The sequence below is a fragment of the Catharus ustulatus genome, chromosome 8 (genome assembly GCF_009819885.2).
Source record: "Catharus ustulatus isolate bCatUst1 chromosome 8, bCatUst1.pri.v2, whole genome shotgun sequence".
NCBI classification, from domain to species: domain Eukaryota; kingdom Metazoa; phylum Chordata; class Aves; order Passeriformes; family Turdidae; genus Catharus; species Catharus ustulatus.
Window position 1 is genome coordinate 2,151,708 of NC_046228.1, and position 143,529 is coordinate 2,295,236.

At 44.6% G+C, this 143,529-nt stretch overlaps 4 protein-coding genes across 5 annotated transcripts; 1 reads left to right on the forward strand and 3 right to left on the reverse strand.

Annotated features, from left to right (window-relative positions):
- Nucleotides 1-2,333: 2,333 nt before the first annotated feature.
- On the reverse strand, nucleotides 2,334-14,805 carry LOC116999158 (proliferation marker protein Ki-67). Its single transcript, XM_033065485.2, has 10 exons — nucleotides 13,489-14,805; nucleotides 12,966-13,201; nucleotides 12,018-12,399; nucleotides 10,202-10,317; nucleotides 9,647-9,818; nucleotides 9,425-9,559; nucleotides 7,725-9,052; nucleotides 6,868-6,940; nucleotides 3,694-6,573; nucleotides 2,334-2,850 (listed from the first exon to the last, which is right to left on the reverse strand). The coding sequence occupies exons 1-10, from the start codon at nucleotides 14,228-14,230 to the stop codon at nucleotides 2,717-2,719; spliced, it is 6,198 nt and encodes a 2,065-aa protein (XP_032921376.2). The 5' UTR covers nucleotides 14,231-14,805; the 3' UTR covers nucleotides 2,334-2,716.
- A 652-nt stretch (nucleotides 14,806-15,457) lies between these two features.
- On the reverse strand, nucleotides 15,458-17,737 carry MKI67 (marker of proliferation Ki-67). Its single transcript, XM_042779519.1, has 5 exons — nucleotides 17,646-17,737; nucleotides 16,775-16,856; nucleotides 16,578-16,693; nucleotides 16,142-16,211; nucleotides 15,458-15,598 (listed from the first exon to the last, which is right to left on the reverse strand). Exons 1-5 carry the CDS (start codon nucleotides 17,735-17,737, stop codon nucleotides 15,458-15,460), a joined length of 501 nt encoding a protein of 166 aa, XP_042635453.1.
- A 6,139-nt stretch (nucleotides 17,738-23,876) lies between these two features.
- Nucleotides 23,877-102,663, reverse strand: PTPRE (protein tyrosine phosphatase receptor type E). Of its 2 annotated transcripts, none has more exons than XM_033066352.1 (20): nucleotides 102,494-102,663; nucleotides 55,497-55,606; nucleotides 48,158-48,260; nucleotides 47,867-47,940; nucleotides 46,371-46,507; nucleotides 42,863-42,953; nucleotides 42,570-42,646; nucleotides 42,419-42,455; nucleotides 41,429-41,526; nucleotides 39,169-39,288; nucleotides 38,196-38,356; nucleotides 34,148-34,283; nucleotides 33,245-33,394; nucleotides 32,161-32,254; nucleotides 31,703-31,779; nucleotides 30,512-30,646; nucleotides 29,610-29,735; nucleotides 28,764-28,924; nucleotides 28,544-28,679; nucleotides 23,877-27,358 (listed from the first exon to the last, which is right to left on the reverse strand). In XM_033066352.1, the coding sequence occupies exons 1-20, from the start codon at nucleotides 102,625-102,627 to the stop codon at nucleotides 27,284-27,286; spliced, it is 2,232 nt and encodes a 743-aa protein (XP_032922243.1). In that variant the 5' UTR covers nucleotides 102,628-102,663; the 3' UTR covers nucleotides 23,877-27,283. The 2 variants fall into 2 exon arrangements, with proteins under 2 accessions (XP_032922243.1, XP_032922244.1); XM_033066353.1 differs by having other exon boundaries at nucleotides 102,498-102,561.
- A 16,766-nt stretch (nucleotides 102,664-119,429) lies between these two features.
- Nucleotides 119,430-129,695, forward strand: CLRN3 (clarin 3). Its single transcript, XM_033065455.1, has 3 exons — nucleotides 119,430-119,658; nucleotides 127,331-127,510; nucleotides 129,418-129,695. Exons 1-3 carry the CDS (start codon nucleotides 119,430-119,432, stop codon nucleotides 129,693-129,695), a joined length of 687 nt encoding a protein of 228 aa, XP_032921346.1.
- The last annotated feature ends 13,834 nt before the right edge of the window (nucleotides 129,696-143,529 follow it).

The window sequence follows — 143,529 nt, forward strand, 5'->3', positions numbered from 1 at the left end:
GTTTTGAAGGTTTTGAAACTCCCTGTGACAATCAAGTTGATTTTTTCAACCTTATTTATGTAGAGGAAGCAGAAAGTCCATCTATTTTTAATAAGTGTGGAGATGAGATGTAGAGGAGAGATGGAGGTTCCAGAGGGAACAGTGGGATCAGTGACAAGTGACAGCACAGTGGTGACAATGCCATCAAAAGGATGTTCAAACCAACACCCCTGCAAAAATAATGTCCTGCTTAAATTATGAATCCTCTGCAGGGAATTAAAAGCCATGAGGATGTGGCACTTGGGGACATGGGACAGTGCTGGGCTGGAACTCAATGGTTTTGGAAGGTTTTTCCAACCTAAATGAGGCTGTGAGATTAAATATCATCAACTATATTTAAACAAGATTTAAAATACTTCTTTACTACTATGTCAAAATCACTGGAGAAATTATCTTTAAATAGATTTATAGATATAAAAACATACAGATATATCTATACCCAGCAACCAACATGGATAACTAAGAGAAGTCTCTGCTTCCTGATTTTTTTATTTATGTCCCATTCCTTTCCTTCTTTAAGAAAATCATCTGCCCAGATTAAAAATCAAAAAGATTGACAATGCAGAGCTTGCAATGAAATATTCCTACCATTTCCTTTTTTAAAAAAATATTTGTGTTGCCACACAACCAACAATGAAGATGGAACACCAAGGATATTAGAATAATTTGGAAAGTTTACTAGAGAGAGAGATTTGGTTTTTGGCTCACCCCTCAGGTAAAAGAATTGTCTCAGCTCTCCCTCAGAATTATCTACCTTGAGGTAGATTTGCAGTTCACAACTTTCTGAGTGGAAATGGAGCTGCCCATAAAATATAACTTTATCAGATTGGATTCATCAGGAATCCATGTTAAATATCAGTGCTGTAAAACAGAGTAAATCTCCTCTGGAAATGTGGGAATGTCCTGGGCAGTGAGCAGAGCCAAGCTCTGTGTGGCTGCAGTGTCCCCACAACCAAATCCAGGTTTTTGTACCATAAATGCATCAGGCACATTCCTTAAACTCCTGCTGTTCCCTGGCTGGCTGTGGAACATTCCCAGAAATGACAGAAATCACTTCCTGAGAGACTTCCACAAAGAACCCTTGATTTGGGAATTCCCATCACAGGATGTGTGTTCCTGGCACTACAAATAACCACAGACACCTCTGCAATTCCTACAGAAGCAGTGGGGATGCATTTCTTAAGGAGATTAACTCCAGGATTCCTTCCCAGGCTCCAGACCAGCTCCAGTGAGCAAAGTGGGAATGAGAGGAGGAGACAATTCCTAAATTTTGGCTGGATGGGGAAAAAAACCCTTGTATAATTGAGGAATTTAATCCCAGTTTAGATTTGAGCTAGGACCAAACCCAAAAGTGACAGAGCAGAGTGACTGGAGAAAAAAAAAAAATCACTTAGAAAAAACTTATTAGAAGCAGAAAAATATTCCTGTGGATCCCTGTGTTTTCTAACCATGGTATTGCTTACAGAGGAGACAGTTTTGATTTTAGGGGAGGTGGAAAAATTTTGCTTTCCTCTGAGATTTCAGGGCTGAAGTTTTAGGAATGTCATGACTGGGAAACAGTTTCAAAACCCCCCAAAAAATCCAAACTAAACCAAAAGACCTCCCCCACCATAATATATTCCACTCCTCATATTAACCAAGGGAAAGTACCAGATTCTGCACCTGGGATGGAGCAACCCTGGATGCATGGACTGACTGGAATTTCCACACCAGAATTCAGTAGATTTAAAGTTAATTCTAATTCAATAAAAACCCTCTGTGGTTATGGACACAGCACATTATAAAAAAAACCCACAAAAAATCCAACCTAAATTTAAAAAAAATATTAATATTATATCACATCTGAGATTTAGAGTCTTGGAGTCTATTCCAACCTTAATAGTTCCAATCCCAACTCTCTGCTGCAGGAACATCCTCAGCTCCCCACACACCACATAAACAAAGGATTTTTAGTCAGGTCTAAAAAATACCCAGAAGTTTGATGCCCAGGCTGAATTTTCTGTGTTTCTGCATTTAAGAATCCCCCAAGCTTGAAGACAAATTATTTGTAAAAGATCCTAAAAATTCTGTCTCCAAACCACATCAACCACAGAGGATGAAGCTGAGGAGTGAACTCAGAAGACAGCAGCGATTACATTCTTAAAAACCAAAAACTCACACAAGTCTCAAACTGTTAACAAGTTTAATGACTTCAAAACCTGCCCTTTTCAATACAGGCATAACTTTTTTTTTTAAAACATATAAAAAATTTAGCTTAAACTTCAGCTAATACAACTGCACTTTTAAAAGAATATTTACAGAACTCCTATGAAAAATAAAACTGAAGCATAGAAAAATTTCAACAGAAAAGAGCTCAGCTGGAAATAATATGGCTTTTCCTGATTGCTGTACTGATCAACAGGAAAAAGGAGAATCAGTGGAATTACAAAATGTATTTAATATTTGCAGCTTTGCACAAGCACCCCATGGTTTAGGAACCACCACAAACTGGCAAAGCTACTGAAGAAATATCCTACCTTCTATCTGTAAACACATTAAGAAACATATTTTGCAAAGCAACCATAGAATTATCAAAAATCTGAGCTTAGAAGCTGAGTGCAAATCAATTCACATTAAGAAAAAACTGTGATTGGAACTGCTGAATTGATTTCAGAACTGGTTCTGGGACTCTTAAAGATCACTTCCTTGTTCTTGTGCTGGATCTTGTCTTCCTCTCCATCCCTCCAGTGGTCTGAGCTGCCCTTGCAGCCTCTTCTCCAAGTTTAGTTTTGTTTCTTCTTCCTCTTTGTAGAGACCCATTTTCATCATTCCCTATTTGCACATGGAAAAAAATGTCAATTTGTGTCATCAATCAAACATTTCCCACAAAATTCCATCTTCACCTACATTGTTTTGAAAGGAAATGTCCCCAGTGACAACATTCCAAAGATTACATCTCTGAATTCAACAAACCAGATACCAACCCCACACTTCTGCACATCCAATATCCTTTAAGTTGGATCCCTGAGGATTTACAGCTATTTCTGAAAGTAGGTTAACATTAATGAGAGCACCAAAACCAATTAGCTGCCATTTTAGCTAAAATTCCTTCCACTGATACATCAAACTAAAACAGAACCAACACCAAAGTCCTGCACAAATGAAAACAGAGGAAGTTTTATGGCAGGAAAACCCTCACTGTGTGGCTCTCAAAAGTTGCTGTCACTTCTACTTCAAGGCATTCATTTGTTATTTTCTAGTTGGGAGATTTTAAGTCAATTTTTTTAAAATTCCAGGGAATATTTTAGGTGGCAGCAGGACCAGGGCAGTGATGTCCCCCTGTCCTGGGCACTGGGGAGGCACCTCCAGTGCTGTGCCCAGTTTGGGTCTCAGCTCAGGAGGGACATGGAGGAGCTGGAGCATGAGCAGGGAGGGGAATGGAGCTGGAGTGTGAGCAGGGAGGGGAATGGAGCTGGAGTGTGAGCAGGGAGGGGAATGGAGCTGGGAAAGGGGCTGGAGCCCCAGGGGGAGCTGGGACCTTGGATCTTTTCCAACCTAAATGATCCCAGGATTCTGTGATCTACAGCAGTAGCCCCAGAGCTCTACACACAATTCTATCTGCACATGAGAGCAAAGGAGAAGAAGGGAAAGGAGAGGAAGCCATCCTTGCCTCACCTGATTGGAATTTTTTGGGAGCCACATCCTCTGCTGGCTGCTGGCATTTCCTCCTGCGAGAGGTGGGCACTGCCTGTGGAGCAGGGTCACCCTCCTGGCCTTTTCCAGACTGATTCTCCTCAGAACCAGTGGATGCTCCACTCAAATCCTGATCTTCCAGAGTGTTGCCATTTTCTGGCAAGTCACTGCTTTTATGGGGAGAAGTAGAGGTAGCTGTGTCTAATGGGAATTCCACTTTCCTCTTCTTATTCTGCCTTGTTCTTCCCTGGCATGGATTATCTTCTGGAGATGCATCTTCACTTCCTTTAAGAACACTCTTCTGCCCTCTGCCTCTGGGCATGTTGGCTTTTCCCCTGAGAGAAGTGGAAATGGTTTCTCCAGAAGTGGAAGAAGTTGTTTTCTTCCTGCCCCCTCTTGATGGATTTTCTTTTGCAGGTGGAGCTACATCCAAAAGTTGACTTTGTCCTTCAGGAACTCCATCTTTACCATCTTCTGGCAAACCTTGAGGTGAGGTGGGACTAACAGCCCGTGAAGTGGTTGCTTGCCTCGAGCTCCCTTTCACAAGATCCACATTTTCTTGGGAAGAATTGTCCAAACTCTGTTTAGCTTCCCTGTTGTTATTTTTTCTACCACTTTGTTTTGATGAGACCTGGTTTCCTTGAATAGAACTTTTGTCTTCTACCACGGGGCCAATTTCCTTCCTTCTGTTTCTTCTCAGTTGATTTTCTTTCCCAGATAGATCACAAGTTTCTGAGGGAACATTCTGCTCCTCTTTGGGAGCTTCCTCTCCATCCCCTGCTGGTAACCTGCGTTTCCCTCGAAGAGAGATGGAGTTGGTTGTGTCTGATGCCAGAGCAGTTTCTTTCCTTCTGCCCCTTCCTGGTGGCTTCTCCTTTGCACAGGACACTGCTTCCAAAGGCACACTTTGTCCTTCATCTTTAGTCTCTGACAAGTCACATTTGCTCTGGGGAGGAGTTGAACTTGTCTCTGCTGCTGGATCCATCTTTTTCCTTCTGTCCCTTGCTGGTGCATTCACTTTTGCCTGTGAAGTTTGATTGCCCAGAGCTGGATTTTCATCTTCTCCCTCTGCCATGTTTTTAGCAGCCCCTGCCATCAGCCCACGTCTGGTTCTGACAGAAGGAGATCTGCTCTGAGGTGCTGCAGCCAGCTCGCGTCTCCTGCCCCGCCGCAGTGCCCTGTCCTCAGCTCCCACAGCTGATCCTTGCTCCTGTCCAACAGCCTCACCTTTCCTGTCATCTGCACTTAATGTTTGGTTTTCCATCAAGGCAGGACTAGCTTTTTGGGGGATGGAATCAAGTGGCTTTCTCCTGCTCCTCCTTCCCTGTGCAGGAGGATTTTCAGAATTCCTATGCTGATTATCTTTGTCAGGCATCCCTTCACCACCCTCAGCTAAACCTTCTCCTTCAATTGCTTCAGAACTGCCTGCTTCAACCTGAAAATTAACTTTTTTACCTCTTCCTTTTGTACCCATCACTGCATCACTTTGTGCTGGATTCCCCTGCAGGATTTCAGTTTGCTTTGCTTTAAGTATTCCCCGTTCATTTCTCACCCTCCTCTGAGTGCCCTGAGCAGGACTGGCAGTGCCTGCTGTGCCACCAGAGCTGGGCTGCTCCTCCTCAGCCTGGGCTGCACCCAGAGAAGGTTCATCCACTTCTGTTTCTGACTTAGACTGAGGAGCAATTTGTTTGAGGCTGCTCACATTTTCAGTGAATTCATCAGCTTTCCTGCCTCTCCTGTTTCTAGCCCTGTTTGCTTCCGTGTTCTGAGCACCGACTGGCATTCTGTTTGTCCCTGCAGAAGGTGACTCTGCCTTTATTCTTCCAGCTGCCTCTGTTGTATTTTCCTGAGCATTTTTTGTTTCACATCCCTGAGATCCTTTCATCCCATCTGTCACGTGGGATTGCGTTTCAGCATCAGTTTCAGTTGATGTTTCCTCAGTTTTCTGAATGTTTTGTGTATTTTCAAGTGCGACCTCAGCAGTGTCTGCTTTTATTTCAGATGAGTGCTTTCTGTTTCTAGTGCTTCTAAGAGACTTAACTCTCCTTTCTGCTGCCTTTAGTTGAATTTTAGTGCCATTTTCAGATTCTTGTGCTGTGACAGCCTCAGGAGCTTTGTCACAAGCCTGTTCCTGCCTTTGTGCAGCCTTTGGGGAGGGCTCTCTCCGAAGCTTTCTGGTTGTTCCCTGAAGGTCTCCTGGAGAAGCTGCTTTCCCTTGGTCATTCCTTGCTCTTCTCCCTCTCTTTGGTGGAATCACTGGTTCTGTGTTCTCTGCTCCTCTGCGCCTCCTCCTCAGTGACAGGAGCACTTCCTCACTGTCCTCTGTGCCACTGTCATTAGCTTTGCTATCAGAATTATTTACATCTGTTTGCAGCTGACAGATTTCATTCTGAATGTTTCCAGCTCCTGTCTTTGTCCCTGGATCATCTTCAGTTTCACTGATGCCACAATCCTGCAAACTCTCTTTGGTATTTGCAGGTGCTTTTTGTAGCACTGAAGAATCTTCAACACAAGACTCCAGATTTTCATTTGCATGCTTTACCTCCTTCAGCTCTTTCCTTTTACCCCTTCCTGGTCTCTGAGCAGCTCCAGGTGGTTCCACAGATGAAACAATGTCAGGGTGCTTTGGAAAAACTTCTTGCATGCCACGCCTTGTCCTCATTCCTCTTCCCTCGTTTTCAGTTGTGATCACTCCCATCTCCCCTTGGCTACCAGGACCCTGCAATTCCTTTGAACTCCCACCATTTTCACTTGGTACAACTCGTGCACCTCTGCCCCTCCTGGCTCTCTGGGGAGGCTGCTCCTCACCAGCTGAGGCCTTCTGTTGAGAATCTTCACCTTGGGAAACTTTTCCTCTCTTTTCTGGAACAGGGTAAAGAGCACAAACAAAAATGAGACATTCCTGTGCCTGATCAAAGTACGGCATTCCCATTTTCCTCACAGAGGCATCTTGCTCAAACAAGTAACACAAGAAATAAAGAAATATTTAACCAATTCCTAGATTAATGCCAGGCTTCTGATTGAAGTTGTTTAATTTATTTGGATAGGTCAAAGGGAAATAGCTGAGCTCACAGAGAGGTTTAAACAAGATTTGAGCTTCATGGTAACATTTATGATTTTGTATATTATTCCTCTAAGCAAAATATTTGTGCTTACCACGTTTCTGACTGGAATTAGAACCAGGAAGTGCAATTTCTTCTGCAGAATCCATAACATTTACTGATCTCACCTAAGGAAATAAAATATAACCAATAAATGCATCTGACAGGACAAGAAGTTATGGAGCCAACCAATCCCAGATGAATGTACAGCAATATTTATAAAATTCTTGTCAAATCTTTTTCTTTACAAATTAAATCAATTAGTCTTAGAATAATCCACTCATCTGATATAAGCCCACAAATAGAGCAAATTTAATTCTTGCCATCTAAAGTGAAAGACAACATTGTGGAGTGGTTGAGAAGTGCCTAAATGAGTGCTCAAAGGGAATTTGGAGTATTGAAGAGAAATTGAGTGTTTTGTAATGTTTTGTTGTAGTTCTAAGCACTAAGCCCAGGAATACTCAGCATTTCTCCTATGGAATATGAGAATCAAAACCATTTTTTCAGAAAGTGATACTGGTAGTGATGCCAGCACATCTCCACTGAAGATCAGGATCCTTCTCACAATAAAAAGCAGCACCAGAACAAAGCAGGCTGGGCACAGACACTACCAAGCCTGACCCACTGACTGCAGAACTCCACTTTTCCCACCTGTGACAGCCAGTGTGGAATGGTGAGTGAGATGCTGGGGATGGCACTTTTACATTAAGCCTGTTTTTAATGATACTTAATCTTAAAAACACTCTTTTGTGACAGGTCCCTTGAAATAAATGCATTTTAACACAAATGCAGCTGTCCCTAAAAAATGTTGCAAGATACAAGATGTCATCCTAGGAAGTCTAAATTAATTTCAAACACAAGTTTCCAAGTCTTAAAAACAATCCTTCCAAAAGTTGAAGTATTTTATTTTACCTTCATCTCCTCTGGGGTACCAAACATTTCAGTCATTCCAGCATAGTCCACTTCAGCATCAGAAGATTTATGCCTGGGTTCTGCCATGAGCCTTTGCAGTCCCACAAAATCCTCAACTGGTTGATATTTCTTTTTAGGAGATTTCATTAATCTGCTAAGCCCAAAGATGTTTTCTACAGGCTCAACCTTTTCCTTGGGAGTCTGGAAAATGCGGCTGACCCCAACCATGTCTTCCACAGCTTGGGATTTCAGCTTTGGGCTTTTCTTGGTTGAAGTCACACCTGGCACAGCTTTTACTGCTTTCCTGCTCTCTACTGGAGTCTCCAGCAACCTTCTCAAAGCAATTTCATCTGTGACTGGCTCCAGCTCTTGCTGTGGGGTCTTCATGAGCTCTCTGATGCCTGACAGATCCTCCACTGGTTCTGGCTTCTGCTTTGGGGTCTTCATGAGCTCTCTGATGCCTGACAGATCCTCCACAGGTTCCAGTCTCTGCTTTGGGGTCTTCATGAGCTGTTTGATGCCAGACAGATCCTCCACTGGTTCTGGCTTCTGCTTTGGGGTCTTCATGAGCTGCTTGATGCCTGACAAAGCCTCCACAGGCTCCAGTCTCTGCTTTGGGGTCTTCATGAGCTGCTTGATGCCAGATAGGTCCTCCACTGGTTCTGGTTTCTGCTTTGGGGTCTTCATGAGCTCTCTGATGCCTGACAAAACCTCCACAGGCTCTAACTTCTCCTTTGGGGTCTTCAAGAGCTCTCTGATGCCTGACAAAACCTCCACAGGCTCTAATTTCTGCTTTGGGGTCTTCATGAGCTCTCTGATGCCTGACAAAACCTCCACAGGCTCTAATTTCTGCTTTGGGGTCTTCAACAGCTCTCTGATGCCTGATAAAACCTCTTCAGGTTCCAAGTTCTGCTTTGGGGTCTTCATGAGCTCTCTGATGCCTGATAAAACCTCTCCAGGCTCCAATTTCTGCTTTGGGGTCTTCATGAGCCTCTTGACACCTGACAAAACCTCCCCCGGTTCTGACCTTTGCTCAGGGGTCCTTAAAATCTTCCTTTTGCTTGACATGACCTCAGCTGGTTCCAACTTCTGCTTTGGAGTCCTCCTTTTACTTCCTGATTTCCCCAGAGATGTTGGTTTTTCTGGAGTTTTTGCCAAACCACCCACATGATCTTCGTGTACAGCCTGTCTTTTTTCAGGAGTTTTTGTGGCTGTTTCATCAAACAGAGATGGAGATGCCTCCTCCTCCAGAAAGCAGGATATGCCTCCACTCTCTTGCTTCTGCTCTGAAGCATCTGAATTATTTAATGGTGACACCATCATCTCTCCTGAAATAAGCAGCAATTTATGTCATTTGGAAAGTAACTTAAGCAGAAAATACAAGCATTTTATTTGCTGTTTAATTTTAAAAAATCAAATTCAAATATAACCGCCTGCAAATCAAAATTTAAATATGGGCATTGGGCATTCAGTGTCTGAAACAACTCATCAGCAGATTGAAGTTCCATAGCAAATAAAATAAATAATAAAATGTCCTACTCAGAAATTAACTGGAACTACATTTTCTTTTAATACCTGATAAATCTCAATAGCTCCTTTCATGGGTTGCTGGATGCTTCACCTCAGTTCACCTGCCTAGGCTGAGATGCTGCTAACCTATAATATACCTAAATATTCTTTTCTTAAAATTCCAAACCTACCAGATTCTTCAGGAGTGTGCAAGTCAGAAATGTCCCCTGCAGCCCATGGTGGTGTAAAATCAGCATTCTGAGCAGCAGCCAGGGGAAATGTTCTTCCTCCCTGATTTTCTGGAGTTTGGAACATTTCAGGCACTCCTAGAAATCACATTTGGAGAAATAAGCAGAAGTTTTGACTAAAGAACTGCACAGAGGGCAGATGAAGCAAGAGTTTAAAAGTCTCACCTGTGAAGCTTTCATCCATGTCCATGTTCAGCTTCAGCTGGGGATTTTTCACCACTTTGGGGACGTGCCCAGCTGACCTGACTGTGGTGGAATAAGCTCTGCCTATAACTATGGTAGCAGGTGACTCTGCATGACCTGTGCTGAAGTGATCCTTTATTTTCTTCTCTGGAGTCTGCAGAGGGAAAAGAATTTTAAAAAAGAGAGTTGTTAAACAAAGATTCATGGTGGAAGAAGTGGCCAAGCTCCTTCCATAATTTACCATCAGTCATGGTTAACTGGGAGGCTCCAGAAGACTGGAGAATGTCCAGTGCCAATGAAGGCCCAGCCAAGCCTGAGTTTTATGATCTGAGGTTGGACTCCAAGATCTTGGAGTTCTTTTCCAACCTTAATAATTCTGTGATTCCTTTTGTACAAATCTCCATTTCCCACATGCTGTGAGAGACATCAACTCCCATTTCACATCACACCAGAGCTCTGCTTCTCCATCAAAACCCATCCAAGCTTGGTGAGTATGCAAGAAAATAAAACAAAGAAGCACAAAAAAGTAAAGGACACCTTTGGTGGGTGTTTGCTCTTCTTCAGGGCTCTTCTTCTACAGACACTTTTCCTAGAAGTCCTTGACTGTGGTCTTGGAACTCCCAATTTTACCACTTCTGCCCAAGATTTTGCAACTAGAAGAAAATGAGAAAGAACCACTTGAATTCTCAGCTGTGCAAATGGAAGTTCACAATTATTTCTTTGTGATTCCAATACAGTTTCTGCAGTCTGGCAGAGGAAAGTGGTTGTTATTATCTGGTAACACCTGAAGTGTCATATTCTCAATGTGAAAACCCAGTTTCAGCTGAAGTTTAAGCAGAGTCCAAGTACCCAGTGTGGCTTTCCACACCAGAAGAATGAGCTTCACACAGTGTCAAACACAGCTGAGATCCTCCAACTGAACATTGACCCAATTCCTTCCTCTCTTTTGGAAGGAACTCATTTTTCCCCAACAGAAACTCACCATGAACCTTTCAGCCTCGTTCATTATGGACCAGCTTTCCTCTGGTGAGATTTACAGAACAGAAATTGTTTCCAAGTCAAGTTTCCTTCAACACCTTCCTGAGGACTTTCAGTCAGGAAAGCCATTTATTTATCCTGCATTTAGATCTACACAGAATTCTTCTTGTACCACCTTCTCTTTGTGAAACACTCCCAAAATTCCCAAAGCAAGGTTACCTTCATCACAGCATCATTCTGAACACAGCAGTGGAGAAGGGAATGAAGCTGTGCAATAAATGAAGTTGTAGGACACCTGCCTTGTTTACTTCAGGAAAAAAAAAAAGCTATCACAACACATTGAACGTATAAAAAATGATTTTTAAAATAGAGATAAAAAGGGGAATTCTGCTCCTATTCTCTTGTCAGAGTTGCCATGTCAGTCTGTAAATAAAAAGAACTTTGAGAAGCTGACATTGCCAGGTGTGCAGGATGCAGAGAAAAATGCCAAGCATCCAGGAAATTATCTGAAAAAGCACTGGCAACAGTGTTATTTTGGATCTGAAATTTTTAAGAGCTGTGATGTTCTGAAGGAATCTGAAGGAATTGATGCAGAGATATGAAAAAGCACATTACAAAGAGCTGGTGAGAAATTGAATGCCACTGGTATTTGTCAAGAGCTCTGCTGCCATTAAAACGGACAGAATAATAAAGTAATAAAAATTCCTGGGTGAATGGGGAATTGGACTTTGTCAAACTGATTTAACTGATGAAAACAGGTGACAAATACACCCTACTGCAAAGTTTATTCAAAAGACAAAACTTGAACCAGAAATTCTCTATTACAGCTTCCAATGCTGTCAAAACTATTTCAAATCAGAGCTCAACACTGGGAATTTTGAAGATTTGCAGGGAACACCCAGTTATGATCCTATTTCTCATCTCTGTCATTTATGTACCACTTTGAGTGGTTAAATACAGCTCAGTTCCTGGACAAAGTTTGGGAGCCTCGTATAAAAATAAAGCACAAAATAACCAAAGTGGAGCTGCACTGCTGTAAAATGTTAAAATTTTCAAAACAAAACTGATGTGATAAACGTGGTTTAGTTGAGCACTACTTGAACTTGACAAGATTTTAAAGATCATGACTCTAACCTTGCAAAGGGAATGGCAATTTTACCATCTTTTTAACTTCTGAACATGAATATTTGTCTTTAAATGAGTTTATAGATGCCTTAATAAATTTGCTTTATGAATAAGAAAACACAACACTTTGCACTTCCAAGAATCCCAGCAGATTTCACAAGACTCACCAATTTTTTGGTGGCCTCTTGCAGTTTGGTTCCTGCATTTTAAAGCATAAAATTTATATTAAAAAGGAACTGTTGAAACCAACCTAGTAAATTGGCACTGGAGGCACCACTTCTCCTCTTGGCACTGATGGCAGCCACAGCCCCACCTCTGCTCCTCCTGGCAGTGCCCTTCAAAGCTTGGGCACCTCTGGCTGGCTTGGCAGGTGCCACTGTCACCAAGGCTTTGGCATCTTGGGCAGCAGGAGAAGATTTGGGTGTTTTCTCTTCACTGGTCCCCTCTGGAGCCAGGTGCTCTGTGCCAGCATCCTCCTCCTCTGCAATTGGCAGTGCTGAGGGGGGCTGGGAGATGGAGAAACGGCCTCTCCTGAAAGGGGCTGGGGAGCCTGGAGGGATTTTGGGTGTTGCCTTCCCTGAGACAGGGGATGGGGCTCCTGGGGGCTGCTGGGCTGGGGAATTTTTTTCTTCCTGGTAAAAAAAAAATTAAAAAATTGCACATTAGTTAATGGAGAACAGGTATTTCCTTCTTTTTAATGATGTGATCTGTGCAGGTAAATCCTGCCTGAAACCTGGATTTTACTTTTCTAGGAATGATACAGGAAATTATTCCTAAACTGTTGATCAAGTCTGGGCTAAGTCTGGCAGGAGGCTTTACCTTACTTTTGATCCTCACACTTTCCCATCCTTACCCTTTTATCCATCCCCAGCCACCAATTAAATAATTTGCTGTCAATTTTAGTTTCAGATTGATTGATTTTAAATATTTTGCCTGATTGTTCCTTGTGTATTTTACCCATCCAGTAAGCAGCAGTGGCCTTGCCAATGAACTTGGTTGCACTTTCACTTTATAATAAACCTGATTTTGCTGATGATTCTTTGAGCATCCCAAAACACTCAAGAGTGACATCAGCATGCACCACACAAGGTTTGTTACTAATTTGGAATTAATAAATAGAATAAATACATATATAATAGAATTCATAAATTCTGATCACAGTAATGAACTCAGCAACTTGATTGCTCCTAACATTTACCTGATTTATCAAGTGCTTCAGGCCCTGAGCCTTTTTGAGCACAGCCTGAGGAGAGTTTCCATAGGGTAAGCTGTGCCTGGCAGGGAGAGCTCCTCTCTTCAGGGGAGAGTTGGGAGGCAAACTTTTATCAAAGAGTTCTGGACTCAGATGGCCACCAAAAGACACTCTCTTCCTTTTGCCCACAGCCTGAGGGAGCGTTTCATCACTTTTCCTCTTCTGAGAGATTCTTTTCTTGCCTGAAAAGAACAATTGAAACAACTTTTAGACATCCAAGAATCCAAGGCAGTATTTTTAACCTTTACATGTGCATGGGAAACAAACCCAAAGGAACTTACCCTAAAGGGAAATAGATGAAATCCAAGATATTTTATACATATTGTGTATTGTTAAGGTCAAATGTAACTCCATAAATATTTTACAATTAGTGTCAGTAATGTCGTACTTTATCCAAATTAGAGAATTCTTAGAAAGCTCTGCAGAATTTCTCTAATAAAAAAACAAGGCAGGGATCCAATGTATTTACCTGAGTCCTCTCCATGCAAGAGGCCAGAAGCTTTGGTTTCTGAGGCAGGCTCAGTGTCTCTCAGCTCAGTAGAACTTCCAGCTCTTCTCTTGGCTGATGGTCTTTGAGGTGTTGCAGCACTGACATCTTCCAAATCCTGCTTGTGGTGACAGCTGTCCATGGCCAGCTCTGGAGTTCCACTGGCTCTTCTTCCTGAACTCTGATGTTCCTGAGCAGTGTCTGCCTCCAGTGCTGCTTCAGTCAGCGCTCCAGAGGTCCTTGACCTTCCCCTCTTCCTTCCAGGTGTCTGCCCAGCAGGAGATGCCAACATCCCTTCTGCAGCCAATGCCCCTGAATGGGCACTTTTGTCCAAGGATTCTTTACTTTCCCTGCTCTTCCTTCGACTCTTGGAATCAGACAGAGAGGAACGGGTTTCACAAGGTCCCACCTCTACGTTATTCAGCTTTACCTGAGCCCAGATTTCTTTCAGCACTTCCTGGTGAGTTTTTCCTGGTGTTTCTTGTCTGCTGCTTTGTCTTTGCGGTAAGCGCAATTCTCGTTGCACAGCTGAGTCTGCACTAACAATACTGCACAGTGGGTATTTACTCAGAGCTGCAGCTGGAAGTGACCACCGTGCCACTGAGCCATCTCCAGGATTCATCCCAGGCCTTTCACTGGCAGCTGACACATAAGGGCACCGAAGGCTCTTCCTCCTGCCTGTTGGTGTGGTGCACATTGCCCCCATGCAGGGACAGTCCAACATTACTATGGAGCATGGCTCCACCAATCTGGGGGAATTCCTATGGCTCTCCTTGCTGGGTTTGGGTGTAGCTGCAGTGCCCTTGGATCTGCCTGGGGTCCTGGATCCCTCAGGGTCCCACAGTGGGCTCTGACTGCTATTTCCTGACACCTCCTCTGAAATGGGAGCTCGAGGACTCCTAGGAAAACTCCTCCTGGGAGTTCCTCCTCCTGCTGCCAGTTGGCTAAACCCTGGGCTGATTCCATCATCACATCTCACAATCACACATTCTTCCGCTCTGCCTGTTTCCCTTCTGTCAGCCAGGCTGCTCAGATCAAAACCACGACTCTGGGATGAAACAGGAGCACTTGGTTCTGGCAGAACCCTCCCAGCCTCTCCTCCTGCAGCTCCCTTGTGCAAAGGTTTTTCTGCTTCCAGCTTCTTTTTCAGATTTTCATAGAGTTTACTAAAGGGAGACACTTCACTTTGCTTTTTAAGAACACGATGTATTCTCTGTGAAGATTTGGGTGTTTGGAGTTTGACAGGGAAAGCTCCAGGAAGATTTTTCGCTGGAGTTTGTTTCTTTTCACTGGTATTTTTTTCTTCACACTCAGCATTATCTGCAAAGAAAGCAAAACAAAACAAAAATACAGACACAGAGTTACTTCAAAATTGCAGAACTGCAAGTATAAGTTCCATAAGTACAGATGAAAAATTCCTTATTTTCCCTCCCAAGAGGGAAGATCCTGGTCAGCAAAGATTTTCCTGATCAAACAAGATCCACTGAAATGGAACATTTGGAAGCAGCTGGGGCTTTTTGCATTGGAACAAAAATCTGTCAGAAATAAGAATAAAGACCATTCTCTGAAAATCAGGATTATTTACAACAAGAAGGGAAGGTGAAGTCCTGGCATTTCACCAGTCCATGGATTGTAAACCCCCAGAATTAGCAGCTGTGGGTTTTTCTGGTTCTACAGGAAACAGTTCCTGTAAACAATGATTTCAATATATATCATGACATCTAAAATTCATCTTGTTTAAATTTTCTATTAGGAAATATTTCCTTTAAAAAGGTGTAGCTGTAGATCAGCAGAGCAGTTCCAGTTAAATTGTCATGTCAAAGGTGGATTCACAGCTTTAAACATTTAGATAGTTACTGACACAGCAAGGTGTACTCAGATTGGAGAGTCTTGAAATGCATTTTTCCCTTCTTTTAACTTTGTTTTAATTCTAACAATGATTTTTTTAATGCTAACAATAAATGCAGTTCAGGGGACAAAAGCAAACAGAGCCCTCATAAAGCAGGTACCAACCTGAAGCATCCACACTTTTAGCTCCTGCAGATTGTTTGTGCAGTAATTCCACTTCTGCCACCTGCTGAACATGAAGAACCTGTAAATTTGTACAACATTACAGCAGAGTAACAATATTTTACACTTCAGCTTTCCATTCTGCATTGAAAAAAAACTATTTATAAGAGAATATGCATTGTCCCTAAACAACCTTTAAAGTATTTAAATAAATCCTTTAACTTTACAATTTTCAATATTAGCCAATACATTTGAGGCCCTAGAGAGGAGAAGTTTATCTTGCTTTATCATTTAAATTCTGAGCTGTCAAAGCAGCTGTAAAATAAGACTAAAACCACCTGAATCTTCTCCTTACCAAACCCAGTGGAAGATTTTAGCTTGGTCTGTTTTAGCAACATCATGAATTATTAATTACCTATAACCAAAAAGTGCTAAATTTTTGACTAAAAATTATCAAATTCTTAAAAGTATTTAACTGAAAGAGTTTATTTCTTTGTATTCTCAGACAGAAAGCAGTTTCAAGTTGAAAAGTTATTTCTAATAGGAAAACAGAGCAAGGAAATAGAAAACCCTGTCACTACTACCAATATATTTGTAAAGGAAAAGACCCCAGCCACAAAATTACCTGCAGAGTTTCATCTTTTGGAGACCTGGAATGCCTCTTTTTTGGAGTTGACTGCACAGGATATTCAAACCTGAAAGGAATATTTTAAAATACCATTTTTTGTCACACAATTGATGACTAACTTTCTATTATTAAGAGGGATGACCTAGGAACAGTTGTCCCCTCCCAACAAAGCATACATCTCCATTTGAAAGGCTTTAGAAAGTTAAAACCACTTTAAATTTCTCCCTAAAACTGACAACTCTTGAAACAAAATCAGAATGATCTCTCTAAACAATTCCATCTTTATTGATTTAGCTCAATGTGATATCAAGATAATTATAAGCAATCCTGCCTTTTGATGAAATCCCATGAGACTTTGCAGAGAAATATGAACTAAACTTCATTAATTTCTACTCTAGAATGCAATAATTCAGAGTTTGGCCCTGGCACCCACCTGAAAGAACGATCAATAATGGTTAAAACATCTCCGTGCTTCAGGGGCACAGGCTGCTCAAAGCAGGCCCCGTTCAGCTGCGTGGGGTTCACTGTGCTCAGATTAATCAGGACTGCCTAAAAACCAAACCAAAACATCAGTGAGCTGCTGAGGGGCACCGAGGCAAGGCACAGCTCAGTAAAACAGCAGCACCTCACCTCCTTGTTCTCGTTGATCTCGATTTTGCAGTGCTCGTTGGACACCCAGGGCAGCCGCATGCGGATGTCACATTCTGTTTTCCTGGGGGGAAACACAGCTTCAGTTTCACACAAAACACAGGGAAATCTGCTGCAGAATCAGGGCATTGCCCAAATGCTTGGTTAGTTATGGTACAGCAGCATGGTGTCTCTCATTTGAAGATAATTAACTGCCCAAGTCTTTTTAAACTGGCATAAAAATAGCTCACACTCTTCCAGCATCAGAGAACTGAGATCAGAAAAATGGTGAAACACCCAAACTGTAAAAAAAGCAGATCACAACAAGCTGGGACATGGCCACAGCACAGCTGCAGCTATGGGATTACTTGCTGCCAGAGCTTCCTGAGACTTGTGCAATATTTTAGACAAAACCAGCTGTTAAGTCATTCTCAGGTTTGCATTTCTGATCTGAGACTGAACAGGTAACTGGACCCTTGGTCTCACCTGCAGAACCACTTCTACCTTCTTAAAAGTTACTGGTGAGTTAAAACATGTTTATAATGTACAGACTTCTCCTTTCTGTCCTTTTCTTAAGTTAATCTCTAATGCTTTTCATTTGCTGTTGGTCTTATAATTTCTAATCCCTTCCCCTGATCTCCTGTGGTCAGAAACTTAAAATCAATCAATCGATAACAGTAGTTCTGGAAAGGACAAAAAACAGTAACAAAACAAAGTTCAACTTTCTACTCTTACATTAACTTTACATTAACCCTGTATCACCTTTCCTCCTCTGTATGCTATTCCTAAATAAACATTTATTTCTGTAAATAAACATTAAAAGACACGATCTGCAGGAAAATATTATTTCAATGTGCGCAAGCAAAATTCTCACCTTCCAAATAAACAAGAAGTTGAAGTGAGTGGAAAAACAATTCCATCAGTCCCATTCCTTTTAATGACAACGATTGTCCCGTAGCGTGGCATCCTGGAATGTAAGGAACCTTACCTATAAAAAAACACAGAGATTACTCATCCTAATTATGATTTACATGTTGATGAGAGTAAGTTGATGGAAGTTTTCATGGTTTTATTTTGCTCCAGAGATGAGCTATTTCCCGATGGACAGCAGAAGAATCTCAGTGTTGTTTATATGTATTTCCCCGTGTAGAAACTGGGAATATATATATTTATATGAACTGTCAGACTAGTTTTGGTATTCAGGTTTCTGTTACCCATCAAAACCTTGGAAAGGCTCAGGAACAACACAGATTTTGTCCCATAAACAACTTTAAAACTCGGGCTTCCTCACTAAATCCGGACCTTTCAATCTCTTACCTAGCTGGAAATTCTCAGATTTGAATTTAAAACAGAGACCAACTGACAGCAGTTAGATCCTGCTGGAAAAGGAGGGGACAGCGGCATCAGCCTCCAGCAGAACAGCGGGGAAGGGGCTGAAACTGGGCAGCTCCTGAACAGGAGGAACAGCACCGAATTGACATAAAAACCCCAAATCCACAGCGACTTTTAATATATCTCCATGTCACGCATTATTTAATGTGTAAGTTCGATTACCACACGCGATCCTCAAAGAAGCATCTTTATCAGCACTCTGAAAGCAGCGAGGTAAAGCAAGGGAATTAAACGCAGTTCAGAGTCTCTTACGGAATTCCTGGGTGGGCTTCAGGCGATAAAACATTTGTTGACAACAAGACAGGGTGGAGGGGAGGCCGGCAGTCCCTGCGGCTTTCAGGGAACGCAAACACTCGGTGTCCTGCACTGAGAGCACCCTGCCCACCGCACCCACCGGCCAAAACTGCCACGTGCGCTGCACAACCCGCAATTTATAACCCAGCCGGGTAAACACCGGGAGAGAAGGGGGCGACAACCGCCACGACAGGGGGTTACAGCTACAAAAGCGGGGAAAGTGGCCACGGGAGAGAGGCGTCAGGCGGCCCAACTCCTCCTCGCAGCACCCCAAATATCGCGTCCCCCCCGGCCCTGCTGCCCGTACCTGGCTCTGTCGGAGCGCTGGCGGCCGCTGACGGGCCCGTTGTGGCGGCGTCCGACGCGCCCCCCGCGCTCCCGGCAGGCGCGGCGCCGACTGAGCCCTTCCCGCGCTCGCGCGCCGGCCCCCGAGCCTCGCACTGCGCCGCTCCTTCCGCCCGGCTGTATCCCTCCGCCACGCACTAACGCGGAGCCCCTGGACAACGCACAGACGGACGGACCCGGAACCGCCGCCACCGCCCGCGCCTGCCGGCAGCAGCCACGGCTGCGGGACAGCACCGAGCCCGCCCCGCCGTGACAAGCGGCACCGGGCGGAGGGACTCTTTTAGCTTCACCCCGTGCCTCCTCGGCGGAAGGAGAAACAGTCGCGCCGAGATGACCGTTGAACATTCGAAAAGGGGCGCGGTGGCCGCTGATTGGCGGAGGGGGCGGCGCGCGACGCGCAGCGCAGCCAATGGGGAGCGGCGAGGGAGGTTTGAGTTCAGACGGGGGCGCCGCCCCGCGGAGCCGCGCGCGCCTCAGGCGCTGCCGGGGGGTCGGGACAGGGCGGGCGTGGAGCTGGTACCGGGGCTGTGCTTGTACCTGTGACCAAACCTGTGCCTGGATCTGTACCTGTGACCGAGCCTGTGCTTGTACCTGTGCCTGGATCTGTAACTGTCACCGGGCCTGTGCTCGTACCTGTGACCAAACATGTGCCTGGATCCGTACCTGTCACCGGGCCTGTGCTCGTACCTGTGACCAAACCTGTGCCTGGATCCGTACCTGTCACCGGGCCTGTGCTTGTACCTGTGCCTGGATCTGTACCTGTGACCAAACCTGTGCCTGGATCTGTACCTGTGACCGAGCCTGTGCCTGGATCTGTACCTGTGCCCCAAGCTGAACCTGTACTTGTAACCAAACCTCTGCCTGTGTCCATACATAAATCTTTACCTATCTATACCTGTGCCTGAGCCTGTACCTCTGTCTGAGTCTGTACCTCTGACCAGACCTGAACCTGTACCTGAATCTGAACCTGTACCTGGTGTCTATATCTGTACATGAACCTATACCTACACCTGGATCTGTACCCATAACAGTACCTGTGCTCACACCTGGATCTGTATCTGAACCTGAACTTGTACCTCAACCTTTGTCCATACCTGCACATGAAGCTGTACCTGAATCTGGACCTGTACCCAGACCTGTACCTGAACCTCATCAAGATCTATATCTGAACCTGTACCTGAATCTGTGCTTGTATCTGAACCTTTGTTTAGACCTGTATCTGTACATGAACCTGTACCTGAATCTGGACCTGTACCCAGACCTGTACCTGAACCTTGATCTAGATCTGTATCTGAACCTGTACTTGAATCTGTGCCTGTATCTGAACCCAAACCTAAAACCTTCCCTGAGCCTGTATCTGAACTGAACCTAAAACCTGTCCCTGAGCCTGTGCCTGTACCTGAGCCCGAACCAAAAACCTTTCCCTGAGCCTGTGCCTGTATCTGAACCTGAACCTTTGTCCATAGCTGCACCTGTACCTGAATCTGGACCTGTACCCAGATCTGTACCTGAACCTCGATCTAGATCTGTATCTGAACCTAAACCTGGATCTGAACCTAAACCTGTTCCCCAAGCTGAGCCTGTCCAGGCTTATTGAGCCCCTCTCTGAGGGAGGGGGACTTGCAGGGGGCTCAGTGCTCCCAAATTTGCACCTCCTCAGATTCACTTTATCAATTCAGCTTCACTTAGGCAGCCGTGTTTAATCACATTAAAATACTACTAGCCATAAAAACACTATAACTACAACAGTAAGGGGGAGAAAAATAAATGGGAGGGGGTGAACAGCAGTAAAAGTTAAATTAGTATTTTGAGTCCATTTTAATCAGCAAATTAGTTACCTTCATTTAGATATAAAACTGATCCCCATCTCTGCTCCCAAACAGGAATTCATTACTGGGACTTGAATTTGAGGATCTGTGAGGCCAAGAATCAACATGAACATGGTGTTGTTCTGTGTTTGAAGAGAGAAAATAATAATAACAATAATAACAACAACAATGTATTATTGAGATATGCAATGTGACCTTCATTCCAAGTTTGATGCTTGGGAAAGGGATACAGGACAAGGTCATCCAGCCTTTTGTGCTTCAGGGGATAAAATTCTACTATTCAGATCTTTCACAAAGCAGAACTTTTGATTTTACTCCTATTTTATTATCTAGCTTGCCTCAAAGACTATTTTATGTGGTGTGATGACTTTAGATGTGATACAGTTAGATGTAAGCAGCTTTTAAAATGTTCTTTCTTTTCAACTAAATGACTTTGAAGTCTATTTTGTAAGCTTTGGTGAGCCTTTAATTTAGTTCAGATTATTGTTGTTATTATTACTATTTTACAATAACTGTGCTACTGGATAATCACTAATTTAGATGTAAACCATACCTAAAATCAGGATTCTATTTGGTATCTAATTGGGTATCATTGCTAATTAACAGATATTAAAAAATCCTTCCTGGGGGTCCTGAATGATGTAACTAAAACAATTTATAGCAGGAAAACTCAGAAATTGAATTTATTGCAATCTCTGCCAGCCCACATGTGATCAAACAGCACAAATGAATAAATACACCTGCACTGTGGCAATAATTGTATTTTCTGGCATGATTTACAATGGTGTCACAGCTTTTGTGATGTGCAATACTTAGAGGGAAACACAAATTATAACAAAGGTTTGCAATCTGTCTCCAAGAGCAGCAGTGCTCTCTGAAACAGCATCTGTACAAATATTTGCTGAAGTAGATTTACAGGAGGAAAAAAAAAACCAAACCAAAAAAGACATTTTCTTCAAGGTTTAAATTTGCTGGTAGGTTAATTTGGAAACATTTTCATTTAGACAAATACACCTGAATACACCATGAAGTAAAACTGCCAACTGTCAAAAATGAGGAGAAAAAAGTCAGTGCTTGAAACTCCTTGATAGAGAATTTAAAAATCAACATTTAATTTATCACATGAAGATCCTCACACAGAGTTATTTGTTCAAGAGATAAGTCATATGATTAACCCTGAAAATTTAAAGTTTTGCAACAAATTTCTCTCTTAAAATCACAGTTTATTCCACTGACACGTGATTGCACCCAGGATTTTTGGAGTGCTACAATGCATAAATTTAGGAACACATGGGATGTTTCCAAATTTTATCTATCCACAGTTAACAAATACTTTGAAATAATTTACCTTAAATGGTAAAATAACAAACTATTAAGGGAAAAACTTTTTAATATGATGGATACACTGATATTTTTAAGTCAAACCTGTATTTTAAGTAATCCAAATTCATCTGGAAAAGGAGTTTTCCAGGAAGACAACCAGGAAGCAAAAGACACAATGTCCCAGTGAAAAATGTCAGGTTTAAAATGCAAATTAAAACTCTGCAGTGTGTTCTGATTTTTCAGTTCCAAAAGCCACAAAAGCCACCCTTGAGGATGGGTGGAATCAACTCCTGGCCCCCAAGTCTCCCATCCTGTGCCCAATCTGGGAACCAAATCCTCAATCCAGGAATTTTTGCCATCACTTTTAATCCCAAAGGTGACCTTAAGAGGGATTGTGCATCTCCCAGGCAGTCCTTTGGGACAGCTGAGGTAGAAATTTGTGCCTTTTATTGGGGCTGGGGCGAGATTCTCCTGGACTGAGCAAATTAAATTCTGGAGTTCCTTAATTCCCATGCATCCCTACAAACAAAGGAGGAAACAGCTTCTGCTTGATGCACAGGCTGCCACAGGAACCATCAAATCATGGAATGGTTTTGGGATCTTAAAGCTCATCCAGTTCCACCTCCCAGTGTCCAACCCCAATGTCCAACCTGGCCTTGGGCACTGTCAGGGATCCAAATCTGGGAATTCCATCCCCACCCTCCCAGGAACAATTCCTGCCCAAAATCCCATCCCTCCTGCCCTCTGGCACTCCATGCTCTCAAACACTCCCTCTCCATCCTTTCCACAAGCTCCCTTCAGGTTTTGGAAGGACAAAGTTTCTATAAAAATCTCCACTAGAAAATACCTTGCTCAATAATTCCTTCTCAAGCTCTTCCCACCTGGGAGAGTTTTCCTTGTTTTTTGTTCACCCAGCTGGTGAGAAGGCTCAGCCTGGATAGTTGGGAATTCAGGAAAACTCAGGAAAATGCTGGAGCAGTTTCTCATGCAATGGAAACAGGTGACAAAAGGATTCTTTGAGCAAAGAACTTCCTTGGCAAGGTGTCAACTCGATTAATGACTGAGTAATTCCCCTCCTCTGTGCAAAGCAGCACAGAAAATGGATAAAAGTCATTAGAAGGAAGCTCTCACCAAAAGATCTAAATTACATCCTAATCCTTTAATTCCTCAGATGAAGAACACTCCCTGGGAAGTTCAGTGACCTGGAAAATTCTCAATTCAAAAATTTCTGCATCAGGCAAAACAGAGCCTGACATTTGTACAGAGCAAACACCTCTTTGATTTGCCTTAGTTTATATTGCTTAAATATCCCTGTAAAATAAATATATTTCATGGGCAGTTAACAATTAGAGTATTTTTTTCTAAAAGTTGAGGTTCTAAAAACAGAACCAGATAAGGAACCAGAAGGTCTTTCTTTGTAATGTTCAAAAGTAGGAAAAAAACCAACTGTATCACCAGTAGAATATAGAAATATCCATGTTTGTGTGTGATCAACAATTACAAATTGTCAATATTTGTTTAAATTAACCAGCAAGTAATTAATAACTGATAAATATTTGAGATTCTTCAGTTTTCTGGCACCTGCCTTGGTTACCTTCCAGTGGTCTCACAAGCTGCATGAAAGTACATGACCCACAAAATACTTTATCTTGGTATGACATCACAGTTTACCACAGGATCATTTTACTATATTAACTTAATTTCACTATATTTATTTCATCAGCTCTTACTTATCCAGACAGTTTTGGATTCCAATTGCTTCCATGAGTTCCACACCCTTTATATGCACAATGTTCAGTCCCAAAATAAATCAGAATTTTACTCCCAAACAGCTGCAGATAAGCACTGAAAAATTACTTACCTAGATAATGGATTTCAACTCTTTTAGAATGCTTAATTCAAATGAACACACAACACAGGAATGAAATTAAAAGATTTAAAGGAAATAATGCAGGTGGAGAATAAAAAGGAAGCTTTGTTCTTGCATCAGAATGTATTAGACCTTGCAATTTGCATATACAAATAATTCAGCCACGTTCACCGGCATTAAAAACACAGCAAGATCAAATTAGAAACATAAGAAAAGAAAATAACAAGAGCTGAAACTGTATAATACATACATATATTATAAAGATTTGACAAATTAAATACATTTTGGTTATACAGAAAAGTTCCAGTAACTTTACATGAAAAATGGGACGAGGGAAACGCCAACATTTCAAAAGACTGAACGCGGGGTGGTCAGGCTCATTTTAAAAGTTTAAAAAATACATAAAAATAGCCTAAAAAACACTGCTAATTACAGTATGCATTCTTCATTAAGGCCCAAGTCAGCCAAGCAATCGAAGGGAATCCATGGCTCTGCATGGATTGTGGGCTGAGGATGTGGGGAAGCAAACCCAATGCTGAGCTGAGCTGGGACCTCCTGAACACATGAACAAAGTCACACAGTGACCAGAACCACAGACGATCAGAAGGACACTTCCAATCCAACTATTTGGCCTTTCACAGGAATTCCATGCAACAGATGGAGAATCAAAAGAAAATTCCAATCCAAGACACTCCCCAGAGCTCCAGCCACTGAGCACACCCAACCAAGGGAGCTCTTCAAATCCCACAAAAAACCTTTCTGGAGCTCCAGTTGGGAATTCTGAATTTTATTTGAGGCATTTTTCTCTTTCCTCCTCGATATCTCAATCTGGTTATCAGCTAAAATCTGAGTACCCAGTGAGGATTTGGTGTTCCAGCTGAACTCCAGAGTAAAACCTGAACTCCTTCAGTGAACCCACGGGCAGCTGGAGTTGTGCTGCAGCTCCTGGGGGGCTGTGGGACCCTCCCACCCCATCCCTGCTGCACTGAGACTGACCTCAAAGACCCCAAAATCTGCCTAACACAGAAATTATTATTGTTCAGATGCTGGCTAAGTGGTCAGAAAGATCCTGAGATCAGGATCCTAACATGGAACTCCTTTATTTTCCAGCCTTTCTGAGTCTCCCTGCACTGAGACTGACCTCATGGACAACCCCAGTGTTTACCACAGGGACCCACAAATCTGCCCAACACACTAATTATTATTATTATTATTATTATTACTCAAATGCCTCCTAAATGGTTGGGAAGATCCTGACATCAGGATCATACTATGGGAATTCCTTTGCATTATTTTCCAACCTCTTGGAATCTCCCTGCACTGAGATTGACCTCATGAGACAACTCAACACCACTTTTTACCTCAGGGACCCACAAAATCTGCCCAACAAATAAATTATTATTATTATTATTCAAATGCTGGCTAAATGGTTGGAAAAATCCTGAAATCAGGATCATACAATGGGAATTCCTTTGCATTATTTTCCAACCTTTCAGAGTCTCCCTGCACTGAGATTAACCTCATGGACAACTCACCCCAAGGTGTTACCTCAGGGACCCCAACATCTGACAAATTATTACTGTTCAGATGCTGGCTAAATGGTTGGAAAATCCTGAAATCAGGATGGGAATTCCTTGACATTATTCTCCACCCTTTCAGGGTCTCTCCCTGCACTGAGATTCACCTCATGGATAACTCACCCCAAGTTTTTCCCTCAGGGACCCCAACATCTCACAAATTATTATTTAAACATGGGCAAAGTGGCAGAAAGATCCTGAGAACAGGATCAGAAAATGGGAATTTCTTTGCATTATTCTCCAACCTCTGGGAGTCTCCCTGTGCTGTAAATCACACTGAACCCCCACTGTTCCATTTCCAGGCTGAATTAATTCTGGCTCTTTGGATTTGGATGGAATTTCTGGAGCATGCCCTTCCTCAGCTCCACTTTCAGTACCCAACCCTGTGGCTCGAGTGTTTCTTCTCATAGAGACTCACGAGCGAGTTTAGTCTTTAAACAATCTGGTTTTTGAAGTGCATAATTTACTGTACAAATAAATACAGGAGTGCAGCAATGGAAAGGTGAGAACAGCACTGGGGGAACTGGGTGCTCAGGAATTCCCATCCCAAACCTTTTCCAGGCAGGCTGGAATGGAAGGAGACCCAGGGACACCTTCCTGTCCCTTTGCATTGCTCCAAGGTGCAATGAGGTTATTTTGGAATGGGATAAAATAGTGCAAGAACAGCAGGGAAAAGCTCAGTTGAAGCTGCTTGTTTGAAATAAGGCTTTGCTGTTGCATGGCCAAAGCCTGGCTGGACAAGACAGAAGTGTTGCATATTCATTAAGTAATTAATTACAGATTCACCCCTTTGTGCTCATTAACTCAGAGATGGTTTTGGAAGAGTGGGAAGGATAAACTTGGTAAATATCCAACATTCAGGTGCACTGTGATTTTGGGGATTTTCCAGCCCCTGCTCAGGGCTGTAATAAAAACTTTTATTTCCTGTCACCAATTCTATTCTCAGTAGTACTTTCAGCAAAAATATATCTCTGTACACAACCCTAAACCCCTTATGCAAAGTCCTTTTTTGATAACATTTCTGGGAGGGTAAGAACCAGGAGGAACTTTTGCTACAATACTCAATGTTTCTGGCATTAAATTGTGCAGAAAAATTTTTTCCCAACTTTTACCTCTTAATTATCCTGGTGAGTCAAATCCAGGAGTAAGAGCTCATCTCTTATTTTAAAGGAGTGGGAAATCATGCAGGTGTTTATAGAGAAGTTTTTAACTCCATTTCTGGCCTTTCTCTTCAAGTAGACAAGTTCAGGTGCTGCAAAATACACTTTTCAAATATGCAAAATATTCTAAAAATCACATTATTGCCTTTCTGAGTCAGTTTAAACAATAGCTGTGAAAAAAACCCCAAATTAACAGGGCTTTGGAAGTTCTGTTAAATCAAAAATTCAAATCTGTATTTCTCCTGATTTTATCCTATGGACAGTAAGACTCAACATCCAACAAAACCCTGAGGCTCTTTAAAACAGCCTGGAAAAAAAAATATCTGTTTTCATGGTGAACAAAATATGTTTAAACATGTGCACCAAAATTCACTTTCTCAGGATGAACTGTAAATCACCTGCCAAAAAATTCAAGAATTGGGAGATAACATTGATAAATATTTATGAGTGGCAAAATTAAAAGGGAAAAAACCCAAGAATTAATTTTTTGTTATTTAGAATAAAGATTTCTATCCCATCTTACAGTGCTATACAGTATAGGAACATTATACTTTGCTTTAGAAGATATTTATATTTAAGAAACAACTTTATACAGCAAATGCAACTTTTAGAGCCAGCACAACGTTGTATTTACAGTTCAGTCAACAACCCGAGTGACACAGAATAAATTAACATAATATACAACTATTTATACAGACAAATTAAAAAATAAGGCAGAATTCTCATTTGAAATTAGCATAATCTGAAAAGATGTCGATGAAATCTTGTACCACTCTGTAGCAGAACTCATACTGTTCCTGGAAAACAAGGACAAAAGATCAAAATGAGAAAATCTGAATTCTGCAAATCCAAGTGATAAATTCACCATGGCCTAACTGGGAGCAGTAGCTGAGGACTGGTCTGTTCTGATTTATTTATTTTAAATATTTTATTTTATATAATATATGGATAATCCAATTCCATTTCTTCAAGCCCTTTCTTCCCACCCATGGGACAGAGAAAACATTTCCCTGGAGAAAGGGTTTGAGGTTTAATTGTTTCTAAAGAGGTTTCAGATTGCTGGATGGAAGCTGCTATGGAAATTAAAATATCAGTATTGTTGTATATTCTAAAGTTAAGTCTCAAAAAACTTTTTTATGTTTACTCAAATAGGGAAAAGCATCTGGAGTGTTTCAAATAGTAGTTGTAGATGACTTGAAGGAAAACTTCAAAGATTTTAAACAAGAGACATTTCCAAGGATCTCCACATCTCTGGGAGTGTCCAAGGCCAGGCTGGACAGGGCTTGGAGCACCCTGGGGCAGTGTGGGGATGGGAGGGAATGGGATGAGCTTCAAGGTCCCTTCCAACCCAAACCACTCCATGATTCCAATTTATTCCCAGACATCTTAAGGTAAGAAAGACCCACTGACAAATAGCTTGAAAGCCATTTCTTAATAGATATTATCACCTGCACCACTCAAAACAGCTTTAGTCTAATTGCCTCAAGCTCCTAAAACACAGAGACAATTCATCCAAGTTGTATTTTTGGGCAAAACCTACAAACCCCTGTAAAACCCTGATTATGTCTTGCACACACACACACTCATCATGCATCATTTATGTCACCCTGCTAAAAATTGATGCCAACCTCCCTTCATTCTCCTCTCCCAAGAACAGTTACACACACAACTCCCTCCTCAAGCCCTGTAAATCCCAAACCTGCACACACACACACTCACCACGCATCATTTATGTCACCCTGCTAAAAATTGATGCCAACCTCCTTTTATTCTCCTCTCCCAAAAACATTTACACACACAACTCTCTCCCCAAGCCCTATAAATCCCAAACCTGTAAAACCCTGATTATGCCTTGCACACACACACTCACCACACACCATTTATGTCACCCTGCTAAAAACTGATGCCAACCTCCCTTCATTCTCCTCTCCCAAGAACATTTACACACACAACTCCCTCCCCAAGCCCTGTAAATGCCATACCAGTGTTTGCACCATGTGTGGCCTCTGCAGCCTCAGGCTCTTGACAGCCTGGAACACGTCCAGGAGCCCCTCAGCCTTCACCCTCTCCAGGATGTTGCTCAGGGCTATGAAGGTCCCCGTCCTCCCTGCTCCAGCACTGCAATGCAAACATGTTTATTGGGGTAAAAATGGGGAAAGAAAGGAGTGCAGGAGGCATGGAGCAGGCAGGCTGAGGGCTCACCTGCAGTGCACAGTGATGGGGTGGTTCCCTGTCTGCTGCTGCTGCTTCTGCACGGCTGCAATCAGGTCGATCATGCCCTTGCCCTCGGCAGGGATCCCGATCTCCGGCCACCCGTGGAAGTGGAACTGCCTCACCAGCCTGCTCTGCTTCTCCTGGTGGCCCTGCCAGCAGGAAAACACCATTCACCACTTGGTGCTGCCAAGGGGAAACACAATTCCTGCCTGGAACATCGGCAACCTGCTCCGTGGTATATTAAGGATCTTGGGGATTTTATTTCCAGGAATATTCCATGATTCTGTCCTGGCAGGTCTGCTTCTAAATCCCCTACCTCTGATAATTCCCCCCATAATTTTCCTTTGGTTTGCATAGCTGGTTTCTCTGGGAAGGATTTAGGATACACTGGAAGTGTCCAAGGTGAGGTTGGACAGGGCTTGGAAAAACCTGGGGCAGTGGGAGTGTCCCTGCCCATGGCAGGGGGTGGAGTGAGATGAGTTTTAAGGTCCCTTCCAAACCAAACCAGTCTGGAATGCTGTGAAAAAAACTTGAATCAAATTTTCTTTGATACCTATGTGGGAGATGGCAGAAAAATCTAGGAATAACAACAACAAAAATAGCTAAAAAAACTCACCCCCCATTTTTCAACCACCTGTTTTACTGATCAGAATTTTCAGGGACTTGGAGCAAAATTATTTAATATAACTTTTATATGAAATATAAAACTTCACATAAATTCCTATTTAATTTCAAGCTTCCTCTTAATGCCAGCTTTTGATTAACCACATTTAAGACAAAAAAAATTCAAAAAAAAAAAAAAAAGGAGAAGAAGTTGGAATTGTAAATAACTACCTGATTATATGTAACCAGGAAATCCCTCACACTGATGGCATCCATCAGGCTGTCACTCTTGATTTCCACCGTGATGTCTCCGTGAGTCACAGAGCCCTCTGATGGCCAGTACTGGCAGCATTTTTCCTGCAGAATCCAGAGAATTCCTTGATTTTTTTTCCCCCCAGTTATCTATACTGTCATGAATCTCTGGTGTAAGAAGTGACATCCATAATAAGTGTGTTCTAAATTAGGAATACAGTGATAAAATATTTCTTGAATAGAAATCATCATGAAGAAAAGGGCTCAGGAGGCCCAGATAGCAAATACTGCTTGAAAACAGAGTAGAATAATAAATGGAATTCCTGAAAGTAAGGCAATGTTGTTAAAAACCTCCCAGAACCACTAAGAAAAAGATTTTTACAACATCCTTGTTGAACCCAGAATTTTCCATCTGCAGCACTCTCTCATTAATTAATGACATTAATTCTCATATTTAAATAAAAAAATGAATTAATTATTGTATTTAAATCATATTAGGACAGGCTCAGGATGAGCTTTTACTGGGATAAAAGTTTATACAAAAGTTTGTTCCCAAATGCCAAAACCCTGTGCCATGTCAGGCATCCCTTGATGCCAGCTGGAAGCTTTCCAAAAATCCCAATATTCCACTTTTTTTGTGTTTGCTGAGAATTGCAGAGAAAGTTTGCTGCAACACCAAAGACCAAAGTAAGCGCTCATTTAAAAAAATTAATAAAATAATAAAAAATAAATAATAAAAAATAAAAAATAAATAATAAAGAAGAATAAATAATAAAAAATAAATAATAAAAAATAAAAAAAAGGTCAGATTTTTTAGGCTAAAAATAAAAAGTTTTTCCAGTGTTGATGCTGGGTGGGAAGGGCAGGGGGGAGACACATACCTGCTCCCTTTCCTGCACCTCGGTGAGCATCACGATGGTGTGGCACTTCCACTCCCACACCATCCTCCAGAAATCCTCCACCGTGTGCGGGAGGGGGCCCTGGGTGGCAATGAAATAATCCTTCTGCCGATAGCCCTGCGGGGAGAGAGCGTCACAGGGACAGGACAGGGACAGGACAGGACAGGGACAGCTCAGCCTCAGCAGGGAAATCTTCCCTTCCCTCCCAGGGAACAGGAGGGAACAGCTGCACCAGGGAAGGGTCAAGTTGGATTTTAGGGGAAATTTCCCCACTGAAAGTGTGGTCAGTGCCCAGGGCAGGGAAGGATTTAAAATCCATGTGGAGGTGGCACTTGGGGACATGGGCAGTGCTGGCCCTGGCAGTGCTGGGGACGGTTGGACTCAGATCTCAGAGAGCTTTTCCACCCTTCTAAAATCTCCTCCCAATTCACAACCCTCAGAGGATGAGATTCTGCAGGACCAGATTTCCCAAGATTATCACAACAGCTCCCAGCTTTTCTCCAGAATTAAATTCTACCTCAAGTTTTGAGGTCCAGTTTTATTTCACAGAGGCTGGAAAGTTATTATTTATTATTTATTATTATTTATTTTCAGTGAGGCTGGAGAAGAGCTCTGAGATCACTGAGTCCCACCTGTGACCCAACACCGAGGCCACATCCAGCCCTTCCCCATTTCCCTGCAGATGTGATCCCTATGGAATCCACAACCCTCAGTCACAACTGCTTTTACTGCTTAAGGACATGATTAATTCTCAGATTTAAACAAAAACAAGATACAATTCCATGTTCAGCTTCCAACAGGAAACTGGGAAGAAAGTTTGGAATTCATCCAGCTCTGCCCAGGTAAAGCCTGGCAGTCAAACACTGTGACAGCTTTTCCCTGTGCTCAACACTGACTTTTCTGTTTCTCAGAAAAGCAAATATTGACACCTGTTAACCTGACCCAGATAATGGAATCACTGGCTGTCAGCTGTGCACTTCATTTGTTTGGTCAGAATTTAACAAAAGGGTTTAAATTGCACAGCCATTTAAACTGAAATCAAAAACACAGATAAGAAATGCATTTGGAAGCTCCCATAAACGAAGCTCATGCTCTTTGCAAGCCAAACTGATTGTGCCTCTTTTAAGAAAATCTGTTTTCAAAAGGAAATGCATGAAAACATTGTATACTTACATCTATGAAGGAAGCATTGATGTAGTCTGTGTACTCCTGCCCTCTTTTCATGGACAGAATCACTCTGTTAAAATCATCTGGGTAAAAAAAAAAAAAAAGTCTGGGCTTAGTTTTGAGTCCACTAAAAAATTAATTTTGAGTCCAGTCTTGCTTTTGCCGCATGGAAGAACAAACCCCCACCAAATCTTTTCTCTGAAATGTTAATTTTCAGGAGCAAACATTACACAGTGCTGCTGAGATGGTGCAAGGAATCACACAGCAAAGGGGTGGTTTAAAAGGTGAGACTGCTGAGTAATTTAACTCAAAATCCCCAATTCCAACAGATTTTAGGGTGATTTAATCAAACCCAATTCACTGAATGTGTAAGGGGAGCTGAGCTGGGCTCTGCCAGCAGCAGGGTGTGCTCCCAGCCAGGGCTTGGTGGCACTTGGTGTGGAGATGAGGAGCTGGGCTCTTACAGGGGATGATCTGGATCACTCTTGCTTTCTTCATGTTGGCTGGAAGGTTGCCAGTCCTCATGTTCTCCTTCATGATGCGGACGTTGGTGAGCTTCTGCAGAGAGCAGAGGGGTGAGCACAGGGACAGGGACATCAGCAGGGACAGGGACATCAGCAGGGACAGGGACACACCCAGCAGGGACAGGGACACACACCCAGCAGGGACAGGGACACCCAGCAGGGACAGGGACATCAGCAGGGACAGGGACAAACACTCAGCAGGGACAGGGACACACTCAGTAGGGACAGGGACAGCCACAGCAAATCTGAGCACCCTGTGCCAGGGCCTGCCCACTCTCACTGCCACAAATTCCTTCCCAAAATCCCATCCAATCTTCCATCAATATTGCTGATTTTGGAACTTGTTGCTCTATCAAACTATTTTTTTACAATATTTTTATTTACCCAATTCCCAATTTCTGGTTAAGCTAATCCTTTAAAGCAAAGAGAGAACTCCAGTTAGCACCCAGATGTCACTTAATATTTTAAAACTCTACAGAAAATAAATATTCTACCATAAGGAAAATAATTTTAAAAATCTAACTATTGCCTCAGGGAACTAAAGTAATTTTAACAATGATCACACACAGCCAGTGTGGTTTTCTTCAGCTGGGGTTTCTCCACTGATAAATGGTTTTTTGGGGTTTTTTTTGAGGTTTTTCTCCTGACAGTCAGGACATTGAGCACCAGCCCTGTGAATTCCCTGCAGTCAGTCACCTCAGGGTTAGCAATCCCCCTGGGATACAGATTAGGAGCACCTCATCCAGTTCCCTCTTCCAGCATTATCTGATCTGGCAACCTGCACCAGACCCAGAGAATCACTCCACTTTTCTTTTATGAACAAACAAAAAACATTTGGGGAATGACACAGCTCTGAATGGGGGAATGAGATCAGAATCTGAATTTAGGGAACAGGATGCTCAGCAAGGCCCCATTCACAACAACCACCAAATAAAACAACTTCCCTTTTATGCACCTTGAAGGTTACACTTTTATCCTCTTGCTTAAATCCTGGAAATCCTATAGGAAAGCTTTCCTTACTTACTTTAAATTCCTCTTCCAGCCCTATTTTGACCAGGTTTGGTGCAGCATTGTGGGAAGTCTGGAGGTGTTTTTCCAGGGATGACACATCCAGCTCTGTGTCTCCATAGAGGTAGTACTCGAGTAAGGCTTGGTAAATGAAGGAATATTGCATCTGGGAGGGACAGAGAGGGAGGTGAAGGGAGGGAAATGAGGAATTCTGGGACTTAGTTAAAAATCACTGAATGGTTTGGCTTGGAAAGGACCTTAAATCCCATCCAGTGCCACCTCTGCCATGGCAGGGACACCTCCCACTGTCCCCAGTGTCCAACCCCAATGTCCAACCTGGCCTTGGGCACTGCCAGGGATCCAGGGGCAGCCACAGCAAATCTGGGAATTCCATCCCAGCCTTTCCCCACCCTCAATTCCTTCCCAATATCCCATCCAGCCCTGCCCTCTGGCAGTTCAAAACCACTGCTCCTTGTCTTGCCACTGTCTGGTGACAATCTACTAATGATAAAAATAATAATAATTAGAAATCATTGTGCTAAACCAGAGTTTTCTTGTTTTGCTCACATTTCCACTCATTCTCTGATATTCCAGGGAAAACCTGGAAATGACACTGAAAAATTCAGTGTTTCACTGTGGTCTTCTCTGCCTTTATCTTCTCCTCCTCCTCATGGCCTTCACTGGGCTTTGTACATTTTTGAATTAGAGAATCCCAGAATGATTTAGGTTGGAAGGGACCTTAAAACTCCTCCATTCCACCCCTACCATGGGCAGGGACACCTCCCACTAATCCCAGGCTGCTCCAAGCTCTGTCCAACCAGAACTTTTCCAGCTGTCCAACAGCACAGGACACTCTGGGCTGTACACAGTGTGGGAATGCAGGAAAAGCTGGGATTTGGGGTGGTTTGAGTGCACTCACATCAGTCTGAACCATCTGGGGCCGCTGGTTGCGGATCCTGCAGACAAAGTCAAAGACATCCACCTTGTGCTCGGCGTGCATCATGTCCATGATGGCATCGATGACAATGAAGGTGCCCGTGCGCCCCACGCCCGCGCTGGGGAGAGAAACACACAAAAACCTCCCTGGGACTCACCAAAAACCTCCATGGAACCACCACATGTCTTGGGCTGCAATACAGGATGTGACCAAAAGTCTGGATTCTGTCACTGTCTGTTAAACCAGGTGGGGCAGTGATCCTGATCTCTGTGGGAGATATTCTGTTAATGGACCAGCTGTTAAACCAGCTGGGGCATTGTTCTCCTTCCTCCAGGAGATCTCTCCTGTTCATGGCCACTGAGTCCCACTGTGTGACTGATAAAATTTCTTCATCCCATGGGGAGATGCTCCAGCCAGGGGGAAGAGCCAAGCATTTCCTACCTAGATAAAAACTGATATTTGGAACATCAGAGCAGCCTTTCCCACTGGATCCCAGAGGAAACCAGACCCTTCCACATCACCACTGGACCTCTGGAGGGAAACTGCACCTTGTACAGGAGCACTGCTCCAACTGAGCCACATCTGTCACTGCAGGAGGATGCAGCCACCATGGAATGGAACTGCTGCCAACACCCTGCCTGACTGATGGGTGCCAGCTTGGATTCTGACTCTGGCAGTGTTCTGGGTTTGCTCTTTGTAAAACTGTATTTCTATTTTAATTTCCCTAGTAAAGAACTGTTATTCCTAATTCCCATATCTTTGCCTGAGAGCCCTTTAATTTCAAAATTATAATAATTTGGAGGGAGGGGGTTTACATTCTCCATTTCAGAGAGGCTCCTGCCTTTCTCAGCAGACACCTGTCCTCCAAACCAGGACACCACATCTGCAGGAACTGCTGCAGCACTGAGCCTCGGGCTCACACTGGACTCAAACACTCACTGGGAAACATTAAATCCCAAGGAATTGTGGAATTGTTAAGGTTGGAAAAGCTGTCTCAGATCCTTGAGTCCAACTGTTGTCCCCATGTCCCCAAGTGCCACATCCACAGGGCAGCCTGTGGCCTGTCCCAATGCCTGCTCACCCCTTCAGTGAAGAAATGTTTCCTAATACCCAATCTAAACCTCCTCCTTTTTCATTTTAACAAGTACAGCAAAAAAAGAGGGGTTTTTCAGCATAAAAACCCAGCTCTTCCCAGCTGATGCCATCAGAATTATATTTAAAAAGACATTTGAAAAAAATAATCTGCTTGACCATCTCGGATAATTGCAGTCAAGATAAAATTTTAATTCTTCTTTTAGTAATTTTTAGCTCCACATTTCCCAACATTGCCAGCCCTAAACACTTTTTGGTTTTTATATCCTTAAAAGCCACGAGAGGGAGCACATCCTTCAGAAATGACAAAATTCCAGCGCCTTTCAGCTCTTCCTTCCAGAGGAAAAGGGCATGGCATCCTGTACTGCTCATGAGTAGCTCTCCTTTAACCTCTGGGCAGCTTGCTTGGCTGCAATGGCCACAAACACCTCCAGGAACACGATAAAAACCTCCCCCCCTCGTCACACGAAGAAATTCTCAGCAAGGCAACATTAGGTCTTCAAAAACAGCAGGAAAAAAAATGTTGTACTACAATTATTTCATTTCCACACACTTCACCAGCAGGGAAACCAGTAACTCCACTATTCCAGAGGTGTGGAGGGATGATGGAGATTCCCTTCCCTCTCCTTTCCATCCATCCATCTGGCACCATGAAGAATCTCTCTCTTAATTAATGTTTTAATTCCCACTTAAGAGGTTGTTCTCCTCCTGACAGCCCTGGAGCCACCTCTGAGCATGGATCTCCCCTCCCCAGTTCTCACCTGGCAGGGCTCACCCCAGCTCAGCCTCCTCACTTCCCTTTCCAGCCACCATTCCTTTTGACACATCCCTGTTTCCAGCTCTGGATTCCATCCCTGCACATTTCTAAGCTGGTGACCTCCCCACCTGGGCATTCACCTGGCAATGTCCCCGACTGTCCCCATCCTCAGCCTGCTTTGTGGCAGCCACTCTTCCAAGTCCCTCTCCACCCACTGAAAAAATTCTACTTAAAAAAAAAATAAATAAAAAAACAATAAAAACCCCCTCAATTTAAAAAAAATAAAATCCATTTCCAAAAAAACCTCCCCATTTCCAAAAAAACCTCCCCACTTCCAAAAAAACCTCCCCACTTCCAAAAAAACCTCCCCACTTCCAAAAAAACCTCCCCACTTCCAAAAAAACCTCCCCACTTCCAAAAAAACCTCCCCACTTCCAAAAAAACCTCCCCACTTCCAAAAAAACCTCCCCACTTCCAAAAACCCCCATATCCAAAAAAACTGTATTTAAAAAAAAAAAAACAGCCCTATTTATTTCCAAAAATCCCTATTTATTTCCAAAATCCCTATTTATTTCTAAAAAACCCCTATTTATTTCCAATAAAATCCCTGTTTATTTCCAAAATCCCCCTATTTATTTCCAAAAACACCCCTATTTATTTCCAAAAACACCCCTATTTATTTAAAAAAAAACCCCTATTTATTTCCATAAAACCCCCTATTTCCAAAACCTTACAGAACACCAGAATTAGCAGAAAATCCTGCCCCTCCTCATTTTCACTCCTTGACTTCCAAATGCTCAATCAGTGTTTTATTCACTTCCCAAACCTCACTGGAGAGGTTTTTCCCTACAGGCTCCCTAAAAATGGAAGGTTACTCAGTGCTGATGGGCTTCCCTTTCCTTTCCCCAACAATTCAGTGGTGTCACATCCTGAGCTCAGGCGGAAATTCGCTGTCACCTCTCCTTTATTTGTGACCCTGACACACAACGTGGCCTCACCGTGCTCTGCTGGCCCTTTGCATTCCAATCCCTGCAGGTATTGATGGAATTATTTGGGATTTTCCCTGCTTTTGGCTTTCCTGCTGGTTAAACCAAGCACAGAATGAGGCCACACAGCAAAGGGCTATAAAAACATTCTCAGCTGAGACAACTCAAATCTATTTTTCCCATCTAAATGGTTTTTTTCCCAAGCCTTTTATCCATGACACCTAGACAGAAGGTGAATCCCAACAGGATGAACATTCTCTTTTTCACTTTCACTTTCTCAGGGAATATTTCTAGCAAGGAAAAAAAAATTCAGGAGTTTACAACTTTTTTTTCCTTAAAATCAAGGCTCAAACAGACAAAGCTGCTCTTCTTTCCTTTTCATTCTGCTCTTGTGTTCTTTTTATTCTAACCTTGCAATAACTGCTCCTGAAAAGCCACTTCTGGCTCAGTGATGAGCTGACAGTTGCTACAGAGGTTGCAATTATTTTCTTCCAACTGTTTGGGAGTTTGGTTTCAGTTTCATTAAAAGATTTAGAAAATTTCATGAGAAGATTTTTCATGTAAAGATTTCAACAGTTCAGCAGCAGCCTTTGCCAGCAGGATGTGAGTGCCCAAGGAGTGGGAATTGCCCCTGGATGGGGATAAAGCAGATTTTTTAAATTGCACCATTTAAGTCTCTTGAATTCAAGCCTTTCTTCCAAACTTTTCAGGCATTTCATGGCTAATTTCCATTAAAAAAATGCAATTTGTGGGAGAAGTGGGGGATTAATTCCTCGAGCAGCATTGAGTGGCAAAGGCCACAGATTTGTATCAGCACTCTGTTTTTCTGACAAAGAACAGATTTATACCAAACAATGGAGAACCCTCATTAAAAAACCCCAAACAGCAGAACAACAACTTCTGCTTCAGTATTACACTGACAGCAAATCAGAGCTTTGGAAATTTTTGCTCTGGGCTCTCAAAAACTCAGCAGATTACTACCCTTGAAGAGAAATATGAGTAAATATAAAGAATATAAAAAATATAAATATATAAAAATATATAAATACATACAAAATATAAATAAAATCTTAAAAATATATTTTAAATATGTTTAAAATCCAAATATCTACATAAATAAATAGAAATCTATAAATTTATCTACATAACTAACTCCAGGCCAAGCCCAAGAACAAGCTGAGGAGCACATACATACCTGCAGTGAACAACAATTGGTCCAGCATGGGCAGGGTTCAAGGTTTTGACTTTTTTCAGGAATTTCAGCATGCCAATAGGTGTGAAAGGCACCCCAAAGTCCGGCCAGCTGGTGAAGTGGAGCTGTGTGACGAGCCTTGGAGCTTTGCATCCCTCGTGCAGCTGCAGGAACACCCAGGCTCTGAGTTGGGGACATCTCATTTTTGGTGCAAAGATGAATAAATAAACTGCCAGGGTTATTTAGGGCTTTATTTCTCACCACACTCTGGGCCTCACTCAGGGGTTTGGAGTTTACAGTGTGTGTAAAGTACAAACACTGAGTAAAAATGATAATTTATTATTAATTTTTAGTGGAATAATCCTCAGATAGCATTGCAAAGAGTGAGAAAGACTCTTCCAAACTGCCAAATATATCCAAATTCACTCATTTTTAATCTGTGCAATTTTTTAAAAATGGTATTGGTTACATATATATTTCTAAAGGTTCTATATATTCAAATATTATTTTAAATTCTTCATGTTTTGTGAATCTTTTAGTTTGATTTCTGACTTGTGCAGAAATGGTGAATTGGGGTTTTTTTTAAGGTCATGTGCTACCTTTTCACAACAGCTTTTGTTTTGTGGTTTTAGTAGTTGATAGTTATGGATTCTATTTTTTTAAATGTTATTTAAGTATATAAATAGAATTAGTTATTTCACAGAGATGTTTGCTTTCATTGTTAGTTACAAAAACCAAATATTAGTTATTATTTGACAGCTACAGTTATTTTTGTAAAAGATGTGTGACACATTTTAATATTTTCTATATTTATATACATACTAATATTTACAACACTCGATTTCAAAATTATAATAATTTGGAGGGAGGGGGTTTCCATTCTCCATTTCAAAGAGAGGCTCCTGCCTTTCTCAGCAGACAGCTGAGGACAAACCAGGACAGCTGTTTTTAGGGATCTCCCTGGGGTGCAGCTCACCGAGTGCACGCAGAACTTGCGCACGGTGTAATCCACCAGCACCACGCAATCCTCCACGGACACGCGCACGCTGCCGTACGTCCAGCAGCCCTGCTCGGGCCAGTACTGGAAACACTTCTCCTGCAAGGAACAGCAGCAAAGAAAATGACAATTTCAGCAGCAAACACGGGGTTTTATCACCCTGACTCGGCTCTCACTCGTAGCTGTAACCAGGGAAGGTGAGCGGAGCAGTGAGTGTGCAGAGATCCTCACCTGGCACTGCCCTGAGCCCAGCTCTGAGCACAGTTCCTGGCACAGATGCCTACAGGAGCTGGAACAGAGGCTAGACAGAGTTAAGAGGAATAAAATGGGTGTTTATTGATATTTATATTCAAAGGCCACACCTTGGCGTTCCCAGTGCTTCCAAGGTGGAAGCAAAAGAGAGCTTGGTCACAGAGCTCACATTTTGATAGATTTTAGTCCATTTGCATGCAAGCATCAACTGTCCAATTCATACTCTCAAATCATGATGTTTCATCCTTCTTGCTTGCTTTCTGACCCTCCCTCCTCTTTTCATGTTGTTTATGGCCTGAAGTTTGAAGAAACTGTCCTTGAGTCCCCAGCTGGACTAGGACTGGTTTGTCTCCATCAGAGGCACAACAGAAAAGTGCAGCCAAGCAGAACAGAAGAACTTAAAATTTAGCATTAGCACAGCCCCTGGCATCCTTCTGCTGCTCTAACTTGATGCAGAGAAGGTGAGAACAGCTTGCAATTGTTTTTGAACCTACTGAGGTCTCACAGCTTTTGTTTCAGTTTGGCAGCTTTGTACAAGGCGTCCAGCTGTGGGAACTGTGAGGTTTTCACTCTGTTCTCAAGCTTTAGCTGCAGCCAGTGAGGAATTCAAAGCAGCTCGCCTTAGGAGGCATCAGAATATCCAGATTTAGCAGGAATATCCAGGAATATCCATCAGTTCTGGATGTTCACACTGGAATTGGCCCCCATGGCCTGGCTTTGAAGTTGGAGCTTCAAGCAGCAGTGAAAGGGCAGGAAAAGCAACTCCAGGAGGAGAACAAGGAATGCTCATCCTCAGGGAAGAACAGCAGCACCCTCACAAGGAAGCAGCTTTAATTTCTCATTGTTTAGTTGACAAAATTGTGTCTTTTGAAACCTAATACTCAGTGTCTTGGGTTACAATACAGAATGTGATCAAAGGTGTCTGTTCTATCACCATCTGTTGATGGTGGGGGCAGTGATCCTGATCTCTGTGGGAGATATTCTGCTAATGGGCATCCATTGAAACCAGGCAGGGCATTGTTCTTTATCTCATGGGATATCTCCTGTTCATGGCCATGTTTATAAACCAGCTGGGCATTGTTCTTTATCTTTTCACAACCCATCCTTCCTCCAGCCAGTCATTTTCTGCTCATGGCCATTGAGTCCCACTGTGGCACTGATAAAATTACTGCATCCCATTGGGAGTTGCTCCAGCCAGGGGGAAGAGCCCAACATTTCTTACCAAGATAAAAACAGAGGTTTTGGGACACTAAGGGAGCCCCTTTCTCCACTGGACTCCAGAGGAAAACCGGATTTCTCCACATCACCACTGGAGCTCCGGAGGGAAACTGCACCTTGTACAGGAGCACTGCTCCAACTGAGCCACATCTGTCACTGCAGGAGGATGCAGCCACCATGGGATGGGACTGCTGCCAACACCCTGCCTGACGGGTGTCAGGCTGTACTCTGACTGTGTCAGGGTTTGGGGTTTGTTCTTTGTAGTGCTGTATTTCTATTTTAATTTCCCTAGTAAAGAACTGTTATTCCTATTCCCATATCTTTGCCTGAGAGCCCCTTGATTTCAAAATTATAATAATTTGGAGGGAGGGGTTTACATTCTCCATTTCAAAGAGAGGCTGCTGCCTTTCCCAGCAGACACCTGTCCTCCAAACCAGGACAGTCAGGAAAATGAATGGAGTTTTCATCTTCATTCCTAATTAATCCCATCCACAAGTGCAGCCTTACACTGGGATAACACCACGGGAGTTTGCCTTTGCCTCTGGGCTATGCAGGACACAAGTGGCCATCAGAATTTTCTCCTTGAGATCACCTGATATAAATGGGTATTTGAGAAATGAAAACAACATTTCTGAGCAGAAACTCAGCAGTGCTGACAGGAGCCAGGGCAGGAAGTGGTCACACGTGCACCTGGTCTGACCCTGAGCAGCCACGAGCGCTTGTGGAGCACAGGGGAGATCCCAGGGCAGAGTGAACAAAAGCTTTTTACCTCTTTTCTTTCTTTCAGGTTGGTTAACATGACAATAATGGCTGATTTCTGCTCCCAGATCATCCTCCAGAAGTCATTGACTGTTTCCTGCTTGGGTCCTGCAGACAGAACAGGGAAATGCTCAGGGGAGGGGATGGAGCAGATCCCACACCCCTGTCCTGGGCACCCACCCAGGGCTGTGCTTGCTACACCTGCACAGAATATATATCAAATCTGTATATTTATATATTTAATAACTCCCCATCACATTTTTTTTAACATAATCATGAACCCAAATCTACATTTTTATTCTGTCTTGAAATATCACTCATAGAATCACAGTTGGAAAGAACTCTAAATGTCATTTACTTTCCACCCTGCCATGGCAGGGACACCTCCCACTGTCCCCAGTGTCCAACCCCAATGTCCAACCTGGCCTTGGGCACTGCCAGGGATCCAGGGGCAGCCACAGCAAATCTGGGAATTCCATCCCAGCCAGGGAACAATTCCTGCCCAATATCCCACCTAAATCGACCCACTGTCAGCTTAAAGCCATTCTCTGTGTCCTGTCCCTCCATCCCCTGTCCCTCTCCAGCTCTCCTGGATCCCTTTAGGCACTGGAAAATTCTCTAACACATTAATTCTTAAATATTATTTGATCTTTTAACTATGGCAGGAGCAACATTTAGAATTCCTACTTTGCAGCTCTTCCCCACTCCAAGGTCCAGGGTTCCCTGGGACCACAACAAGCTTGGAATGGATCATCAGGAGACACAATTTTGATGCAAAGAGGGTCTGGAGTGGGAAATCTGCCTCTGCTCAGAGCAGAATCTACAGGCCTGGAAGCAGTTGGTCACCTCACACTTATTGCAAATCCATTTCAACTGTAACCTCTAAATCCAGCCTCACACTTGACCACCACCTGCAGCTAAAAATAACCTCTAAAACACATCTATAACAAAATGTGCTCAGCCCTAAGCTGGAGAGAAGAGAGAAATGAGAAGGAGTTACCTTGTGCTGCTATAAATTTATTCTTCTCTTTATAACCCTGTGGAAAGAAAAGCCACAGCAGTTAAAAGGTGAAAGGCCAACGTGTGCAAGCAGAAAATTTCACTTCTTGAATTGCCAAAGTTTGGCCAGCTGTGGGCAACTCTCAACTCACATCTATGTAGGATGCATTGATGTAGTCTGAAGGTGGGACCCCATCAATCTGGGACAAAATCACTCTGGAATGATCATCTGAAAGAAAACAAGGGCATTGGCAAGTTGTTAAATCTGAGAATTGGCATTTCCTTGCAAGCAGGAGGCCTGGAAAAGCACAGAGCTCCCCAACAAACAGCATTTATGACCAGTGAAATTGTTATTATTTGAGTATTTCCAGCACAGGAACACTACCAGCAGCCTGCTCAGTGCCAAAATTATTTGTCTGGTTTAAAGGAAAAGCGAATTGCTTACATGGCAGGATGTTGGGATATCTGTTCTTCTCCCTGTTTTCTTCCTTATTTGCCATTTCAAACGTTCCCTGCACATATCCAGACGTTAAGGACTGAAAAAAAAAAAAAATAGAGAGAGTCAATGTGTTAGAAAACAAATAATCTCGACTGCACCTGGCTTAGGGAAAATTTGCATCCAACAAAACTAAATATATTTCAACTTTCCCCCACCTCCAGTAGCTGCAATTTCTCTCTAACAGACAACTCCATCCTGGCAGATTTCACTGCAGACGAGTTCAGCAGTTGGGGAGAGAGAAGCAGTTTTTTTTCTCTCTGAGATCACAGATATTTAGCAAATTGTTAAACTCTGAGCTGCTGCCTGGAGCTGCCATCTGCCCCAGTGACTCAAAGCACAACCCCAGTGGTGGCACAGGAACAGGGCTGGGCCTGACCCCCTGGCTGCTGAGGACATCAAATATCAAATATTGCTCAGCTCTGCCTCTGCAGGCCCAGCCCTGGGTGAAAAGGAGGAAGGAAAAATCATTTATGGGTTTTTATGCGGCGCGAGTTGAGTTCCGCGCCAGCGAGAGATGAGCGCAGATAAATTTAGTCTGGCTTAAAAAAAACCCAAACAGTCATGGAGGGTAACAAACCAAAGGAAAAAACAGAGAAGAGGATGAAGATGAAAGCAAGGAGGTGCCCATGATGGAGCTTCTCCCCAGCTGAGATGCTGCCCCTGCAGAGGGACCAAACCAAAACCGGATTTTGAGAAGTTCCTTTAAGCGGATTTCATGAAGTTCCTCTAACTGAACTCCAAAACCCCAGCAGGGTGGATCCCTCTGAGGTAAAATCCCAGCAGTTTGGGAAGGCACCACCAACCTTCTCCCACTCTTGGACCTTCCCCTGCCCAGTTTGAGTCACACAGGGCACGGAAAATCTGAGCCAAGCTGAGCTGAGCCCTGCCTGGCTGGCAGAGAGCAGGGCTGGAATTCCCCCCAAAGGCAGCCAAGGCTGTCAGGGTGACACAGGAGAGGGGAGCACAGGCAGCTCTGATCCTCCAGCACACAGGAAACAGCACTGAGCACTGTGGCTGCTGTTTGTTGGGGCTTTCACGGGGCATTCAGCTGTGAGTGGAAAAGAAAGGAGGCCAGAAGGGCTGAGGAAGAAAGCTGCTCTCTGCAGACTGCTGAATTCCTGATGTGAGCGATGCTCCTGGCTTCATTGTGCTGATTAAAGTACATTTATGAAACACAAAAACTAAATTTTTGTGTAAAAAGACATAATGGAAGGTGTTCCTGTCCATGGCAAGGATTGGAACTGGGTGATCTTTAAGCTCCTTCCAACCCAAACCATTCTGTGACTCTATGAAATAATTCTCTTTTTAAACAATTCCCTCAAACTGAAAGTCAGGCACCCGAATTTTTATTGACAGCCAGAGAAGTTCTGGATTTTCCCATGAAAAACTAATGGAAAGGAATTCTCTTTGGCCAAACCACCTCTCCTGACCTGTGCAAAGCCTTGGACTCTGCCCAGGGAGCTCCCTGTGGCCAGGGCAGAGCCCAGCTCCTGCTCCCAGCCCGGGAGGATGTGATTCACCCTCAGCACATCCTCCCACCACCCCAAACCACGAGGAGCTGACGAGTCCTGCTGGCCCTGGGCCATCTGCTGCCACCACACTCTGACCTGTCCCTGCTGGGCAGCACCCCCAAAACCCCCCTGAAGCTCTGAGAGGCTCAGCCCACCCAGCACCAGCACATCTCCTCCTGTTTTAGCACCCAACGAGCCACAGGGGTGTTTTAATCCAGCCAGAATGAAAATTTCAACAGGAAACTCTTAGGGAAAGCTTTTCAGTAATTAATCTGAAAAATCAAGGCAATAATCCCAAACTTCCAGGGATGATCAACAGAGGTGGGGGGATTACAGAAAAGAATAATTTTATTTTCCTTTTTTTTCCTGTGAATAAAGAACACTCTTCTAGCACCCAATCTTCAAATGAATCACATTAAAAAAAAAAAAAAAAAAAGAAGGAGCCTCTGCTATTCTGGTGAGTGTCCAAGGGGGGCAATGCACCTCTGAGGGGTCATTGAGGCTTTAAGGACAAAATCAAAGGTTCTGGAGAACACATGAATCTGAGAGAGGTGTCCTCAAAGTCAGGAACTGTCCTCAAAACTCTTTTCTGCCTGCTGGGTGTCTTCAGCTTTTAGTGCTTGGTTTGTTTTTACCAAAAAAAAAAATCACTTGGGACCAAACTTCTCAGGTTGGTGCAGTTCTGGCTCCCAGGTTTTCAGCCCAGATTTGTTCCTGGAGCTCCTGTGGGATCAGGCTGTGGAGTGGGCACAGATCCCTGGAGCATCCCCAGGCACAGAACCAGGGAATTATGGAATGCTTTGGGTTGGAAGGATCTTTTAAAGCTCATCCAGTCCCACCCTGCCATGGCAGGGACACTTTGCACTGTCCCAGGGTGCTCCAAGCCCTGTCCAACCTGGCCTTGGGCACTTCCAGCCCTCTCAGCTCATCCAGACACAGGAAAAAAAAACACATCAAGCATCATCCCATCCAACCCCATCACTGCTCATTTTTTGGGGTCAGATTCCAGGTTTTTGGGTGTGGGCAGAATCCCACTCACAGCAGAAAATTGCCAAAGCAAAGAGGGATTTATAAATTAAAACAGATTGTTCCCCTCTGGACCTCAGAGCAAATTCATCAGGAGAGTCCAAATTCACCAGCACACACCACGACAAGGTTCTCACTTTCATTTTGTCAGCTTTGATAAGGATTTCCACAATGCTCCCTGTCTGAACAGGGCAAAACTGTGGTTTAAATTTATCATGGATCAAAGTGCAGCTCTAAATGTGTTCCCAATTAAGAAGGTAACTCCACAGCCAGCCTAATTAACATTGGCTCTCACAAATCCACACCCAACATTTCAGCTCCTGCTTGGCTTCTGCTGTGCAGCGAAGTGAAAAGAAGTCACAAAAAGTCTGGAAAAGGCCCCAGGCTCAGGCTCCTGGTGGGGTGTTTGTGCAGAGGAATCCTGCAGGAGCTCAGCACAGCCTCCAGGCACAGCTCAAAACTCTCAGCAGGAAAAGCCTGAGAGCTGAGACACCTCACAGGAACTCTGTGCTGGGGTAGGAGCTGCTAAGAGGGAGTGCTGGGATGCTAACCAAGAGCAAAAAGTTGAATTAAGAGGAAACAAGAAGTCAAAGCCCACCAGGGCAGTATTAATGCCATGCTGTGTGCTCTCCTCAACACCCAGATCCCCCCAAATCCACCCACACCAGCATGAAAATCAATGCTGAAGAGGTTTATGTTCCTCCAGCTTCAGGCAAACACTGAAGACTTCTTTAAACACTTCATATAATACCAATTCAGCATCATAAATGAGTAAAAATTCCAGGTTTTATCCAGATGAAGGGACCCCACAGGACAGAACCCACAGAACAGCACCAGCCATGCACCCAATAATCATTAATCCTTGCAGATATTTTGGTTTTCCCCACATTTTCAGCCATCCACGTGTAAAAACTTACATTAAACTCCTCCCTGAAGAGCTTCCCCTCGTCTGCCGAGCGTATCCGAATTTCCTCCTCCAGGTTTTCCACTGGGATGGGGAAATACTTCTTGGGGCCCGAGGGGGACCTGCTGAGCAGCATCACCCGCTGCTGTTCTGTCAGGACAAGGGCAGCAGGAGTTAAAGGCACGGCCACAGCCACAGACTGCCAGCAATAATTCACCCTGATGCTCAAAGATGCCAAACCCAGCTTCTGCCATGACACTCTGAGCTGATAAAGGTGATTTACAGGACATTAAAACACCACTCACAGGCCAAGTGGTTGCTTTGAGAACATAATGATATGAAAAATTTCACCACTGCTGGTGAAAGGAATGATTTCTCTATTTACACTGGATTAACAAGTGACCAAGTTTTATTCAGAAAAGGAGAAGGTTCTTTCTGCTGACAGGGTAAGGACAGCTTTTGGCACCTATCACAAGGAGATGCTGCCAGATTATTTCATTTTGAGGGGAAATAATAATAACAACAATAATAAAAACAAGTAATTTATATTTAACTTGGCAGCCAACAGAAACTGTGCCCCAAGAGGAACAACCCAGCAGGAAGCTGATGGGTATTTTTAGGGTTTTGACTTTCCCTCTGACTGCCACCCTCTTCAACCCACTCATCACAGGGCCCAGTGGGACTGACACCAACCACTGAGTGATTATTTTATCTTTAACTTTATCATTTTTCTCTGGGTTGTGGTCAAAACAACTCACCCAGCCCTTCCAGGTTTAAGCTGGGCCCCACAGAGCAGCCAGCCTGGGGTTCCCCATGGGCAGATACAAATCAGAAACTCAAACCAGCGGAGAACATTTGGAACTCCTCAGAGTTTTATTTCAACCCCCTGCTTCACCTTCAGAAACCACCCAGTGGATTCATAAAGTTTTGAGGACTTTTTCCTTCATTTTAGGAAGAAATATTGCAATTCCTTCTCTACACACAGAAACACTGCAATTCCTTCTCTACACACAGAAACACTGCAATTCCTTCTCTACACACAGAAACACTGCAATTCCTTCTCCAAACAGAAGGATCCCAGTGTCCCCAGCCTGGATCTCAGCTGGCACCCTGGTAAAACACGAAGAGCCCAGCAGAGTTTTACACAGGAACGTTTGCTGCATCACAACTTAAAGTGAAACCTGTTTCAAAGCAGCAACTGAAAGTTAAGATTTCTACAGACTGCTTGAGTAAGGATTTCTAAATATGGATCTCCATCCCAAGGCCAGCCAGGATGGGACAACCCAGTGCTGGAAGATGTCCCTGCACATGGCAGGAGGGTTGGAACTGGATGAGTTTAAGGTCCTTTCCAACTCAAACCATTTTGTGTATTTTTTTTCCAGCTCTTTTCTCTTTCATAACAACCCTGCCACTTCTATTAGAAAGAAAAGCAAACACTGAGCAATTGTGGATGAAAGAAGGTGGCAGACACAAATAAAAATGAGAGTTTGAAAGCAAATCTCCCCATACCTTGTTCTTCCAAGATCCCATTTGGCATCTTTTTGTCGCCGGAGTTCACCACAGCTTTCCTGTGTCTCCTGAACCTGCAACAGAGGCACCACGTTAATCTGGCACTTCTGGCCAGGGAAAAGCAGCATTTTTTTCCCCCTTGCAGCTTTACAAACCAGGTAATTCTGGAGAAGCTCTTTCTGTTCATGCTGGCAGGGAGAGCAGGGCAGGCAGGGCTGTGCTGAGGCTCTGCCTCCCTCCTGCTTCCGTGGGAGGGCACCCACGATGGGGCCGAGCCCAAAGAACACCCACCTGAAAAAATACCCCACCAGCACCAGGAAAATGATCACCACCAGCACCAGGATCAGCAGGGAGGTCAGCAGCTCCTTGTGCAAGGTGTTCTCCTCGGTGGAGTCTGGGGTGGAACAAGAAATGGGGAATATCAGGCATGGATTGCACAAAAACTGTGCTTCAGGCACCAAAAATTCTGTCCAATTATCTGCCTCTACTTACTAAAAGCATCACAGTTACTTCTCACAGGCAAAGCTCAAACTGAAAGTTAATTTTTTTTTTAATTTTTAAAGTTTTTCCTCCCTTGTCAAAAGCACAACCAAGCCACTGCTGCTGAGAAAATCAAGGATATTTTTCAGTTTACCTGCAATCCCAGAAAGCTGAGCAGCTCTAGGGTGCCAAGCTGGATTTGAAGCCCATTAAAGGGTTTGCTGCAGTGCCCTTATGCACCTCAGCTGCTTCTCAACCACCCAAAAATGCCACCTTCCTTCCATACAGATTTTATTCACTGAAATTGTGTATAAATATAAGAACAAGCAGGAATAATGACATTTTTCTCAGAACAGAGGTTAAAGAACAACTTTGCTCTATCGGTACAAGCCCTGAGTCTCACCCTTCTGTTCACAGAGTTTTATGGCTGTGTCTCTTTCACTTTCACTATGCTTCTGTAACCTTTTAGTTCTACTGCATAATTCAATCCACAACAGATTAAAATCATTAAAAACCCAACATGTTTTATTTAAGGAAGCCAAACTCCCAGCCTGAACCTTCAGCAAGCAAAACAATTCTACAACCACTCTTCCCAAATTAAGGCAATTTCTGTTGCTGGTATTTTGGATTTTTTTTTTTCCTTTTTAACAGCATTTACATGCTTTTAATGTTTTTTGGGTTTTTTTTTAACCATTCTTACAGTGGTCTTTGAGAGCTGACAGATGGAAGGGTTGGATGGGATATTGGGAAGGAATTCCTGGCTGGGATGGAATTCCCAGATTTGCTGTGGTTGCCCCTGGATCCCAAAGCCAGGTTGGACATTGGGGTTGGACAGTGGGAGATGTCCCTGCCATGGCAGGGGTGGCACTGGATGATTTTTAAGTTCCCTTCCATCCCAAACAATTCTGAGATTCAATAAAATATTTAGGAGCAGGCAACACCTGCAATAATTCAGAAAAGATTCATGTGGATCAAACAGACTCCCAGAATTGATGGCTGCAAAACCATTTGAGCAGCTGGAAACTCTCTGGGTGCTCCACCAGGGTGTGAGGGCATGGGAAAAAAATTCCTTCAGAGTCACAGGTGAGCTCAGGACACACAGGGAATAAAGGGCTCATAAATCAACATCCTAATCCAGAGCCAGGGAGGGCAATAAAACACACCAGGGATGGCATTTTAGTGGTGTGTAAAGATAAAAGTGACAGGCATGACAAAGCTGTAATCAGAAGCCATGGCTTGGCAGGGTTTCAGGAAATCACTCTTGGAAGGGTGAGCAGGAATAACCACCCAACACCTTCCATGGGCTGCTCTGCAACTTCACCTGCAAGGGCTGCCAAGGAAACAACCACAGAAAATCCCAATTTCTGTCCCCCACTTCCATGGAGTTTAGAAATGTCACCCTCAGGCTCTCACAATGCCCCAGGATTTTGGGGTTTTTTTGTGGTGGTTCTCTTTGGCTCTGTGACAAGAACCCATGACATGAAGCAGGAAACAACAAGTTTGCATCACAAGGGAATTAAAATTTCCCCAAGACAATTACACAACAACAAGAAAAATCACCCCCTCCTCCTTTCACAGAATTGCTGCCCCATTTTGGGGGTGTCTTTGGAGAAGTGATTCCCAGACAAACACTGAAAGCTCAATCCAAGCCAGGAAAGGAGAAGCTGAACTTTCTGCCCCCATTTCTTTAGTCAAGAACAGAGCACCCCTGACACAGCTGATTCAATTCTCTCACCTCTCCTCCAACCATTTCACAAGGAAATTGGGTCAAAATCCACTAAAACCCTCTTTTTCTTTATACCTGGGCATATCTGTTCCCAAATCCTTGCAGCTGCTTCCCAATGGCTTCACCCCTGCAGAGCCTGTGAGTAAGGCACAGTGTGGGTTCATTTTTTACCTCTGTTTTCTTTCATATCAGTAAATTTAAAAATGTAGCCCAAAAATCAAGTGAGAAAGTTAAAATTGAAGCCACTGCAGGCTCAGAGGATGAAAATCCCTGGCCAACACAGCTGACTCCAGACCAAGGGGGATCTCAAGGGGAACCAAGGCCTGAAATAACTTTTTAATCATTATGCTTCAAAAATTGATGACTGAAATTCTGAAGTAAGTGGATGCAGGAGACACAAATCCTCCAAAGCAGGGAAACTTTTCCACTGCTCCCACTCCAGCTGTGGCTCAAAACCACTGGGATTCCTGTGCACAGCCAGCCCAGCACCATCCCAAGGGTATTTTTTTGGAGATACAATGAAAAGGTGACTTTAACATTCACCAGAAAGGGATGCTCACAGGAGGATGCTGGCAGCTCCTTGTGCTTCCTGGGCACCCACCAAGGCTGACTCAGGGCTCTCCCCAGTTCCTCTCCCCAATTCCTGGAGCTGCTGGCTCTTTCTGGAAGTGCAGCACCATTTCCTCCAGGCTGGGGATGTTCCCACTTCTCCCTGAGTGCCAAACACAAACTCACCCCAGGGACAGGGAATTAACAGCAGTGTGTGCACATCACTGATGCTCCCTCCACATCCCCTCCCCAACTTGCATTTTCTCCATCCTTGGATCAGCTCCTTTGCATTTTGGGGAAAATTGTGGGATTACAAGTGGGATTAAAACACTTTTTTTCCCCCCCCTACAAAAGCAAGCTGGCAAGGGACAGTTTGCCCTAAACCTGAAATTATTCTGGTGAGTGACACAAAACAAAAATCTTTATCTGAGCACTGGAGAAATCCCACAAGAACCAACTCTATTTCTGCACAGCTCTGATCTTCTTTTCAAAACCCAGAGACATCACAAACAAATGTCCACCAGGGAATATTAAAACACAAACTGAGCCTTCTGTGGCTACTTTTGGAAGAGAAAACCCCAACCCTGCCATGGCTGCAGGAGGGAAGCAGCTGATAAGCAGGAGGTTGGTTTGGTGCATGTGAAGCACAAACCCAAATCAGATTGAAAAAAATGAAATAAAGGAAGGGCAAAGGAAAGAGGATGGGGAGGGGAGGGAAAGCAGCACCCACAGCCAGCAGCAGGAAATGTGAGTTGAACATCTCAGAGCTGAATCCCCCCTGGCACTGCAGGCACAGAATCTGAGTCTGGGCTGCAGGGACCTTGAAATGCCACCCAGTCCAACCCTGATCTGAAACCACATTTCTGAAGTTCTGCTTTTCAAACTAATTCTGGGAATTGAGTGTCCCCCAGTAGAGCATCCCTCAGGTGTTTAAATCCCCAATAAATGAGCCAGATTACTCCTTCATAGCTCAGTTTTCTGATGCTGTCTCATTTTTTCCATGAAACAACCACCACGAGTCTCACAGGGAAGTCCCAGCAATTTCACAGAGTCACAGAAGGGTTTGGGCTGGGAGGGACATCAAAAATCACCCAGTGCCACCCCTGCCATGGCAGGGACACCTCCCACTGTCCCCAGTGTCCAACCCCAATGTCCAACCTGGCCTTGGGCACTGCCAGGGATCCAGGGGCAGCCACAGCAAATCTGGGAATTCCATCCCAGCCAGGGAACAATTCCTGCCCAAAATCCCATCCAAACCCACCCATTTTCAGCTTACATCCATTCCCTGTGTCCTGTCCCTCCCTCCCTGTCCCTTTTCCCTCCCCAGCTCTCCTGGAGCCCTTTGGGGCTCTGCAAGGCTCTGAGGTCAGCCCAGAGTTTCTCTTCCCCATCCTGAACAATCCCAGCTCTCCCACCCTTTCCTCCATCCCCCAGAACATTCTGGAACCTCCTCTGGATTAATTCCAGCAGCTCCAGGTCCTTCCCATGCTGGGGACCCCAGGGCTGTCCTGGGTGGGGTCTGTCCAGAGTGGAGCAGAGAGGGAAATAATTTTATTTTCACATTCCCACTGACTTGGTGGAAGTTGAAACCAGCACTAAACAGCCCCCAGAGCTGCCCCATTTCCTTTTAACCTGAAACTCCTCTGCTAAATTCATCCCCTCTGGAGGTTCAGACAGCAGTGATGGAAAGGAATTGTCAGGATTCAGAGGAGTAAACAGCAGTGGATTGTAAACATTTGGAAAGGTATTTAAAGGTTTACAACCACAACTCCCAGGATGATTTCACACTGCAACAACTCCACAAGTAAAAACACAAGAGGAAGTAAAACAATCCAGACCATGATTAATCCTGGGGAATTGACAAATATTTGAATTAGCAGGAGTTAGGAGATTGTCACAGACAACATCATGAATAAACAGCCTGGAACAAGGATCTGAGAGAATTAAGGTGTCTCTACTGGAAATACACATTTATTTATGCAAATCCTAATAAATATTAGCTGCAAAGCCAGAACTAGATGGTCCTTCCAACCCAAACCATTCTGTGGTTTGATGGTTTATATTTATTTAATGCAGTTGAATAGCTGGAGTAAATATCAGGGCAAATTTCCAGTAAATGGCAGTGCAATAAATGCCAGAATAATCTCAAAATTATAATGATAATCTCATTTTCTGAAAGGGAAATTTCAAGGCAGCAATTTCAGAGTGTTCTTGTAGGAAGTAAAATGGCAGCAGTGCTAAAAATCAACCCATCCAGACAAGGTACCCAGGTTTTAAATAAGAATAAAGCTGACATTGTAATTCAGTCAATCTTTGAAAAAATCAAGGCAGCTCAAATAATGACATGAAGTCATTTATCCCTATTCCTTTCAGAATCAAAAGTATCTTTTGGGATCACTCATCAAATTAACATGCCAAAGGAAAGCTGAATTTTTTAGGATCTTTTAGTCCTTTCCATAGTCTGTTAAATGGAATTTTCTTTATGCTTCAATCAAAAATCTTTATTTTTGTATTTAAAGATGCCATATTAGTTCAATGGCTATCAAATTTATGAGATAATCCAATTATCTTGGCACTCTTTCTGCAGCAATGTATTTTCAGGGTGCACCTACTTGTCTGCCAGACAAAATTCTTCCTCACTGCAGAGTCAGGAAGGCTTTGATATTTAGGAAAAACAGTTTAGTCACACCAATCATTTCTGAATCATATCACTGAAATTAAGATTTAATTAGAATAGGGATGATCAGATTACTCTTATCCATATTATCAGACTTAAATTCAACATAATTTGGAATTAAGCTTTGGAGATGAACAGCCCTGATGGCAACACTCCCTTTGTAGTCATGTTATTAAAATTCTGGGAAGTATAAAAACAACAAGTGACTTCCCCTTCTCAATTCCCATATTCTGACATATTCAACCCAATATTAGTAACTTGTTTTTCCACAGCTCCAGGTGCCAGACAAGAAGCAGGGGCCAAAAACTACTTGACAATACTTCAAACTGATTAATTAGCCAATTTACACTCTGCTAAAGCCTCATTCCCATTAATAGCGTGGTTCTTTTGGAAGCACTAAGCACAGACACACAAATTGTCACTGCTGAGGGTGGAGCCCCTTGTTCCCCCAGCTCTGGGGTGCCCAGGAGGAGCTGCACCCACCCTGCAAAAATCAGTTTATGGGGAAGGCAAATTCCTGAATTAGCAGTGAATCAGACAGGCTTGGGAGGGAAAGACCTTAAAAATTATCCAGTGCCACCCTGCCATGGCAGGGACACCTCCCACTGTCCCCAATGTCCAACCTGGCCTTGGGCACTGCCAGGGATCCAGGGGTAGCCACAGCAAATCTGGGAATTCCATCCCAGCCCTGCCCATCCTCATTTTCTCCCCAATATCCCATCCAAATCTCCCCTATTTCCATTTAAATTACTACAGCCAGGACCCAAAACAACTCAAAGGGCCACGAACCAAGCCTGGCATTGCAATCCTCTCCTTCCCCAGGGGTGTAAAGTTCACAGGCAGATTAAAAGCAAATAAAGCAGCACATCAGCCTTCTGTGAAACGCTGGGTGTCAACAGCAGTGACCTGGACAGTCAGCAAAACGTGTCACAGCATTTCCATGGGACACCAGCAGCTTTATGTCCCTGCTTTGGGCTGGAAGTGACAACAAAGCTCATCCCACTCCATCCCTGCCATGGCAGGGACACCCTGCACACCCCAGGTGCTCCAAACCCCAATGTCCAACCCTGGACAATTCCCCAAACTCCCCAACTTCCAGCACTGCCAGGACGTGGCTGTGGGAGGGTTGGAGGAGGAGGAAATGCTGCAAACAGAAATGAGGATGGGTTTGAGGTGCTGTGGTGGCCCCAGGAGGAGGGGATCACTCTCAGCTCTTGGAACAACAACTCTCCTGCTCTTCACCTGGCAGGACCTGCCACACCTGCACCTCACACCCTCCTGCACTCCAGGAGGGAAAACAGAACCCATGTAAACACTGATGGTATTTAAATCTATTCATCCTGCTGTGTGGTTGTTTAAATCTATTCATCTTGCTGTCCTGTTGGGGTGCATAGAACAGAAACCTGAGTCCCTCAGAGAAAAGAATGTAGGGATTGAATTAAAGCTTTCAGAGAAGTTAAAATCTATTAAGCCACACGTATGAAGAAGTGCAAATCAGAGTTTTAAGGAGGAATATACTTTTAAGTAGGAATATACTTTAAGTGCCTTAAGAGATTAAAAAGCCCTAAAGCCTGGTGTGAAGTGTGAAAGTTGGTGTCCTGCTGTCTGTCCACACCCCCCAGATCCCCCCTGGCTGTTCAGACCTTGCAGCTCTCTGCTGTTTGTCCCTCCCCTGGCAAAGAGAAAGTGAAAGCCCAGCAGCTCTCAGAGCAGAACAAACCCAGAGGGCACCTGGCACCAAAGAACTGTGCTAGTGGGGCCAAGGTCCTGCAAAAACATCCTGGGCACAAACACAAACTCACCCCAGGACAGGGAATTTACAGCAGTGTGTGCACATCAGTGATGCTCCCTCCACATCCCCTCCCAAACTTGCATTTTCTCCATCCTTGGATCAGCTCCTTTGCATTTTGGGGGAAATTGTGGGATTAAAAGTGGGATTAAAACACTTTTTTTCTCCTCTACAAAAGCAAGCTGGCAAGGGGAAGTTTGCCCTAAGCCTGAAATTATTCTGGTGAGTGACACAAAACGGGAGAAATCCCACAAGAACCAAACTCTATTTCTGCACAGCTCAGATCTTCTTTTCAAAACCCAGAAACATCACAAACAAATGTCCACCAGGGAATATTAAAACCCTTTTTTTCCCTCTACAAAAGCACCAGGGAAGCCTCCCAGCCCAGCCCAGCCCCAGAGCTCCTTACTGGTTGTTGTGGTTGTTTTGGGCAGCTCGGTTCCATTGGGTGGCAGAGCTTGTGCAAAAATGAAGCTAAGACAGAGCAGCAGCAGCGAGCAGGAATGTTCCATCCTGGACCTGCAGGAAAGAAAAGCACAAGATAAATTTTCAGGTCAAATCAATATCATGTTTGTTTGGTTTTTTTTTCTTTTTTCCTCGTGGCAGAAGGAAGCTGAGAGTAAAAATAATGTTAGCTCGATATTTAAATTTATTTAAACCCTGTTTTATACTCTCCTGTCACCTTAGCACTGAATGTTCAGTTTTGATGCAAAAAGAAAAAGAAAATACAGCTTGTGCACACCAAAAATGCATTAAGGAGGTTTTAAATCCAACAATAGAATGGTTCACACACAGCACCAGAAATCAGGGTAAAAATGCTCCATCCATTAAAAAAACAGCTGAGGACACTGAGGAAATAATCCTGGGAGTCATTCCCAGAGATAAGAGGAAAATTCATAACAAAAAGGAAAAGTTTTTTACCACCAAGCAGCCCAGCAGAAAGTTTCAAGTCCCTTTAACACAGATTTCAGAGTTTCCTCATCCCACAGGTGAGGTGCTCCAGGGATGAATTCCTGGGGGAATGTTTGCCACAGCTGAGTTTGCTTTCTGAACACACAACTTCTGGGTTGGTGAGACCAGAAAATAATTTCCAATGTGAAGAAAATTGGAGGAAAAGTGTGATGAAAATAAATGTTGTACATCATTAATTTGTGGAGTATTTATCCAATCCCTAATGAACACACTAATTAGGAGAGGCTCCCATCTCAGCCATCAGCCAGTCCTGCTTGATTTAGAAATATTTTCACACCACCTTCACCTCCCACAAATGGCAGGGTTTATCCAGATGGTGGCTCTGCAGTCACTGCTAAAATCCTGCTCAGAGCTCCCCGTTCCAGGTAATACACTGAATTTAACAGAGCAATTTCCACAGGCTGTTACACACTCCTGCCTCACTAAAAAAAAACCCCAGGAATTTGGCAGGCATTAGAATAACCATTAGAAAATCCTGCCTTTCCATGTAAAGTGGGATAATCCACCAGAAATAATCCCTGGGTAAGCTCAGATATAGAAAAATCACCCGTGACAACAACTTTCACACCTCCCTTCTGCTGCTCTCACAGCTGCTACTCAGCAGTGAAATATTCCCAGTCATCCCCAAAGCCTGCTCCTACAGCCAGGAGTAAATTCAAACTCAGCACACAGCTGGTATTCCTTGTATACACAGGTTTGGGTTTTTTTTCTCTGACACAATGAGTGAAAAAAAGAACAATAAAAAAATATTATTAGCATCAAACTTTATTTTCTTCATTTTTTTCCCCCAGTCCAGCTTCCTACTAATTTACTCCTTCAATTCCTTCTACTATTTCTAATTCAAGCAGATTAAATGTCTTAAAATCTAATCCCATTCTTGGGGTTTTACAATCCCATTCTTGGGATTAGACAATTAATTGTGTTTAACACCTCACTGCAAATTGTGCCTGCATCATTTTCAGCATTATATAAATGTCCCAAATTAACAATTTATCATTATATCTATAATTATAAAGCTTGGGACACACAGCAGCACTTCATGGAACTGAAGGTAAGGGAAAGGAAGGAGGATTTGGAAATGTGGAATAAAGGCAGAATAAAAGTGGAATTAACAGGGAAGAGGTGCTGAATGCTGGGATGATTTCCACCCTCAGCAAAGCTGCTGAAATCCACTGGAATTTTGGGCAATCAATCCTGATTTTCCAAGGCATCTTATCCTTAAAATACATCCAGCTCCTTTAAAAAAAAAAAAACCAAAAAAAACCAACCAAACAAACAAAAAAAAAACCAACAAAAAACCCCACAGAATAATTGAAGTTGCTGGAAGGTTTCCAGGAGAGCAGAAAGCAAAAGGAACATCACTGCTTCTCCCCAGGTCCCTGGCAGGCTTTTCCAGATGCCAATTCCTGCCCCAGCCCTGGAATCTGTTCTCTGGGATGTGATAAAGCACGGCTGGAACTCGCTGTGGTGTCCCACAATTTATCAGAAACAAACACAGCCACAAAGATGCTGCAAATTCTGAGATTTTGGTTTTGGCCAAAGCCCTTTGTATTCCCAGCTCCTAAAGAAAATTCCAAGGAAATCCAGGAGCTGCAGTAGAGGTGGATGCAAAGGACCAAGAAGAAAATCATGGAATTAAGGCTGGAAAATTTAATTTAATTGAAGATCATCAAATCCAAATATTCCCCAGCACTGCCAAGGCCACACTGTCCATGTCCCCAAGTGCCACATCCACACGGATTTTAAATTGCTCCAGGGATGGGGACTCCAGCACTGCCCTGGGCAGCTGTGCCAGGGCTGGACAAACCTTTCCATGAAGGAATTTTCCCTAATTTCCAATCTAAACCTCCCTGGCACAACTTGGGGCTGTTTCCCCTCATTCCATCCCTTCTCTTTCCACTGGGTGGATGGGGAGGTGCCCAAGCTGCAATCCCAGAAAAACATCATTAATTTCACTTTATATTATTATTTATATTTATATTATCTATATTATATTTATATCATTTATATTATTTATATTTATATTATTTCTATTATTCGTATTTATGTTTATATTTATATTTATGGCCTTCACATCCAGGCCTGCAGCAATATCATTTTCTGAACCCAAAAGAACCCCACAGCAGCACTTCCCACATTTTCCTGACCCACAAAGGCACAACATCATGATACAGCCTGGTAAAACAAGAAGGAAAAAAATAGTAACAACTCTCCTGGGAGAACAGGCAGGGAGAAAAGCAGGGCTGAACGAGGACAACCACATGCTAAAAAGAAGATTCTTGATAAAAGTGGAAAGGAAAAGAGCAGGGAGAGACAAACTGTTGTCATTACACAGCTCTGCTGTAGGGTAGCTGCTAACCCTGCTGGAAAAAGAAATAGGAATTGCCTTTAAATATAGTGAATTTATGGACTTATATCCTACTGCATCCAGCCTCTGCTCCCAGGAAACAGCAAAGGGACACAAGGACAAAGGGACACCAAGAGGACTGGCCTCAAACTCTGCCAGAGCAGGCTCAGCTTGGACAAAAAGAGGAATTTCCTGATGGAAAGGGGGCCAAGCATTGGCAGGGGATGCTCAGGGAGGGTTGGATCCCTGTCCCTGGAGGTGTCACTCGGTGCTCTGGGCTGGGGATCAGCCCCAGCTCGGACTGGATGGTCTGGGATGTTTTTTCCAGCCTCAATGATTCCATGGTTCCATTCTGGATGGCTCAGGCACTGCAGGTCTAACCCCATGCACTGATTTTTTTCCTGTACTTTATGACTACTCTGGACCCCTTCCACCATCCCAGGCTGCTCCAAACCTCATCCAAGCTGGCCTTGGACACTTCCAGGGATCCAGGGGCAGCCACAGCTTCCCTGATCAAAGGTTAAAGCAGCTGGGATGTGAAAGGAATTCCAGAGGGATCAGCCCAGGAGTCAGGGCAGCCTGGGACACCTCTGGACTGCTCCTCCCAGAGGTGGCATGAGGACAGCCCAGCTCCCCAAAACCTGAATAAATGGCATTATTTCCAGGGATTAATGGATTACCACACATGGCTAATTTCTATTTTGGCCGCAGAACTGAATCCTCATCTGACCTGACAGCTCAAAGTAAAACCTGGGCTTGGAGAAAACAGGCCAACAAAAACCAGCACAGCTCTGGAGTGCTACTCTTGTTAAATTGATACCATCCCTTACATCCTCCTAAACAGGAAAATAATCAGAAACAGCCCAGGTAACACAGGAGGGTGGAGATGCTGTTGGGATTTGTGTTTTCCTCCCAAAAGCTTTCAAACCCCAGAACTCAGGTCCTGCCCCAGACTCTCAGTGCTACAAAAGTCACATTCCAAGAATAAGCACCATCAATTCAGAAAACAGAATTAAAAATGACACACAAAAGCCTTGTCACTGTAGGCTGACAAAGGCACAGGCCACACCAAGAGCAAGTGCCTACCCCAAAAACTTGGTAGTTTAATTTTAAAAACCAACAAAAAACACCAAAAAGGGAATGAGGAGACAGAGCCACCCTCTCTCTTTGCTCTTCCTGCTTTCCCCCCATAAACCCCAACACTCTAAAGATTCCCAGAGCAGCTGTGGCTGCCCCTGGATCCCTGGAAGTGTCCAAAGCCAGGCTGGACAAGGCTTGGAGCACCTGGGACAGTGGGAGCTGTCCCTGCCCAGGGATGGAATGGGTTGGGCTTTAAGGTTCCTTCCAGGCCAAGCCATTCTGTGACTCCCTGATAAGAATCTCCAGCCCAGTGCCTTTTTTTTTTTTTTTTTCCAGCTGCCTGTGGGTTCCCCTACCTGGAGCAGGTGAGCTGGCACAGCAGCTCCTTCTTGGCTGGAATCCCAGGCACCAGGAGCTGCTCCCACTTCCAGCTGGGCTGATTGCAGCTGTTTTCTTTTTTCCTGAAGCTCTGGCTTCAAGAAAAGTCAGGGAACTGTGTCTGCTGACCCATCCCAGGCAGTGCCAGGTTACAGTTTAACTGGAATTGCTCTCCCATGGCCTCATTCCTGTTTAGGGCTTAATTGCCATTATGTCATCAGGGTAAGCAATGAATGCTGCAGCATTCTCAAGAAAACCGAACCCTTGAGTTGTGTGTTTACAAAATAAATGGGGAGAGAAGTGCTCCCCCCTTCTCCAAAGGAATGGGGAATTAGGAATCATGGAATCCCAGACTGGTTTGGGTTGGAAGGGACCCCAAAGCCCATCCCATCCCATCCCATGGGCAGGGACACCTTCCACCATCCCAGCTTGCTCCAAGCCCTGTCCAGCTGGAGTTAAACCCTTCATTCCTGGTGTTTCCAAGGAAAAGGGAAGGACAAACAGCTCTGGGAAATGCCAAGTCCCACAGACCCCTCTGACCCCAGCCAGACCTTCCCATCCCCATCCCAGGAACTGAAGGCTGAGGAGCAGCAGGACCTGGGATTGCTGCCCTGAGCTCACCCCACCCTCCATGGGCTGGAATCAGCTTTTCACAATTCCTCCTCCTTGGGGCAACCATTCCATAATCCTCTGTTACTTGGAGTCAGACATCAAACCCCAAATCCAATTTTCAGAAGTTTGATCAAATCCTGTGTTTTGACATCACTTTAACACTCAGCAGCTTTAAAAAACCCCAAACAGATTGAGTTCTCATTTTCTTATTTTTGAATCTTTGTAATTCTTCTTTGAGACTCAGAATACCCTAAAATCCAGAGGGGGAGAAAAGGACTGGAGTTTGTGGAGATGTTTGTGCACATTCAGTGCAGCACAGCAAGAAACTCAAGAAGGGACCTCTCCACTTGGGAAACATTGCTCAAAATTCAGCCTTGTGACAAATTAGAAAACATTCTGTGATGAGCATTAAATTTTGCCATAAACCCCATAAATTTTTTAATGGGACTGTTTACACTACACTCAATGTTGGGGTTATTGTACAAATAAAAACCAGGCAAGCTTTGCTTCCAGCCCTTTCAGAAAATACAAGGGAATTTAAGGGACAAATACTTAATTTTATAATGATTTATAATTTATTATAACTGCCCACAAAATTATATCTGACTGTAAAAAAGCCTCATGTATTCTATACAAATACCCCCAGTAAAGATCATTTCCAAGAGATGGCAATAATTAGATTAAAAAATTACAAATCAGAATAACCATTTACACATAAGAGACTGAGCGAGGCAAAGTACCAATTAACTGAATAAAATCAATTTCCACTTGGAATAATCAAGCTTGATAGACTGTCTCACTTATTTAGTCACTTTGTGTCTGATTCAGGTGGACAAATTATTATATTTGCTTTGATTTCCATGGAACAGGAGGTCAGCAGATGTGGCAAATCCATTATTTGTTCCAAAAAAAAAAAATATTTAAAGAGAAATGCCTGAATGCAGACAGGAATGACCTCTTATCATACTAATTTCTAAATTCTACCCAGTTCAGCTATTTGTGTGTGTCTCCAAACCCAGCCTATCATGGAGAACACGAGTTCCAATCCATTTCAATTAGCAAGGCTGGGATCTCCTGGGAACATAAATCACGGGTTGTCACCAGCAGATTAAGCAGTGCATTAACAGGGTTGCTGCAGCCAGGATTACTGACACTGGTGGTGACACTGGGGGTGACATGCCACCCCTGCAAAGTGACTTTCCCACTTGAAAAGCAGTTGGGGGGATTTTCCAATCAATGGAAATTCTACAAATGCACCCAGCAGGGTCAGAGCAATGGGCTGGAGCTCCAAAGGTCCCAGTTCCTCCCAGGTCACCAGGAGGCAGCAGCACTGGGACAGGGGTCCCTTTGCTTTCATTTCCTCCTTTCTCTGCTCACCTGGATTACTCAAAGCAGTTGTGTTGATGTTGTGACATAAACTGAATTAAAACCAGGAGCATCATGAACTCTGCAGTCCTAATTTGGGAAAATACACATTGCCTGCTCATGTACTGCACATCTGGCTTATCTGCAATCCCACAGCTCTGGGAATTAAGGGAAAAAAAAGAGGAGAGAGATTTCTTTTCCATGCCTGAGTGGCTCTGAATGAAGCAGTGAAGGGCTGTGAAGATATTGGGATGTTGTATTTGAAACTACACAGGTCAGGCTTGGAACAGGCAGCTGTCAGATCAAAAAACTCCATCACAGAATGATGGAAACTTTTAGGTTGGAAAACCTCTCTGAGATAGATTTCAACCATTCCCAGCACTGCCAAGACCACACTGTCCATGTCCCAAGTACTACCTCCACATGGATTTTAAATCCCTCCAGGGATGGGGACTCCAGGGCTGGACAAACCTTTCCATGGAGGAATTTTCCCAAATTTCCACCCTGAGCCTCCCCTGCCCAGCCTGAGCTGTCCCTGTTCCCAGATCCCAAATCTCCCCGGTGTCCCCTCCTGGCAGGGACTTGTGCAGAGCCACAAGGGTCCCCTGAGCCTCCTTTTCTCCAGGCTGAGCCCCCCCAGATACCTCAGGAATTCTCCAGCCCCTTCCCTGGATGTGCTCAGTGTCCTTCTCGTCACAAGGGGCCCAGACTGTCCCCAGGATTCCAGGTGCACAGGGTGACCACATCAGGAAAAGGGCACACACAAAAAAAATGGAAGGAACTACTTCAGAAAGACAGAGAGAGATAAAAGGTATTTTCAAACTCAAAGCTGTTTTCATGCTGCAATAAAAGAGGTCAGGATGACTAATGCATTCTCTCACAGATGTACATTTACCCTCAAACACTTTTTGAAGAGGTTTGTTCATTTTTTTTGGCATTTTTCCTGACCAGCTTTTGCAGGAAATATCCTGCAAAACTCAGCAGGTGCATTTCTCAACTGATCATACAGTTCCAAAGTCAACATGGTGAGGACATTATTTCACTATTTCCTATCTGATATATAGAAAATCATCAAATATTCCCAAAAATCTCAACTAATTTCCTGTAGCTCTTTCTGTTATAAATAAACACCCCAAACACAAATAAGTAGGTTATTTTAAAGTCCCCATATATTTTTTAAAGTTTCATTTGTGTTGTGTCATGAACTGAGGCTTTAATCATTAAAGGAGATAAAATAACTCCTACCTAAAGTGAAGCTGTAAAGTCCCATGATTTCAGTGTAATTAATTAAATGAGTCATGTTTTATTTAGGTGCTTACACAAGTGCAAGAGGATTAATTCTAAATAAAACCAACAGAGCTGTGAAATGCTCATCTGGAAAGGTCCTTGACAAGTCCCCAAGGCCAATCTCTCACCACAGGCTGGACCTGTCCCATTCCTGGCAGTTTGATCCCAGTCTGCAGTTCCTCCCTGCCATGGGCTGTCCTCTGTCCCTCACCCATCATCTCATCCTCCCAAAGCAGGGCTGGCTCCAGCTGTGCCCACAGCAGAACCTCCCACAGGCCACCCCGGTTTGAAACCACCCAACTCCATCTCAAAGCCCTTCAGATGGAGTTTGTCCTTGCTTTGTCACAGCCCCAGTGCCTCTGGCAGCTCAGGGTGCCCATCCCAGGCAGGACAGGAACTTCCCATCACCCTCTAAGGTGAGCAGAGCTTATCTCATTCTCCATCTGTTCCTTCACCCACCTCCAATTTTCTCCAGAACAGGAACGTTCCCCTTGGGGACACAAACCCAACCACTCTTGGCCATCTTGTGAAGGCTCAGCACAACAACTCCACACACCCAGAAGTGTTTTCAGGAACCACAAAGTTCGTGAGAAGCCGATTCTTCCCTTTTCATGCCACAGAGGATTTCCTTCGTGACCTCACTGCAGTGCCCAGTGGTGCCTCAGCCAGCAAAATGTCACCATGCTCTGCAATGCCAGCCTGAGCCCAAATCCCACTGCACAACAGCTTCAGGCAGAGCAGAACAGCCCCAGATTGGGAAGCAGGACAGCAAATCCCAGAGCTGGATGCCAGCACCCTTCCAGCAGCTCCCCTTGCTCACCTTGCCCCCCATCCACGCTCGGTGCCACACGCCAGCTGCCACCAGGTGACTCCACACCCAGGTGCCATCCCCAGCCAGCTGCTCCCAGGCCAAACCAAAGCTCCTTCAGAAGTGTTCCTGCAGCTACAGAAGGTTTCTGCAGCTCCAGGAGGAGCTGAATGAGCTGCCTGCAGGATTTAAATCCCCGTATTCCTGCAGGTCCGTGTAATCAATCCCCCGAGGTGAATCTCTGTTGTATGACATTTTTGCAGGAAGAACTGACTCTTTTCAGTTTGTGGGGTTTTTTTTTACTTCTCCCCTGCAGCTGGGCTTGGACTCATTCCCATTTTTTGGCTATTTCACCATTTCCTCATCGCTGACATTCGGGGTTGCGGCAGCGGCGCTTCTGCAATGCAGGGCTGAGCGCCTGCAATTAAGAACTTGCTCTCAATTAGCAAAACGACTTGGGGAGAGCCAGTGGCACCTCCTGCACCTGCTGCTGCTGTGTGCAAGAGTGAACAGAAGGTTTCATTAGCGCTATCAGCAGCCAGCCACGCAGTTTTATATATAGCAAAGCTTATCAGGAGTGAGGAGCCAGCCCGCCCTGGCCCCCCTTCCCCAGCAGGGCTGGAGGAACATCTGACTAAGCCCAGCTTTTGGAGCCTACAGAGAGCAGCCAATCTATTCAAACAGAGTGTGGGAGAAAGGGCCTGGCTGATTTTCGGCAGAGGAGGTTTATAAACTCTCACTGATAACCCTGGTTTGCTCTACCCTACCCCAAATCACTGGGAATTCCAGATCAGAGCATAAAAGAAGTTTTGAGACAGACTCAGCACAGACAAAATCTCATTCAGATAATGGGCTCCAGCCTGAAAGGAGTGAGAGTGTGGGGCTGTTCCCCACAGTCAGTGCCAGGGACAGTGGTGGCACAGCAGCATGCCAGCCCTGAGCCAGCAGGGAGCCCCAGCTCTGCCCACTGTCACATTGTCATTGTCCCCACAGCAAAAGGAAGTGGTTGTGGCTCCGGGGCTGGTGGTGGCAGCTGTGACACCCAACCACGGCTGCCACCTCCACACCCCCACTGCTGTCACCATCCCCTGTGTGTGACACAGCCCTAAGGGCTGCCCTGCCTGTGACAGACTGAGCCACAGCGAAGCACTGGGGGGTTTTACGTGCAAAACAAAGGAAAAACCATTGGATTATTTCCCAAGTGCTTGTTGTCTATCAGGTCTATGCCACAGCCATCTCACACTCTGTTCCACATCCAAATGTGTCTCCTGCTGTGTATTCACTGTCCATCCTTTGTGGTCTCATTTTAGTTAAGAAAGGTCTCTGCAGCAAGGCTTTACTTTGAATTATTTACTGCTTCTCCTGCAAGCTCAGCAAAGGACTGAGGTCATAAACATGGAGAAGGAAAAGAGACTCATCAGACTAATCAGGGCACTAATCAAGTAACTCAACACTGACCATCAACAAAGCTCCAGGATTTGCTTAGAAAATCTTAGAGGAACAAACATTCCAGATAAAAACCACTTTGACTGGTTTTAACGTCTCATTAATATCTTTTACAACACTACACAGCCACCCATACTCCAAATTAAAGACATTTTTCTGAACAGGGATGGGGAACCTTTCAAACCAAAGTAAAAACTTGCAGTTCTATTTTCCCAAGTTTCCAGCACCCCCCTGTCCCAACAGGCCTGCTGAAGTCACAAATTAGGGTCACCTTTCCCCGTGCACTGTCAGCAAATCAATCTGGGCTGCTTTTCAAGCAGGGCTCACACATAAATTAGGCAGTCTGCCATTGATTCGCACGAGAAACCCTTGAGCAGTGGAGTGAAACACCAATAAAATCTTACAATTAACTTGAGAAGTTGCCTTTGGTTCCGTCCCAGCGGCCCTTCTGCTCCTCAGCTGCACAAAATGTGTCCTCACACAGATGCTCCCTTGTAATGGCTCTGGATGAATGTTTAAAATTGCTCCTTGAACACAAAAACTAATTACAGCCAAGGGGAAATACTCACAGAAGAGTTTTATGCTGCATCATGGCCAGACTGAATGCTTGTGTTCCAGCAGCAGTTTCATTTTGGAGAAGGGGAGGAAGGGAAAAGCAAAAGCAGAAGTGTGCCTGGCCTGACTCTCAAAGTCAGAAAAGGAGAACACACAGCTGGATGTGTGAGAATTCACTCCAGCACCTCAAGGGCTGCAACACAGGAAGGAAGGAGGGCAGCAGGGCTGTGCCTTCCAGCTTTCAGCACAGCAGGATGGAAAGCTCACAGGTGCATCCAGAGCCCAGCACAGCTCTGCACTGCAGGAATCTCAACCCAAACCATGAAAGGAATGCTTGGGTTCAGTGATGGAGTTAAGTGTGCATGGGGAGCTGTCACACTGCTCTTGGTGCCAGCATCAGTCAATAAACACATGCAGAGGCAGCAGCTCACTCCTGAATGTCCTGAGCTCCTCCACACCCGTCCTGGCAGAACTAGAACCCCACCCCAGAACCTGGCACACCCAGAACCCCACCAGGTCCTGGCAGAACCAGAACCTGGCATACCCAGAACCCCACCAGGGCCTGGCACATCCAGAACCTGGCACACCCAGAACCCCACCAGATCCTGGCACACCCAGAACCCCACCAAGTCCTGGCACACCCAGAACCCCACCAGGCCCTGGCACACCCAGAACCCCACAGCCCCTCCAGGCAGGGATCAGCACAGGAACACCTTCAGGGATGACACCTGGGAAGGAAGTGAAGCAGCAGAGCCTTTGGCACATTTTTAAGAGTCAAATCTATTACTTGATTTAAAGATAGAAGGATCTTTTCAGTGATGGAGATGGAAATGGAGACTGACAATATGAAAGATAACAGCAAAGGTTTTTCCTTGGCTGGCCAGTTTGTTGGTGGGATGGGTCAGGAGTTCCAGCCCCACCACAGAACTGCTCAGATGTGCTGTTCCAGGGAACCCAGCCTTCCCCTCTCCTCCTCCCTGCTTCGTGTCCTTCATGGAGTTAACATGTCTCATGTGTCCCTTGAATTGCTGAAGTTCTTGCTCTTAAGCCTTGAGCTGCTTCCCAAGCACAGCAATCCAGATTGTCAGATGTGTGACTGGAGAAGCAGTGATGGCTTTGAGGTTTCCGATTCCTCTCCTCACCTCTGCAGGGGCTGAGACTCCTCCAGCATGGGCATGGAGCTGCCAGGACTGAAAGGAAAGTTTTTGATGATTTTTGATGCTACAGGGTGCCCAGAGAAGCTGTGGCTGCCCCATCGCTGAAGTGGCCAAGGCAGCTTGGACAGGACTGGAGCAGCTCACTTGATCTCAAATTTCCCAATTTCAGTGATTCTGTGAGTCCATGTGCCTGCTCATTGTGGATTAGGTGCCCTTTAAAGGTCCCTTCCAACCCAAAGTGTTCCATGTTGCTGTGGATCCTGCTGCTCCCAGCACACCCAGATCAGCTGCTCTGCAGCACAAAGGGTTTGCTAGCAGGAGCCTTGCACATTCTCACATTCTCATTCCTTTTGTCTGCTACGCCAACACACCTGCACATCACCCTGCAAAGGTGGGAGGAGCAAGGGAAACTCGCTTTTCCCTGAAATCTGAACCAGTTTAATGCCCAAACTCACAGGCACAGCCATGGCTGAGCCAGCAAAGCTGGGGAGCCCAAGCAGGGATGGGCAAGGGAGGGCAGAGCAGCAGGGCCAACAGGGCAGGACCTTCCCTGGGCTGTGGAGATGTGACAGCAGAGTCACAGCTCCTCCTTGGCAGGGTTTGTGCAGCTCTTGACACCTTGGGGACAGACAGACAGACAGACTCTCTTCCAGCTGCACTGACACTTCACAGACCTTATTCCTTAAGGCTCCAGCCCAGGTGCTCCCCATTCTTTAAGCTCAGAGTATTTTCCACAGCCAAGCTCAATGTTCTCAGCTCCTGTTATGACCTGGCAGCAGGCAGGAGTGACTGTCACCAAGCACTCCCCCAAAGCATCCCAGGAAATTCCCATCTGGAGGTGTTTGGACACGGCTCCCTCACACTGAGCCAGCTGTATCCACACACTGACAAAAACACCAACCAGGATCTTTCCAAACACCATCCAAGTCACTTTGGGGATTATTTTTAAAGCCAAACCAACAGTTCTGGATGTTCAGACTGAGCCCCTGATCACAGGGGTGAGCACAGGACCCCTCTTGCTCTGTGCATCCCAGGGGCTCTCAGGAAACATCAGCTTCAAACCAGCACACGTTCAAGTTCACACCAGGAAAAAAAAATCCATACTCTTTGGAGCCTTTTCTCCCTGCAGCTTCCACTTAGAAAATGTTTATTTATTTATGTGTATTTCTATACACGTACAACTCTCCAATTTTTTTTCAAAGCAACACTAAAACTCCAACTAACAAAAGCTACTCCAGAACATTTATCCTCCACAAAGTCCCCTGAGAGCTGCAGCAGTCACAGCAAAAAGGTTCCTGACACTGCAGCCACGTGCTCCTGGTGCAAACCTGCCTTTCCCCACTGACCAGCAGGGAAATTAAACAAGCACAAAACAATTACAAAGCTAATGAAGCACACGCTGCCAGATGTTGAAGTCAGAGCCCAGCTGATGCAGGGAACACCTGTTCCCTGCCTGGGGCTGTGTCCCAACAGCAGTGTGTGGAAATGTGAGCAGGGATTCAAGGGGAACATCTGCTTTTCCATGAGCTGCTGGCTGAGCATTCATCAAAGGGCTGATATTCCAATTATTTATTTGGAATGGCTGCTCTGGGCACAGACAGCAGCTCCTGAAGCAACAGCCTGGCCTGTGGTACAGATTTAGCATCTGCCACCAGTGCTTGCTGTTCCTCTTTTCCTCTGACATTCCCAAAGTTACCAGATATACATTTACTCCCCAGAACTAAACTTATGGCATCAAAAGCACCAGCTTTAATTCTAAATCTGGCTCTGGGACATGAAATGCATCTGATTTTCTCATCCATTATTAAGTTCCAGGCATGTTAATAAGGCATTTATCTCCAAAAAAGATCATTACCCATGCGGATTTCTGGGGAGAGTCAAGTTCTTTACAGCCTGGAGTCTCAGGACATAAATAGAAACTGCATTTACTATTAAAATTAAACCAGCAAGCCTGGGAGTTATTAGAAAAGTAAAAGCCAAGCCTGCAGTGTGGTTGTGCAGGCAGCTCTGGGAGCCTGCATCAAATCCTAGAGATGCAGGCACTGCAGCCTGCCACAGAAACTGCAGAATGCTGAGTGCCTGCATCCCTGGAGCTGCCCCCCTGCATTCCTGGAATTCCCCCCTGCATCCCTGGAGCTCCATCCCTGCATTCCTGGAGCTGCCCCCCTGCATCCCTGGAGCTACCCCCTGCATTCCTGGAATTCCCCCCTGCATCCCTGGAGCTCCCCCCTCCATCCCATCTTCACAGTACTGAAAGCAGCATCTCAAGCCCTTGGTCTGCAGTGAGAAAATCAAATCCCCCCCTGAATAAACCATCTGCAGCTCTTCATGCCTAACACAGGGTTACAGTTTCCTGGCAGGAGGGAGATTTTTGTTTGCTCAAGTCTGGAAAAGAATTCCTATCATAAAAAGAGGAACAGCATCAACAACACAACCCCAAGAGGAAAATGCTGACACATGCTGGAAAAGCCACTGGAGAGAAAAATTCCTTTAGTAACAATGCTTCTGCAGCAGTTGGGGGAGAATAAATGCAGCAAGAACTGCCACCCCCTCCTGTAATTTAGATTTTGAGGGCATTCACCACACCTCCAGGGGACTGCATTGAAATTTCCATCATTTCAGCTCAGACCACTCCTGGGCTGGGAAAATTCAAGAAAATCCAATAAAATGTATCAGTCTGAACTGAGTTTTTGGAGCAGCTTTTAAAGTCTGAAGACTTCTCAAACTTTTAGCTTGCCCTGGATCTGGAGAAACAGAAATATATTGAAAGAGAAAACCAAATGACTGTCATCATTTTGGAGATGAATCCTACCTGAGATGTGTGGTGCTGGCAGACCAAGCAGCCAGAAATCAGCTGGGAAATGAAGGAGTGAGGGGCAGGAATATTGGAATCTCCATTAAAAACACCTGCACTCCATTCACTCTCTAGCACAAACTGCATGAGATAAACAACAGCTTTAAAAATAGTTTTATATTTAGCTGAGAAAAATCAACAAAGCATTTCTCAGGTTTTAGTTGAGAAAAATTTTAAAAATTAAGCTTGAAAATCGAGCTGAAAATTTCAAAGTTGCTCGGTATCACCTGCAAATCACACGACAGCTGAACACAATTTCAGATAAATGATTCTGACAGCAAAGATAGAGCTGGGCTAAAATCTACCCAAAAAGATAATAATCCCTGATGGCTGCACTGATAACAGACACAGAGCTGCACAAACCATTGACAGTCACACCACAGGGCTCTCCTTTCTCTCCCTGTGCCCACCTCACCTCCCATCCATCATCAACATCTCACAGCCCCAGGAACTGACAGATCCATTCCTTGAAGCAATGACACTCACATTGCAAAGGCTCCTGGTGAGTCTGAAAGAATGATTTGTCACCTTTTCAGATCCCAGATCCACAGCTCCCACCAAAGCCAGCTCAGGTTTGCACTTGTGGGAATGGTTCCACTGCCCAGGGCAGGGCTGGAGGGGATTTTGGGCAGGAATTGTTCCCTGGCAGGGTGGGATGGAATTCCCAGATTTGCTGTGGCTGCCCCTGATCCCTGGCAGTGCCCAAGGCCAGGTTGGACATTGGGGTTGGACACTGGGGACAGTGGGAAGTGTCCCTGTCATGGCAGGGTGGCACTGGATGGGATTTAAAGTCCTTTCCAACCCAAACCATCCTGGGATTTCACCCTCCAGGCATCTCCCAGGCACAGCCCCTCTGCCCCCTGCCCCACTTTGTGTGCACACCCCTGAAGATGCCCTGATCCAACAGAAGGATTCATGTCAGGGGTAAAAGAACCCCAAACCAAACAGACCAAACTCCCCAATAAAAGAACACACACCCAACAAACCATTTCCCACCTCCCCAGCTCTTTGTTTGGGGCCCTGTAACTAATCCAGCTAGAAATCCAATAAATGACAGCAGCAGCATGTCCCAAATGCAGAATGGACATTTGAGACATGTGGCAAAAATCATAAAATTGAGATTTTAAAAAACCCAAACAAACCAAACCTGGAAAAAAAAAAAAAAAGACTCTCCAGTGATTCCTCTTGCCTCACTGAGTTTCTTGGTGTTAATTCCCAATTCCAGCTCTGGCCCTTTCACCTCCCACGTTCTCCCATGCAAACCTCATCTCTGCCAATCCAGGACTGTGCTCTCTAACTTGCAAGGCAGCAATTTTCTCACAAATAAACCTTCCAGTTTCATGCTTTTTCATTATTCTGGTACAGGAAATGGCTCAAAACAAAACTGAAGGCTCCCAGTTAGGTATAATTTTGTTTAGTTCACCACCAAGCACACCATTGCTCTGGCTGGGTTATAGAATTGTTGTAATATTGATCAGAAGCTTCTAAAATGCTGCAGAATTGCCTTTTCTTCCCTACTAAAAGGTCTCTCTATTTTTGAAATTATATTTGATATGGAGATATGACAGCCATCCCATTATTTTTCTGATTCCAAGAGTTTCTGGAGCAACAGCTCATCAGGCCCTCCAACAATGGCAGCTGAAAAAAAATCCTTTAATTTCCATATCAAGCCCCTGCTGAGAAATCTGGTGTTGCACATCCACTCTCAGCAGAGCTGCAGCCATCCTGTTCAAAGACTAGGCTGGGGAAAAAGGGAATTCCCTTCAGAATAAACACAGGGCTGGCATTTCCATTATCCTGCAGTCACAAAAAGCAGGATCAAAGTGATGAAACACAGCCAGAGCCACACATCACACAGGGTGAGCACAGGTAAGGTGCCTTCTATTTTGGTATTATTTTAGAAATAATAACCCAAACTTATTTTCTTAGTCATTAAAAAAAGCTGAAAGGCCAATGATTTTGTGCTACTGTTCTCAAGCAAGATCTACCTGATCAATAAAAATCAAATTATGTTATTTTAGCATCTTTTTACGAAGTATTTTGAGGAAAAAGTGTCCCAGGCAGGCTGGATGGGGCTTGGGGCAGCCTGGGACAGTGGGAGGTGTCCCTGCCCATGGCAGGGGTGGGAATAGATGATTTCAAGGTCCCAAACCATTCCATGATTTAATGTAGAAATTCCAAGTGTGTAACAATGCCCCTGCCCATCTCACACTGAACCTTAAACCCTGTTATTTAGAAAGATATTTCCATTCTCAGCTGTGAGACAAACTCAGGGAAATCCATTTGCCTTCAATAATTAAACTGCCCCAATGCTGCACACTTCAGGCAGAAAAAGGCTGAAGCATCAAGAAATTCTTCCCTAACTTCTGTGTAGTGTCTGGTTTTCTCCTTCTGAATGAAAACATAAATTCCAATACTGGAACATGATTAAACTTTGTTTTTTTCCAATCTGAAAACCCAGTAATCACCACCTGAGCATCCCAGCTGTCAATGACAACAGCCCCAGGCTCTGATCTGCAGGAACTGAACAATTAGTAATTAATTAGAACAAAGCTGAGTGGTACAACAAGCTCTATTGGCAGCTATAGTTATTAGAGTTGCAAAAATTTGGGTTGGGCCTCCTGCTATGTGTGAGCACAGCAAGCTCATGGTTTCTTCAGCAAACTTGCCTTAAAAATGTGATTTTTTTCCTTTTTCTCCTTGATGTGACAGCACAAAACTTCTGTCCCCAAAAATACCTCTCTTGTCCACACCTCTGCAGGGTGACAGGATGCCTTGTGACAGGCAGAGTTTCTGTCCTGCCCCGTCCTCTGCTCCTTTCCACTCAGTTCTCTGTCTGAAAAAAAAAGTTCTGCCTCCAAAATAAACCTCTGATCATCCTTGATATCCGGAAAATTCTGCACAGAGAGTAAAATTTGATGAAATTGTTCTTGAATTTGATTTTCATCCTCACAAATTCTTTACTAACAACACCCTAAAGCCACACTCTGTGTGACAAAGAGCTCAGGGAAGGAACAAGGATGGAGTCCCCAATTTTGGGGAGCTGTGATTGTGCAGAGGAAACAAAGATTTTGCACACACAGCAATCCCTGCTCTGCCTCTCTCTGCAGGGAGCTCCCTGATCACCATTTCTCCTCCAGCAGCAGCCTCAGGGCTCTCTGGGGATGGGCAGGTAACAGGAGCAGTGCAGACACAGGCTGGCAGGCAGCTGCAAGGGAGTTCAAGTGGAAAAAAATCTAAAATACACCCCAGAGAGGACTTTTGCAGCCACTTTAGTGCATTAGGGATGCCACTTACAAATGTGAGAACAGCAGAAAACAAGAAGTCTCTGCTCACAGAAGTTATTGACAGTGTGGTATGGGTAATGAAGAATGTTCCTGTACCTGGTGCTTTTGAGTGTTAAGGAAATCTGAGTTGTTACAGCTAAAAATCACCAAAATATTAATGAAAAACTAGTGAAGGTATGATATCAGTCCAGATCTACTGCATACCTTCACACTAATTTCCATCAAAACATATAAACAATCAAACCAGTGATAAACTGAATCTGTGCCATAAAGCACAAAAAATCTGTGCCAGTTTATTGGGTCCTGTAACCTTGGAGGTCTCCAAACCTGCTGCTGACAGAGGACTAAAATCAAGATTAAAACCCTCCTTTAAAGGAGCAGTTCTCAGACAAACACAGATTTAGGTCAATGACTTCCCTGCCTTCCCCCAAATCTGTGCCACTCACTCCAAACACAACAATCTCTGTGGTGGAGCTGCTGCATCTTTGGAGAATGTGGAGCATCAGATCAGGCAGCCAGGGGCAGGATGGATTTATTTGGATTTATTTATTTATTTATGGCTTTGCTAAATAACTGCAGCAGGATTTTCCTTCCTTCAGTCCCACCAAAATACCAACAGCAACTTTCAATATTGAAATAGGTTTTCTGGTCAGCTTTGAGATTTGAAAACCTTAATGGAGATAGAATCATAGAATGGTTAGGCCTTTTTCCAAAATGTTGTTTTGTCATCTTTTACTTTTATAACTATTCAGTGTTTCAGTCTATGAGGTTACACCTCCATAAAGCATAAAGTTGTGCCCAAAGATGCAAATTGTCTGAAATGCATCAAATCTATTGCCAGGAAAGCCAGGAAGAGCCATCAGAAATATTTGCACACACCCAGCCAAACTTGAAATGCTAAACCATTTCTGCAAGAGCTCCTGTTAAAAAACAATTAGGTTTAAAGCATGAATGTAGGACACAGGGCTAAAGCCAAATCTAAGTTAGTCCTGCTTTCCCAAGCCGGGTCCTAGAGCAGATTTCAATGTGCAGGGACATCCCTGCAGGCAGGATTCCTCCCCTAAAGCAGGATTTAGCACATTCCCATTGGGATTCTCCATCCACCAAATTTCCCAGCCCTCCCAGTTTGCTGCTGGGAAACTGGTCCTGCTCCAGTGCCCAGGCTCAGGATCCCACGGGATTCCAGCAGGGCAGGAGAACAGCTTGGAAAACTGATGTACAACCTCCAAACCTGCAAATGACTTCCACTGCTGCCCACACACTCCACAGTCAGATTCAGCAGCTCAGAAACTCGAGCAGAGGGAGCTTTTCTTGCCCCAAAGAAGAGGAGAGAACGATAAATTAAATACCAGCACTATATTTAGAAAATAAACTCTTTCCGCTGCATCTCTAATTCGCCGAGTGTCACAACATTTTGAGTTTCCTTGGATGTATTATCTGCAGGGGGAAAAAAACCACATTTAAACACAGCACATTCTCACTCACATTCCCAGCTGCAGCACAGGACAGCTCCAAAACCCTGTCCAGGATTCAGTGTCAGTCCCTGCTCCTGCCCCAGGGCTGCAGCACCCCTGCATCCCTGACACTGCATCCACACATTTCCCAACTCCCACCTTTTACTATTCCTAGCTGACAGATTTTGGGTTTAGGCTGCTTTATTTGCATTATGAAAGGAAAAAAAAAATTTAAAAAAGAAAAAAAAAAGATGTTTTTCTCCTCAGAGAGCAGCAGAGTGAAGGTTGGGAGATGCTGAATGGCCTCCTTTGATGTGAGAGGTTTACACTTGACCTTCTGTTTTCCTTCCTGGATATTTATATCCTGCTGCCTCCGACAGCTGAATAACAATGAGATCCACACACTGACCTGTTCAAGTGCAGCTTCCATCCCTCCCCTAAAAGTGTATCCATGGCACTTGGTTCTAACAGTTTTGGGGAGATAAATGACTAATTTTCAGCTTAATTTAGTTCTCTTGGCATTTGAGCAGCTAAATAGATTATTCCAAGCAAAAATTTATCACTTCACTAATTCCAATGCATGGCCTCACAAGGCAGGGATTAGTGTTTCAAAGGAACAAAGTTAATCCCAAAAAATTGTTCCCTGTGAGGGTGGGCAGGGTGGCACAGGGCACAGAGCAGCCCTGGATGTCCCTGGAATGCCCAAGGCCAGGTTGGACACTGGGACAGTAGGAGGTGTCCCTGCCATGGCTGGGGTGGGATGGGATGGGATTTAAATCCTGTCCACCCCAAACCAGTCCGGGATTCCATGACTCAATCCAGAGCACCGATGTTCTGACCCAACATCAAATAAAAAACCATGAAAAGAGGTCAGAACAACCCCTGGACCAGGAGAGCACTCCTGTGTCATTTCTAAAACACACACATGGATCTGAAAGTAGAACTTTATGGCTTGTTTCTTCCTCAAAACAAAAACTACTTCGAAATCAGCAAATTCTCTACATAAATAACTGTCAAAGCACACTATTTTAATACTTCAACACTCATTTCTGAGACATTTCCAGGATTTTTAGTTGTCTTTTTACTGCTATAATCTTTAATTCCTTTTAATCAACATGAAGTATATTGCTTAGCTGAAAGTAAGCCAGTTTTTATTTGGTAATAAATCAGAGTACATACAAGAGAAGCAAGGCAGAAATGAAAAGATGTGGAAGAGGAAGAGATTCCATTTGAAACAAGAACAAAAACTTTGATTCAGGGAATCTATTGCTTTCCAAGGAAACTGAACCCATTTGGGCATTTGGAAGAGGAAAAACCAATATTCCATATTCTTTTGCACTACAGAGCAGCTCTGCAGCCTACACAGGGTAAATATCCTGTACTCAAATTATTTCATTGTGACCACACTGAAATTGCTTCATTCTATTACTTTAATTGTGAGCAACTTCAGGGAAATCTAGAAAATAAAAATATTAAATATAAAATTCTGCAGCAGGGCAGAATTTTTGAATGGATCTGCTGAAATGCCTCAAAATAGAAAAAAAAATAGAAATAGGGATTTCTTATATTCAACATTTCCATTAACTTTAGGGAAAGACTGGAGCTCCTGGCAATGGAAGAGCTAAGCCTGTAATGCTTTTCCCTTCTTGTAAACCAAAAGATTACAATCCCTTCCCATCCCTGTGTTTAATGCAGCTAATGCAGCCAATACATATTTATTGGAATTCTCCATGCAAAACCCTCAGAAATTGAAGCCAAAAAGCATTAAAATGATCTCTAAGTCTTCTTTGGGGCTGATTCAAACATGTATTTTATAGGGGCATCATTAATGTGATAATCCCAGATTCTGGGGACTCCACTGCAAACTCAGAGAATTCCCAGAAATGCTCAGGACCAGCTGGAAATGTTCTGGTTTGATGTTAACTTGGGTATAGTTCTTTGAAAAAAAAAAAAAAAAAGAAAAGGTCCCTTCAAAGCCTGTTAGTACTTGAAATTTCCTTGGGGACACAATGTGCCACAAGCTCAGGTCACAGCCAGCACAGAGTGACATCCCACAGGAAGTGTGGCCAGGGATTTCCTTCAATTCCTAGGGAAGGGAATTGCCCTGCACTGCAGATGGGAATGCTGGCTTGTGGTGAAAAATGAGAGGTTTTAGTTGATGGAATCACAGAATTACAAAGGCTGGAAAATGCTTTGAGATCATCAAATCCAACCTCACCTCTGCCCTGTGTCCCCAAGTGCCACATCCACACTTCCCTTAAATCCTTCCAAGGATGGAAACTCCACCACTGCTATCTAGCAATTTTTAAAAGAATGATCAAAATGATGACATTCAATAATTATTGACAAAAAAACCCCAAATTTTCCACTTTGTCAGGAAGGAAAGGCATAGGGAGCTGACTGATCCTCTGTCAGGTTATTGCCATGGATAAACAAACAGAGGAAAACCACCACAGCTTTCAAAATTACTAATGGGAGGAAAGGGGTAGAGGTCAGAGCTTTATTGCCAGTTCCAATTTCTTCCCCTGATGAGAGGCAGGTTTAATTAAATGTATGGAATTTAAAATATATTTCTTGAAAATAGCCCAATGCTAAAGTTATACTCAAGAAAAAAGTTCATGTGTTTTCCTGAGTCATGATTGTTCCTTATCTTCCTGAACTCACAGTAAATCTTGGAAACTCTTTTTAGACACTACAGTGAAAGCAAAACTTCCCAAATCATGCAGAGGGCTAAAAATATTTCAGCAAGTTCCCTCAAAGTCCAAAGTCTGTGAGAGAAGGACTTTTCCCACAGATAAATTCACAATATCTACCGCTGAGAATTAGTTCATATTTACTTCTGAACAGCACAGGTGGGAAACACCACATGAAATAAAGTACAAATGCAGTTGTGGAAGGGGAAAAATCATGGAATGGTTTGGGTTGGGAGGGATCTCAAAGCTCATCCTGCCATGGCAGGGACACCTCCCACTGTCCCAGCCTGCTCCAAGCCTGGCCTGGGACAATCCTCTTAAATCTGAATTCTGGTGCTTTCGTACTTTAGAAAGTGTCACTGGAACCTTAAGGGTCTTCAGTGCCTAAAAAGGTTTGGATGTGGGTTTGAATAACCACAAGGAATACTTCCCCACTTGCACAGGACTCACCCCTCTTAAAATAAATAAAACTACATTAAAAATAAATAAAATAAATCAAAATCATGATCGAGCTTACCAAGTAAACTCGACTTTCCATTAGAAATTCTAATACATCTCCCCAATTCTGTTTCACACTGCTGGGCTTGCCTTAGCAGAAGCCTTGTGAAATGGGTGTTATTAAAATGCCATATGCAGCATCAGATGGTATTTCCTTACACAGTTCAGTTTCTCAGCTCTGGAGGAACAAGAAATGGTAATTCTATGCAAAATAAGCTGTGACTCACCAGCACGCTGCTTTTGCAATTATCCAATCCCCCATTTTTATTTACATGGTTTCAAGTTCCCTTAGATAATTTAAAAACGTCCTGATTAAAAAAAAACAAAACCAAAACTAATTTCAGAGGTTTAAGTATAAAGAATTAGAGAGAACTGGTACCATGAGGACTGGTAAAGGAGTCCAATATTAAAAGCAGGGATTTCACATTCAGGAAATTATGGGATGCACAGATACTTCCTCCAGTGTTGTAAAATACACCCCAAAAACTTTAAACTTCCCACAAAGACTCAAAGTTTCATGATTTTATATCCCCCTCACACACACCTTTCATGGAGGCTGTGCACAAAACTGAGGACTGCAACAGAAATTTTTAAATCTTACACTTAATAGTTTTATAAATGCAATTAATGCATCATTTCTTCTATATTTCTTGGTTTAATAATCCAGATGATTTCTCTAGGTTTGCAAACATCTTCACCTAACCACTGCAGAAACACCCACTGCCCTTTGGCTTTGTTGCTGAGAAGGTTTGGAACATGGATGTGCCAGAGCTGCAATCAGGCAATAATTAATAAATAAATAAATAAATAAATAAATCACAAAAAAACCCCAACAAATTCATGGCTACACCAAAATTTGGTATTTCTCCCTTTCCCACAAGGGCCCTTATTTTCCCTGGTTGCTGTGGGTTTGCTTTCTGTGGTTTCCCACCTGGAAGCTTTGGTGGGCAGGGCACAGCTCCCTCCAGAGCCTCTGTGTTCCTGTCTGGCTCAGGAATGGCCAAAATGGAACACCTGGAATGCTGAAATAGGAACCAAACCTCTAAAAAAAATGAATTAATCCTCACTGACTTCTTAGCCTTGAGTTTCCCCCACCCAGACAAGGTTTGCAATGCTCCTGGTGCTCTGCACAGCTGGGACACACTGACATATCAACTTGAGAATGTCCTGCATTTATTCCAGCAATTTGGAGCATGTTTATTCTCATTATTCCCATTACATTAACTTCCAGGCTGACTTGCTTTCAGCACACTCTGTCCTTCCTGGCAGAGAAAGGCTTTGGATCCCACCATTCCTAGAGTGCTTTACAGGATTCAACTCATCAGCTCAGGCAGACAAAGGGACAAGGTCCTGTCACCTCCAGTGCTTTTCTCTGGAAAAACAGCACAGGACAGGATCCTGCCCTGTCTGAATATCCACACACATTTCCCCTACTATTTATTAATTATTCACCTTTCAGCCTGTAACATCTGAGATGAAAACACAGCACAAGCCAGTTAACGTTCTGGAGTCACATCTTTGCAATTAAAAACCCATTATTAAATGAAGGAGAGGTAGACTAAGCATTAACTTCAACACTTCCTGATGCCAAACGTGGAATAACTACAAAGTTTGAAACTCAAAAAAAAAGTCTCCAACAAGCCACAGGATTGGTTTTGTTCTTGTTCTTTCATAAAAATGGAAATCAGCATCCAGGGATGTCCTGAGACCCAGCACACTGCAGAGACACCTCCAGTTCTGGGGGCAGCTTTGGGTCACAAAAAAAGGGACATTGAGGGGCTGGAGGGTGTCCAGGGAAGGGAATTGAGCTGGGAAGGGAATGGAGAATCCCTGAGGTATCTGAGGGGGCTCAGCCTGGAGAAAAGGAGGCTCAGGGGGCCCTTGTGGCTCTGCACAAGTCCCTGCCAGGAGGGGACAGAATGAGAGTGCCAAGGGAAATATAGGTTGGGTATATTGGATTAGATTTTTACAGAAAGAACGATCAAGCACTGGAATTACTGCCCAGGAGGTGCTGGAATCACCATCCCTGGATGTGTTTAAAAACAGCCTGGATGTGGCACTTGGTGCCATGGTTTAGATGAGGTGTTAGGGCTGGGTCGGACTCCATGGGTCTCTTCCAACCCAAAATTCTGTGAATTCTGTGAGGGGCCAGGCTCTGCCCAGGGAACAGGGACAGGAGAGGGGACAGTCTCGGGGTGGGCACAGCAGGAATTCCCCCATGGAAGGGCTGTTGAAGGTTGCTGAACACTGGAACTGCCCAGGGAGCTTTGAGCCCCAATCCCTGTGGGTGCCCAAGGATCACTGGCACTGTGTGATATGGCTGAGCTGGCACAGTGGGATTCAGCTGACAGCTTTGGAAGTCTTTTCCCACCTTAATGACTCCGTTTAAAGCCAATCATCAATCCCTGACACCCTGGTTTGCAGCTCTTTGCTCCCAGCACACGAGGCCTGCTGAACCCAGCGCCCTTCAAACACAAACTTGAGGGGGCTGGGCACACTGAGAACAAAAATTACCACATAAAGCTGCCTCCTTGCCTCGTGCTGCTCACAGTGCAAAGAAAAGAGGTCACATCAATTCAGCTGAAGCTGGGTAGAAGTGTGTTTTTAGGTTACCCTGCACATCAGCACTGTCAGCGCGATGAGCAGACGCCTGGCTGGGCTCTGCCATGGCCCCCCTTGCTCCTGCTGAGCAAAGGGACTCCTGCACCTCAGAGAGAGCATTAAACATCAGCCAGGTACCATGGGAGCCATCAAAATAATCCAATCATAAATTACAAATTCACTAAACAAGCAGATAGTCGTGGGGCGTAACAAATGGCATCCTGAGGAAGCTGAAGGAAAAGCAGGGAACAGGAATTCTGCCTGCAGACAAAGCTCTGGGGGCTGCTGCAGCCCCTCCTGAATACCCAGAGCCCACAAGAGTTGGTTGGTTTGGAACATGAAGCTTTTCCTCTGCAAGCCAAGCTGACAGCAAACATATGCTCAAGTGCTGCTGCAGCAGCCAGCAAAGCCTGGCTACTTTGTAGTGATAAATATTAAATAACTACATATGTTAAATAAATATTTTTAAATTCTAGCAGCAGAATTATTGTATCAAATAATATTTCCTAACATTATATTGCTAATAATAAATATTCTGATATTTTATTTCAATTGGGCACAGACTGGGTTTGAATAAGTGCCCACATCAGTGAGCCTCACGTGGATATCACAGCTGCTTTTCTGAAGGAGACAAATGCTCTACAAGGTTATCATCATCAATAAACCACCTGAAAGGTTCATATTCCCTGATTTACAATGCCAAGGGTTTTTGCTGACCCCACAGAGTGAGAGCAAATGAAAATGAAATGTTCCTGTTTTTACCATTCCAACACACCTGGTCCCTTCCTCCCCTTTTCATCCCAAATTCTCCCACCAGCTGCACCCCTTGGTCTACAGCTGAATACACTCAATTCTTGCTGCAGCTTGACCTGGCAAACAGGAGTGGCTTTCCTTTATTTTCCTGCTCCATTCCAGCCCATTCTTTGCTGGGGCTGATATTTGCTCCCCTTATTTCTGTTGCATCAGAACAATCAACCAATACAGCAACCTCAAGCCATTCTGAAGAATTTTACCGGGACAAAACCAGCAAAATTCCTGAAAATCAGGAAAGATTTGTGGATGAGCCATAGTACAACACAGCCAAGGAAAAGCTTCAGCCCAGTCCCAGGATGGTTTAGGCAGAAAAGGGACCTTAAAGACCTTCCAGGCTGCCCCTTTTACAGTTCAGACAGAAGAGAATTCATCAGGGATAAAAAATACTCAGCTGCTTATCATGAGTGATGGTTTCTCATTTCAACTCAGACCTTGCCACCTAGCCAGTAATCCTGAAAAAGCTGACACTTAGAGAGAGAAACACCACGGTTTTGGGATGGGAAGAAGTATTCACCAGAATAGCTCCAAGAGCTCAGAAATGCTGCATTTTCCATTTATGTGGGAAAAAAAAAAATGAAGTGAGAAAAAACCTCCTCAGAACAGCGTGACCCTGCTGGAGAAAAGGGCTGCTGTGTTTTCCCACCGGTGCCTGGAACAGACAAAAGTGGAAGCTGATGACTAAAGGAACAGCTAAAAATACCCCAAGTAGTCTGGATCTGAGAGTTGTGTGCCCTCACTGCAATTAGCAAATTGCATATTCAGTTCCAGTGACACTAATGAGTGCAGCCCAGTTCATCTACACCTCAATTAACTTCAAGAGCTGCTTCTTTTCCACAAATCATGGCAATTCCTCCTTGCTTTTGCACAGCCCCTCTTTCAGCCTGACCCCTCTGCACTAAATCACTGCTTCAGATGGGGTTTGGAGGGATTAAAGGCTGAAAGAAAAGAGAAAAATGCACTTCAGCACAGGGAGGAAGGGAGAAGGAAACTCTTGAAATGGATGGGAGTAGATGGATGCCAGCAGGTTTTGGGATACAGACGTGATTGTGTTTATTTAAGGAAAATCTGGAAGATTCTTTGAATGAAATGTCCAGCATAGGGAACAATGCACCTCTGGTACTTCTGGGGCCTTCCCAGGTCTGACCATCACGTTATATCAGAGGATAAAAATCAGTTTTCAACTCAAGCTGGAAGAGAAATTCCAGCCTGTACAAGAATTCCCCACAGCAGGAGTAGCAGGCTGCAGTTTGCCACTGCTGGTGCTGAATTAAGTCCTCACTCACAGGTCCTTCTCTACTTCTGTCCTCAAAGGAGACAAGAAAAAGGTCGGTAGGGACTGTACTTTAAAAAAAAAAAAAAAAAAAAAAGCAATGCAGTGTTTGATCAGGTAATTAAAAGCAATGAAATAAAGGTCAAAGCATCATTCAGAGGGGAGGAGGAGGAAATGGATTGAAGGGACCTGGGAAAATAAGATGAGAAATAAATGAAGAGATGAGATTTGAAGGGCAAAGCAGCAGTGAGGATGGTGCTAAGGAGCACCTGGACACCCAGGGGGGGACACAGGGCTGGCCCCAACCCTGCCACCTGCAGACCTCACTGCTGGCTCTGCTCTTTATCCCTGCTCCTACACACCATCACAGAATCATGGAATGTTTGGGGTGGAAGGGACCTCAAAACCCATCCAGACCCACCCCAGCCATGGCAGGGTCACCTCCCACTGTCCAACCCCAAGGTCCAGCCTGGCCTTGGACACTTCCAGGGATCCAGGGGCATCCACAGCAAATCTGGGCACCCTGTGCCAGATCCTCCCCACCCTCACAATCAACTTCCCCTTTTGTTCAGCACTGACAGCACTAATTACCAGAGAAGTGTGCAAACAGCTGCTAATTTGAGGCAGTATCTCTGTGTTTGGCTGATGGAAAATCCAGCCATTGATTTTCCTATCGGCTGCTGTCATCACTGCTGCTGCCTACCAATAAACAACCCCCAGAATATTTGCTTCCCAATGACAGCTGCTGTCAGCAGCAGTATGCATTTGCTGTCATGCTTCCTGCAGAATAAACTGATATTTGCCTATTTAATGTGTTTCAAAATCATCACTGGAATTCCTGATGGCATTGTTGTATCGAGTGTACATGGATCTTCAAGCCCTGGCAGAGCACTGAGCATCCACAGCCAGCTCCCATTCAAATCCTTCAAAACTCTTTTCAAGACATGGCATTAAAAGAGAATTGCTCCTTTTGAACATATTTACTAAGGGACAGAAGAAAACTCTGTGTGAATAGCAGCACAATAATCACAGCAGTAACACAAACATCCTCTTGGGAAATATTTAGCACAAGTGAGTTTTGAGTGCTGCTCGGGGTATTTACAGCTCACAAAAACCTAATTTTGGACTTGGAAGGGACTTCTATAATTATTGATTTCTCCTCCTCACTTTGCAAGTTGAATTTTTGCATAGAGATTTGGGGTTTTTTTAAGGATGGGGATAAAAAAAGGCAGAGTTTTCCCAACAGCCTCAAAGACACCATAAAACACAGAGGACAGTCCCACTTGGAACCTCCTTGGAGTGAAATTCATAACAAAGCTGTGGATTTGACCATCACAGCCAGAGACACTGAAATTCCATCCAAAACTATTTTTGGGTGGAAAACACCCCTTGGTGAAGTGTGGCTTGTTACCATGGGAATAATTCTTTGGACTGAGCTGCATCCTGGACCTGAGATCAAAGAGAATTATATTTCTATTTTGGAAATAAGAAGTGGCTTAAAAAGAAAATAGAAATGCAGCATTTGTGCAGGACACAGAGTCCCAGATGTGCAGGTTTTATTTTCCTCACTAAACCAGCAGCTGGGCCAGGGCAGAGCTCAGAGCCTGGGCCAGCCAAGCACCCAAACAGCACTGAAATCCTGCCCAGGCCATACTGGGACCTGCTGGTGGCCCCAGTGCCACAGGGGGGACACAAACACCAGGCTCTGTGCTCCAACCAGGGCTGGTGGCCACTCTGACCCTGCTGTGGCATTTGGGTCACTCACATCACACAGCAGGGACAAAACACCAGCAGGGGGACAAGGGGGTGCCAGGTGAAAAGCACGTTTCATACCACAGCAGCAGCATCAACCATGGCATCACAGGGACACTGGGAATGGCTTTGTCCCCTGGGAATGGCTCTGTCCCCTGCCAGAGGATCCCAGGGACCCTGGGAATGGCTCTGTCCCCACCAAGGGATCCCAGGGACACTGAGGTGTCCCCAGACACAGCACAGACAAACACAGCCACGGATCCAGGCAATGCTTGGTTGTTCCCAGACTTTCTCCAGGGAATATTATTTAGATAATAATGTTATTATACAGCAAATAAATCCTGCCCTGGCACAGGTTGCCAGAGAAGCTGCCCCATCCTTGGAAGTGTCCTCAGCCAGGCTGGAGAAGCTGAGATAGTGGAAGATTCCCTGCCCATGGGTGGAGATGGAATTCTATGAACTTTGCAACCAAAACCCCCCCGGAAAGGCTCTGAAATTCCTGACATGACACTTTCAGCCCCAGAGGATATGGAACTAAAGCAGCTAACCTGATTCCTCTGAATAACCCTTCCAGATCAAGTTTGAAATGACATCACCAGAACCTCCAGCAGGATCATTTATAAACACAACCCCCCAATATTTTCACTTCTTCTGTTTGTTTTACATTTCCATCTCATGTTTTGACTAATCCTTCCCACACCATAGCAAATTAATTTCGCTGAAACAAGGGAACTTTCAAAGCAAATCTCTTCCTATGCTTGTTCCAAGACACTTGAAAGTCTTTTCAAGTATCTTTCCAGCTCTTTGTGTTCCTTGCTCCAGGGATTTTGGGGATTTTTCCCCTGGTACATCTGGACCACAATCTCCAAAGCACAAACACATCCCCATAGTTTTAAGCCCAAACCAGAGTCCCAGTTTCACAGAAACAAATCACACACAATTACATTTTAGAGTAAAAAAATACAGGCCCAGGAGACCAAGGAAGGAGATCCTCCAAATGGTATTTCCCCCAAATTATTCATATTTTGCTGTTCTACAATTCTCCCCTAATATTTTTAATTCTTACTTAATATTCCTGGAGTACTTATTCCAAATCAATAAACAGACAGCTTATCAAGGTAATTTTGATTAATTTTCAGTCCTTCAACCTAACCAAATGAGCTACATTTCCTCAAGACCTACAATCAAACATGATTTTTATTTCCTTTATTTACCTCCATCCCAGCTGATGCAGACATGCCCAAGAGCTGCTGCCCCACAGGATCCATTTTTTCAGATCAGCTGAATTCTGCTGCCTCTCAGACTTGTCTTGGAGGATAGATCAGCCCCAAAAAAAGGGGAGAGGTTTTTATAGAATAAATTCAGATTGTGCAGGCCCACACTGAGGATGGAAAAGGTGATTGCTGAATATTTTGCTTGTGGCTTTAACATGTGATAAAAGTTCACCCCATGAATTCAATGGAATAACCTGACAGGCTCTGGCCATGCTTTAACACCAAATTTTTCCTCCTGTGACTGGAAAAAAAATGTTCAGGCTGATCAATGACTGGCTGAAGCTGCAACAAAGTGAAATCCCCTTTTATTCACCAGAGGACCTGGCCACGTATTTGTATCCCAGGAAATATCAGAGAAAATCTGCTCATGGTACAGTTAAATGAAATATTCCATGGAGAGCCTCAGTCTCATCACACCCTGATTGCAAATACTGGGGGAGGATGGAAGGGGAAATCACAGGAATTCTTTTTTTTTTCTGCAATTTTCCCTCTTCCCTCCAAGTGCTCTGCCAGCAGAATCCCACAGCAGCCTGGGAAGCTGGGGCTCAGCTCTCCTCCCTCTCCCCAGTTTGGACACACTGCAGGAAATTCAATCCAAACCCCATCTCCACATCTTCACCTGTGTAGGGAAAGGAAGGAAAGAGCAGAAACTCTGTGTTTGGAAAAGATGCACAAAGCTCAGACAGTAGAACCCCCTGGAAAAAGCAACCAGGTTTTATCTCCCAGGCAGAAGAATTTCAATTATTTTACATTTTCAGGCTCTGCAGAACTGTTTCCAGGCATTTGAAAGAAACAAGATCATGCTCTGAGAGATGGCAAAGCTCTTTTCAAGCCTTTGGGATATACAAAAGCAAGGAAATCACATCCTGGGAAACCACAGCAGCTCATTTTGAGCAGGGTGATGGGGAAAGGAGAGGTGAGAGGTCACCCTTGTGCTCTGTGGGTTTAAGCACCTCAAGGCAATTGCTAATTGAGGAGCAATTGGGAAAAAAGCAGATAAATGTGATGTCTCAGGGAGATTTTTGAACTCAAAGCCTCAGTAGATGGAAGAGCTGAACTGATGTGCTGGCCAGAAATCGTCCTGGCAGCTGCAAAGCCATGCCCTGGTAGCTCTGATTTTGTGAGCTCCAAGTCAATCTCTTCCCATCAAGAGAGGAAAATGAGGAGAATTTGCTCACCCAGCAGAGCTGCCTGCTCCAGTGAGGATTATCCCAGAGATCTCAGCCTTGGGAGGCACTGAGAGCTTCTCACACACTTTTCCAACAAGGAAAAAAAATAAAATATATGTATAGAAATATAAATATCCATCTGCAGGGAGAGAAAGAGGAGGAAGCTGCATTTCCTCCCAGCTCTGCAGTCTGTGCCTGAAACTCATCCCTGCCTTGCCCATCACATCAGAAGGGAAGCTTGCCCTGGGGCACAGGGATTTGGTGCTTGGGATCTGCTTTTCAAAACCATTCTTTTCCAAGGGAGCTGTCTCAAAAAGCTGAGCTCAGTTCTGAGCAGAAACCACATCCCTAGAAATAAATTCTATTTATTTCATACTCGAGGAGGAGGCTCAGGGGGAACTTTCTCATTCCACAAATCCCTGACAGGAACCAGGCAAGGGCTGGGCTCTGCTCCCAGGGAACAGGGACAGGAGGAAAGGGAATGGCTCAGGCTGGGCCAGGAGAGGTTTAAATTGAATACCAGAGAAGATTTCTTCATGGAAAGGTTTTTCCCAACCCTGGCACAGAGGTGGATCCCCAGACCTGGAGGGATTTGTGGATGTGGCACTTGGGGACATGGACAATGCTGCAGGAATGGCTGGCCTTGATGATCTTACAGCTCTTTCCAACCTCAACAAGCCTGGGATCCTTAAATATTCCAACTGTACCACATTCCTTTCCTGAAAGGCAAATAAAGAATCACACTCATATTACTGAAAAATAAATTGGACAAAATAATGGGATTATAACTCATTCCTGGCTGATTTTGCACCTATTTTACTGTCTAAACTTTCTAGCCATATCACAGAACTAAGCTGCATAACTATATATATATGTATAGATAGATTTCTGTATGTACTTTAAATTTATATATTTGAAGTATGCATTTCAGGAGGTTTAAAGTATATATTTCTGGAGAGCAGAGAGCCAAGTCTAATTATTACCCAAATTCATGGTCACTAAACTTAGGTCAACACCAAGTCAACGCTACTCTGCAAAAAAAAGCATTTAAAAATAAAAACTCACATAAAAAATAAAAAACCAAATAAAATAAAAAATAAACCCACGTAAAAATAAAAACCCAAAATAAGAACAGACCCTAAACCCACACAAAATGGAACCACACTGGCTCCCCAAGGGATCTTCTGTTCACAGGTCAAGTACAAATAAAGTGCTTTTGTAGAGGTGAAATTAAATCATAAACATCCTGTGAAATGAACCCCCCTATGTCTGAACAGAACCCTTCCAATCAACTTAAAATCCTGAGAGATACCCCCAAATTTATTGTATGGAAAATCCTTTAGTGTCACCATCCACTGAGCCTGGAAATTTTGCATTTCCCTCTCGCACACCCAGAGCTCTGATTCTTTCAGGAAACCAACTAAAGGCATTAACTAAAAATAAAAAGCAAACGAGATCAGCTTAAGTCGCTTCCTTAAAAAACATATCCTATTTCACAGCAGGCTCATTAATGGAGCAGGAGTGATATTCTGATATCATGATTAAGAACAGCTCATTTTGAGCATCTTGCTCACCAGCAGATCAAGGCAATTAACTGGCAATTTGCTCACTAAATGACTTCCCAAGATGTGCTACTGTGATAAGGCAAAGCCCTTTTTAAAGTGACTTTGAGCCAGCAGAAGATGGACCTGCAGGGAGTGTTTTAATAAACAATGTTCAAGTCGATTCTTCAGTAGTAAAGGAAAGCCTCTGCTTCAGGAGTAATGACAAAAAAAGATTAATTTATGTGCAACAGCAAGACACTGAGGGGTTTTCTCCTTATTTCCCAAACTAGAACCACTGTAAATAATGCTGTGATGGAGAACACATCCAAAACATCCTTTCTAGAAAATATTAAACTGAAGTTCTTGACTTTTTTGTATTTTAACCATGAGACACAGGTGGCGAACAGAGAGCAGATAAATCCCTTTACACTCACTGCTTTTCACAGTGCTGCTCCACAAGGAGCTGTGCTGGCTCCTGGATAACAGAAATTAAAGAAATTCCATCCTTAAAGGGGCTGGGGCAAAGGACGGACAGGCAGGGTTAATGACACTCAGTTTGGTTTTAATTTATTTGTTTTTATCAGTCTTAATTTGGGCTGTGGTCTTCAATTTCTACAGAAGTCATGCTGGTACTGGAGCATCAACAGCAGGTGTCTTATCCAACCAAGCAGGCAGTTCACTTACCACAAAGTACTCCTAAAGAAACTACATCTTAAAAACCATTTCAACAGCACACATACAGCATTCAGCCTAATATTAGTGAAAATTCAGTACTGTAATGTGTATTTCTAACAGGTGTATGATGGTGGGAGCTGTGCCCACGCTGTCCCCACACCTCCCTGCACTGGCACTGCAGCAATTCTCCAAATATTGCCCAAAAGAGGCCACAGGAGCTTTTCCAGTGATTCATCCACCAGCATTCCTAACCCAGCAGGATTCTCCCAGCAGAACAGAATTTCAAATTCATCTGCATAACTTTCTGTGCAGCTTTCCAACCTCTTCCTTCTAGCAAGATTCATCCCTAAACAGATTTTCTGTCAGTACTTGATGCCTGCAGAGGTTTCTGTTCTGCAAAGGGGAATCCCTTCCCTAAAACCACAAATCTAACCATTTTAAATGATCAATACATTGACTTGACCAAAATTGAGTTATTTCTTTAAATTCCTAACCTATGGACTGCAGTGATGTTTTTACTTCACTAAGTCTATGGATCAGATTTCCATGACAGGAAAACAACATTCCACATTTAAACTGAGCTCTCCCTTTGCCCTCCAGTCTGTAATAAACACTGATAATTTAAACACTGCATAAATGTAAAATGTTACTTTCCTCTGAATCAACAGAACTGATCTCCCACTCTGCACCAGCATGGTTAAAACAGCAGCATAAAAAGCACAACTGCTTCATGAGAGTGAACTGAAAATGTAATTGAGTGAAAGGCTGTAAGCACAGGATGTTTTAAGGCAGTGAACTCCCCCAGAACAGCACAAGCACTGCTGTGAGCAGTCCCACTATTCTGGCAATACAGACTCTGAAAGCAATGCCAGAAATTTGCTTAGATTAATGATAATTATTAAAAATAATGCACAAATTAAGCCCACTGATGATAAGAAGTGTCAGGGCCTCCAGCATTTTGGAGTAACACTGACTGTGCCTAAGTGCAGCTGTAGCTGCCCACAGATGGGAATCCCCTCTCCTAAGTCATTCCAAGGACTCTTTTTTTCCCTTAATTCACAATTAGCAGCAACAAGTCACTTCCTTTCATGCAGAGCCTCCTGCAGAGGATTTCAGGTGGACAGAAATGCTCCATGAGACACCAAGGGTGAGGCTGAGAAGAACTTTTGGGATCATCCTGCCCAATATCCTGAGGAGAGGATGCTGCAGCCCCAAGGCTCCTGCACACCACCCTCACAGGGAATTTTCTTCTCCCCATAAATCCAGCTGCAATTTGCCCTCACAGAACCAGTTTTTTTGTTTTGCACTTTGGGCTAGAACTCAATTTTGTGTTCTCCATGACTTTGCTCCCCAGCTCAGCCCTTGCCCTTCTCCTCCAGGTTGCTCTTCACAGAAGTCTTGGGTTCTCTGGAAGGACAAACAGGAGCTGCTGAGAGGGGGGAAACGATGCCTTAAGTTTTAGCTTTGATACCTTCCAGATTCTGTGCTGAATTAGGATATAACTCTGAACTCATATAAAGTGTTCCAGGTTCTCCCAGCTCAGGCACACAAAATCCTTTTCCAGCCCCAGAACCAAGGACAGGCTGCAGCTCCAGCCCCAAAAAGTGCAAACAGGGAATTGAGGAGAGAATCTGGGAGGGTGGGACTGCAGAGCCCGGGGCTGGGATTGCACAATGAACCCAAGGTGGGGATGGAACACAACTGATCAAAGTGTGAAACTCCTGACTCTGAGCCCATCCTGGGGGGAGTGCTGGGCTCTGGCACTGCCCAAGGTGAATCCTTGGAAGGGTTTTAACAAATCCCTACTTCATTCCTTTACCACTTGTTCCAGGCAGCCTCTCAAGGCATCACCCTCACCTTGACTTTGTCCCTGGCCAGCCCCAGGAGGTTTTTGGGTGTCCCTGTGCAGAGCATCCCTGCCCTCCAGCACAGCAGCTGCTCCCAGCCCAGCCATCTGCCATTCAACCTCAGCCAGAGGTGCTGCTCAGCTCCACAGCTGGAAAAGGATGTGCAAAGACTCCCTCTGATGTTTGCACTGAAAGGAGCAGCTGCTGGGCCAATCTGCCTGCAGATTTGCTCCCAGTGCAGCACAGATCGTGTCTGGACCGCCCTTGCCGGCAGTGATGGGATGATGTTATCAACCCAAAGTCCTGAATGAGCTCCTGGAAGGTCAGGAGTCTGCAGAACTGTGCCAAGTTTCAATATCTACCTCACACAAGCTTCCACAGATGGGAGTGTATTTACTAATTGCCTGCACAACAAAATAAAGCCTTTTTTAAGGGTCTGGGCCAATGTAAACAGGAAGAAAACACAGTGTTCAGAGGTCAGGCTTTGCATGTTTTCCAGGGTTTTGATGTCCTAAGGATGTTTGTTAGGATGTTTTGGATGCACACAGAATACAAAATCAGGACTATGTTAACCAACATCCAGCCCTTGCACTTAGTGTTTAAAAAACCCCAACAGAAATTGCTTTTTGATGAATATAAAAAGCTTTACAAGCCTCAGTTATTCCAGCAGGCTGCAATTGCTGATGTTTTGACCATTTGCCTCAAGCACCCGAGGGAGATGAGCTTGCAAATGCCAGCACAAGTCACAGCAGCAGAAATGCAGACAGCTCAGCCTGGATGCTCCCTGACAGGAGTGCAATTACATCCCAAAGACTCCACAGCCTCTCCTCAAAACATCAAATAAACAAATCAATGCTTGGATCCGGTTTATTTGTATCCCAAAATATTTTTTTAAGCCCCCATTTCCACCTGACATGAATTAATTGCTTCCACTAAAAAGGCTGCATGCCCTGCAAGAAACCTTCCAAGTGATTTTAAAGCTGGTCACAGCAAAGCTGAGCTTGGCAACGAGCTCTGGACACCACTCAGGCCAATCTTCTGTGGAAAGCTGGGCTTTGGTTTGGGTTTTCCAGGAACTGTCAAGCAAATTCATCAGTATTCTGTGAGTGTCTTTTAGAACAGTAATTATGAAAATGACTTTTGCTCTGTGCTCATTAAGGAACTTCCTTCCATGCAGAACTGAGATGACAGCACTGAGGCACTCACTGCATCTCCAGCTCTGGATAAACTCAGGAGCAAGAGGTGAAGCTACTCCAGAGCTGAGCTGGCCAAACCTTCCCTGGGTTATCCTGGCAATCTCCTCTGCATGGACCTGCCCCTCACCTTTAAAACTCCAGGGAACTCTGCTTTGGGGAAGCCTGGCAGGGTTTTATCATTTCCAGGAACTTCTCTTGTCCTGAAGCTGCACATGAGGACAGCAGGAGCTGACTCAGCAGTGGGATTTCCACAGCATTCATCTGCTGCTGACACCTTCCCTGGGCAGCAGCACAGCCCAATTCCCATTTTCCTGGAGGTCCCAGTTCACTCTGACACCACAGGGTGGTAGCACCAGGACAGGGATGGAGAGCAGAGGGCTCTCACAGCATTTGGGGTCCCCCTCAGCTGCAGATTGGGGTGTTTGATGTTCCCCTATTGCCTCCAACCTCCCCAGAACTCCACACAATCCACATTTCCACCAGAATAACAATTTGTACTGGAGCTCCAACTCCTCTCAGTCATTTCCCAGCATCTGGGCTGGTGAAACAATGGAACACAGAGATGCAACACAGATGGCTTCAAAGTCATTTCAAACACCCAGCTGTTGTGGGCTCTCACCACAAAGGCATAAATTGGCCCTCAAAGCTGGGTGTGGATGGATGCTGCCAACTCCATCCTCCCAACAGCCTAAAATCCCACAAGAATCACCCTGAACACAGCCCCAAACCAGTCAGTTTTTATTTACAGAGCAACAGAACACAGTGGCTCCATAAGATGCTTTTTAACTTTTACTCAATATAAGAGCCCATTAAAAATAAAGAAATTAAAGGCCTGCCCAGCTTTACTTTCCAAGTACTTTGAATACACAGTTTTTCTACAGCCTAATGTATTTCTACAGAACAGAAATCCATGGATTCTCAGGCCAAAGTTTGAAAGTAACTTCTCATTGGAAAAAATCCACTGCAGACATGAAGGAAGATCCAAGCATCAGGAAACAGCTCCAGGAGAGGACACAACAAACCCCAAAGCCTCAAAATGAAATACTCAGGTGCTGCCCCATCCCTGGCAGGGTCCAAGGCCAGGCTGGACAGGGCTTGGAGCAACCTGGGATGGTGGAAGGTGTCCCTGCCTATGCATAGGCTGCAACATTTCAAAGTTAAATCCTAAAAAACCCCCAAAATTCTCATGCTCTGCAAATGCTGAAGGGTCTGAAACCTCTGTGACCTCCTCCTGAGCAGCTCCTCCACGGCAGCAAACACTGCTGCATTCATGGAGGGAACAAAAAGAGTATTATGGCAAAAGCTGCTGCTCACTGTTGTGCTGTGACATCCTCAAAAAGGGCCTTTGGCTTCCCCAAAACTGAACACAGGAATTTCAGACACTCTGTAAGCAAGCAAAACTTTCAGGTTTTCTTCTTTGAGAGCAGAAAAGCCATTTTTTTTTCAAGATACTTTATTAGGAAATAACCATCTTTATACTGTCCTTAATGACTTGGTTCTGGTTTTCCCTCTTGAACACCAGACATGAAAAGCTCATGGCACAATCCTTAAATTTCTACAATTGCCTGAAAGCACAAGGGGAAATTCTGCCTCAAGAGCCCTTACAAAATGTTCCAGCCCTAAATCAGAGCTGTCCAAACTCACAGAATCATGGAATTGTTTAGGGTGGAAAAACCCTCCAAGATCATCAAGTCCAACCACGGCCCCCAAGGCCAGCACTGCCCCATGTCCCCAAGTGCCACAACCACAGGACTTTTAAATCCTTTTAAATTCAGGGATGGGGGCTCCAGCACTGCCAGGGCTGCAATTCCTTTCCATAAAGGATTTTTCCCAAATATCCAACCTAAACTTCCCTGGCACAACTTGAGGTCATTTCCTCTTGTGCTGTCCCTTGTTCCTTGGGAGAAGAGTCCAACCCTCATCCCACAGGAACATTAAAAAAAAAAAAAAAAAAAATCAAATAATCTCAATCTCCTCTAGGATTTGTTCTCCTCCCAAAATGAGAATGTAGCAACTTTTCAAGGCTCTGGAAAAATTCCTTGCTCCTGCCAACTTCCCCCTCTGTTGCTCCTCTGCCACCTCAGCTGGGACATAAATTCATCCCTAAAATTGCATTGTCCATAATATCCCTTGGATTTCCTCAGGTTCCTGTGCTGATCCAGGGTTTCTGCCTCAGCAAATAACCAAAAAAGAAAGAAACCACCAGAAAATTCATTTTAAAAAGTAAAAAAAAAAAAAAAAGCCCTATTTCTTCTCCTCCTTAGTAGTTATTGTGGATTACACAATTAAATTGTAGCAGTCTCTTCATTTTATAATATCTACATTGTATTAAGGTCAACTACTTAAAAGATAATTAACATAACTATTTACAAGCTGTGCAAGACTTTGCATTTTAATCCATCATTTCCTTTGGGAATTTTCTGCCATAGGTGCATTTCCTTTTTGAAAAAAAATACAGAAAGAAAAAGGTATTTACATGATTTTTTTTTTTTTTTTGCTTTCCCACTGAATGAGGTTGCAAAAACAAAGCCCTGGCTATTTAAATATAGTACCCAGATAAGCTATTTATGGAAGGGCAGTGTTTACACTTTGGACTACAACTCATTGAGAACATGTACAACAAGAGTGCTTGAAAAGCTGCTCTGTAACTGGGATCTGAGGCTCTGAAACAACAATTTAAAAAACAAAATAAAACTCTTTAATCCTCAGCTTCCAGGTGAAATCTCAGCCCCACATGAATATGCATTTTGTGGTTTATATACAACATCACAAGTTTGTGAGGCGCCTCGGGACCTCTGAAGAAGGCACAGAATAAATGAAAATCATTTTAATTAAAAGCAAATTAAAGGGTCCTCTAATCCAGGCAGCGGCAGCAAATCCACGGAGAGTTTTTAGGATGAAGCTCCTTGAAGTTGCATCGCTCCCAACCCTCCCTAATTCCAGCTCCCCTCCCTGATTCTCCCCAAAGGAGGCACGAGATCAGGTTTATTATGAAAATTCTGCTCTAGTTGCTAAAAAAAGCTTTTGCTCCAGTTTCTCAGTGGCCAGAGGCGCTCGCACCCGCGCACAGCAAATAATAAAGGAACGACAAAGGCAAAGATCCTGCTCACTGCAGGGGAGAGGAGACAAGATTCCATTTCAGGCTTTTAAGAACTCGTTTCAGTGCTGATTAGGAAAGGTGGAGTTCTCCTCCTTGACAGGAGGCTTTAGAAATGCAGCTCAAAAAAAAAAAAAAAAAAATCAACTAAGTAACACGTAGGGAAATGTTATCACAAGAATGGCTTCAGATTGGAGAAGTCACAAGGAAGGAAAATGTGCACAACTAAAATAAAATTATTACTGCTCTCTTTTTCTGTTCCTCCAGCAGGAGGACATTGCCTGGAAAATCTCCCTGTTTTCCCCCTGCCTGTACCCAGTTCACTATTGCCTATCCAATAAATTCCAGAATGAATTTACAAACTCTCCCCAAAATAAACAGGAAGCTAAACCCAGTCATAATGTTTATTTCTGTCTAAAAGGCATTTTAATATGTATTTGTCTCCTTAAATAACTGAATTCCTCAGCTATGAGAAAAAAAAACAAAACACAAAAATCCCAACCTTGAGGGAAAGAATCCAAACAACTGAACAAGAGGAACAAAAAAAAAAAGGAAAGAAAATGGGCAAAACGCCTGGAGAAACTCTGCTTTGATTTTGACACATGGGAATAAATGGGAAAAAAAATATTCAGCTAACCCTTCTTTTAATCAAAACATCTTCCATCTCGTGTGCAAATTTCAACAGCTGAGAAAGCATCCTACTCCATCTCCCCAAGTGGTGTCAGCATGTTTTATGTAAATACTGCTTCACAAGGGATGGGTGTTTGCAGGAAACACTTTTGGGTTCTGCTTTAGGAGCTCTGGATCCGCCTCTGGATCGCAGGAGGAACTGGAATTCTGAGAGGATAACAGGAGATGTGCACAGAGGAAAGGTTTTTTGGGTTTTTTTTCTTTAAATAGTCAGGGTGTATTTGTTAATGAAGAGTTTTCAGGAGTTATTTAATAGATCAACAGGAGAAAACTTGGTGACTCAGTTGTGCGCCAATCTGTGGCGCAGAACACCCTGGAAACAACTTGAAATGTCAGGAAATAAATCGGGGTTTGGTGGAATTGTCACCCTGACAGGATCCTGGGACCAAGGCAGCTCCCCTGGGACAGGGGATGTGACAAGGAGCACAAACAGGACAAGCTCCCTGCTCTCAAATGGGACATCCAGGGAAAGCAACAAATTCCTGTGCAGCCATATGGGCCACCCCTTAACCATCTAGAGCACCCCATAACCATCTGAAGCACCCCATGGCAATCCTATAGCCATTAAACCACCCCATGGCAATCTCATAACAGCTAAACCACCCCATAACCATCTGAAGCATCCCACAGCCACCTAAAGCACCCCACAGCCACCTAAAGCAGCTCATGGCAATCCCATAACCATTCAAACCACCCCATAACCATTCTAAACCACTCCATGGCAATTCTATAACCATCTACACTACCCCACAGACACCTAAACCACACCAAAGCCACCTAAACCACCTCATGATAGTCCCAGAACTATGTAAGCCACCCCATAACCATCTAAACCACCTGATGGCAATCCCATAACCATCTAAACCACCCCATGACCATCTAAACCACTCCACAACAATCCCATAACCATCTAAACCCTTCCATGGCAATCCCATAACCATCTAAACCACACCACAGCCATATAAAGCACCCCAGAGCCATCAGGCATCTAAAATATCCCATAAACATCTAAAAGCACACAAAAGCCACTTAAAACACCCCACAGCCACCACATATCTATCTAGAACACCCCACAGCCATCTGAAACACCCTAAAAATGCCACCCTAATGCCACCTAAAAGCCATCTGAAACACCTCATAGTCCCCTGAAACACCCCACAGCCCTCTAAAACATCCCACAGCCACCTAAAACACCCCATACTCACCCCAAAGCCATCTAAACCCCCCCACAGCCACCCCAACACCCCACAGCATTAGGGAATGTTCTTTTCACTGTCACACAAAGCTCCCAGCACTGGAAAAACCAGCGTGCAGCACGTGCAGAAACACAAACAGCACAGAAACATCACCAAGATCAAAGATTTCTGTTTTCCAACCTTCCTCTCTTGTCCCCTCCCTCTGTGCTGAGAGCTCCCCCAGCCACCCTGCACCAGTGTTTGCTGTGCCAGGCAAGGAAAATATCTGGGTTAAAAGAAATGAATTCATTTTAAAGTTAGGATGGGAAGGGCCCTGCAGAAGGAAACATTTCCCTGATGGGATTTACAGTCCACAAAAAAAAAAAAGTTCTACATCCTCAGAGAGCAGCAGCTCAGGGGCATGAATAAGTAGCTGAGAACAGGCAGAAACCTGTTAATTTTTGGAAGAAAAATTCTTCTGGAAGAAGACATTGATATAACCAAAAGATCCTTCACTCAGACAGACAAAACAACAGTAGTAGTTCATTTATTTCAGCTTCACCTATCTACTCTGGTTGGTTTTTAATTTTTCCTGTCCAAAAATCTGTCCCATCCTGGCTCTTGGGGACAAAAGGGAAGATAAGCAGACCAGGAAGAGTGGGATGGGGGAGGCAGCTCCTGATGGAGCCAGGGAAGGGCAGCTCCTGCTCTCACCCCCACCTGGATACTCAAGGATTACACAGACCTCACAATAATTCTGCTGAGTGTGATGGGAACAGGAGTACAAACCCCCTTCCCACCCTGCTGCAGCCTGGGATCCACATCAGATCCCTGAGAAGAGGGAATTTCCTTCAATTCCCCCTTCCACATCCCATATAATGCAGCTCTACTTCACCAACACCAGAGATTGTGCTCAGTATTATTACAGGAATATATTTTTCCATCAGCTGGAGCGATAGAAAAGCTGTTCCCCAAGCGATAACACCGGGCTGGGGATGGCAATTCCTATTTTTACTCTCCTCAGAATGTTATCAGCCTGGAGGAAAGGGAACTTCCAGATAAGCACACACAATCTCTCCTTTCTGAGGCACTGAGTTTTAAACCAGGGAGTTTCTTACAATCACACAGCTCAGCAGCAGGAAATGTTTGATTATCACCCTCATCTCCATCCTGCCAGCCCTTCCCCAGCCCCAAACCCCAGCAAAACTCACAGAGTTGTTTTGGTACTTCATGATGCACAGGAGATGTGAGTTCACCCCACAACTGTCAATTTTTATTATAAAATACTGTGATGCCAAGTTCACCCATACAGCCTTTTTTTCCTTTATTTTTTAGGATTAACATGATGTGAATAAACTGCTTCTCTGCCTTCCAACTTCACATATCAAGCCAAGTGAGAGGATTTTCCCTTGAACAAGTGCACAGGAAGGACAGCATCCTCCAGAGATGCTTCAAGGAGAAGAAATTGGTTCCAAGTTTGTTTTCTGCAACACTGAGGGGATAAATTAAAAGTTATTGCCCTCAGGGAGCTTTTCTTGTTTGCATTTACATAAAATTTCCTTCATTTGAAGATTCTGGGTATGTCCTACAGGGATTTTGACCTTTTTGCTTGGATGCTGCTATCTTAAGACCTTCCTGCAGAAGCCATAACCATTATTTGTTCAATGTGGCAGATAAAACCTCAGATTTTTATCAATTTTTGCTTATTTCAGCCATTCTTCAGCACAATGATCCCAAAAGAAACAGTGAACTCCCCAAGTCATGACTCCTGCTGGCTCCAGGATCACTCAGATATTCCTGTTCAAAGGCTGGATAAGCAGCCAGAAATCCAAACAAAAACCACTGGTGGGAGGCTGAAACAAAAAATGGATAAAAACTCCTCACAAAAACACAAGACTCTCACTGTTCTGCAAATTCTGATGAGGAAGGAGCTGTTCAACTCCAAGCTGGAATGCAAAATGGATGTGGGTACAGTAATTTCACAATTATAAGCCGCACTTCCAGGTGCAGCAACTTTTCATTCTTTGTCCATATATAAGCCACACCTGATTATAAGCTGCACGTTACAATACAGAGTGTGATAAAAGGTATCTGTTCTGTCACCATCTGTTGAGGGTGGGGCAGTGATCCTTATCTTCATGGGAGATATTCTGCTAATGGGTCATCCATTGAAACCAGGCAGGGCATTGTTCTTTATCTTTTCACAACCCATCCTTCCTCCAGCCAGTCATTTTCTGCTCATGGCCATTGAGTCCCACTGTGGGACTGATAAAATTACTGCATCTCATTGGGAGCTGCTCCAGCCAGGGGGAAGAGCCCAACATTTCTTACCAAGATAAAAACAGAGGTTTGGGACACTAAGGGAGCCCCTTTCTCCACTGGACTCCAGAGGAAAACCGGATTTCTCCACATCCCCACTGGAGCTCCGGAGGGAAACTGCACCTTGTACAGGAGCACTGCTCCAGCTGAGCCACATCTGTCACTGCAGGAGGATGCAGCCACCATGGAATGGGACTGCTGCCAACACCCTGCCTGACGGGTGTCAGGCTGTACTCTGACTGTGTCAGGGTTTGGGGTTTGTTCTTTGTAATTCTGTATTTCTGTATTAATTTCCCTAGTAAAGAACTGTTATTCCTAATTCCCATATCTTTGCCTGAAAGCCCCTTGATTTCAAAATTACAATAATTTGGAGGGAGGGGGTTTACATTCTCCATTTCAAAGAGAAGCTCCTGCCTTTCTCAGCAGACACCTGTCCTCCAAACTAAAACAGCACTTTTCGTTCTTTGTCCATATATCAGCCGCACCTGATTAAAAGCCGCACTTTGGGTTCGGACCAAAATTTTAGTCAAAATGGTGCGGCTTATAATGGTGAAATGACTGTAAATGTTCAGAGAGCTCCAGGAGCTGCTCAGGGTTGAGGATGACAAGGGCAGGGATTCTGTCAGCACATCCAGTGCATGACACATTTTCACAGAGGGGACTCCACAAATGACAAGGATTTAATCCAGAAGCAGACTGGATTCTCCATCAGCTCCCACCCCTTCAATGGGGCAGAGTTATGCCCAGCTTTTGGCACAGGCTCTGGTTTTCCATGAAGAAAACACCCTCTGTGACTTGGTTGCTTCTGAAAGGCTCCAATAACAGAGCCTGTCCTTCAGATGAACTTTTCTCTCCAGAACTCTGAACTCCAGGTCAGATGTGCCTGCACAGATGGATTCAGCCACGAACAACAGGGAATCCAGCAGCTCAGAAAGGCCTTGGATGCTTTTGGGCAGCCACAGTTTCTGTGTGCCAGCCAAAAATTCCTTCCCAAAATCCCATCCATCCCTGCCCTCTGGGTGAAGCCATTCCCGGTGTCCTGTCCCTCCATCCCTTGTCCCCAGTCCCTCTCCAGCTCTCCTTTAGGCTCTGAGCTCTCCCTGGAGCCTTTTCCTCTCCAGGTGAACATTCCCAGCTCTCAGCCTGGCTCCAGCCCTCAGAGCATCTCCTCTGCATCACTCCAGCAGCTCCACATCCTCACACATAAGTGGCTCACCCCAGTTCCATGAATTATTTCCCAGCACAGTAAATATTTCATCCCCAGCCCAGCCCAGGCCTTGCTGCGGCCCAGCCTGCACAGCCTCAGTCGGTTCCTCGTGGGCCGCGGGCAACCGAGGTCAGCTCGGCAACAACAGGCAACACATTTGTTCCATTTGTTTTGCAGAAACGCCAGGACAGGACAATGAAAACCAGCAGAATTTTCCTTTTAGATGCTCTCAGTAAAAATTACATCAATGAAGACATCAACAGCCAGGAGGTCTCTCCCAAAAATGAGGGAGAACAAGGGCCAGGCACAGCCCACCCACACTGCTCAGAATTCCCAGCTAGAGCTGCTCCTTCTCCTGGAAAAACAGCCTCAGAAAACACTCCAAACCTGCTCACTTAAACCAGGCTGGAGGGAAATTATCCCAGTGATTTCCTGGGAGGGATCCCTGCCTGCTCCAGGGCATCCAGCTAACACCAAACTGCATTGCAGATAAAGCTTTGCCAGGCGCCCTCTGAATAAATGATCTTATGTGAGGGTGACAGGAGAAATAAATTGGATTTGGATGTCTGGATCACAAGGTCATGATATTATTTTAGGCCTCTCTAGGATCCAGGATTTTGAAGGTTTCTCATCCATTCCAGATCCAAGTGGAAGATCTGGAAGAGATTTTAAATGTTTGATCCCACCTGGCCAAAAGCTCATGGACAGACACAAGACAGTCTCAAACAACACCAGCAGAGACATTCCCAAAATAAAGCAAGCTAGCAATCCACTTGGAATTTTCTTATCCTGCCCAGGGTATCAGGTCAGATATATTAAAGCCTATTCCAAAATAAAATGCAGGGGGAGCATCCCAGAGGACCAATAACAAGATCCTTCCCCCATTGTCCCGACTTTGTTTGCTTGGAAACAAAGCACACAGATGATTTCAGCATTCCAGACATTCATAAACAGGGGATGCCTTGTTTGCCCATTCTTCCTACACAAAGCCACATCAGCATAAACATGTTTGATACCTGCTTGCATGAAGAGGGGAAAAATGAGATGAAATTAAGACCTCTCAAGGAATCCAGGAGCAAAATGGGCTGTATGGAAAAATCCTCATTTTGGGATCCAACAACACCAGGGCATTGCTACCATAAACACAAATCTTGCTCAATTATTTAAATTTGGTCATAATTAAAACAAATTTTAAAAAATCCAAACTAAAGAACACACCAACACTGCTGCCCCAACGACCCCAAAATTAATTTTACTACATTTACCAATTGCCACTATTTACTATCGTGATACAAGCAGAATTAATTCTGTATTTACCACGCCTTAGGTTTGAAGCTATTTGAAGGAGTTTTCCCAATTTCCTATTGCCAAACATCCTGTGTTGCAATCAGACAAGAGTTACAGCTTTGAAACACTGATCAGAGAGCAGCCACAAGATGCAATTGTTTGGATGAGATTTAAAAAGCCAGAAAACACCTGGTGGTTTTAAGAGATCCTCATGGGACTTCTTAAACACAGAGCTGGAAATTACACACATGCCTGTGTGCTTTGTGAGTGTTGTTTCTTTTCAGCCCAGCAAATTAACAGAATCTCTTTAATACCTCTGATAATTTATTAGCTCCTGCTCAACTGCTGCAAAGCCCTAAGCAGCAAATCCCTGGTGCCACCAATTCTGCAGATGCATTGCTGCCTGTGACATTTATGTGCTGCATCACTCATTATTGATTGGAGGTGCTGAAAGCAGCTTGGAAAGCTCCTCTTCTGCCTAAAATCACAATATTTTGCCATGTTTGCATCCCACAGACATAACCCATCAATGCATACAGAACTAATGGGGATTTTTAACAGAAAATCATCATAAAAACACCAACACTACTTTAAGAAAAGCACCATGCCCTCTTGACCTAGTGAGATTAAGAGAAAAATCAACCTCAAATCCATAAAGCACAACCACAAGCCCCAAAAACCCAAGAAATGTCATCACCTGCCTTTGGTTGAGGGAAGAGGGGACTTCCCTACACTCCTGCCTTGCCCTGCCCAAGATGGGACAAATCCCTGCTGAACGGGCTCATTTTCCCCCTTGGGCTTTGTTGCTTCTGTCCCCGAGGAAAATTCCATTTTCCCTGCAGGGATAAAGGTCCCTGTGAGCCCTGGAGGCAGCGCCCATGAATGGCTACAGTGTTCAGGGCCAGGGCCAGTCATGCTCCCCAAAACAATTGGTGTTTGTGGCTCATGGGCATCAACAAAGGGTTGCCATCACCCTGGGGAGAAAATGTCAAGAGAAATACAACATGTTCTGAAAAAAATCCTCATTTTTTGCTTCCTATTTCCTCCAAAAAATCCACTTTTTCCCCTTTCCTACTTCCTCCAGAAATAAAAACCACCTTTTTCCTTTCCTACTTCCTCCAGAAATAAAAGCCACTTTTTTCCTTTCTTACTTCCTCCAAGAAAAAAAAATTCACTTTTTCCCTTTCACACTTCCTCCAAAAATAATCCACTTTTTCCTTTCCTACTTCCTCCAAAAATCCACTTTTTTCCCTTTCCTACTTCTTCTAAAATTCCCAATGTTTGTGTCATCCTCACACATTGAAATAACTCAACAACCACCACCAAAGCCATGGTGTGTCTCAAAATGAAAAGCAGTGAACTGAGTGAAAAATACAGCTCAGCCACACTCCAGTCATTAAAAAACGAGGGCAGATCTTGCTCTGAAAAATCAGTTTTTATGACAAAGTCTGTTATGCACATAAAGTCACACGTGCAAGGTGTTTTCTGTGTTCAGCTCTGATTATTCAAAGCAGAAATTCAAAGCCCAGCTCCAAATCCTTCCCTGGTGATGCAGGGAAGGTGAAGAGCAGGGATGGGATGCTCCTCACCCTGCAGGGTTCAGGTGGGATTTTCATCCCCACTCACCCTGGGCATCCCTCAGCCCTCACTTCAGTTCCTGGCTCTGCCTTTCCCAAAACCTCTCCCACAAAACCTCTTCTGCCCTGGCAGAAAAAATCAACTGACTGAAGTTCCACTCCTGATCAAACCCCCAAATCCCACTTTGCTTTATTCCCATTCAAACCATCCATGGACCTTCTCTAACCACTGTTATCTGTACAGAAATCACACCTTAAAGTTTCCCTCTGTTTTGTCTTGTTCTCTTGGCTTTGATTCATTTCTTTTGGTGGTAAGAATCAATTTCTTTGTATAGACATAAATGTGTGAAATGTGCATTACCCAACACAAACTCTACCAGCTTATCTCCCAAACTCCTTTCCCTCATCTGAGGGATATCAAATTTGATATCATTTGAGATATCAAATATCTTTGAATAATAAAATGTCATTTCAGAGGGTTACAGGTGTCCAAAGCACTGCTGGATGGACACAGAACAGCACAAGACATGGTTTATGCTGATAGAAGACACTGAATTTAAGAGTCTCAAACACAGCTAAATTCAGGAAAAATTGCACATTTTTAAAAACAATTCACCATGCTTCTGAAAAAAATAATCCCCAGCTGTAACAGCATTTCTAGCTGACAAGTTCCATTGCTTGGTCCCTTCCCCCAGCCCTGCACAGCTGGGCACAGCTCTGCAGACACTGTCTGCCAGGACAGTTCCTTCCTTCCCTCCTTTCCCACGCTCCAGAGCTGCTTCCCATTACAGCTCCCAGTCACAGCCCTTGGAACGAGGGGAAAAACCTCAGGGATGGCCTGGCCATCCTGAAATGCCATTCCTGTAAAGGGACACAGAGCAAAACCACCCTGAAGAACACAGAGCATCCTGTATGGGATCAGTTCCTGAAAGCAGAAATGTCAAACTCCGCTCAGAAAAAGTTTTGAGGGTTCAGTGATTTTTTCCAAGGATTATTCAAGTTTTTTCCTCGGAAAATTCTGGCAAATGAGGTAAAATTTTGATAGTAAATACTTTGATGCAGTGCAGCAGTTCTTGAGCTTCTTCAGGACAAATTACAGCTCGAGTTGCACATTCACAAAACTGATAAATAACTTGGGCAGTTCACCCATCAAAGATACTGGAAAAAAAAGGGAAAAGTGAGGAATGTGGCTGCAGAGAGTTCAGCTGCACTCCCTGTGTGTGCCAGGTCATGCTGTGCTCAGAAAATTGAGAAGGATTTCAAAATGGAATAAAAGCACAGAGTCATGGAATTGTTTAGGGTAGAAAAGACCTTCCAGCTCCTCAGGGATTCTCCAGCCCTTTCCCAGCTCTGTTCCCTTCCCTGGACACCCTCCAGCCCCTCAAAGTCTCTCATGTCACAAGGGGCACAAAACTGACCCCAGGATTTGAGGTTCCTCCTTGAAGAACATCCCATTATGACAGAGCCAATCATCTCAACACCACAAACTCCTAAGTCTGTATCTAATAGTTCAAACTATAATGTAAATAGGTCATTATTTAAATGCAGTTTCCACTTTTTCCTGTCCTCTCCACCTTCCCAGAAATATTTAAAGTCTCTACAACTTCCTCTCCCCCCACTTCTGCTGGGAACCAGTGCTGGAGTGGGAGGTTTGCCTGTGGAAAAGAGATTAGAATTAAGTTTTGGGTCTGTGGCCTTGAAATGTGCCCTCAGCTGAGTTTTTAATTTGATCTTTTCAAGATTGATCAGCTCACATGTAATTTAAAAGCAATTTGAAGCAGCAAGGTAGGGAGTTTGACTTGAAATTAATGAGCTTTTGACATCTGCAAACAAAATGATAACGTGAACCCATTTAAAGTCAGCCCTGTGTTTAACAGGGAAAGCATCTATCATTTTAACATGGTTACACAAAGGCTGTTCTGCTGCAATCTGAAAGCTGTTCCACCACAATCCTGCTCTCAGCAGCAATTTGCAAACTTTGTTGTATCAGATTAGTAGAAAGCCAGGCTGCAGATCAATTAATATCATTGAATAATTAAATGTTTTAAGTGACACTCTGCAGCATGATTGAAGACATTCATGAAACCCAAATTTAAATTAATCAGACTCAGTCCCTGAGACATCTGAGCCCACAGAGTACAGGGTACAAACATTATTTATGGCTTGTTTAAATCAGGATTTTCTACTCAGGAAAGGCCCAGCACTGCAGCTCTAGCAATCCACAGCATATTCCAGTAGAAACCAGGAATGCAAAGGAAAATAAATCTTCCAAAGACAAACCAGCAAAGATGACAAGATGAAAGGGCAAAAGACAATCAAGATAGAATTCACCAAAAGAAACAGCGTGCAGGGTGAGGGAAGGGTTAGGAGTGAAAACTGCTCTGAAGCTGAGGAATTACAGCTCTTGGGAAGGAAATATTTGATAAAGGATCTGTAAATATCCAAACCAGAAACTGTCACCATTGGCTTCAAGTTGTGATCACGCTTTCATTTAGTTAGATTTTCTTTTGGACAAAAAAATCCATTAAAGAACCAAGGGAGGTAGGAAATTACAGGGTAAGGTAAAAGCAGGCAGGGTGTGAAGCTCATGGAGCGTGGTGCCAGCTTTGGGAATTCAGACAGGACAGCAGCAGCCCCTGGAGATCCAGGGGGATCCAGGGAATTTCAACTCCTCCAACCAACCCAAACTCCAGCACTCCATCTTCATCCCAACCCAAAGCTGTGGCAAAGGGGGTTTGGAACCATCCAGCTCCAGTTCATCCCAATCAAAATCACTCTGCTGGTCTTCAAAGGGCACTGGGATGAACCCAGCAGCTCCAGTTCAGCTTCCTCCAGAAGTTATTCCAGGTAAAAGAGATGGATTTTGGTGGAAAGGTAGAAAACTCAAACCCCACAGCAATTCAAGGAACACCCAACCAGCAGGAAACCTGGAGTGGACTGAGATCAGGAGGGTGAGATCTTGCCATGGATGTGCAGCTGGCTATTTCATTCTGAATTATTTTCTCCAGAGCTACAAAACTCAAAACGCAGAGACTGATCCTCCAGCTGCCCTGATTGTGTCCTGATCTTCTCAAAGTGACATGAGTAACACACTTTTCACTTCTTCCCTTGCAAATCTGTTATTTGCTTTCTCTTTAAAATTCATTGTCCCACTGAACCAAAGCCTTTCCAAGTCCTCATTCTTCCTAGAGTTCTTGCTGCTGCATCCCTGTTGGTGTGTTCTCTTCAGGAACAGCTGGTCCAGGCACTGCTCCTTCCAGCTGCTGGGGCATCCTCACACTCCTGGGGGAGAGAGCTGCCTCTTCCCAACACAGGAGCCCCAGAATTGTCATTTCTATCACTCAGATATTTTTTAGTTTATGTCTCATCTCACTTCTGTCACTCAGATATTTTTTAGTTTATGTCTCATCTCACTTCTGCCCGATTTCTTTTTTGGTTTTTCTCCAAAAAATTATTGCTGTACATTGGAAAAAGGAAATCTCAGATGAGATTTAAGCTTTCAGGACCGAGCACTTTTTCCTTTTTTACAGAGGGGATAAAAGTGACAGAAAACCCCAGAACTGAGGTATTATCCATTTCCAAGTAACAATCCACCACCACTGCAAGCAACAAACTAATCCAGCAAATTTCTTCCCAGTTTTATTTCTCCCCTCAGCCAGGAAACACCTTTGAACACAGATCTCTGAGCAGATTTTACTTTGCCATCTCAGCACTGAGGCAGTGCCAGCAGTCAAAGGGAAAAGGGCATTTTTGGGGCAGGGGTGTCACTGGTGGGGCATCCTCTGCAGGAAACACTGAGGATTTGGGCAGGGGGATAGCAGGGATGGAATTATTATTATACCTGCAGCAAATCAGCTGAACATGCCTTAAAAATGCCCTCCATGAATAACTCAAAATTAAATCCTGTACAAACACTTCAACAAAATGTTGCTGCTGAGCTCCTCCTAATCGCTGCCTGATCAGTATCTCATTTCAGCTCTGGCTCAAGTATTAAATGTATTTGTACAACAAACCTGAAGAGATATCAACATTTCAGCAAGAAGTTTGGAATAAATACAGGCAGGTTTTTTTACTATTAACACTTAGAGCATTTGGGATTGTGCAATTCAGATCAGACAGGACAAAAACAACACCAGGATGAAACCCTGTGCAGAAAGGCACAATGAGTAAAAAATACCAGATTAGAGTTTAAAAAGATGCAGAAATCCTGCACAGAGCATCCACTCCTCACCCAGCCCCAATTCTGCTGCATCACATCACAAATCAGCTCAAGCAACACCCAAATCATTCCCTGAGACAGCTCTGAGCCATAAAACCAGAGTCACATCAGGGGAGCCCTAAATGCTCCACCAAGACCACACAATTCCAAATTCCTTAATAATTCATGGGTCCAATTCACACCACTTTCCATGCCAGGCACTGAAGGATATTGCAGCTTTCAGAGGGATTCTGCTGCCATTAATATTGCAGCAGGAGATCAATAATGAAATGCCCATCGAGGAGCAGAGAGCTAATCACTGCAGGCATCCAAAGAGCATCCCTCAGCTCTGGCTGCTGCACTGCTGCTTCCCAAGCTGCAGGGATGCTGGAAAACTGCAGCCTCCCCTGGAAAGAAAAAAAAAAACCACCAAACCTACAGCCTCCCCCTGGAAAAAAAAAAATGAAAAAAACCTGCAGCCTCCCCCAGTAAATAAAAAAAAAACCAAACTGCAGCATCTCCCTGGAAAAAAAAAAACAAACCTGCAGGCTTCCCCGGGGGTGCTGGATGAGGAGCAAGGGACAGAGGTGGAGGCTGATTCACCAAACCACCCCATTGTGATGTCCCCACCACGCTGTTTCTAAAGGAAATATGGTCCCTTCCTGCCAGCCCCCCCTGGAATAAGGATGGAATTGCAGCTTCTACCCAAAACATGTGTTTTCAACCTCTTCTGATAAATTTTCATGGTGTGTCCAGATACAGAATGATTCACTTTAGGTTCCTATGTAAAGGCAGTTTTTTTCCACCAGAACATCATTCATTGCTGATGGCCTTTGAGTGCTCTGACACCACACAGGGGATCTCCACCTGCCATAAATCCATGCTGAGGAATATTGTGGAAGCAGAGACTGAAGCACAGCATCCCATTTATAAGATGCCAGCACCAATGCTCAGGTTCTCTAGAGCTGAGCCATTTTCCTGCAGAAGCTCCCACTCCTCCAGTGAGCAGGGTGGGCTCTGTGTGCCCCCAGCAGCAAAAACAATCATTATTCCTTGGCATCTTCCTGCCTTTCCTCCTCCTCAGCATTCCACACTTGATCTTTTTTATTTTCCACTGCAGCTGACCTGCTTCAAAACCTTGAGCAAATTTACCTGGCATCACCAAGCAAGGAGAACATAAACACTTGGCTGATAACAAGAGCTGGAGAGGGGATTTGATAAGGGCATGGAGAGATAGGACAAGGGGGAATGGCTTTAAATTGAAGGGGGGGATATTTAGGTGAGATATTGGGAAGGAATTGTTCCCTGGGAGGGTGGCACAGGGTGCCCAGAGAAGCTGTGCCTGTCCCTGGAAGCGTCCCAGGCCAGGTTGGAGCAGCCTGGGACATTGGGAGGTGTCCCTGCCATGGCAGGGGTGGAATGGGATGGGCTCTGAGCTTTCTTCCAGCCAAACCCTTCTGTGTTTCTGTAGTTCTGACTCTCAGAAAACACCAAGGACGTCTGTGACAGGGCAGAACTGCGCTGACCTCCTCCAGCTCTGTTTCACTTGGCAGTGTGTCAACCCCTGTCCACTCGTTTTTCTTCACAAAATCTCTTAAATGAGTGAGGAAAAGGTCACTGAGAGCAGCAGGATGGAAACCAGCTCAGTCAATAACACAGCTCTGCAGCTTTGCTGATGGCACCAACAGCTCCAGAATCCCAAAACTCCCAAATCCTCCTGCCTGCTGTCACCTTGCAGCTGGGGAGGTGCAGGAGCAGCTCTGCCCTGGCACAGGAAGGTTTTACACAGACACTGAACCTGCTGAGCCCCCCAGCAATCCTCTTCCAGCTTCCCACAATCTCACTGCACATTCCTGACACCACCCAGGAGCTGGGAATGCCACGGAGGGTGAGGGAAGAAGAAGAAAATTCAGGGATTTAAGATGTTTTACGGAAAAACCTTGCCTGAGTTTGTTAACAGATAAATAATCATAAACATATCAGGTGGAAAGGAGGAAAAAAAAAAACAAGATACAAAGACAAATAAGACTCAAATGTGCTGAAATTCCCCACTTAGCACCTGAGCAGAAATTCCTGCAGCCCAAACAGCGCCAGCTTTGCATACACAGAGATGTTTGAATTTATTAAAGGTGTCAGCCAAGCAGGAATTCAGTTCTGCTCAGAGCTTGGGAGAATCCCTGCATTTCAGGAATAGAGAGCACAGCAATCCCTTTATTTGGGAGCACAGCAAAGCCATCAAACACTGCACCCACACCAGTTTTGTTTCTCACATTATTTTCCTTCCCGCACCTTTCTGAGCTCACTCCGGCACTTGAGAAAATAAATGAAAACCAAATTCCAGCTGAATTCCCTGTGCTGGGCTGGTCCATCACCCCGCAGGTGATGTTTGCACCTCCACCTGCTTGCCTCACTCCATCCCCTCTCTTTTCTCCCCAGGCAGGCACAGATTGCTCCATAAAAACCTCGTTACCCCCAGGGACTCCTCTCAAAATCCAAATTCCACCTGATCAACAGCAAAACCAATCACCTGAAACTTCCCACTCCAAGGGGTTTAACTCATTTAATTTATCCCCAGCAAAGCCAGCTTGGGGACAGCATCCCTCCAGGATGAGGAAAGCACGTTTTATCCACATTTAAATCTAAACTACACCCAGTTTCCAGCTGAACGTCATTAGTTTTATCAGAAGTTGCTTGGTTTATTTATTTATTTACAAGCCCCAAACACAACGTGTACAGAAGGCACAACTGCCACGCACTTAATTTTTTTTCCAGTTGTCTGCATCTTTATTTCTATCTTCCACAGCTTCTAACATCTTAGGGGGAAAAAAAAATCTCCAAAAAAAGCACAATAAGCTTTTCTTTCAACTCAGCAGTGTCTACCCCATCCAAATCAGACACAGCTGAATATACAGAAAATCACGCTATGGAAATAAGCCACATGGAGAGGAACCTCACTGAAAAATTGGGGAAAAAAACCCTGGAGACAGCATTTCACAATTAGAAAACACACAGCAAACACCCATTAACCCTTTCCACAAAGCCGCGAGTAAAGAGAAAAACAAAATCCCGGGATGGGAGGCAGCGAAAAACCAACTAAGAAATGGAAATCGGGGGAGTTTAAACAACACCAGCCTTGACCGCGGGAGCCCAGCAGAGTCCGTCAGGAACCGGTTCCGTTCACCCGGGAGGGGCTGGGTGGCAACCGGGGGCAGAAAATCGCTTTAAAGGAGCAGCTCAGGTGCCAAACCCTGCCGGGATTGGGGCAGAGCCGGGGGGAGCGCAGCTGGGAGCGATCAGCGGGGATGCTCGGGGATGAAAAGGATACCCAGGGATGAACAGGGATGTCCAGGATGTCCAGGGATGTCCGGGATGAAAAGGATACCCAGGGATGAACAGGGATGAACAGGGATGTCCAGGATACCCAGGGATGAACAGCGATGAACAGGATAGCCAGGGATGAACGAACAGGGATGTCCAGGATACCCAGGGATGAACGAACAGGGATGCCCGGGGATGAACACGATACCCAGGGAGGAACAGGGATACGCAGGGGTGAACAGGATACCCAGGGATGCGCGGCGATGTCCAGGGATGTCCAGGATGAACAGGGATGAACAGAGATGTTCAGGATACTCAGGGATGAACAGTGATACCCAAGGATACGCGGGGATATCCAGGGATGAACAGGGATACCCAGGGATGAACAGGGATACCCAGAGATGAACAGGGATGTCCAGGGATGAACAGGGATGAACAGGGGTACCCAAGGATGAACAGGAATGCCCGGGGATGTCCAAGGATGTCCAGGATATCCAGGGATGAACAGGGATACCCACGGATGAACAGGGATACCTAAGGATGCCCGGGGATGTCCAAGGATGAACAGGGATGTCCAAGGATGCCCAGGGATGTCCAAGGATACCCAGGGATGTCCAAGGATGCCCGGGGATGCCCGTGGGTGCCCGGGGGTGCCCGGGAGCCGGCGCGTCCCGCATCTCGGAGCGTGGCGCGGTCCCAGCCCCGCCGAGGAGCCGCGGCCGCCGCTCCGCCCGCCGGGCTGTCCCTGCCGGGCTGTCCCTGCCGGGCTGTCACTCTGTCCCTGCCGGGCTGTCACTCTGTCCCTGCCGGGCTGTCACTGCCGGAGCCCAGGGCCGGCCCCGGGATCGCCGCGCTCCCCGCTCCGTGCCCGGCTCGCAGCGCCGGCACCAGCGGAGCCTCCGGCACCTGCGGGCGGGCGCATCCCCGCTGCCTCCCCCCTCCGGCCTCGCTCCCCCGCTCACCTGCGCGGCTGCGGCGGCTCCGCGGGCCGCTGGCGGCGCGGCCGGGCCGGCCGGGCAGGCGCTGTGAGCGGGGCGGCGGCTCCCGGCAGGAAATTTCCCTTTGGCCGCCGCCTCCTCCCGCTCCGCTCCGAGCCCACAGCAGCGCTCGGCCCCGCGCGGCGCCGCCTGCCGGCCACGGAGCGCACTGCAGCGGGAGCGGCGCGGGCGGGGACGGGGACGGGGACAGCACCGACAGCACAGGGACAGGGACAGGGATAGGGACAGAGACAGGAACAGCACCGATAGCACAGGGACAGGGATAGGGACAGCGACAGGGACAGAGACAGGAACAGCACCGATAGCACAGGGACAGGGATAGGGACAGGGACAGCACCGACAGCACAGTGACAGGGACAGCGACAGGGATAGGGACACGGATGGGACAGGGACAGGGATAGGGACAGCACAGCGACAGCGACGGGGATAGGGACAGGGACAGGGACGGGGATAGGGACAGCACAGCGACAGCGACGGGGATAGGGACAGGGACAGGGATAGGGATAGGGACGGGGACAGCGACAGGGACAGGGATAGGGACAGGGATAGGGATAGGGACAGGGATAGGGACAGGGACAGCACCGACAGCACAGCGACAGGGACAGGGATAGGGACAGGGATGGGACAGGGACAGGGATAGGGACAGCACAGCGACAGCGACAGGGATAGGGACAGGGATAGGGACAGCGACAGGGACAGGGACAGCACAGCGACAAGGACAGGGACAGTACCGATAGCACAGGGACAGAGACAGAGACAGGGACAGGGACAGTACCGATAGCACAGCGGCAGGGATAGGGACAGGGACAGGACAGGGACAGCGACAGTGACAGGACAGCACCGCTCCCGGCACGCCCCGGCTGTGCTACGAGCGCCCGGCTCCCTCCCGAGTTCCCCTCGAGCTGCTCCCAGAGCGCCCGGCTCGCCGCACCTTCCCGTGTCCCCATCCCCGTGTCCCCAACCCTGTGTCCCCATCCTCTTGTGTCCCTATCCCAATGTCCCCATCCCCGTGTCTCCATCCCCGTGTCCCCAACCCTGTGTCCCCATCCTCTTGTGTCCCTATCCCAATGTCCCCATCCCCGTGTCTCCATCCCCCTGTCTCCATTCCCGTGTCCCCATCCCCGTGCGTCCCCATCCCTGTGTCCCCATCCCTGTGTCCCCATCCCCGTGTCCCCATCCCAATGTCCCCATCCCCGTGTCCCCATCCCCGTGCCCCCATCCCTGTGTCCCCATCCCCATCCCGGTGTCCCCACCCCTGCACACCTCGCTGTCTCTTGGCTCCAGTCCCAGAGCCAGGGGAGCCTCCCAGCAGGAGAAATCCCTGCTCCAGGACAGATCCCAGGCGTCTCAAAAGCCTTTCCCAACGATTCTCTGCATTACTTTCAGACCCCCCTATACCCATGCACACCATGTTTAAATTTTCCAAAAAATGTCCCAGAGCAAGAAGAGCATCCCAGCAGAAAAAAATCCCTCCTTCAAGAGAGATCCAAGTTATCCAAAAGTCTCTCCTAACCTTAACCAGACTCTTTCAACCCCCCAGTGCCCATGTACACTATATTTAAATTTTCCAAATTTCTGAACGAGAAGAGCATCCCAGGGAGGAGAAATCCTTCCTCCAGGAAAGGTCTTGAAAGTCTTTCCTAACTTTAATGTTTCCATATTTTACTTTCAACCTCCCCCATGTCAATGCACACCGTGTCTGAGTTTTCTAAAAGATATCCCAGAACAAGAAGAACATCCCAGCAGGAGAAATCCCTCCTCCAGGAAAGATCCAAGCAATCTTAATAAACTTTCCCGACCTTGATGATTCTCCAGGTTATTTTCCAAACCCCCACACCCAATATTTAGGTGCTCCAAAGGATCTCAGACAATTAGGGGGTGTAAAGGAAGACCTGCCAGAAGACAAAATAAATATCAGACCATCTGTGAATATTTGTGTCTTCTGCAGGAAACTTCATCAGGAAAAAGGAAAAAGGGATTTAGTGGAGGCTGAAATTCTGTGAGCATGGCAGTGCAAGCAGGCACAGCACCAGGGAGGAGCTGGATTTTAATGAACATTTTTTGCAGATCAAATGGCTGCAAGTCAGTGATTTTCTCACTGGGAACCATTTGCAAGGAATTGGATATTAATTTAAATGAGTGCTTATAGCCAGGTGATAAAATAAATAGAATTATTAGACCTGTTGGACAAAATGACCACATTTTCTATTAGGCTGTGTGGTCCTAAAATTAATTAGTCATGAGACAGAAATGGGAAGCCAAGTTGTACAATAAAGTTTTTAATATATTATTTGGGCTGAAGGGATTTGCCAGAGAAAAGGGGAATATCTAAATAAATTTTGAAATAAAGTTGCAAAAAGCTTTTCCTCCAATCTTCCACACTCATTGCCCATAATTGATGATTATATTGCTAATTTAGTCCCCAGCTCTGCATCCTCCCAGTCTCATCCAGGATGCTCCAAGGCCAGGTTTATGCCACTTGTGTTTTCCAGGATCCATCAACGAGCTGGAGCCAACAGCCTGGGGCTGATTTTTGTTGGCTGCAGGAAACAACTCAAGGTGATGCTCTCTGGTCGGGAGCTCCAGCCAGAAATCCAGATTTAAAATCCAGGAGTGGGGATCTGAAGGATGAAGAGTCTTGAAACCCAATTCCAGACCTTTCCAGACAAGGTCTGAAGGGAATTTCTGCTGGTGAGAAAGGAGAGAGGATGAGAAACGAGGGATTTGTGGCCATTTAGCAGCAATTTAATTCCCTTGACAGAAGGAAGACAGAAGCTGTACCCAAAAAATAAATTTAAGAATGTGCAAGGCTGAAATGCTGTGCAAAAATCAGATTACAATGAGGAGATGATCCCACATTTATCCCAATCCCGGGATAATCCAATATCCAACAGGGACTTTGCTTCCCCCAGCTCCCAGCCCGCTGCTCAGGTGTCTTTTCCTCTCTCTCCATCACAAATCAAACCCTTCTCAGCAGTGGCAGCTCTTTGGCAGCCGTTTCACCCTTTGCTTCCAATTTTCCAGAGATGCTGCAGGGCCTCTGTCCTAGTTTGGAGGGCAGGTGTCTGCTGAGAAAGACAGGAGCCTCTCTTTGAAATGGAGAATGGAAACCCCCTCCCTCCAAATTATTATAATTTTGAAATCAAGGGGCTCTCAGGCAAAGATATGGGAATTAGGAATAACAGTTCTTTTCTAGGGAAATTAAAATAGAAATACAGCACTACAAAGAACAAACCCCAAACCCTGACACAGTCAGAGTACACCCTGACACCCGTCAGGCAGGGTGTTGGCAGCAGTCCCATCCCATGGTGGCTGCATCCTCCTGCAGTGACAGATGTGGCTCAGTTGGAGCAGTGCTCCTGTACAAGGTGCAGTTTCCCTCCGGAGCTCCAGTGGTGATGTGGAGAAATCCGGTTTTCCTCTGGAGTCCAGTGGAGAAAGGGGCTCCCTTAGTGTCCCAAACCTCTGTTTTTATCTTGGTAAGAAATGTTGGGCTCTTCCCCCTGGCTGGAGCAGCTCCCAATGGGATGCAGTAATTTTATCAGTCCCACAGTGGGACTCAATGGCCATGAGCAGAAAATGACTGGCTGGAGGAAGGATGGGTTGTGAAAAGATAAAGAACACTGCCCCAGCTGGTTTATAAACCATGGCCATGAACAGGAGATATCCCATGGAGATAAAGAACACTGCCCCAGCTGGTTTATAAACCATGGCCATGAACAGGAGATATCCCATGGAGATAAAGAACACTGCCCTGCCTGGTTTCAATGGATGCCCATTAGCAGAATATCTCCCACAGAGATCAGGATCACTGCCCCACCCTCAACAGATGGTGATAGAACAGATACCTTTGATCACACCCTGTACTGTAACCCCAGACAGCCTCCCATGCTCCTGGCTGGCCTCAGCCCCTGCATTCCTCCTGTTTTTTCCTATTCACCCCCCTATTTTTACCCCTATTTTTGCCTTATTTTCTTCTTCTATTTCCGCCCCCCCCCATCATTTTTCTTATTTTTTTCTCCTATTTTTCTCCCTATTTTTTTCTTTTTTTTTTTCCTCTTATTTTTTTCCCTATTTCCCCCCCTATTTTTCCCCCTATTTTTTTCCCAGTTCCTGCTGGGGTGGGAGGATTGAGCTCCGAGGGGCTGGAGCTCTTTATTAATTAAATATAAATAAAAATATAAATTAAATATATTAAAAAATATAAATAAAATATATTTATTAATTTAATTAATTAAATATAAATTAATTAATATCATATTAATGAGCACATTAATATGGAGCTCATATTCATTGTCTGAGGGACATTTTTCCAGCTGTGATCCCACTCCAGCACCAGAGCTCAGACATCCACAACCATCCTGTGATGGAGCTCTCAGCTGAGAAGTTCTGGGCATATCCTGGCAAGAAATCCAAAAGATGTGGAAAGAAAAAAAAAAAGATCAGAGGGAAAGGAGAAATCAGAAGATGGAATTGTGCAAATCCACCCAGCAGCACTGGGCAGGGATCCATAAAAACGGTGCTCACACCCCTCTCTTGCAGAGAACTCCAAAGTTTTCCGAGGAGTTGTTGCAATCATTTTGCAGCTCAGGACAGCTTCCCATTTCTCAATCAGCTCCAATGAAATGATGATCCCACAGGCACAAACAAATCCCTGTTTCCATCTGAATGCTGGCCACAGAAATAAAAATGGATTTCATTCTTCATGTTCTATAATTTGTTTTAATTCCAATTTATCCATCACAGAAGAGGGGGAGGCAACGTTGGCAACACGTGGCTTGATCCTGTGTGGAATGTTCTGCAGTGGTTTCACCTTGAATTCCCTGAGCACAGCTGGGATCCTGCCCTGTACCCTTGGGAGAACATCCCAGAATCCCAGGATGGGCTGGGCTGGAAAGGACCTGAAATCCACCCCAATCCACCCTGCCATGGCAGGGACACCTCCCACCATCCCAGGCTGCTCCAACCTGCCCTTGGACACTTCCAGGGATCCAGGGGCAGCCACAGCAAAGAATTCCCCCCTAATCTCTGATCCTTCTGGAAATGTGGACAAAGCATCAAACCACCATAATATATATATTTTTTTCCCCATGTAAGAACGTGTTTGCAACATTAAAAACAGACAAGTTTGCATTTAAAGGCTTTCATTTTGTGTTTTTGGCTCAAAGCAAACTGATTGAAACAGAAGGGGAATACTCACATCACCAAGCTTTAAAAATGATGGGTAATTCCATGTACAAAGGATTGCAGGTCTCTCTGCTGCCCCCCTGGTTCACAACAAATTAATCTGATTTTTCTCTGTGGTGACTGTGCAGGGCTGAGTCAGGAGCAGTGGGGGCACAGTGGAGAAGGTGCTGAGCAGGAAATATTTTCTCTGAGTCAGAGGAAACCAATCTCTTCCCCTTTCTCTCTCAAGATGAGGTGTGTCCTGTCAAACTGCAGCTTTAATTCCAGGTTTTATGATGTTCTCACAGTAGCTCTGAGGCAAAAAAAAAAAAAAAAAAGAAAAAAAAGGGCAAGGAATCATAGTCTAGGCAGAGAATAAACCTCAAGGTGACAAGCAAGAAAAAAAGCAAATTATGGTCTCATTTACAGAGCAATTCCCTGAGCCACAGGAGATTTTCAATGATTTGAGCCATAACAATTTGAGCTGAGTCACCACAAACTAAATTTAATTGAGTCAGGTTGCAAGGAAGGGAACTCCAGGCTATTCACCATGCTCTGAGTCTCTGCTGTTCAGTGTTTTTAAAGGGCTGCCTGCTCAATTCATCAAAATTGAAGGAGCTGGAAAAGAATTCCCTGGAAGTTTTTACCAAGATAAATGTCAGTTCTAAAATACAGAATTTTTAAACCCTATTTCACAGGGGACAAGTGGCAGTGCTGATGGCAGGAGGGCAGGTTGCAGCTCAGTTTATTAGAAAAGATCCTTGGATTATAAAGTCTTGGACTATGTCCTTTGGAGAACAGAACTGTTGGATTCATGAACCTGGAGAGGTGGATCAGCCAAACAGAGCCTTCCCACTTTTCTGTGGTTAAACTTTAACTGGGCACTGGACAGAAAATGAGGCAGGTTTCTTATTATTTTATGCAAATAAGAAATGTCCCTTTATTCTTTGGAGCTTAAGTCAAATCATGACTGATTTCCATTATGTTAATGAAGCATACTGACGTTTAGGAATAAAACTTAAGTATTTTTTATAATTATATATATATATATTTTCTATAAATAAGGACCTCAAAGACATCATAAAAGTCACAAGTAGTTTGGAAAAAAAATAAACATCACGAGACTATAAAAATAAAATCCATGGATTTCAAATCCAATTACTGCTTAAAAGTTTGGGATGCAGAAAATCACAAAAGCAGAAAAATCTCAGTGCAATAACACTGCATTGCAGAATAAGTTTTTTCCCCAGGTATTTTCTCCTCCTGAGAAATTCTTGGTTATTTAAAAAAAAAAAAATTCTGGAATCTCTTTCTGTCATCACAGGACAAAGCAGGGAAGCTTCAGGTCCAGAACTGCACAGGTTGATCCAGCAGCAGTGCTGAAGATTGCTCCCTAAAGGTTAATTAAAAAGCTCTGGATGACCCAGGAGCAGGATAATGACATTATAATGAATAGAAATAAAAGCTAATGGAATCTCTGTTACTCTACACTGAGAATAAATTATTAATTTATGTTCCAGGTTTCAGGTCAAAATAATGGGGATTGAGTTTATCTCAAATTCTTGAAATTTGGCTTCAGTCTTTTTTTTAAGCTCTGAGGGTTCAGTTTGAAATTGTGTTCTTTGGTCATTGTTTAGGTCAGCTGGGGTCAAAAAAATGAATGTATTCCCTTGGTTTACAGTCCAGAACAGATTTTTTACCAGGATTTATCCCTGTACATATCCACTGCTCCTCTGAAATGAAACCATGCTAAAGGAATTTGTTTCCTTCCTGACAGCAAGAAAAAGGGAAGGAGTTATGTGAAAATAAATGTAATTAGGAGTTAGAGGTGTTTCTTAGAAAATAACCTCTGACAATAGCTAGAACCTCCCCACCCCACCAAAACCCACGACAACACAACGTTTGCTGCAATTTAAAGAATTTCAGCGGTTTCCCAAAGGGATGGTTGGGTAGCTCCTTTGAATTTGAACATTTTACAACTTTATTATAAGATACCAGAGAAAGATCAGACATGGATTGGCAGATCCCAGGCTGGCTGTCGGGATTTTGAGAGGAGAATTAAGGGATTCAGAAGTGTCCTGGGAGGAGCTGGGGAGGTGCAGGAACCCAAGCTGGGATCTGGGAAGTGACGCTTGGGCAAGGACCATAAATCACACATGGACAATCCCAGCAGGCTGCTTTGACTCTCACCATGGTGACACATTTTTCCCCAAGAGCAAAGTTCAACCATTTTCCATTTTTATTGCCACTGCTGTTTGCTTAAAGTTTACCAGAACCACTCGGCGCGCTCGGACAGCGCCGAGCAGGAATCACCCTCATGGTGAGCGCCACTGAAGGCAACCAAATCCTCTGAAGTGGGGAAAAAGCAGTGCAGAGATGCCTTCCAGGAAGAAAACGTGCATGTTTGCCTGCTCCTTCTGCAGCTGTGTGGGCTCCTTCGTGCTGCTGTGCGTGGTGCTGGCCACCCCGCAGTGGGTGAGCAGCGAGCTGCGCTTCTCCAGCAGCGCCTCCAACGTCACCATCAGCCTCAGCTACGGCCTCTTCAGTGGCACCTGCGAGCAGTTCCTGGATCTAGGACTCCAGGTGCCCAAAAGCATCTTCCAAGGTAAGTGCTGGCACAGCTGGAAATGGGTTTGGGTTTGGAGGGAGCTGAAATCGCGTCCATGCCCACCCCATCCATGGGCACGGACACCTTCCACTGTCCCAGGCTGCTCCAGCCTGACCTTGGGCACTTCCAGGGATCCAGGAACAGCCACAGGTTATCTGGACACCCTGTGCCAGTCCTTAGATCTAATTTAAACCCACATCTCATAGGTCAAAATTAATTAAAATATTCTAAGATGGATACGTCAGCAGCATGAGTGAGTCTTAGGTTTGGGTTGGATATTGAGGAGGATTTGCATGGCTTTGGACACTTCCAGGGATCCAGGAGCAGCCACAACTTCTCTGGGCACCCTGTGCCAGTCCTTATATCTAATTTAAACCCACATCTTACATTTAAAAATTAATTAAAATATTCTAAGATGGATATATCCACCAGCAACATGTGTGAGAAGATTTTCGATTTGGGTTGGATATTGGGGAGGATTTGCCTGGCCTTCGGCACTTCCAGGGATCCAGGAGCAGCCACAGCTTCTCTGGGCACCCTGTGCCAGTCCTTATATCTAATTTAAACCCACATCTCATATTTCAAAATTAATTAAATATTCTAAGATGGATACATCAGCAGCATGAGTGAGATCTTAGGTTTGAGTTGGATATTGGGGAGGATTTGCCTGGCCCTGGACACTTCCAGGGATCCAGGAGCAGCCACAGCCTCCCTTGGAAACCCATTCCAGGGCATCCCCATCCTCACAGGGAGGAATTCCTCACCAGTATCCAACCCAAGCCTAAGATCTTCTCACTCGTGCTGCTGACAGATGTATCCATCTTACACTATTTGAAATGAGAATAAGAATTGAAGTGGGGGATTTAAGTGGTATAAAATAAGACCCCCAAAAAGCACAGAAATTCAACAATAACAACCTGTGGTCTTGGCCTGCACCTTGGAACAAGGGAAAAAACCAAAAAATGGGAGCTTTCTGTCAAAGTGACTTTGATTTTCAGAAGTAAATTCAGTGAGGAACAGAAAAGCAACACTCACCACTTAATTAAGAGATTTACAAACCTCATTCACCTTCCAGGGTTTGGGTTATTTGGTTGTTTGTTTTTTTAATTTCATGATGTTAATTTATTGTTTTGACTTTAAACATTTTGCCACCTATTACTGAATTAGCACCATTTTGATAGAGAAAGGTTTGAAGGAAAAGGAATAAAAGACACAAAACAACACCCAAGGGCAGATAAACCTGAAAGCCCCTGCAAGGATCAAGGGTTTGAACTTATTTTATCTGCCTTGCTGCCTCATCAAGTTCAGAGCAATAATGCTGATGACACACAAGAAAGGGAGAAAAGCCACTCACAAGAATGCTACCAAGAATATGAGCAGGTCAAGTGATTTAGAAATACAAGAAATGGGTTTAAATGAGATATAAGGGCTGGCACAGGGTGCTCCTGGATCCCTGGCAGTGCCCAGGGCCAGGCTGGATGGGGCTGGAGCAGCCTGGGATGGTGGAAATGTCCCTGTCATGGCAGGGGTGGCACTGGATGGGATTTAAGGTCCCAAACCAATCTGGGACTTTAAGATGCTTTAAGAAATAATTCCGTTTTTTGGTAGGTTGTTGTGAGATTCCCAGCACAGCAGATCTAAACCTGCAGCCCAATAATCAGGCTCTTCCCCAGCCTGATTCATTCCTGCATTGCACCTGCAGAAACTCCTGAATTCCCACGGTGGCAGAGCTGGGTTGCACAAAGCAGTGTTTAACTGGATTCCATTTCACCCAGGTTCTCACCAAACCCTGAGCACAGCAGCACTGCCAGCAAGAGGTGGGGCATGGGTTGGTTTTGTTATGTAACGAGTACAAAATCCCAGATCAGGCAATCTTATCTCAGTACAGCCACAGCAGAGTAATGAAAGCGATGTTTAGGAGAGTAAATGATAATAAATAAATAAAATCATTTTTGTGTGGTAATAGTTGGCTGACACCCCAAACCTTGAGCCATGTGGGCAGCTCTGGCTGATTTTAATCGGTGGAAAAGTGGAATTGTGCCCTGGAGAGCTGGCAGAGGAGGATCCAGGCTGGCTGCACTCCAGGGACTGTGCCCTGCCTTTGTCTCAGGAGCTCCCACAGCCCAGTCCCAGGGCTGGGTGTTGCCACCAGATGGATTTTAATTACAATTCATGAAATGAACCCACAACACTCTGGTATCACTGAAGGTGTCAGGTCTCTGCACAGTCTGCTTTGGTGGTGTTGGGTTTTCCCTCACCAGGTTTGGGGTTTTGTGCTTTATCAAATGTTGAGAGAACATTGACAGAAAGTGATCTCAGCTCTCCCCATCGGTTATTTAGGGATGAACAATTCTGCATTTGTGAGATTCCTTCCACAGCTGCAGAAGGAAAGTGATGCTTTACCAACAATCTAAATTTGTGTTTGCCCACATCCCTCACTGGTTCTGTCAGGCAGGGATCCAGAATGAGCAGAACTGACTTTAAATTAATCCTTAGGCTCTATAATAAGCACGATTATCATGTTTTATATTATTTGCTAGAGAATTTGCTAAAGAAATCCTTCCCTGGGAGGGTGGAGAGGCCCTGGCACAGGATCCCAGATTTGCTGGATCCCTGGCAGTGCCCAAGGCCAGGCTGGACAATGGGGTTGGACACTGGGGACAGTGGGAGGTGTCCCTGCCATGGCAGGATGGGATTCAAAGTCCCTTCCCACCCACACTACTCTGTTCTACCATTCTGTTCCATATATAATCGAAAAAGGAAAAATACTTCCTAGAATTCCATACATTCTCTCTTTATATTCCTGTCCACCTAAGACAGGAGATGCATTTCCTTTGCTGATATCCTTAAATAAATGGATTTCCAGTGCTATGGAGGAGCAAAGTGCTTTCTCCATTCCAGCATTTCAGACATCAGCAAGAGGAGTTCTGAACAACCCCTTACATCACAGCATGATTTAAAAGCAGCTGTGCCCTGCCTGGGGGCTCTGCTGTGCTCCCCACGTGCATCCCTCGAGTGGCACTGTCATATCTGGGTGTGGGAAAAGGACAATCCCTGCAGGGAAAATCAAAGCCAACAATTTGGGGATTATTCTCAGCAATAGCCCAGGTTGACTTTTATCAGTGTCCCTTCAAAAGCAGATCATCAACCACCTTTACACAAACAAACAACTTATTTCTCTAGAAACCACAACATTCAAAGAAATTTCTGAGCATGAGGATGAAAGACACAGGAATGTCATTTGTACCCAGCCAGGGTGGCTCTTTCCAGCCTTAACAGAGCAATAAATCACTGCAGCCACTCCTGGGGATGGCAGAATGCAAAAGTTATTTAATAACCAGGCTCCTCAGAGCCTTCCTGAGCTGTCTGAATTATTTGTCTTAGAGAGCTCTGAGTAAAATGTCTGTCAGAGAAGGTTTGGCTTTGACTGCTCCAAGTCAAACACTTCGAGAGAGGTTGAGCCAGGCTCAGGCAGAACCACGCCCAGAGAGTCTGGAATGTCAGGATTTATCCAAAGTCAAGTAATTCCAAATTTACCGCAGCACAGAGGAATTATTTCACTTTTTAACTTTTTAGAATACATGATAAAAGCTTGGTAATTGCTGGAATTCATTCCTGTCCCCATCAGTTTCCAGGGATCTCCTGAAAAGTAAAATTCTGCTGAGCTCTCCTGGGGATTTTTTGTTTGTTTGGGCTTTTTTCAGTGATTAATTCCTGATGTGCCATGGGTGATTGTGGAGCTGGAAAAGCTGACTAAGCTCAGTGAAAGCCTGGGAAATTCTACCCACACATGTAAGGATAAAGGATGAAAAATAAAAGGAGATACAGGAAATTAAGGAGAAATCTGAGCAAACCCTCTTTTCATTCTAGAATTGTTGTTTTACACAGATCCAGAGGTTATCCAGCTGCAGGTTACCACTCCAAATATTTGAGTTTGATCCCTGTCAAACAGATCAGCTGCTGGAGATTCCTTCTGTTTGCACAGACTGCTTTATTTAGGGATTAAAATAAAAATAAATTGCCATGAAAAGAGCATTTTCTTTCAAGCCCTCAGCCTTGTGCTGCTGCAGGGAGGGTCAGAGCTGCCAAAATGCCACCCTTAAACTGCAGCTCAGTGTCAGGGACAAACCAGATCAATTAGGGGGGCAGAGGTGTAGCCAGGCAGTTGTGGAGATGTTCTGGGAGATTAAATTAAGTGAGGCTGCCAGAGGGGAAATTACACAAGCCTGATTTGGCTCCAGACTTATTTCTTCCTGAAGAAATGGATCCCAGGTGATGGCCAGGCTGCTCCAGCCCCAGTGCAGGCACAACCTGCTCACTTCCATTCCGTTGAGTGATATCCCCTGGATGCCCTGCTTTCCTTTTCTTCCAGGAAAATTGCTTAAATTTACAACTAATTTCCATAACACATCCTCAGCTGCCAGAGCCCCAAGCAGAAATTAACTTGTACTGCACTATTAGATAAAATGTGAGAGGAATTCTCCTTTTCATTCCTTGCCAACAGCTCTTTTTATTATGTTTATTCCTCTTTATGGGGTTTTTACTCTTTTTTTTTTTTTTTTCTGCTGTGATTTCTCCCAGTTAAGCACTACCTGAATATTTTGCAATAATGGCTCTGTTCAGGAACAGCACACAAAGGGAATTTTCCTGCAGAAATCTCTCTCACAACATCGATTTGAACAGAGCTCCAAAACATTGTCACTGTATTTGTTACAACATAAAGCACATTATAGCTGCCTTTTCCATCTTTAAACTGAGAAAAAAATTGAGAAAATAATATTTGAGCAAATAATTCATCTCAACAAAGTAACACTTTGAGGGTGTCACGTTTGAGTTTCTCTTGTTACCAGCAACTTATTGAGGAAATGGGAGGATTTAGGGAAAAATTGGTGACAGTTCTGAAGGGTTTGATCAAAAGCCATGGAACTACAGCAGGGAATGATCTGGGAATAAACTGGGGAAAAGGAGAGAGGTCAGGATCTGGGATAACAAAACTCACAAACCCTCCATGAACCCAGTCCTGCTCTGGTGGAGAACAGCAGGAGCTGCTCCTTTATTTTAAAAGATTAACTTGTCTGCACCAAGATTCTCCTGCAGAGCACAGACACAGACCCAGTCAGGAGATGAGCTCAGCCATCCTCATCTGCCCATGGATGACCACACTCAGATTTATTGGTCCTGCAAATGCACCTGGCCCATCCAGGCAGCAGATTTATGAGCTCTGGGAAGGTTTTCCCCATCAAATTTATTGCATGTGAGGGACTGCTGCTATTTTAAAAGGAAATACAACTGGAGCAGAGTTTTAAATTGGAGCAGAGTTTTAAATAGGCATTTGTGGAGGTGACCAGACACTGGTAGAGGATCACCCAGATTTCTGATCCAGTTTAGGCAGAAAATTCCTGTCTGGCCTGGACCAGAGGGAATTTTTACAGAAGTATTAAGGAACAGAAGTTTACTACCCAGTTACCTGCAGGATTAGAAAGGAATTTATTTCAGGATTTATTTCAGCCCAGGTACCTTCACCCCATGTGGGATTTGGGTTCATTGCTGTATCCAAACCTCCTGCACTTTCTCCATCCCAGTCCCTTCAGATCAGCCAAACCTCTGCTCATTAGCTTTTATTTACAGCCCTGGCAGGAAACCAGAATGTTTCCCAAACCCACCAGGCTGGGCAGGGCAGGTTATCCCAGAACCATGGAATATCAGTGTTGGAAAAGCTCTCCATGATAATTGGAGCAGGTCCCCAAGTGCCACAGCCACCTTCAGCACATTTCCAGGGATGGTGACTCCTGTTCAATGCTTGGTCACCCTTTTGCTGTGAGCAAACTTTCCCAAATCTCCAATAATCCCCCTCTGGCACGAGCTGGGGCTGTCTCCTTGCTGCCTTTTCCAGGCTTACTTAAAACCAGAGGGAATAAAAGCAGATTTAATTAATGCAGGGCTGTCAGGGACATTGGGGGCACACAGCCTCCCCAGGGCTGCACCCAGAATGAACCATGGCCACGAGTTTTTCAGACATTGCTAAGTTTGGTCTGTTTGTATATCAGGGTTAATCCTCCAATTACAGCTTCAGCTAATGAAGTCATTTACCCCCAGTTCACTCCCCCATAATTCACTTTTATTGATGCTTTCCTGGCCCTGAGGCTGTCGGGTGTCCTTGAGTTCCAGACCTAGGGGGATTGTTTTGTCTGACTGAAATAGAGAGTTTATATGGATTTTATATAGAGTTTCTATAGGAGTTCATACAGAGTTTCTATAGGAGTTCATACCGTTTCTATAGGAGTTCCTATAGGAGTTCATATTGGAGTTTCCATAGAGTTTCTATATCTATAAGAGTTTCTATAAGAGTTTCTGTAAGAGTTTCTGTAAGAGTTTCTGTAAGAGTTTCTATAAGAGTTTCTGTAAGAGTTTCTGTAAGAGTTTCCACAGAATTTCTGTAGAGTTTCTGTAGAGTTTCTATAGAGTCTCCATAGGAGTTTCTATAGAGTTTCTATAGAGTTCATATAGAGTTCATATAGAGTTTCTATAGAGTTCATATAGAGTTTCTGCACTGAACCAGGGCAGGATTTGAAATCTGGGGAAGCTGAGACCCTGAGGTATCACCCTGACCTTGTTCCCTGTCCCTGACCCCTATCCCCTGACCCCTGTCCCTGTCCACTGTCCCTAATCCCCATCCCCTGTTCCTGACCCCTGATCTCTGTCCCTGATTTCCATCCCCTGTCCCATCCCCTGACCCTGTCCCTGACCCTGTCTCCTGTCCCTGACCCCTATACCCTGTCCCTGTCCCCTGTCCCTGATTCCCATCCCCTGTCCCTGACCCCCATCCCCTGTCCCTGACCCTGTCCCTGATTCCCATCCCCTGTCCCTGATTCCCATCCCCTGTCCCTGATTCCCATCCCCTATCCCCTGTCCCATCCCCTGTCCCTGACCCTGTCCCTGACCCCTATACCCTGTCCCCTGTCCCTATCCCCATCCCCTGACCCTGACCCTGTTCCTGTCCCATCCCCTGTCCCTGATTCCCATCCCCTGTCCCCTGACCCTGTCCCTGTCCCCTGTCCCTGATTCCCATCCCCTATCCCCTGTCCCTGTCCCATCCCCTGTCCCATCCCCTGACCCTGTCCCTGATTCCCATGCCCTGTCCCTGTCCCCTGTCCCAGTCCCACCCCTGACCCTGTCCCCTGTCCCCTGTCCCTGATTCCCATGCCCTGTCCCTGTCCCCTGTCCCATCCCCTGTCCCTGTCCCTGTCTCTAATTCCCATCCCCTGTCCCATCCCCTGTCCCTGTCTCCTGTCCCTATCCCCTATACCCTGTCCCATCCCCTGTCCCTGATTCCCATCCCCTGTCCCATCCCCTGTCCCTGTCCCTGACCCCTGTCTCCTGTCCCATCCCCTATCCCTGTCCCTGACCCTGTCCCATCCCCTGACCCTGTCCCATCCCCTGTCCCATCCCCTGACCCTGTCCCTGTCTCCTGTCCCATCCCCTGTCCCTGTCCCTGTCTCTAATTCCCATCCCCTGTCCCATCCCCTGTCCCTGATTCCCATCCCCTGTCCCATCCCCTGTCCCTGATTCCCATCCCCTGTCCCTGTCCCTGATTCCCATCCCCTGTCCCTGTCCCCTGTCTCTATCCCCTGTCTCCTGTCCCACCCCTGTCCCTGTCCCTGTGTTCCAGTCGCGGACGCCCTGGGCAGTGGCAGCGGCAGGAACCTGAACGTCGCCACCATCGTGGTGCTGGTGCTGGCTCTGCTCAGCTCCCTGCTCAGCTCTGGCTTCACCTGCACCAACGCTGTCAGCAACCCCTACCAGACATTCCTGGGGCCCGTCGGAGTCTACACCTGGAATTCTGTGTGCGGTGAGCGGCCAGTCCCTGAAATTCTGACACTGCAGATGGAGCAAGAACAGCTCCAAATGCATTCTGCTCCCTGGGTTTGCTTTTTAACCCTGCCTGCTGGCACACCTCAAACCATCTTTTAAATTAAAACACATTATAGAATAAAATAATGTTTATATGAGGGTATTTATAGGAAGGCAGCAGGAGTGAGTGAGCTGCAGCGAAAATTATTTCTCTCTTTAAAAAATAAAATTCACGGGTGAAAATAAATTTAACAATCCCCTAAGCATGAAAAAAAAAGAAAAGGAGATGCTGAGTCATTGGAGCTGTGAACCAATGTGGGTGTGGAACCCTCATTCCTGCTTGGATTGAGCCTGGCTGCTCCCAGCCCTCCCTGCCCTGCTCTGGCCACTCTGCAGCTCTCACACCCAGTCCCCAGAGGATGAGGTGTTCCTCTAATTGTAGGTTTGCACTTGAATCATTCCCAGGTATTTTATCCTTCAAAAGCTTTTCAGGTCCAGGGAAAATGCGTCCCCAGCAGCAGCAGCCTGTCCTGGGGACAAAACCAGAGCTTGGTGGGAAGGGAAGAGTGCAGATAATCTTAATTATTACATGTACAGGTGGAGGTGTGAAAATCACCCACCTTTTAACACAGATGCTGAAACAGCTGTGAAGCACAGTAAGAAAAGTGAACAAAATTAAATAATTAGACAATTATTCCCTTCTGAGACAGCAGATCATTGCCTCCTCCCATGGGAAGGTTTTTCCAGAGCCCAGCACCCAAACCTGCAAGCTCTGACTGAAATGAAAGGACCATGGGCTGGCCAAAATAAATACTGGGGTGAAAATAAATTTTTGTGTTGGCTGAGGGCTGTGGTTACTTTTAACAGCCCTGCAAGAGCTGTGACCTGGAAGCTCATTTTGCTGTGGGTGCATTTTTGTGAGAAATCACGCATCATTTAATGTGGGAGGTCATCTTGGAGGTTCCTAATTCTCCTGAATAAAACCAGTGCTCTCCTGAATAAAAGATGAAGCTGTTTCAGCCTGAGCTGGGGTAGGGTGAGGTGCCTGGAGAGAGGGAATGAATGTTCCACCAAAGTTCAGAGATTACAGCTCTGTTGGCACGAGGAAAGCAGAGATACAACAGCAATATTCAGATAAATGTCAAAGGAACTGCACTTTTACATTTGGGAGGCTGTAAGAAATAAACCCAGATCTAAATCTAACAAGACATCACATTCTGGCTTATCCCAGACTGATCCAATAGTTCAAGTTGTAAAAAAAAGGAGTTTTTCAAGTCTAAGCTCTTGGGCCAGCCCTGAGCACAAACCAGGTTGTTCAGGGCTTTATCCAGCTGTGATTTTTATCCAGCTGTGATTTATCCAGCTGTGATTTTTTTAATCCAGCTGTGATTTTTATCCAGCTGTGATTTATCCAGCTGTCAGATTGCCCATCCATGAATTTGGGCTCATATCAGACATTTACAAATCACCAAAGGTGTGAATACACAATACTCATCAGCACTAAATTAAATGGGAAAATTGAATTAAATGGCCTTATCTAAGAATAATCTAATAATTTTAAATTATATCATTGCCTATATCAAAACACCTGTCAAATACTATTGGGGGGGAAATTCTTGAAGTGCCCCCACAGTTTACTAATTACCAGTACTAGATAAGTATTAAACATTCCCTAAGCATTAAAAAAAAAACAAAAAAAAACAACCCACAGAAAACAAACAAACGAACAAAAAACCAAACAAAAAAAAATCCCAAAAATTTTCAAGATTAAAAAAAAAACACCACAAAAATTCAAGATAAATTGATTAAAACTTCTGGATTAGGACAAGGATTAAAGCAGACTATAAATCACTGTACATATAGCACTACAGTTCCTCCTCTAACGTTTTTATTTTTATTTTCCAGGTGTCCTGACCCTCCTAGCCATGATCCTTTTCCCTGTGAACGTGCAAGGACAGGGGCTGTCTGAACAGCTGGTCCCTGCAGCGTGCTCCACCAGCCTGCAGACACAGCTGGGCTCCAGGCACACCTATGGATATTCCTACTGGCTCATGCTGCTCATCCTCCTCCTCAACATTGCCTCCCTCACCATCATCTATTTCTATGACCATGCCACATATTCCAAGAAGAAAGAGCAGGAGAGGCCCATTGAGAACGCACCCAAGGATGTTATTCTGTTTTAAGGACACCTTAAAGGGGTGTGAAAAAAGAGGATTTGAGTGTGGACAGCAAATTTCTGTTTGCTCTGAGCGCTGGGCACACTCAGTTCTCAGATTGTGAGGACACAAAGCAGGTTTGGATTTAGCTGCCTTCTGGCCTGAGCAGGAAGATCAAAATATTGAGTGAAATCCAAGTGTGGGACACAAAGACTGCAAGGATCCCTCGGGAGGAGGAGAAATGGGCCCTGAGCTGCTGCTGCTCTCTTTTCTCCTTGCTGTGCTCAGGGATGTCCCTGTGCCCGCAGGGATGGCACTGGTGGCACCTGAGGACACAGCTGGCCTTGCTTGGACTTGGATTTTCTAATGACTCAACAATTCCATGAGACAGAGAAGCTCAGTGCCCACGGGTTGTTAATGCCCAGAAAATCCTCCCGGACCTTTGAGCAGTGCCAGGAGCAAAGGGCAGAGCCACACCCGGGCCAGCTGTGCCCAGCCCCTCTCCACACCTCTCTGCCTGGCACAAAGTGCCCCCAGCTGGATTATCAGCGAGGATTTGTGGCCAGGGCCATCCCTTTGCCCAGCTGAAGGAGAATTTCAGGTGCTCACAAGGACACAGACTGCAGAGCTGCCCAGGAGTGAGGAACTCCCTTCTCATCCTTGGACCTTGGGGCAGATCCAAAGTGCAAAATCCTGCTCAGAGCACGTGTTCACCGTGGTCAGCACTTCTGCTCCTCACCCTCACCTCTGCAGCCAGGAGACACTTTTTTATTCCTTTAAAAAAAAAAAAAAACCCTTCTTTTCCTTTCCAGTGTGATTTTATGTCATGCTCCACGTCTGTCCTGTTGTACAAGAGGTGCTCGTGGAGATAAAAAGCATTTTGAAGAGAGAATGAGGAGACACAAGAGGTGAATCCTCACTATTTATGTCAGAAAAATAAAGTTTGGAGATGAAAGCAGCCTGCACTTTGTGCAAAGAAGCCAAGGCAGAGGGATTTTTCATCCCACTTAAAAGGGTGATGAAGGCAGAGTGGGGAATAAAATAAAAATAAAAGAGTGTTGCTAAGACTTGAGGGGTGGCACAGGTCAATACAACCAGGGCTGATCTTTGCTCTGCATTCCTGGAAGTGCCAGGGAGGGCTGGAAATGTTATGGTGGAGCCAAACATTTGCCAGCTTTGCTCTGGCTGCAAAAATTCTCACACTTTCAGCATCCATCACACAGCACAGCTCTGCTCAGAGTGACCTGGGGAAAGGATGGAGTTGGATTAATGCAGGAGGAACAAGAATTGCAGCTCTGGAGAGCTCAGAATGACCTGGTGGAGGGATGGAGTCAGAATAACAGAGGAGGAGCAAAAATTCCAGCTCTGGAAAGGCTCAGAATGACCTGGTAGAGGGATGAAATCAGAATAGAGGAAGAGCAAAAATCCCAGCTCTGGAAAGCTCAGAATGACCTGGTAGAGGGATGAAATCAGAATAATGCAGGAGAACAAGAATTCCATTTCAGGAGGGCTCAGAGTGGCCCCATGGAAGGCTGGAATTGGAATAATATTCCAGCTCTGGGGAGCAGGAGCTTCCCCTTGCCTGGGAGTTTCTGCTGCATCTAAACACAGGTTTGGGAAATAAAATAAACCCTGGTTTTGGATGCCTGCTGGGAGCACGTGGCTCTGTTAAAATCTCTGTGTAACAAGGACTGCCCTGCTTTGATGTGAGTGCCAGATCAAAGTCACCCACAACACTAAAAACCAGATTTAAACAGGAGTTCAAGTTGCAGGTGACTAACAAAGCCACCTCAGCATTCTCCCCTGGATGTTTTATTTCAAACTGAGGGCAGGAATTCCCTCCCCAGGCACAAAGGTGCTCGGTGGCAGAGCTGCTGCAGGGCTGGGGAGCATCCCCACATCAGGACTGGACACACAGAGCTGGCACCAACTCCTCACCTGAAAATTCCCTCAGGTGCTTCCCTAAAACTCCCTGCCAGCGCTGGAAATGGCAGCAGAGCAGTGGGAGTTATTTATAATTTATAATTTACAGAGGAGCTGGGGCTGCCTCTGGATCCCTGCAGTGTCCAAGGCCAGGCTGGAGCAGCCTGGGACAGTGGGAGGTGTCCCTGCCCCTGGAATTGGATAGTTCAGCGTCCCATCCAACCCCAAACCACTGTGATTTATTTAATCCTGCTTCCAGCCTCTCCTCCCTTTCACCCCCACCCCAGGGCAGGCAGAGCAATATTTATTTCCAGCTCTGTGATTCCCCTGTAACAGAAATCATTAGCTGTGTCTGTGATCCCAGGCTGGATTTAGAACATTGATTGTTAACTCCAGCGGAGGTTCTGAAGCAGCAGGAGCTGCTGACTCTCCAGTGGAACAGGGATTGCTTTTATTGACTCTGCCTCTGGGGACCAGCAGAGCTGCCCTGGCTCTTTTTTCCCTGTAATTGTGAATTAAGCAGCTCTGGATGCTCTGGAGGAGCTGTGCTCACATCACAAATTATTGTATTTGCATGTCTGGGGCTTTGCAATGTGTCTTATTAAACGTTTTCAGCTGCTGCTAAACTTTAGGGTGACTGTTAATTTGCCAGGTATTTTTTAGTTTTCGTTTTCATTTCCCAGGTGTTGAGGATCCTCTGTCTTTATTCAGCATTTCTGCTGTGTGGTGTAACTTTTATCCAGTGTGAAACTTTGGGAGTGAACTAGAAAGGCTCAAACACATCTGGTATAAATAAAAATCACAGAATTAGAGGATGCTTGGGTTGGAAAGGAGCTTAAATGAATCTCATTCCATGGGACACCCCTATCCCAAAGTGCTCCAGCCTGGCCTGGGACACTTCCAGGGATCCAGGAGCAGCCACAGCTGCCAGGGCTCAGCTCCCTCACAGGGAAACATTTCTTCCTAATGTACAACTTAATTCTCTCCTCTTTGCTCTGAAGCCATCCCTCCTGCCCTGTGCCCCTCCAGAACAGCAGGTGAGGATGGATGGCCCAGTTAATGTGATGTACACTTGTTTTAAACCCTGCAATTCCATCAGGATCACTTCAGCAGAAGCATCCAAGTGATTGATTTAGCCAGGGAAGGAGAAGTCACTTATGGAGTGTTCCTGTGCTCAGCTTTCAGCATTTCTGACTCTGGGCACAGGAGAGGGGAGCTGGGGCTGGGATGCTGCAGGGAAAAATCACCCTGGAGGTGTTGCAGGGGATAAAAAAATCACCCTGGAGGTGCTGCAGGGGGAAAATTTTTTCCCCCCTTCCTTCCTTCAGCCTGGAAGTGGCTGTAATGGGGATGCATTCTGCCTGGCTGGCACACCCAAAAAACATCTTTTAAATATTATTAAAATGCATTATATAATAATAAAATAATATTTATATGATAGTATTTATAGGGAGGCAGCAGTTTGGAGGAGTGAGCGGTGGCAAAAATTATTTTCTGCTTCTTTCTGCTTTTTCTGCTTCCTCCTTCTGCTGAGATTTTGGTCCAGCAGATTCCTGGACAGTTTGAATTCCCTGGATGGCTCCTGAGCAGCTTTTTCCCTTCCAGGACTTTGGGAATTCCAGAGATTTCTAATTTTGTAATTTAATTTAGAGCAGGAGCTTCCAAACCCAGGCAATTCCTGCTAAGTGACCTTTGTGATCTCATTGTCCAACCCAACCTTGGACACTTCAATCCTGAACCACCCAATCATCCCAGGGAATTAATGAGTTTTCCAGGAATTAAGGAATTTTCTGCTGGAGGAGCAGTTCCTGTGATGCCCAAACCACAACAAAACAACTTCTTGGAAGAGAAGGGGCTGAAAAAAATCAGGAAATAAAATCCCACCAAACAGCATTCCCTGGAATAACTCAGGACAGGGAGTTATCCCTTCCTGCTCAGCCTCTCCTGGTTCTGAAAAGCCGATTTTTCTGGAAAAGGAGAATCCTCCCAGCTCTTTATTCCCCTTTTCCTCCGGGCTGTTTGCTCCAGGAGCCATGAGAGGGCAGCAAGCTCCTTCCTACAATCCCCTGGCTCTGCTTTCCTGCTTTATTTTGATGAAAAGTGGATGGCAAGGAAGGCAGGGAGGGACAGGAGAACTTCCCTAACTCTGCCAAGGAATATTGTATTTCACCTCCTTAAGACTCACAAAAATAAAAAATTATTTCCCAAATTACATTAATTATAAAGCTCTAATTGACATCTCAGCTCTGTGGGAATGAGCACAGGGGGATGGAACAGAGTGGTGGGCTCTTGGGAAAAGTTTTTGGCTAATTCCCAATATTATGTTATATATAATAATATGAGGAAACTTGCCCCAATAATGCACAGTGAAAATACAACATTAAAAATAAAATAATCAGAACTGACAAAGTTATTGGTTAATAATGGTCAGAAATACAGATTCAAAAAGAAAATGGGATTTTATACAGCACAAATAAGGGTAAAAATAGTGAGTTTTGCAAAGGTAACCAAGGCAACACTCACTTCTATTTCTTGATCAATACAAAACCATCATCTCAAATCAGAACAGAACTGCATCACTCCAAAGTATTTTACAAACATGGTTATTTCTTCCCTGGGTGTAAGAAAGAGAAGACAGCAGTGGCAGACACCAGCAGTTGTGTGCTGCTGTGAAATCCCCAAGAAAATAAAATAAAACAGAACCCACCAAGGGCCCACAAGGAGGAACCTGCTGCTGCCTGGGGTGTCTGAAAATCAAAATTTCCTTTCTAAGGGAGTTTGTCAGCACAGAAATTGTTCTTTTCCAGGCCTGGCTCTTGGGCTGCAGTAGAGGGAAGAAAGCTGAGGATCCATCCCCATCCATCTCCATCTGCCATTCCTGCCAGGTTCTGCTCACTGCAGATTTTCTTCTCTGATTCCACCTCAGGAGCTGCTCATCCCCTCCTGCCCTCACAAGCTGAGTTTTGCCCAAGTGCCCACATCCCCTGGTTTGATTTTTCCAGCACTTTGCTGGAAATGAAGCCTTGCACAGGTGAGAAAACACAGAAATATGATTCAAAGCCACCTTGAAATGGCCACATCAATGAAGTTTAAAATGTTATTTTCAGCCTCTTCTGTTACAACTATCCCAGAGCTCCCTGCAGAGCTGAAATTATATTGGATTTTAATAACCCCTCTGGGTTTAATGGCAGATAAGGAATGAAATCTGCCCACAGATGGGAGAGGATGCCAGGGAGGAATTCAAATTATTTCTCTGCAGCCAGAGGGAGACTCCTGCTAATCTGGAAATAACTTCCATTACTGAAAACAAAGGAAAAGGAGCTGCAGCCTCTGGTTAATTCTGGGGGACTACTCAGCTATTTTTTAATGAAATGCAGGGTGAGAAGAGTTTTTAGGCAATTTATTGCACAGGTAGGGCTGATGGGAAAATGAGAATCCAAGTCCTTAACCAAAGAGGGTCCAGCAGGTAAATGGAGCCAGGTGTAAGAAGGGGCTCTAAAAGAGCAGCACATTTTGGTTTTCCTCCAAAAGATCTTGAAAGGAGAGCCAGGGCACAGAGCCTTGACCTTTTCTGTAGATAATTCACTTCATCCCTCTTTTCTCTAAGGAAGATGTCAGCACTTACTCCAAGAAATGTTCCCTGGCATGGACTTGCAAGAATAAAGCCCAGAGGTTGATTCCATCATTTATATTGATTTATTACTCCTGTCCAAAACAATTTCAAGAGGAAATTTTTTTTCTCTGGGAAGCTCTGAAGTCCCAACCATGCCCTGGCAAGGTAAAAGCTCCTCTTGATCACACAGAAAATATTCCCTGGCAATTCTGAAACCCAAAAAAAGGAGAGACCAACACATTTTTGTCCATGACCCGTGCCTGAGATGAATTTTGATGCAAATATGTTCATTGGAAAGACAAGAAGCAGCTTGAAGAAGGGTTTAGTTTGGGTTTTCCTCTCCTGGAAAGCACAAGCAGCTGGAGCTCCTTGTTAGTGCTCATTCAGGCTAAGAGCACTCTCATTCTCATCTGGGGGTTTTATTTCCCCAGGCTGGGAGAAAAGATCCTCAGATGTGATCCCAGAGTGGATAAATCCTCTCAGTGATTTAATTACAGCTGGCAAAATCAAACCCCCGCATTTCCAACTCTAAAAAGTTCATTTTTGTGGCACACCAGCCTGAAACTTCCATAAATAAATGTGGAATATAAACTGGGAATGGAAATGTTTAAGTGGTGCAGGGGCTGAGCCTCCTCCTCCCCATGGCAGGTGCTGGGGAATTTGCCTGCAGGGATTTTGCTTCCTCCAAACCCCTTTTTAGAGGGAAATATTGAACATTCCTTCCTGGATGTGGCAGGCAGGTTTCTGTTGGAAGCCCAGCAAATGAAAGGGCTCAATTTGTCAGTGTCAGGATGGGGCAGGGATCTTTTTATCCTTCGAGCAGCAAAAAGCTCCAGCATCCAATGGTGCTGAAATCCAAGCTGGGACCAGATGGGAAGGGTCTCCCCATCAATTTAAAAAGGATCCACTTTCAAAGGAGAGGGTTTAGGGCAAGAGATTAAAAGATATTCTGAGTAACATGACAGACATTATTTAAATATTTCCAGTAGGTTAATGAACTCCTAAATGGCAAAAAAATGAGAAAATATGAATATGTACAACTGCAACGGAATGGGCTGGGTTTTATTGTGTTTTTCCAAAAATTCCAAGCTTAATGGAGATAAAATTGAGACTGTTTGGCCTGGAGAGGAGAAGGCTCTGGGGACACCTCAGAGCCCAAAGGGATCCAGGAGAGCTGGAGGGGGACTGGGGACAGGGATGGAGGGACAGGGCACAGGGAATGGTGTCAGAGGCAGGGCTGGAGGGGATTTTGGGCAGGAATTGTTCCCTGGGAAGGTGGGATGGAATTCCCAGATTTGCTGTGGCTGCCCCTGGATCCCTGGCAGTGCCCAAGGCCAGGCTGGACATTGGGGTTGGACGCTGGGGACAGTGGGAGGTGTCCCTGCCATGGCTGGGGTGGCACTGGATGGGATTTCAGGTCCCTCCAACCCCATCCTATGGTAAATCAAGAATTTCCATTCTGGAATAACCCCAGGCTGGCACCTCTGGGATTTTCTCTGTTTGCTCCATGGGGAGATTTTCCTCTCTGTTCTGTTTGGTTTGATCAGATCCAGCTCCTCCCAACCTCACTCATTTCCCATTCCAGTGACCTGAGGAGCCCTCAGGAGTCCCAGCAATGAGCAGTTGGTTTTTACAATCCCACTGCTGCATTTTATCCCACTTTTACAGTGGAAGGGCATGGAGAAATAAGGGGAACTCCTGCTGCTTTTCCCATCCTGGAGATACCAAACCTCCTTCAGCTTTGTTGTAAATCTGACACAGAAGAGTTTCTGTGGAGTTCCCAGATAAATGTTCCCAACAAAACCCACACACAATTTATCAGCTCAGGCGAGGCACAAACCCCAAATGCTCACATCAAACACAGAAAACAGAATATTCAATTATCTCAAAAAGTCACTGTACTGCCAGGAAATCCTCACTCCACTCCCAAGGCACTTTGGCCAGAGCTCCCAGAGGAATTGAACACTCCTGGAAATCCTCCACAAATATTGAGGGCACAAATGTTTCTCACATTGAACCCCAAGAATCTCAGTCTGCTTTGGGGAAACCCTTCAGGCAGCAAAATGGAGCAGTGGAAGACTTTAAAACTGCTGTGACTGAATTTTGTAAAAAAAAAAAAAAAAAAAATATATATATATTCAGAGTGTTTAAAAATATATAATAAATGATTTACCCCTGGGCATGGGGCTCAGGTAAACGTGAGAACAAGAGGGTTAAAAGGAATTCTCTGCCTCCAGGAGCCTCTGAGGAACACGAGGGTGTGAGATGAAGAATGGGGACGTGGCAGAGGTCAGCGAGGGGCAGCAAGGGGTGAAAGAGCACAGGAAATTCTGGAGGGGAGCAGAAGCACCCAGGAATGCTGCAGGGTCACAATTTGTGCTTCTCCTTAGAAATCCCTTTAGCTCCACTGCCCAAAACTCTCCAGCTGGTCTGAAAACAAAGAAATCAGGGTTTGATGGGGAAGCAAAGCTGGGTTTGGTGCAGGGAAATGCACCCTGGTGGTGTCCAAACCAGGAGGAGCCTGCACAGATCCCTGCAGGGAGTGGGAAAGGCACCCAAAATTCCCAGGGAAGGGGAAAATGCACCCAAAATTCACAGAGAATGGGAAAAGGCACCCAAAATTCACATGGATTGAAAAAGGGACCTAAAATTTACAGGGAAGGGGAAAATGTACCTAAAATTCCCAGGGGAGGGGAAAAGGCACCTGATATCCCAGAGGGAATGGGAAAAGGTACCCAAAATTGCCAGAGGGAATGGGAAAATGCACCTGAAATTCCCAGGGGAGGGTCAAAGGCACCCAAAATTCACAGAGAAGGGGGAAAGGCACCCAAAATTGCCAGGGAATGGAAAAATGCACACAAAATTCACAGGGGATGGGAAAATGCACCTGATATTCCAGAGGGATTGGGAAAAGGCACCCAAAATTGCCAGAGGGAATGGGAAAAGGCACCCAAAATTCACATGGATTGAAAAAGAGACCTAAAATTTACAAGGAATGGGAAAATGCACCTAAAATTCCCATACAGAATTTGTTCATCCCAAAGACCAAGGACTAAAAACACAGAAAACCACTTTGATTTTTTGGTTGCTGCAGGATAAAACCTGACCAAATCACAGTGAAAAAAATAAAAATAAAAATAAATCAAGGTTTCATTGCAGCAGCAGTTTGGCTGAAAACCTTTTTTTTTTTTTTTTTTTCCTGAGATTGGCACATTTTGATGTTTCTGCAGTGACAAAAATACCAGTGCTGGCTGAAACAGGTGTAAAGGCACTTCAACACGACTGAGGTAAAAAGGAAAACAAGTCAATAAATAACAGTGCTCACTGGAGCATAAACCCAGAACGTCTGAGCTAAACCAGGAATTCACTTCCCTCCTCCTGCCCATCTCAAAATGTGCTTTACCCTCTGGGGCCAGGATGAAATTCTCCCTCTGCCTGTGGAGAAATGAGAATTTCAGCCCACGTGGGGAACTGCCGGACAAGTTTCCTTTCTGCCAGCAAAAGAAAACATTTTTTAAGACCCACAAGTATTTTGCCTGGGGAAATTTCCTCTCCAGCTTCAAACCCCACAAGGGGCCAGCAGCCATTCCCAAGGGATTTGGTTTCTCCCCAAGGTTTTGGCAGTGATTAAGTGACCTCAGAGTGAGTTCTGCTCTGCCCCTGCAGTGACAGGAGGGGCTCAACAAAGATCCTTTTCCTTGCTCCTCATAGCAGCCTTTACTGAGGAATAAAATTCTTCAGAAACTTCAAAATGAGTTGGGGAGGAGCTTGTGAGAAACTGAATTCCCAAAAATAATAATAATTAAAATAATATTAATAGTAGTAATAATAACAGCAACAACAGTAGTCTCAGCAACAATATCAGCAATAATGGCAATAATAATGGCAATAATAATGGCAATAATAATGGCAATAATAATGGCAATAATAATGGCAATAATAATGGCAATAATAATAATTCACAATAAAATAATGAATTAACACCCACCTCTGTCAGCACTGAGCACTTCAGTTTCCAGGTCCTGGCTGGAAGGTTGAAATAAGGATAATTTATTCTGGACAAGGATTACACACTGAATATTCTAAGGAGTGGAGTCATTCCTTTAGCCATTGATTTTTCTCATCACTCCTTCATAAAAAATTTTTCAAGCAGGGTAAGAAGCACAATATAAATGCATTAAAGGACAAATATTTCTAGTTCTGACTCCTGCACTGGGTTCTCCGCTCAAAATAAACAGATTTTCCAAAAAAACTTCTTCCAGGAGAGCTGAAAAAGAAACATTTGCTATGGTTGGAGTTACTGTGAGGGAAACTCAAAGAGGGCATTTCACACCTTTCATTATTTAATTGACAGAGGCAGATTTGAGGAGGGAATTGGGGCTGTTCTCCTAGCAGGTGAATCCAGGTTAGAGGAGCACAGGTTACAAAGGAAAGCAGAGAATAAATCCCAGCTGGACCTGTGCTTTGGGCTGATTTTTATACATCAGCAGGTGAATCCTTTGCTAATTAAAAAAACAAAAAAATCCCAAAATTCAAAACCAATCCCCCTTTGATTTTTTCATAGATTCACACACCACCCATAGATCCACTGCCAGCAGATTTTTAAGAGAATATTCCCAGCTGAAATTTGACTTCTTTTTAGGACATTTCCATTTTGATCAATTATTCTAGAATCCTGATAGCACCAGACACCTAAAAAATAAAAGAAATTATTCAGAAACACAAGTGGGAGGTGCCAATCCAGATCTGGGGAGCTTTTAATGCACATCCATGGTTGGACTCTGCCAAATTCTCTGTAAATTGTGGTGCTGGTGTAAGAGATGTGGCTGCACTTGAAATATTTGTAACTCCAGAGTTTATTTGCTGTAGGGACAAATCCATGCCTGGGTGCATGGCCCAAAATCTGTGCAGCCCCCTGCTCTAAAAGGATGAGGAAGGATTTTTCTTTCTATAAATAATTTGAACCACTCTGCTTAAATTTGCTCAGAATTTGCTTTATTGCTGCTGCCTTCCCATTTCCACTGTGGTTTGGTTTTATTTCTTTCTGCCCAAATGCTCTTGTCAGCCTCTGGATTTTGGGAAGCAGCTTTGGGAACGGGGTTGTACTTCAAAGGAAATATTTTTTAGGTTGTGATCTGTAAGACACACTTATTTTTGATTTTTTTTAAAATTATCTGTCTGTTTATTGAAGATTTGCTGCAGATCCATCGTTACTTTGCAGGGAAAAAGACACAATTTGTCCCTTGGTTTTTCTTCTTCAAGGGACAACAGGCAGAGTTGTGGAATTATGGAATGGTTTGGGTTGGGAGGGACCTTAAAATCATCCAGAGCCCCCCCTGCCATGGCAGGGACACCTCCCTCTGTCCCAGATCAAACCCCAATATCCAACCTGACCTTAGGCAATTATTTGGGAATAATTCCTTCCTAAAATCCCACTGAATGTTCTCTTTCCATCTGAAGCAAACAGGGAAATAATTCCTCTTAAAGCCAGCACAGGGAGAGCAGAATATGAGCAAGGCTGGTGTTGGTCTAATTAATAATGCAAAGCAGGAGTTAATTTTACCCCAATTTTACATTAAAATGTAATTTAACCCCACCAGCTGCTGCTGGAGGTAACTCAGTGCAGCAGCATTGCATCAAGGATAAAATTTGTTCTGAAATGAGAGGCTGCTGAATAAATAAAATAAAAAATAAAAATAAAATCCTGAAATGCAGGAGGTTCCAAATGATGTCAGGTTGTGCTGCTGGGATTGTCCTTTGGGAGGTCCTCGGCCAAAGGGAAATTTGGGATCTCACTGTTCCCATTGTGGGGAAAGAGGAAAGTGCAAACCCAAGGGCTGGCCCCAAGCATCTCCTTCCAGCCTCAGTGACAAATCCTACCCAAGTATGGACAGAGCAGGATTTCTCCTTAAAATCCATGGCAAATGTGGAATTATTTGTGGTGTACTTAAAAAACCAAACAAAAACCAAACAAAAACAAAACAAAAAACCCAAAAAAGTGTTTCCAACAGAAAAAGGAAATGTGAAATGATGATTTCCCACCTCACCAAGTATTCCCAAATTTTGTGCCTCAAACAAACCTTTAGCATCACTTAAGGAAACCCCAAGCATTACAGCCAAGGACAACAAAAATACATAATTCAGAGGGATGTTAATCTTTTGTGTTGCCAGACTTTTCAGTGACTCCAGAACAGAACAAACTCCTTTTTATTCCCAGAAATTCCCTGTCCTGGTTTGGAGGACAGGTGTCTGCTAAGAAAGGCAGAAATGGGGAATGGAAACCCCCTCCGTCCAAATTATTATAATTTTGAAATTAAGGGGCTCTCAGGCAAAGAGATGGGAATAGGAATAACAGTTCTTTACTGGGAAAATTAAAATAGAAATACAGTATTGCAAAAAAACCCAATGACAACAAAAAAAACAAGCAAACAAAAAAACCCCAAAATCTAAAACAACCAAACCAAACCAAAACAAAACAAACAAAAAAAACACCCACAAAAAACCCCAAAAAAACCCCAAAACCAAACCCAAACACTGCCATTCCCTTACAACCAACTCAGGCTGCAGAGAAATCCCAAATCCCTCCCTCACCTCCCACTCTTTAAACCCAGAAAAGAGAATTTCACCCAATTTTCCTGGTAGGTCTAAAACCAACTGGACACCGAGATCCTCTGGGGAAAGGGAAAGTTAATTAGCAGTTAATTATCCTGAGAGTGGCTGGAGGCACCAGGCTGAGCCTTTATTGCCTCATTCCAGCTGCCAATGTCCCCTCCTCACTGCCAGGGCAGCACTCAGCTCCTCATCATTCATTTTTATGTTTCTGAGTAATTTTAAAACTTATTTTTTCTTTTTCTTTTTTTTTTTAACACGTTGTTGTTTCCCCCTTCCATTAGGACTGAATGAAATTCTTCTTTCATTAACAATTCCCATCTTTTTGCTGGGTGGAATTTTTTTTTTCTTCCACAAAAATATACCCAGGTCCAAACAACAGCACCCTTCTAATGGGATCCCCACAGACACAAAAAAAAAAAAAAAAAAAAAAAAAAAAGTGTATTTTATTGCACAGCCAGGTGTTGAAGGGAGATTTTCCTTTCCTTACCTGCTCTCTGTGACAAGATCAGTCACAATTTGGATTTGTGTTGGAACCCTCAGACCTGGGAGTTTTGAGCTTTCTACTCTGACCCTCAAAAGAACACTGCTTTTAACTTAAGGCCTTAAAAAAGGCTTAAAAAATTAAGTAATAAAGTTAAAATCACTTTAAATAAAAGTATATAACATCACATGGGAAAAAGGTTTAAAATTTAAGGTTTTAAAATAAATCAGTAATTTGTTTGTTTGTGAAAGTTGCGCAAGGGTCAACACTGGGAAAAAAAAAATGCGCCTTATAATCCAGTGTGCATTATATAAGGGAAAAATTTGGAAATTTATCATTAACTGACACTGTGCCTTATACTCCAGTGCGCCTTATATAAGGGAAAAAAATGGAAATTTACTGTTAACTGACACTGTGCCTTATAATGGGTGCGCCTTATATAAGGGAAAAAATTGGAAATTTACTGTTAACTGACACTGTGCCTTATAATCCAGTGAGCCTTATACATGGAAAAAGTTTGGAAATTTATCATTAACTGACACTGTGCCTTATAATCCAGTGTGCCTTATATATGGAAAAAATTTGGAAATTTACCGTTAACTGACACTGTGCGCCTTATAGTCGTGAAATTACTGTAATTTGTCTTTATTTCAGAATTCATTCCTCCAAAAAAAACCACAAGAGATGCACCTGGCCTTCATCTGAGAGTGACAGAGTGAGAAATGAGTGAGAAGGAGGAGTGCAAGGTGGGAAGGAGTTTCCAGAAGGAGGCGAAAGGAGCACGAATAGGGGGAGTTATTGGCACTGCTCCTCACACCCTCTGGGGGGGAAAGGACTGAGTATCAACCAAAAAGGGGAAATGTGGATGCAGAATGTTTTTATTTTCAGCACAGCACCATTATTTCAGTACCCAAACCACGAGGGAGGTGAGTGTGAAATCCTACAGAAAATGGCACTTGGGGAACAGCAAGTTTGGGGCAGGAAAATCTGGAATTTGGGTGAGAGTTGAAATGCAGGAGGAGGAGGAGGAGGGTGGAAGTGCCAGGAAACTTGGTCATATGGATTAAAAAAAAAGTCTCATGATAACTGTGGCTGCATTTGCTGAGAACATGGAGGGATGCTGAAATAATCCAACAAGGAAGCAAAGAAAAGCCATTTTTGGGTGGATGTTCAGGACTCGATGAGCAGGGTTAGATATCCACAAAATGTGCTGGGGCAGAAGAGCCCTGCAA

What these genes read in the sequence shown, in the direction of transcription:
- PTPRE (XM_033066352.1), bottom strand. Translation starts at nt 102,627, where the DNA reads ATGGAATTTTCCTCGGGGACAGAAGCAACAAAGCCCAAGGGGGAAAAT. An exon ending in ATATCCCAACATCCTGCCAT is followed by an intron (nt 42,647 to 42,862) that starts GTAAGCAATTCG and finishes GTTTTCTTTCAG; the next exon opens with ATGATCATTCCAGAGTGATT. An exon ending in CCCAGATGGTTCAGACTGAT is followed by an intron (nt 33,395 to 34,147) that starts GTGAGTGCACTC and finishes TGTCCCTCCCAG; the next exon opens with ATGCAATATTCCTTCATTTA.
- CLRN3 (XM_033065455.1), top strand. Translation starts at nt 119,430, where the DNA reads ATGCCTTCCAGGAAGAAAACGTGCATGTTTGCCTGCTCCTTCTGCAGC. An exon ending in GCCCAAAAGCATCTTCCAAG is followed by an intron (nt 119,659 to 127,330) that starts GTAAGTGCTGGC and finishes CCTGTGTTCCAG; the next exon opens with TCGCGGACGCCCTGGGCAGT. An exon ending in CACCTGGAATTCTGTGTGCG is followed by an intron (nt 127,511 to 129,417) that starts GTGAGCGGCCAG and finishes TTTATTTTCCAG; the next exon opens with GTGTCCTGACCCTCCTAGCC.
- LOC116999158 (XM_033065485.2), bottom strand. Translation starts at nt 14,230, where the DNA reads ATGTTGGACTGTCCCTGCATGGGGGCAATGTGCACCACACCAACAGGC. An exon ending in TGAAGCACTTGATAAATCAG is followed by an intron (nt 12,400 to 12,965) that starts GTAAATGTTAGG and finishes TTTTTTTACCAG; the next exon opens with GAAGAAAAAAATTCCCCAGC. An exon ending in TAATTCCAGTCAGAAACGTG is followed by an intron (nt 6,574 to 6,867) that starts GTAAGCACAAAT and finishes ACCCTGTTCCAG; the next exon opens with AAAAGAGAGGAAAAGTTTCC.
- MKI67 (XM_042779519.1), bottom strand. Translation starts at nt 17,737, where the DNA reads ATGCCACGCTACGGGACAATCGTTGTCATTAAAAGGAATGGGACTGAT. An exon ending in ATTATTGATCGTTCTTTCAG is followed by an intron (nt 16,212 to 16,577) that starts GTGGGTGCCAGG and finishes TATTCCTTTCAG; the next exon opens with GTTTGAATATCCTGTGCAGT. An exon ending in CAAAAGATGAAACTCTGCAG is followed by an intron (nt 15,599 to 16,141) that starts GTAATTTTGTGG and finishes ACAAATTTACAG; the next exon opens with GTTCTTCATGTTCAGCAGGT.